Source organism: Thamnophis sirtalis, unplaced genomic scaffold (genome assembly GCF_051295495.1).
Source record: "Thamnophis sirtalis isolate CommonGarterSnake01/CBP01778 unplaced genomic scaffold, rThaSir2_p1.2 scaffold_3, whole genome shotgun sequence".
Lineage (NCBI taxonomy): Eukaryota > Metazoa > Chordata > Lepidosauria > Squamata > Natricidae > Thamnophis > Thamnophis sirtalis.
Genome location: NW_028261383.1, coordinates 28496811 through 28640989, shown reverse-complemented (window position 1 = coordinate 28640989; position 144179 = coordinate 28496811). Strand labels below are relative to the sequence as shown.

At 44.9% G+C, this 144179-nt stretch overlaps 2 protein-coding genes across 3 annotated transcripts; one reads left to right on the top strand and one right to left on the bottom strand.

Annotated features, from left to right (window-relative positions):
• Positions 1 to 41097: 41097 nt before the first annotated feature.
• LOC106548301 (regulator of G protein signaling 3) lies at positions 41098 to 89030 on the top strand. 2 transcript variants are annotated; one of them, XM_087708476.1, is made up of 7 exons: positions 41098 to 41247; positions 64741 to 65157; positions 73776 to 73861; positions 76742 to 76807; positions 80070 to 80131; positions 84954 to 85120; positions 87387 to 89030. In XM_087708476.1, exons 2-7 carry the CDS (start codon positions 64741 to 64743, stop codon positions 87576 to 87578), a joined length of 990 nt encoding a protein of 329 aa, XP_087564602.1. In that variant the 5' UTR covers positions 41098 to 41247; the 3' UTR covers positions 87579 to 89030. The 2 variants fall into 2 exon arrangements, with proteins under 2 accessions (XP_087564602.1, XP_087564603.1); XM_087708477.1 differs by lacking the exon at positions 41098 to 41247 and adding an exon at positions 45687 to 45826.
• Positions 89031 to 107217: 18187 nt separating this feature from the next.
• LST1 (leukocyte specific transcript 1) lies at positions 107218 to 113957 on the bottom strand. The gene is made up of 3 exons (XM_087708475.1): positions 113800 to 113957; positions 112289 to 112311; positions 107218 to 110048 (listed from the first exon to the last, which is right to left on the bottom strand). The coding sequence occupies exons 1-3, from the start codon at positions 113921 to 113923 to the stop codon at positions 109785 to 109787; spliced, it is 411 nt and encodes a 136-aa protein (XP_087564601.1). The 5' UTR covers positions 113924 to 113957; the 3' UTR covers positions 107218 to 109784.
• Between the last annotated feature and the right edge of the window lie 30222 nt (positions 113958 to 144179).

Sequence of the window (144179 nt, the reverse complement as noted above, 5' to 3'; positions counted from 1 at the left end):
TGTGACCGGGTGGGAGTGGCTTGGCAGTCATGTGACTGGGTGGGCGTGGCCAACTTGTAAAATGTGGTGAAACTCATTTAACAATGCTTTTGCTTAGCAACCAAAATGTTGGCTCAGGAACTCTGGCATTGAAGCATACAAGTCTTAAAGCTTAAACCCTTGCACCCCTAACCCTTTAGAAGAAAAAAACCCCAGGGGTGTTCAAACTTGACAGCTTTAAGACTTGTGGACTTCAACTCCCAGAATTCCTCCTCCAGTCTTGTTGGCTCAGGAACTCTGGCATTGAAGTGTGCAAGTCTTAAAGCTGTCAAGTTACAAGACCCCTAACCCGTTAGAAAAAAAACTCCAGGGATGTTCAAACTTGACAGCTCTAAGACTTTAAGGTTTAGATAGGATTCTTAGAGGCGGGTGGGGGCGATTGGTGAGCCAGCCAATCAGTGAGCGGCGGGCGGGGCAAGCATGGTGTGGATGGACGGGAGGAGGGAGCTGGAACCGGTTCTAAATGGCACGGTAGATTTGTGGGACCTCTTCTATAGGTGAGAACTGGCAGGAACCCAATCCTGCCCTAGTTCTTCTTTTCACTAGATTAGACAAACCAGATTCCAGCAATCATTTTTCATATGTTTTAGCCTCCAGCTCTCTAATCATCTTTGTTGCTGTTTTCTGCAGCATTTTCTTAAGGGTTGGAGAAAAAGAACAAAAAGAAAAAAAAGGAAAAGAGGGAAGGAGATGGCTCCTCAAGCTATTTCCTCATCCTGGTTTATAACTTTTCATTTTTATATTGATTGCATTCACTGTATACTTTATGTTCTTCCTAGTATAACATGGGTTTTCATTATCTGCTTACATGTTATCACTTTCATAGCCTTGAATTTACTCCTTTAACTGTACGCTATCCAGAAAATTCAGGTTACCGGGGAAACTAAGTAGCCTACTCATAAATATATTAATAAATAGAAGGGAGCGGTCTTAGCTTTGCTCACTTCAGATCCTATGGTTAAGCAAACTTTGTTTCTGTCAGAATATTCATGAACTGGCAGAGACATGGTAACAAGGTCAGCCAATGGGGCTTGTTTGGAAAACAAACTTGAGCAAAAAGTCTGAGTGTGGCTTAGTCCTGTGCTCAGCTCTGAAACAAAACTAATCTAGTAATCTGCTCTGAACTCTGAACTGAAGCAATCTCTCCTCTCTACCATGTTGGAAGAATCTGCTGTACATATTGTACATTTATTCATGTGTGGTTATGTATGTAAAGAAGTTAAAGAATCCTGCTGACTCAGTTATCTGTGTGTGCTTCCTGGATGTGATTTCTACTGCAAACTCTGAGTTTGTTCCCTGGTGCAGTCCAAAGGCTGGGAGTCAAACCATAAAACTCGGATGATAAGAAATAGATTTATAACTTAGAATAAAAGACTTCCTGACTGCATACCTTGTTCAATGAAGAACAGGACTGCCTTGGAAAAGGGCTTTTCTTGTGGACTTTGAGAAGTTCAGACTTAGTGAGGCTGGTCCTGTTCAAATAAGGCAGGCTGGAGGCTAAGTTGGAGTAAGCTCAGGGGTGGGTTCCTGCCAGTTCTAACCTTTTCTATAGAAGAGGTTCCACAAATCTACCGTGCCGTTTAGAACCGGTTCCAGCTCCCCCCCCCCTGCCCGTCCGCACATCATCAAGATGAAGAGCGAGAGGAGGAATTCTGGGAGTTGAAGTCCACAAGTCTTAAAGCTGTCAAGTTTGAACACCCCTGAGGTTTTTTTTCTAAAGGGTTAGGGGTGCAAGGGTCTTGTAACTTGACAGCTTTAAGAATTGCGTGCTTCAAAGGCCAGAATTTCTGAGCCAACATTTTGGTTGCTAAGCAAGAGCGTTGTTAAGTGAGTTTCACCACATTTTACAAGTTGGCCGCTCCCACACGGTCACATGGCCGGCAAGCCACTCCCACCCAGTCACATGGCCGGCAAGCCACTCCCACAAAGCAGGCCACACCTACAGAAGAGGTTCTAAAATGTTTTGAAACCCACCACTGAGTAAGCTATGCACCACAAGAGAAGGCCATGGTGAGCTCCTCAGTTTTGAAGCTGGAGGAAGTTAGCACACACCCTCTCCTAGAAGAATGAAATATTCCAGGAAATATTAAAAAGGCAGAATATTATATTTCCCTGGATGAGAAATTGATAAACATGTTTTTTTAGGCATGAAGCAGACTCATTCTTAATAGCCCTCACCCTCCACAAAAGCCCACAGCAGATGTCCGCACTTAAGAGATAAAGACATGGCTAGGTCTATTCATAAGCAAATGCCCTCAAGTTCCAACAAAGGTAGGATTAGTCCTCTACCCATCTCACCACATGGTACCTGGAGAGATTACATCACCCAGCAAGGCTCAAGCAAGCTTGGGACTCAAAACGCAACCTACAAACTTACCCCTGCATGGCCCCATGGGAGTCTGACAACCAATCAGAATACAAGCTCAAATTCAAAAGCCCAGAGAGGGCAAAAAACTCAGCATCTCTCCCCTTTTTTCTTCACCCAAGATCTTCAAGGCATGCAATCCTGTTCATCAATAAACCTTCTTTCCAAGCAACTTCCATGAATCCAGTGTCTTTTCCCCCACTTGGAACTGAACCCAGCTGGACATTTCTTCCAACAATGCCAATGAAACAATATGGGTGTGTAATCATTAGTGATCTGAAAGAGACCTTCAGTACGCTAGAAGGTACTTGCTATTAATAGTGGGCTAGATTAGATGAAACTCAAGTACTTTGGCCACCTAATGAGAAGGAAGGACTCACTGGAGAAGAGCCTAATTCTGGGAAAGATGGAGGGCAAAAGAAGAAGGGGATGAAAGAGAATGAGGTGGCTGGATGGAGTCACTGCAGCAGTGGGCATGAGCTTAAATGCACTCCAGAGGATGGTAAAGGACAAGAAGGCCTGGAGAAACATTTTCCATGGGGTTGTGATATATCAGACACAACTTTGCAATTAACAACAACAAACCAGATGCCCTTTGGCTTTCCCCTCCCAGTTCTAAAATTCTGATCCCTTTTGCTAGATGGATACTACAAGTAGTATGCCACTTACAACCACAATTAACCCAAAATTTCCCTGCCTAAGCCAGACAGTTGTTAAGTGAGTTTTGGCTCAGTTTACGACTTTTCTTGCCTCAGTTGTTAAGTGAATCACTACAGTTGTTGAGTTATTAATGTAGTTGTTAAGTGAATCGGGCTTCCCCATTGACTTTGCTTGTCAGAAGGTCGCAAAACGTTCTGGACACATGACACTGCAACTGTCATAAATATGAGCCAGTGGCTAAGCGTCCAAATTTTGATCACGTGACCACGGGGAATGTTGCAGCCGTCGAAAGTGTGAAAAACGATCCTAAGTCACTTTTTCCAGTGTGGTTGTGATTTCGAACAGTCACTGGTTGTAAGTCAAAGACTATCTGTTTGCACAGGAGGAAGCCCGCTGAAGGCTAACCGGTTCAAATTCCAAAGGCAAAAGTTTTGTCTTGGGACAAAAGAAAATCTAGGAAGCAGAAGAATATTTTTTTTAAATTGTCTCGAGGCTCATAAATCTTTCTTGTTTTGCCCCAACGGTGTAATTTATAGTCATACAAAGGTTTGATCTAATCTAATCAATAAACAGAGTAGGAGCAGCACAGATTTCTGGCCTCTTTCCAGACCCTATTCAGAGCTACAAGGAAGTTGTCAAGAATCAAATATATTGTAAAAACCAACCTCCAAAAGAAAGTTCAGCTAGGACAGGGGTCGGCAACCTTAAACACTCAAAGAGCCACAAAGGTCCTAACCAGAAGCCCCCCCATTCAATTCTGGAGCCAACTGGAAATCTGGTCCCACCACCACCACCACCATAGAGTCTCCTCCTAGCGCGGCGTCCTTTTTCCTCTATCTGTCCTAACCGAAAGCTCTATTAATTGTGGAGCTGAGCAGAAAACCTGCTCCTCGGTCGTAACAGGGAGGGGCAGATACGGCGGGGACTTTAGGGCAGGCCATTACCGGGGAAGGAGGGTTCGCTACATTACAGAGATCCCTCCTTCCGGCCCTAGGAGTCCCACTCCGAGACCAGATGGCGTAAGCAGTCAGGACCCTGGTCTCAGGCTGTTGTCGCTAAATGCCAGGTCTGTTGTACATAAAGCTCCTCTCGTCCGGGACTTAATTTTAGATGAGAGGGCAGACCTGGCATGTATTACTGAAACCTGGCTGGGCCCAGAGGGAGGAGTCCCCCTTGTAGAGCTGTGCCCAGAAGGATTTCAGGTGCTACACCAGCCGAGAGCCCAGAGAAGGGGTGGGGGTGTGGCCGCTGTTATCCGGGAGTCGTTAGTTCCTCGTAGGGTCCCTGCTCCGGAGATTGTCGGGTGTGAGTCTTTGCTGTTAAAGTTGGACCTCAAGGGTCAAGTGGGTCTGCTGTTAACGTACCTGCCTCCCAACAGCGTTGCAGCAGCCCTCCCCTCGCTCCTCGAGTCGGTAGCCGAGCTGGCAATTGAGTTCCCTAGGTTGATGGTCCTGGGGGACTTTAATTTGCCGTCGCTCGGTGAAAACTCTGAGGGGGCGCAGGAGTTCATGGCTTCCATGACAGCCATGGGCTTGACCCAAGTAATTCGAGGCCCAACCCATTCGGCGGGGCACATGCTTGACCTTGTATTTCTCTCGGAGCAGTGGATTTGTGATCTTGGTCTGAGGGGGAACGACATCATACCCCTGTCGTGGTCAGACCACTGCCTACTGAGGCTCGACTTCCGGAGACCAAACCCCCACTGTAGGGAGGAGGAACCGACCAGGTGGTTCCGCCCCAGGCGCCTTATGGAACCGTCAAGGTTCCAGACAGAGCTTGGGGTTATTCCTGACACTTTCGCCCACAGTCCGGTAGAGACTCTGGTTGCTGCGTGGCACTCGACAGCATCGGAGGCCCTCCACCGGATTGCGCCACTGCGGCCCCTCCGAGGCGGCGGATCCCGGAGACCTCCTTGGTTCACCGAGGAACTCCGGGAGATGAAGCGCCGGAGGAGATGCCTAGAGCACCGTTGGAGGTCCGATAAGTCCGAATCGAACCGAGCAATGGTAACCACCTGCACCAAGGAATACACCAGGGCACTTAGGGCTGCAAAAAGATCCCACATAGCCACCTTGGTTGCGTCCGCTGAGTCTCGCCCAGCCGCCCTGTTTAGGATAACCCGCTCCCTATTGAATAAAAGGGAAGCGGGGGAACCCTTGCAGGGCAGAGCTGAAGATTATGCCCAATTCTTAGCGGACAAAATTGCTCGGTTTCGGTCGGACTTGGACTCCACCCCCGCAGTTCCAGCCGAGGCACAGGAGGATCAACTAGAACAGCTCTGGGTTGAGTTTCAGGACGTTACCCCCGGGGATGTGGACAAGGCCATGAGGGCTGTAAGTACCTCCACCTGTGTACTGGATCCGTGTCCCTCATGGCTGGTTACTAACTGCAGTGAGGTGACACGAGGCTGGATCCAGGCGGTTGTGACCGCCTCGCTTCGTGAGGGGAACTTCCCCGCCGCACTGAAAGCAGCGGTGGTGAGACCCCTCCTGAAGAAGCCATCTTTGGATCCAGCTATCCTTAATAACTATCATCCAGTTTCCAACCTCCCCTTCCTGGGGAAGGTTGTTGAGAAGGTGGTGGCCTTCCAGCTCCAGCGGTCCTTGGAGGAAGCAAACTATCTAGACCCCTTCCAGTCAGGCTTCAGACCCGGTTACAGCACAGAAACCGCTTTGGTCGCATTGATCGATGATCTCTGGAGAGCCAGAGATGGAGGACACTCCTCCATCCTGGTCCTCCTTGACCTCTCAGCGGCTTTCGATACCATCGACCATGGTATCCTTCTGCGACGACTGCGGGAGGTGGGAGTGGGAGGCACCGTGTTGCGGTGGTTCTCCTCCTACCTCTCGGACAGGTCGCAGTCGGTGTTAGTGGGGGGGCAGAGATCGTCCCCTAGGCCCCTAACTTATGGGGTGCCTCAGGGCTCGGTCTTATCCCCCCTACTATTCAACATCTACATGAAACCGCTGGGAGAGATCATTCGCAGGCACGGGATTAGATACCATCAATACGCGGACGATACTCAATTGTATCTGTCCGCCCCGTGCCAACTCAATGAAGCGGCAGACGTGATGAACCGAGGCCTTGAAGCTGTTATGGACTGGATGAATTGAATTGAATTGAATTGAATTGATTTTATTTGTAGGCCGCCCTTTTCCCTGAGGGGACTCAGGGCGGCTCACAGAAAACCAGGGAGGGGGGAATACAACACTAAGACAATAACACATAATAAAATAATACGCAACATGCATACAACATTCGGGCGGGGTAGTGGTCCTTATCCCCAGGCCTGACGGGCGAGCCAGTTCTTCAAGGCTGTGCGGAAGGCCTGGACGGTGGAGAGGGTACGAATCTCTACGGGGAGCTCGTTCCAAAGGGTCGGGGCCGTTGCTGAGAAGGCCCTCCTCCTTGTAGTTGCCAGCCGACACTGGCTGGCCGATGGAATGCGGAGGAGGCCTAACCTATGAGATCTTATAGGTCGTAGGGAGGTAATTGGCAGAAGGCGGTCTCTCAAGTATCCAGATCCACTGCCATGTAGGGCTTTATAGGTGATCAATAGCACCTTGAAGCGCATCCGGAGATCGACAGGTAGCCAGCGCAGCTCGCGGAGGATAGGTGTAATGCGGGTGAATCGGGGTGCACCCGCAATCACTCGCGCGGCTGCGTTCTGCACTAGCTGAAGTCGCCGGATGCTCTTCAAGGGCAGCCCCATGTAGAGCACATTGCAGTATTCCAGCCTAGAAATCACGAGGGCCCGAGTGACTGTTGTGAGGGCCTCCCGGTTCAGGTAGGGTCGCAACTGGCGCACCAGGCGTACCTGGGCGAATGCCCCCCTGGTCACAGCCGCTATATGATGGTCGAATGACAGCTGTGGATCCAGGAGGACTCCCAAGTTGCGTACCCTCTCTGAGGGGTGTAGAATTTGACCCCCCAGCCTGAGTGTTGGATTAATGGCCGAATTTTTGGGAGGAAAACACAACAGCCACTCGGTCTTTTCTGGGTTGAGCACAAGCTTGTTAATCCTCATCCAGTCCATGGCGGCTTCAAGCCCCCGGTCCATTACGTCAACCGCTTCATTGATTTGGCACGGGGCGGACAGATACAATTGAGTATCGTCCGCGTATTGATGGTATCTAATCCCGTGCCTACGGATGATCTCTCCCAGCGGTTTCATGTAAATGTTAAATAGTAGGGGGGATAAGACCGAACCCTGCGGCACCCCATATTTCAGGGGCCTTGGGGACGATCTCTGCCCTCCCACTAACACCGACTGCGACCTGTCCGAGAGGTAGGAGGAGAACCACCGTAGCACGGTGCCCATGTTAACCCATGGATGAGGGTTAACAAGCTTGTGCTCAACCCAGAAAAGACCGAGTGGCTGTTGTGTTTCCCTCCCAAAGATTCGACCAATATTCCATCACTCAGGCTGTGGGGTCAAATTTTATACCCCTCAGAGAGGGTTCACAACTTAGGAGTCCTGGATCCACAGCTATCGTTTGACCACCATTTAATGGCTGTGACCAGGGGGGCATTCGCCCAGGTTCGCCTGGTGCGCCAGTTGCGACCCTACCTGAATCGGGAGGCTCTCACAACAGTCACCCGGGCCCTTGTGACCTCTAGGCTGGAATACTGCAATGTGCTCTACATGGGGCTGCCCTTGAAGAGCATCCGGCGACTTCAGTTAGTACAGAACGCGGCCGCGCGAGTGATTGTGGGTGCACCTCGGTTCACCCGCATAACACCTATCCTCCGCGAGCTGCGCTGGCTACCTGTTGATCTCCGGATGCGCTTCAAGGTGCTATTAGTCACCCATAAAGCCCTACATGGCAGTGGATCTGGATACTTGAGAGACCGCCTTCTGCCAATTACATCCCTGCGACCAATAAGATCACATAGATTAGGCCTCCTCCGCATTCCATCGGCCAGCCAATGTCGGCTGGCAATTACAAGGAGGAGGGCCTTCTCAGTAGTAGCCCCGACCCTTTGGAACGAGCTCCCCGTAGAGATTCGCACCCTCTCCACCGTCCAGGCCTTCCGCACAGCCCTTAAGAACTGGCTCGCCCGTCAGGCCTGGGGACAAGGATAGTTACCCCTCCCGAATGATGAATGTATGTTGTTTACTATTTTATTATATGTCTCTATCTTAACGTCTGTATTCCCCTTCCCGATTTTATGTGAGCCGCCCTGAGTCCCCTCAGGGAAAAGGGCGGCCTACAAATACTAATAAAATCACAAAAAAAATCACAAATCCTTGCCATAGAGTCTCCGGCGTCCTTTTTCCTCTAACTGTCCTAACCGAAAGCTCTATCAATTGTGGAGCTGAGCAGAAAACCCGCTCCTTGCCATAGAGTCCCCTCCTGGCATGCTGTGCTTTCCCCTACCCCACCCCCAACCGGAAGCTGTTCTCAATATTGTGGTGCCAACCCGGCGACAGGGAGCCACAGCAGAGGGATGAAAGAGCCACATGCAGCTCCAGAGCCGCTGATCCCTGAGCTCGGACGATGGACAACAGTCAAGATGCTACCACAAATTTGTAATCTCAAAGTCTTCTTCTTTGAGACTTGACTTCCTTCATCCAGACCACAAACCAGAAAGCTCCAGAGCAAAGAAAATGTATTGCAAACTGAATAAACTCCCTCGTCCTATACTTTTAACAACCACTGAGCCCTTGCCTGCCCCTTTTCCATCTTCAGAAAGCTTAAGGATTTACTCTCCAGCCAGCTCTGTTAAATGAGATGACCACACGTAGTCCTCGGCTTACGACCACAATTTAGCCCCAAATTTCTGCTGCTCAGGGAGTCATTTGATAGGTGAGTTTTGCCTCATTTTGCAACCTTTCTTGCTTCAGTTGTCAAGTGAATCACTGCAGTTGTTAAATTTGCATCACGGTTGTTAAGTGACTCTGGCTTCCCCGTTGATTTTGCTCGTCAGAAGTGGTCGCAAAAGGGGATCACATGACTCCAGGATGTTGCAACCGTCATAAATGTGAGTCAGTTGCCAAGCAGCCGAATGTAAATCACATGACCAGGGGCTTGCCTTTGCTTGTCAGAAATGTCACACGACCCCAGGATACTGCATCTGTCGTAAATATAAGTCAGTTGCCAAAACATCTGAAATTTGATCATGTGATCAAAATTTGATCAGCCACGAGGATGCAGCAATGGTCATAAGTGTGAAAAGCGGTCATAAGTCATATTTTTCACTGCTGTTGTTAACTTTGAACGGCTACTAAATGAATTGTTGTAAACCAAAGGCAACCTATAATCTTTCAGCTGCGTATGCAGCAGTGGTTGGTTACGACCAATGCGCCCTGGTACAGGCGTACCGGTGCCTGCCGGGAGCACCAGGTACCGTTCCGGTACAGCGCTCCAGGGAGCTCACCCACCCATCTGCCATCCTTACCTGTATGTGAGCTCTTCAGGGCTTCCGCGCACGCGAACGGAGCTTAAGGTGCCTGTGCGACGATCCGCCGAGCAGCTGGAGCGTCACGCAGCATCGCAGGAGGTGAGGACGTTGCGCACGTACATGTGCAGGCTGCCGGGCCTTGTTGTACTGGACTAGTTGCAAAGGGATCCGGAACATACCACTGTTATGCAGTGTATAACTGTTTATTTATTTACATAGTTATATATTTATTTGATTGTTATCCAACATTCATATGTAACTCAAGATGGCGAACATACCTAATACAGTTAGTCCCTGACTTACAACCATTCACTTAGTGACTGTCCAACGTTGCAACCAAGCTGACTTGTAATGTCTTATGGCCATTTTTCACACTTAAAATCATTGCAGCATCCTTGTGGTCGCGTGATCAAAATTCAGATGCTTGACAACAGAACAGAACAGAAAACAATACAATACAAAACAATAGCAGAGTTGGAAGGGACCTTGGAGGTCTTCTAGTCCAACCCCCTGCCTAAGCAGGAAACCCTACACCATTTCAGACAAATGGCTATCCAACATCTTCTTAAAGACTTGCAGTGTTGGGACATTCACAACTTCTGGAGGCAAGCTGTTCCACTGATTAATTGTTCTAACTGTCAGGAAATTTCTCCTCAGTTCTAAGTTGCTTCCCTCCTTGATTAGTTTCCACCCATTGCTTGTTGTTCTACCCTCAGGTGCTTTGAAATAGTTTGACTCCCTCTTCTTTGTGGCAACCCCTGAGATATTGGAAGACTGATATCATGTCTCCCCTAGTCCTTCTTTTCATTAAACTAGACATACCCAGTTCCTGCAACCGTTCTTCATATGTTTTAGCCTCCAGTCCCCTAATCATATTTGCTACTCTTCTCTGCACTCTTTCTAGAGTCTCCACATATTTTTTTTACATCATGGCGACCAAAACTGAATGCAGTATTCCAACTGGTTCACATTTTTGACGGCTGCAGCATCTGGAGGTCCTGTGATCAGCTTCTGAGATCTTCTGATAATCAAAATCAAAGTGAAAGCCAGGTTCGTTTAGCAATTGTGTTACTAAGTTAACAACTACAGTGATTAGCTGAACACCTGTGGCAAGTTGTAAAATGGGGGAAAACTCACTTAACAACTATCTCGCTTAGCAACATAAATTTTGGGCTCAAAATTGTGGTTGTAAGTTGGGGACTTCCTGAACTCCTTCCTCCTATTTTCTCCGCAATGATAATCTTATGAAATGGGCTGGGCTGAGAGAAAGTGACTGGCCCAAAGTCACCCAGCCGGTTTTTAAGGCCTAAGGCAGAACTTGAACTTGGAGTCTCTTGGTTTGTAAACCAGCACCTTCATCACTACCCCAAACCAGCCTTCTGTCTATATCTCTTACGTTTTATTTTTGACTTTGAGTGTTGTGTGCGTGCAGGGAATTAATTGCAATAATGAACAAACAACAGGCAATAAACAACCATTCAAATGGCCATTTGCTGAAAGAGGCTTTGAATGGGGTTTCCAGCTTGAGCAGGGGGTTGGACTAGAAGACCTCCAAGGTCCCTTCCAACTCTCTTATTCTAGTTACCGAAGCAAAACAATGGACATTTTGGTCCACCAGCAAGTTGCTCCACTTTTTATTGAGGTTTTTCAACTTTCAGCTTTGGGAAGTTCTACGCTGATTTCCCCCCCATTCCAAAGTGGAACCAGCTCAAAACTTTAAATGTTTGCATTGCTCTTTCTTGACTCAGCAGCTGTCTCTCCAGTGCAAGGAAGGTAGCCACGTTACTAAATTCCGGAAGATTGCTTCATGTGGGGTAGAAACTGACAAAAGTAGCATTACTGGTTCGGTTTCCTTTGCAGTCAACACTGGTATTTTCCCAGCAGAATTTGTCAGGTTTTAGTGACAGTAATTCATTGTGTGCCTGTTTTCATCTCTTGACGGTATAACGGAAGGGACTTTGGAGGTCTTCTAGTCCAGCCCCCTGCTCAGGCAGGAAACCCTGTACCATTTCTTGATTAACTAAGCCCATTTTGAAAGGCAAAAATTCCCCTCTTAGCCAGAAGCTAAAAACCAATAAGGTAAAGATTCCCCTTGTATGTGCTAGACGTTCCCGACTCTAGGGGGCAGTGTTCATCTCTGTTTCAAAGCCGAAGATCCAGCGCTGCCTGAAGACGTATCCGTGGTCATGTGGCCGGCATGACTAAACGCCGAAGGTGCACGGAACACTATTTTCCAGAAACCATTCCAGAAAAGTACTAGCTGTGTCATTTAGGATTTAAAAATTGGCTGGAAAATAATTTAAACCCCATCATTGTGGTAGTGGCTAATTCTATGGATTTCAGTTCCCAGAATAGCTCATGCTGGCTAGGGAATTGTGGGAGTTGAAATCCAAAGTTGTCGATGTTGAAAAGCATCTGCGTGGAGAATATGGGACAGGCTCCTGTGGGTTGCAATCTATAAATTTTGACTGGGGCAGAAATTGAAAACAGTTTGGAGCACCTTTTCCAACCAACAAGTTTGATTAAAGCTTTTGTGAGCTGCAGCTCACTTCATCAAAGTCATGGAGTGATGTAAGATTTAAATCCGAGGGGAGGAGGAGGGGTAAGAAAGGTTGGTTGTGCAGATGCAAACTACACATGAGTTGTATTACAAGTACCTCATCAATTGGCAATTTTGATGTACAAAAACCCTATTGTGTTTTATGAAACCCTTCTGAGGGAGCCTGAAGTCTTTTGATGTGGTTTTGTTGCTCTCAAGTAGCAGCTTTGAAATCAAGCGTTCTGGAGATTGAAATGCTCTGGTGTTAATTTATTTCCCGATGTCAGATTTGTTTCCGTTAACTCTTTTGTTCCAAGTGTTGGAAGAAATGTCCTTCTGGGTTCGGCTCCAAGTGGGGAAAAAGACACTGGAGACATGGAGGCTGCTTGGAAAGATGGTTTTAATGGTGGACAGGACGACATGGCTTGAGCCCTGAACAGAAAAGGTGATCACATCCTTCAATGTTGGTGGAGAAAAGAGACGGAAGGACTGAGATGCTGAGTCCCTGGTTTTATGCCCTCTCTGGCCTTTGATCTTGAGCTTGTATTCTGATTGGTTGTCAGACTCCCATGGGCCCATGCAAGGGCAACTCTCTAGGCTGCGTTTTGAATCCAGGTTTGGTTGAATTCTCAGATGCCATGTGGGTAAAGGGCCAATATTATCATGCCTTAATCCCATCACTCTGGAGCTGAAGGGGAAAACTCTTTATTATGTAAAGTGGACTAGCTCAGGCTTTAATGGCTCATTGAGAAAGGGGGATGGGCAGGAAGCTGCAGGCAGCTATTCTGTCTTTTAAAACATGTTTCTCCCTTTTCACACCCAAAGAAATATTGTGCCTTTTCAATATTTCCTAGGATATTTCATTTTTCTGGGAGAGGGCTGGGTGATAACTTCCTACACAAGTCTGGCCCATTTGTCTAATGTGCTGTAGTTTCTGGAGGGACAATAATGAGATATATCATATTAAAGATGGGGGGGGCGACATGTGGAGGAACTTCTGATTTCGTGTGTGAAGTTGTTAGCATCCAGAATGGCAATGTAAATGATAGTGGCTATGTAGACATCAGAGTTTGCTGCAGGAATTGGGTCCCATGTTAGCATCATTGTTCTGTTGATGTTTTCAGGTTGAGGGGGGGTGTGGTACGATGGCTCAGTGGTTAATGATTGTCAGCTGGCGATCACTTAAATATGAGCCAGTAGTATGCAGCGGCAGCCAAAAAAAAAAAAGCTAATACAATCTTTGGTTGTAAAAACAGAGCATAGAATCCAAATCATGGAAGTATTAGTACCATTTTATAAAGCTTTAGCAAGGCCATACCTGGAATACTGCATCCAGTTTTGGTCACCACATTATAAAAAAAGATGTTGATATTTTGGGGAAAAGTGCAAAGAAGAGCAACTAAGATGATTAAAGGCCTGGAGACAAAAACATTTGAAGAACTTGTTGGAAGAAATGTCCTTCTGGGTTCAGGTCCAAGTGGGGGAAAAGACATTGGAAACATGGAGGCTGCTTGGAAAGATGGTTTTATGGTGGGCAGGATCCCATGGCTTCAGCTCTTGAACAGAAAAGGGGGACCACATGCTTCCAGATGTTGGGTGAAGAAGAAGAAAAGAGAGTGAGATGCTGAAAGTCTCTGGTTTTATGCTCTCTCTGGGCTTTGAACCTGAGCTTGTATTCTGATTGTCAGACTCCCATGGAGCCATGCAGGGGCAACTCTGTAGGTTGTGAGTCCAAGTTTGGTTGAGCATTGCTTCTTCCCAGGTGCCCTGTGGTGAGATGGGTAAAGGGCTAATACTATCATGCCTTAATCCCATCACCCTGGAGCTGAAGGGTGAGATCTTTCTTATGTAGAATAGACTGGTTCAGGTCTTTTAATGGGCCATTGGCAAAGGTGGGGGCTATTACGAGTGAGTCTGCTTCCTGCCTAGAAACATGTTTCTCCATTTCTGATCCAGGGAGATATAATATTCTGCCTTTTCAATATTTCCCAGGATATTTCATTTTTCTAGGAGAGGGGTGGGTGTTAACTTCCTACAAACTGTTGTAGATTTGGATATGTATGGCCAGTCTAGAGAAAAGAAGGACTAGGAGTGACATGATAGCAGTATTCCAATATTTGAGAGGCTGCCACAAAGTTGAGGGGGTCAACTTATTTTCCAAAGCACTAGAAGGCAAGAGAAGAAACAATGGATGGAAATTAATCAAGGAGAGGAGCAACCTGGAAATTAAGGAGAAATTTCCTAACAGTGAGAACAAATAACAAATAACCAGTGGAATGGCTTGCCTTCAGACATTGTAAGTGCTCCATCACTGGAGGCTTTTAAGAAGAGGGACTGGACAGCCATCTATCTGAAATGGTTTAGAGTCTCCTACTTGAGCAAGGGGTTGGACTAGAAGACCTCCAGAGTTCCTTCCAGTTTTTTTTCTTATTGAATTGGCAGCCTGGGTTCAAGACCCAAGTGCTGCGCAATGGGGTGAGCTTCCATTAGTTGCCCCAGCTCCTGTCCACCTAGTAATTCAAAATCATGTGAATGTGAGTAGATAGATAGGTACCACTGCGGTGGGAAGGTAAGAGTGTTTCTTTGGTGTATAGCCATACTGGCCATATTACCCCAGAAATTGTCTTCGGACAACGCTGGCTCCCTCAGCCAAGAAAACGGAGATGAGCACTGTGTCCCTAGAATCACGCACGACTGACAAGGAAACTTTAACCTCTACCTTTACTTTTGGGTTAGGAGGTTGTCTGAACGCAAGTAAGGCTTGACGAAGTAAACTCCTTGTCCAGCATGGATTGTAATGTGAAAGAAACCTTGATGAAGGAATGGATGAACTGGGAAGAGGAAAATACAACTCAGTCCATAAGACATCTGGGTTGTGGGTGCGGACTAAGATCACCTTACTTTGATTCTGTTAGATATAAAAGAAGGCAGAAAGATATAGCAGGCCCTCTATTTACAATGTCTTAAGCTCATCATAAGACATGGTCATAAGTTGAGGCATCACATGATTGGACCTGATTTTTTTTTGGCACAGAAAATGACCATAATGGTGAGTTGGTTGTCAAAATGCAGTTATTTGACCGGGAGAAGCAGTGAAATAGCAATAGCAATATCACCCCATAATGCTTTATTATTCATTACCCCCAACAATCTGGGTCCTCATTTTACCAACCTCGGAAAGGATGGAAGGCTAAGTCAACCTCGAGCCGGTCAGGATCGAACTCCTGGGCAGAGTCAGCCTGCAATACTGCATTCTAGCCACCAGGGTTCAGTCATCATAATTTTAAAACTGGGTCCTAAGTAGCCTTTGGAGCACTTGCAAAAGCAACTGGTTGTATAGTCCATTGCTAGTAGCAATACAGAAGTTGAATTATATTAAAGGGCCCCAAACTAAGGTTGCACAAATGCATCCTTGAGCTGTGTCTGTTTGCACTGAGTATTGTGGTTTGCTCAGGAAAATGTTTGCAGAGCCATCCTCAGTCTTCCTGTTTTGTTCATCAGGGCAATAGGTGTAAACCTGTACATGATTCATCTACTCTTCTTAGAAATATCTTGGTTAACCAAAAAAGGTGGGAAGACTGGTTCGGTGTGCAATTCGGAAGGGAAAAAGCTTGGTGATGTACTTCTACTTCCTATTAGCAAAGAAATGCTACTTGTGTAGAACAAAACAGCTTCCCTGTGTCAAGGGTGGGGAATGTGACTTTTTTTATGACTGGTGGACTTCAATTCCCATAATTCCTGAGCCAGCCATAGTGAAGAATTCTGGGAGTTGAAGTCCACCAGTCATTCCCCACTTCTGGGTCTATGTATATGCTACATCTTGGAAGTCTTTCTCTCTTTGTGCTAAAGGCAAGTAGCTTTCAAAAATCTGGATTGTTTTCTTGGCTTCAACAAGAGTTTCTTCGTTTCTTTTTCTGCCTTCTCCTGTAAAGGTAGTCCTCGACTTACAACCATTCATTTAGTGACCGTTTGAAGTTAAACAATGGCACTGAAAAAAAAGTGACTTATGACTGTGTTTCACACTTGCAACATTCCTGTGGTTCCATGATCAAAATTTGGATACTTGGCCACTGACTCATATTTTATGATGGTTGCAGTGTACCAGGATCATGTGATCACCTATTCTGACCTTCCAGTAACAGAGAAGGCAGGTTCACTTAACAAGTGCAGTGATTCGCTTAACAACTTTGGCAAGAAAGGTTATAAAGTGGGGCAAAAACCCCTACTTAACAACGGTCTCGATTAGCAATGGAAATGTTGACCTCAATTGTGGTTGTAAGTTGATGATTACTTGTGGCTTAAATTTTCCCCAGCTTCTTCCTGGACTCTTTTTATCTTGTTGGAATTCAGTGTGCCAACTCTCAGCTAATTCTAGTTCCATTCTCTTTTTCTGAGTCGAATAACATATTTTTCTTTTCCCGTCTTCTTAATTGTAGTGTTTTTAGTCCACTTGCAGGTCATGATAATCTAAATGGCTCAGTTCAGATCAGGAATGGAAGGTATTATGGGGGAATTTGATAGAAAACATTTTCCTAAAAATAAAATAAAAAAAAATCAGCTAATGTTCTTGTTGAATCAGTTAGGATTAAAAAGTTCTCCTCAACCTGAATCCTAACAGAGGGCAGAGGAACAGCTGATTCCAGGCTTACTGGGAACGACTGGTATTCAAACCATAGACAAGTAGATGTCCCAAAGGTATTTGTTTTTTCAAGAGGTAACTGGACTGAAAAGTAAGGTTCTACATTTAGGCAAGAAAAACAAAATGCACAGGTACAGTATAGGTGGTACCTTGCTCAATAGTAGTAACTCTGAGAGGGATCTTGGAGTCCTAGTGGACAACCATTTAAATATGTTCCAGCAGTGTGCAGCAGCTGCCAAAAAAAGCCAACACAGTTAGCAGTTAGACTTATATACCTCTTCATAGGGCTTTCAGCCCTCTCTAAGCGGTTTACAGAGTCAGCATATTGCCCCCAACAACAATCCGGGTCCTCATTTAACCCACCTCGGAAGGATGGAAGGCTGAGTCAACCCTGAGCCGGTGAGATTTGAACAGCCGAACTGCAGTCAGCTGAAGTAGCCTGCAGTGCTGCATTTAACCACTGCGCCACCCCGGCTTCTAGGCTACGTAAACAGAGGGATAGAATCAAGATCATGTGAAGTGTTAATACCACTTTATAATGTCACACTTGGAATACTGCATCCAGTTTTGAGTGCAGAGAAGAGCAACAAAGATGATTAGGGGAGTGGAGGCTAAAAATTATGAAGAACAGTTACAGGAACTGGGTCTGTCTAGTTTAATGAAAAGAAGGACTAGTGGAGACATGATATCAGTCTTCCAATATCTCAGCGGCTGCCACAAAGAAGAGGGAGTCAAACTATTCTCCAAAGCACCTGATGGCAGGATAAAAAGGAACAGGTGGAAACTAATCAAGGAGAGAAGCAACTTAGAACTGAGGAGAAATTTCCTGACAGAACAATTAATCAGTGGAACAACTTGCCTCCAGAAGTTGTGAATCCTCCAACACTTGAAGTTTTTAAGAAGATGTTGGACAACTATTTGTCTGAAATGGTGTAGGGTTTCCTGCCTAGGCAGGGGGTTGGAGTAGAAGTCCTCCAAGGTCCCTTCCAACTCTGTTATTCTATTCTATTCTATTCTATTCTATTCTATTCTATTCTATTCTATTCTACTTCCTTGTTTTTCCTTGAAGACGTTTCACTTCTCATCCAAGAAGCTTCTACAGCTCTGACTGGATGGTGGGGAATGGCAGGATTTATACTCCTTGAAGACAGCTGGTCATTTGCAACCTTTTAGTGAGTGGTTAAAGAGAAGTGAAATGTCTTCAAAGAAAAACCAGAAAGTCCAGTTGCCTCTTGAAAAAGCACCTTTGGGACAACCATGACCTGGATTCAAAAGTTCTCCTCAACCTGAATCCCAACGTGGAGCAGAGAAGTGGCTTGTTCCAGGCTTACTGGGAACAACATATTCAAACCATAGACACAAATAAATGACTGTCCCATAGGTGTTTTTTTTTTCAAGAGGCAACTGGACTTTCTAGGGTTTGGGACAACCATGACCTGGATGACTGAGAATCTCCATAATCAAAATGGATGGCCATCACAGAATCTGTGTTAGATGGTCAACGGTGCAAATAATGACTGTAGGCAAGGAACGTGTTTTGGAGACTCCCATGCTTAGTATGATCAACCATAAAATCCTATTGCAATGTAGGGGAGTTTAGAACTCATCTAAGGGCTCCAGGGTGGATGTGCCTGACCCAAGCGGCTTCGATCAGAAGGAGACCCAAGGCCCAATCTCTTGTCGCTAGCTTTGGGTGTTGTGCAAATCCAGCCAACACTGGTTTATTGAATAAATCACTATTAAACAAACCATGGTTTAGTCTAGTGTTTTGTGGGAAGTTATCATCCAGCCCTCTCCCAGAAAAATGAAATATCCTAGGAAATATTGAAAAGGCAGAATATTTCTCTGGATGTGAAAAGAAAGAAACATGTTTTAAAAGACAGAATAGTTGCCTGTAGCTTCTTGCCCATCCCCACTGTTAATGAGCATTAAGACGGCCAGGCTAGTCCACTTTACATAATAAAGACTTCACCAGCAGCTACAGGAAGGCATGATAATATTGGAACTTTACTCAACTGACCACATGGCATCTGAGAACTCATCCATACCTGGATTCAAAACAGCCCAGAAAGTTGCCCCTGCATGGCCCTATGGGAGTCTGACAACCAATCAGAATACATTTCTTACACAGGAACAGGAAACAGAGAGGTGGGACTAAACAGGTTATAAAAAGCCTAGCAAGCCCCTCCTTCAGCCCTTCTCTTCTTCTCCACCAACATTGAAGCATGTTATCACCTTTTCTGTTCAGGGGTCAAGCCATGTGGCCCTGTCCACCAATAAACCATCTTTCCAAGCAGCCTCCATGTCTCCAGTGTCTTCTTCCCCACTTGGAGCTGAGCCCAGAAGGACATTTCTTTCAACAGTTTGTGGTTTAGCACAGTATATAAATTGCCATAATCAAAACTAGGTGTGTGTCAGCTGGTGGGGAAGCAGGGGTTGTCTGCAGTGCAAGGTCAATCTAGCGGTTGTGAGAATGAAAGCTGTGCTTGCTTTTTTATGCATGGTGCAGAGCTTTGATTGCAGAGTTAAAACAGCAAATTTGATTTTTTTTTAACAGTCCCTGCAGGCTTCCCTGAAGGGAAGGAAGAAAGCAATCCCGCCTTGAACAAGAAATTAGATACCAGCAAATTGGTTCAAGTATTGGATAAAGGGCAACTCTGTATGGGGCCCCATTAAGCAAAGTAGTTTCCTTAAGTCCTTAAGGAGAAAGTGAAGGCTATCTCCAAGTCTATCAGGAAAATATAGAATTAGAAGAGACACCTTAATTATCCTTCCCCTTTCAGTCCCTGTATGAAATAAGACATTAGAAAACTCTCAACTAAAAAAAACAAGGTTACTGCCTCAACACTCATAAGTGTGAAAGCCTTTTGAAAAGCATCCATAACTTTTCTCCCCGGAGTATTTTACAACAGGTTAAGAAACAATAGTGGGTGAATAAGGATCAGAGCAGGAACTCTGCCTTTACTCACTCCAGAAAATAGGCTCAAGATACAGAAGGATCTCAACCAGGACTGTCTTAACGCATGGGCCTGATGGGCACTTGCCCGTGGGCCCCACAAGTATAGGGGCCCCATACTAATCGGGGTATGTTAACTCTTCAATGCACCTTGTGTCTTATAAATACAGCAACTGTATGGTGTTCTGACCTAGGCTTCCCCAGCAGCACGAAGCCAAGTCCTCGTCCCAATAAACCTCTTTTATTTAATTTGCAGTGAATTCCTCTCCAGCAAAGTCCTGGCCCACAGTCTTTCAAGATAGTTCACAATTACCGACCTTTATCAGGCTTGGAGAATGGCCAGGCCGATATCTTTCAGATGCTGCAATACTTGGCAAGAAGGCAGGAATGAACTAATTGTCTCCTGCAAACACCCCTCCCCTTTTGCTCCTCTTCTATTCCCTATGGGAGGGACCATTCACTATCCATCTGTGGTCTTACTCCTGTCGATCTTGGTTCTTTAGCTGTTCCCTTCGTCTGACGACTGTGCATGCACACACCAAGAACAGGCTCCAGCTGTTCGTCTGCCTTATTGATGTCTGACTCCGAAGGCAGCCGGTAACTGTCAGACGGCCATGGCCCTCTCTCTGCCTCTGACACAGAGCCCTCATCAGAATGTTCCCCAGACTCCAGGACTGGCCCATGTTCCTCCCCAACATCCTCACTGTCCGAATCTGCTGCTAGCTCCGCCAGCCACATCATATGGCTTTCTGAATTTTATTGTGTTTTTCAAGCCTTGTGTATTGTTCAAATGTTTATCATGTTGATTAGTTGGTCCTATACAGCATGTTTTTAATGTTTCAATACTGATTTTGTTGGAAGCGCCAATAAAATAAATATATGTTTAATTTTATCGGCCATTTACATTTTTATTCCTGTGAGTAGTTGCTGTAGGGGCCCCAGTACACTGCTTTGCCCTGGGGCCTATAATGCTGTTAAGACAGCCCTGATCTTGACAGACTTTGAACACTGGGCCCTAGCTAACAAAATGAAATTCAGTGATGAGGAGGGTAAAGTTTTACACTTAGGCAAGAAAAACCAAATGCACAGGTATAGAATAGGTGGTACCTGGCTCAATACCGGTAACTGCGAGAAGGATGTAGTGTACAATCACTTAAACAAGAGCCAGCAGTGTGCTCCAGCTGCCAAAAAAGCCAGCCCAGTCCTAGGTTGCATTAACAGAGAGATAGAATCAAGATCATGTGAAGCATTAATACCACTTTATAAAGGCTTAGTAAGACAACACTTAGAGTACTGCATCCAGTTTTGGTTGCGATAATATGAAACAAATATTGAGACTAGGAAGAGTGCAGAGAAGAGCAACAAAGATGGTTAGGGGACTGAAGGATAAAACATATGAAGAACAGTTGCAGGGATTGGGTAGGTCTACTTTAAGAAGGACTAGAGGTAACGTGATAGCAATGTTCCAGTATTTGAAGGGTTACCATAAAGAAGAGGGGGGCTAGTCTCCAAAGCACCTGACGACAGGAGAAGAAGCAATGAATGGAAACTAATCAAAGGAGGGAAGCAACCTAGAAATAAGGAGAAATTTCCTGACAGAAGAATTAATCAGTGGAATGGCTTGCCTTCAGAAGTTGTGGGTGCTCCGCAGTGGCGGGATTCAAATAATTTAACAACCGGTTCTCTGCCCTAGTGATTTCTTCCAGCATCCAGTTCACCAAACTGCTCAGAAAGTTAACAACCGGTTCTCCCGAACTGGCGCGAACTGGCTGAATCCCATCACTGGTGCTCCCTCACTGGAGGTTTTTAAGAAGAAACTGGACAACTATACAGCAGTTCGACTTATATACCGCTTCATAGGGCTTTCAACCCTCTCTAAGCGGTTTACAGAATCAGCATATTGCCCCCAACAACAACAACAATCTGGGTCCTCATTTTACCCACCTCGGAAGGATGGAAGGCTGAGTCAACCTTGAGCCGGTGAGATTTGAACCGCCGAACTGCAGATAGCAGTCAGCTGAAGTGGCCTGCAGTGCTGCACCCTAACCACTGCGCCACCTCGGCTATATGTCCAGAATGGTGCAGAGTCTCCTGCTTTAGTGGAGGGTTGGACAAGAAGACATCCAAGGTCCCGTCCAACTCTGTTATTCTGCTCTTCTTCTGTCTCTGAAATTTCATCAGAGTCTTCAGATCTATGGGGCTGGGAATGATGGGCTTGTAGTCCAATACAGCAGAACAGTGTTTCTCAGCCTTGGCAACTTGCAGATGGGTGGACGTCAACTTGCAGAATTGTAGATGGCTAGGGAATTCTGGGAATTGAAGTCCACACACTTCTTCAATCTGCCAAGGTTGAGAAACGCCCCCATAGAAGAAGAGAGGAGCACTTTAGAGGGCCCCCTCAACATTCATCTCCTGTTTCAGCAAACGGAAATTTTGGTTATCATTGTTTCTCAATGCCATCTCATGTTAACTGGGGGGAATTGCCAGTGAAAACCACATTTGTGGTCTGGAGATCTGGTCTGTCTAAGCAGGACACCTACGCAAGGCTATTATTCCCCATAAGATGTGAAACTCTGTTTTTGTGCGGCTCATTCATTTACTCATTCAGAAACACCACAAGACTTGTAATTATTATGCTCCCATCACTAATAAAAAGAAGGTCTAGAGATGGCATGATAGCAGGGCTGCCACAAAGAAGGGAGGGACAACCTATTCTCCAAAGCACCTGAGGGCAGGATGAGAAGCAATGGATGGAAGCTTACCAAAGAGAGATCCAACCTAGAATTAAGGAGAAATTTCCTGAGAGCGAGAACAATTCATCAGTGGAGTGGCTTGCCTCCAGAAGTTGTAGGTGCTTGTGCAGGAAGTTAGCTAGAAGACTAGAAGGTTCCTTTCAACTCTAATTCTGTATTAAACCACCAAAGAGAAAGAAACTGTTTTTAAACAAGTATTGGCACTAATTCCCTACGACAAATTATAAAATGATTTTCAGATAGATAGATAGGTGCATGGATGGATGGATGGATGGATGGATGGATGGATGGATGGATGGATGGATGGATGGATGGATGGATGGACGGACGGACAGACAGACAGACGGATGGGCAGACGGATGGACAGACGGACAGACAGACAGACATAGAGATGAATGGATAGATGGATGGATGGGTGGGTGGATGAATAGACGGACAGACAGACATAGAGATGGATGGATGGATGGATGGATGGATGGATGGATGGATAGATGGATGGATGGACGGACAGACAGATATAGAGATGAATGAATAGATGGATGGATGGACGGACAGACATATAGAGATGAATGGATAAATGGATGGATGGATGATGGATGGATGATGGATGGACGGATGGATGGATGGACGGATGGACGGATGGACGGATGGACGGATGGACGGATGGACGGATGGACGGATGGACGGACAGACATAGAGATGAATGGATAGATGGATGGACAGACAGACAGACAGACATATAGAGCTAGATGGATGGATGGACGGACAGACAGACATATAGAGATGAATGGATAGATGGATGGATAGATGGATGGATGGATGGACGGACAGACAGAGATGAATGGATAGATGGACGGACAGACAGACAGACATATAGAGATGGATGGATGGATGGATGGATGGATGGATGGACGGACAGACAGACAGACAGACATATAGAGATGGATGGATGGATGGATGGATGGATGGATGGATGGATGGATGGGCGGGCAGAAGGACAGACAGACAGATAGACAGAGACACAGACATACTGTACATAAATACACACACACATATGTGGGTGTCCAGCTTGGTATTTGGATGCTTTCCAAATCTTACTATTATTCTGTGTTCCGTCTGATTTGGGGAGGATAGATTATTTTAATTAAAAGGGGACCTAGTGAGTTGCAAAATGAGTTCCCAGCCTTTCCAATAATTAATTTAAATTTTATTTCCTTATTAAGTTTATAGGACCATCTGACTGCTATGACTTTGGAGTTTTACAAGGTTAAAAACAAACCCAGTACAAAAATAACCCCAAACTCCTCAGAAGTCATTAAAACATTCAAAATTAAAAGTTTTTAAAACCAAGAATGCCTTTGGAGCTCAAACAGTTCCCAGATGTTGTAGAGAACCCAATATGCCTTTTAATAAAATGTATTCTTCTCAAAAGCTTCCAGATATTCTTTCTTATTCTGGGCTACCATACGTGGCTCTTCTCCTACAACACACATAGATCCCATCAGAACATCTAATGGTGGATAGGTATGAACCCTAGTTGTTCTTTTCATTAATCTAACAAGGTGTGTCAAACTCAATTTCATTGAGGGATGTGTTTGACCTCGGGAGGCCAGGTGGGCGTGGCCAGCTTGACATCACTTGTGTCCGGGAAGCCTGTGGTGGCCAAGCGCTCTGCCAGTGAAAACGGGCTCCTGAGCTCCATTTTTGCTGGCAGAGGCACCATGGGCCACTCCTTCGCTGTTTCTAGGGCAGCCCAGGGGCCAGATCTAAGTACCCTGTGGGCCTAATCCGGCCCCTGGGCTTTAAATTTGACACCCCTAATCTAGACATACCCTATTTCAGCAACCGTTCTTTATAGGCTTTATCCTCCAGTCCCCTAATCACATTTGTTGCTCTTCTCTGCACAATCACGCAGGTGTTCTGACCTAGGCTTCTCCAAAAGCACTTTTCATCAATGGTGAAATGAGTAAGGTTCTACATTTAGGCAGGAAAAACAAAATGTACAGGTACAGTTTAGGTGGTACCTTGCTCAACAGTAGTAACTGTAAAAGGGATCTTGGAGTCCTAGTGGACAGTCACTTAAATATGAGCCAGCCGTGTGCAGCAGCTGCCAAAAAAGCCAACGCAGTTCTAGGCTGCATAAACAGAGGGATAGAATCAAGATCACGTGAAGTGTTAATACCACTTTATAATGCCTTGGTAAGGCCATACTTGGAATACTGCATTCAGTTTTGGTCACCACGATGTAGAAAAAATGTGGAGACTCTAGAAAGAGTGCAGAGAAGAGCATCCAAGATGATTATGGGACTGGAGGCTAAAACATATGAGGAACAGTTGCAGGAACTGGGTATGTCTAGTTTAATGAAAAAAAGGACTAGGGGAGACATGATAGCAGTCTTCCAATATCTCAGGGGTTGCCACAAAGAAGAGGGAGTCAAATTATTCTCCAAAGCACCTGAGGACAGAACAAGAAGCAATGGGTGGAAACTAATCAAGGAGAGAAGCAACTTAGAACTGAAGAGAAATTTCCTGACAGAACAATTAATCAGTGGAACAGCTTGCCTCCAGAAGTTGTGAATGCCCCAACACTGGAAGTCTTTAAGAAGATAGCCATTTGTTTGAAATGGTATAGGGTTTCCTGCCTAGAAGGCCTCCAAGGTCCCTTCCAACTCTGCTATTGTATTGTATTGTATTGTAAAAAGCATGAAGCGGATTCCTGGTCAGGACAAAACCTCCTTTATTAAACAAATGTGAATCCCTCTCATTCACCTTCAGCAAAGGCCTGGTAAACAGTCTTTCAAAGGTGAATTTATGACCACAGATCTTATCTAGCTTGGAAAGCTGCCATATAAATATTTCCAAACACAGTGTTGTGCAAGGAAAGACTTGGCACAGCGTCTCTGAGATTCATGGACAGATCTTCACACTCCTAAAATGAATGAATGAATGCCCACTCCCCTTTCACTCCTCTTTTATTTCCTATGGGAGGGGCCATTCACCATCCACCTGTGGCTTTACTCCCAAGTCGACCCTGATTTCTGAGCTGCTCTTTTCTTCTGGCAGTTCTGCACATGCGCACACTGGGAACAGGCTCCAGCTGTTCTTCTCTTCACTGCTGTCTAGCTCCGAAGGCAGCTGAGAATTTCCAGATGGCCTTGGCTCCATCTCTGCCTCCGACAAAGAGCCCTCGTCCGAGCCTTCCCCAACCTCCAGGACTGGCCCATGTTCCTCCCCAACCTCCTCATTCTCCAACTCCGCTGACAGCTCCGCTGACCGCTGGTGGGCCACAACAGCAAGACTCACTTAATGATGGCAACCAGAACTGTTACAACTGTTATCATAAGCCAAAATGGCCATGTAATGTTGGACTTTACATGTTTAATGTTTGTGTTGGTTAGTGACAGAGCCACCAGTCACAATGACAATTGTTACGGTAAGTGAGGGCCACCTGTATAGAGATCCCGGAGGGACACTTAAGGGTGGATCACTGTGAAATGGTATTTTATTTGAAATGCACCCACCAACCCAAAAAAAGACAAATATAAGCTGAAGTGTGGGACCCTCCTGGAGACCAAAGCTGAAATGAGGAGCCAGCTCACCATTTCCCTTTCTTGACATTTAGCCACACACTTATGGCGGACATTTCATGAATGTGTCTGAGCCAAGCTTGTAAAATTGCAGTAGATTACTGTCAATTATTAAGCCCTTAAGAATTAAATGGCATAATACACACACAAGTGTTCTTTTTTTTAAATGTCAAATCTGTTTGAGGGTTGTTGTTGTTGTTTTTTTCAAGTTGGGCAACGCAAGAAAACTACCTCTGTAATTTCCAGCAGTTTCCTGTATAGCCTATTTGCTGGACAAAGCAGAGAGTTGGGTTTTGTCCATAAGCCGGAGAGATGGGAAATTTAAGCAACATTTCCTGTTCTTGATTGCTTTTCCTGCGGTGATTAAATGACTAGCCATTTTTCCGGTCACTTCCAAGCAATCATTGTGCAAGCAGAGACTCATCCAAGCTGGCAGAAAGACTCGTGAACCCATTACAAAATGAGAAGAATCACACTGTTTCCAAATCAAGAGGACACCCTTGGTTTGTTTTTAATATTCAGGAAGAGGCGTTCTTTGTTTCTTCATACATGTGGGAGAAAAATGAGAAATCCTTATTCTCTTTCAGCTGTTTTGAACGAGGCTTCCTGAGAGCATGAAGCAAACTCCTGGTCCCGACAAAAACACCTTTTATTAATTTTCTGTGAATTCTGCTCATTCACATCCAGCAAAGTCTTTCAAGGGAGGATTTACAGTCACAGACCTTATCTGGTTTGGAGAGCTGTCAGGCCAATATCTGCAAAACTTGGCAAGGAGTCTCGGAGAGTCACGAACCAATTAAGTGAACAAATTGTCTCCTGCAAACTCCACTCCTCTTTCGCTCCTCTTTTATTTCCTTTGTAAGGGGCCATTCATCGTCCACTTGTGGCTTTATTCCCAAGTTGACCCTTGTTCCTTAGCTGTTCCCTTTGTCTGGCAACTCTGCGCATGTGCACACTGGGAACAGGTTCCAGCTGTTCGTCTGCCTCACTGATGTCTGATTCTGAAGGCAGCTGATAACTGGCATACAGCTCTGGCCCCCACTCTGCCTCTGACACAGAGCTCTCATCAGAGCCTTCCCCAGACTCTAGGACGGGCCCATGTTCCTCCCCAACCCCCTCACTGTCCGAATCTGCTGCCAGTTCCACTGGTGGGCCACAACATCAGCAGTGGCCTTCTAAATCTTCATAAATGACTTAGATGAGGGAATAGAAGGGGAACCCATCAAATTTGCAGAGGACACTAAGCTGGCAGGAACAGCCACACCCGAGAAGACAAGCTCAGGATCCCAAAAGACCTTGACAGACTTGAACAATGAGCCCTATACAACAAAATGAATTTCGATGTGGAGAAAAGCAAAGTTTTATATTTAGGCAGGAAAAAACAAAGGTATAAATACAGATTAGGAGAGACCTGGCTCAAAAACAGCAGCTGTGACAGGGACCTTAGAGTCCTAGTGGATGATCACTTAATGATGAGCCAGCAGCCAAAAAAGCTAATACAATCCTTGGTTGTATAAACAGAGGGATAGAATCAAAATCACTTGAAGTATTAGTACCGCTGTCAGCGTTCCAAGTATCATGTAGAATTAAATCAGAGTCAAAGGCAAAACGATCCTTAAAGTTCCAATTTAATAAATCAGACATCTTGGCATTGTGCTATGAAATCCCAATACTGGAAATGACACCAGAATTCCACCCAGTTAAAAGTTCATGATCTTGTCCCCACACCCACAATCCATCATACGGTCCAATCTTCTTCTTCCACGCTGCTGTCTCCACCCAGCTGTTTCCGATCAGGTGTGAAGGTGCGGAGACAAAAGATGACCTTGGCTTCTAGCAAAGAATGAAAACAATACATTCCACAATTTTACTCCTGTCTATTCCCCCCTCCCATCAACTATACTAATGAAACAGCATATTGAAATAAGAGAAAGTGTGGCAGGCCAAAATTCTAAAAGGAATGTAATTGCAGGCTTGACAACCGCTTTATAAAGCTTTAATAAGACCACACCTGGAATACTGCATTCAGTTTTGGTCACTACAAAAAATATGTCAAAACTTTGGAAAAAGTGCAAAGAAGAACAACTAAGATTATTAAAGGCCTGGAGAGTAAAACATATGAAGAACAGTTTGCAGGATTTGGGTTTGGCTAGTCTAGAGAAAAGAAGGATTAAGGGGGACATGGTAGCAGTATTCCAGTATTTGAGGAACTACCACAAAGAAGAGAGGGTCAATTTATTTTCCAAAGCACCAGAGGCCAGGACAAGAAACAATAGATGGAAACTAATCAGGGAGAGAAGCAGCCTGGAATTGAGGAGAAACTGCCTCGCAGTGAGTTCAATTGACCAGTGGAACAGCTTGCCTTCAGACATTATGAGTGCTTCATCACTGGAGGTTTTTAAAAAGAAACTGGACAGTCACTTGTCTGAAATGGTATTGGGTCTCCTGCTTGAGCAGGGGGTTGGACTAGAAGGCCTCTAAGGTTCCTTCCAGCTCTATTCTATTCTATATACCAGGGATTGGCAACCTTAAAAAAGAGCCACAAAGGTCCTAATCGGAAGCCCCCCATTCAATTCTGGAGCCGACCGGAAGTCTTGTTTCCCCACCATAGAGCATGGCATCCTTTTTCCTCTATCTGTCCTAACCGAAAGCCTTATCAATTGTGGAGCTCACCGGGAAACCCACTCTTTGCCATAGAGTCTCCTCCTGGCCCTCCCTCCTCTCCCCCTCAAACTGGAAGCTCCTCTCAAAATTGTGGTGCTGACTGGCAACAGGGAGCTGCAGCAGAGGGACGAAAGAGCCACGTGTGGCTCCAGAGCTGCAGGTTGCTGGCCTCTGCTATATACGTATTGAACCAAAGTGCAGTTAACTCAGGATTGGCAACTTTAAGATGTTGTGGAGATCAACTCCCAGAATTCATTGGGGGAATTCTGAGAGTTGAAGTCCACACATCGTGAAGTTGCCAAATCTGAGAAACACTAGATGGTTAGGCTCACAAGGGTTGAGATAGACAACCTCAAGCCCCTTAAACTGCAGAATGGATTCAGGATGGAAGCAAGTTCCACACACGCTTTATATAAGGATTAGAGGTTCCTGCTTTTTTCAGGTTATTTCTTGTAAAGATTTTATACTGATGGAGGAGAGGAGATGGAACAAATTTTTACACAATGTCGTTATACGCACTACTCGAAAGAGTTAGTTGGCCCTTAAAGACGTTGCATGAACTGAATAATCAGCAGTTAAGTTGATTATAGCAATTATGAAGAAATTGGGGGAAGCAGCTAATGTTTCCGGAAGCTGCACAATTGTCTGTAGTCATTTTTGGTTAATTTGGAAGGAATTTTGACTTCCATTAAGCTCAGCAACAACAATGCAGTCTTCTTCTACCAAAATATGCTGCTGAAATAAAGAAAACTCGTAGATCTTAGTAGCTAACAAAAGTAAGCACACATAGCATAGTTTCTGGAATTTTTTACAAAGTGTATTTTCTTCTGTATACAGGTAGTCCTCAACATATGATGTCATTGAGCTTCCATGGCTAAACAAAACAGTTCTTAAGTGAGTTGTGCCCCATTTCACAGCCTTTTTTGGCACCGTTGTTAAGTGAATCATGCGGTTGTTAAGCAAATCTGGCTTTCTCCCATTGACCTTGCTTGTCAGAAGTCAGAATGATCAAATGAGGAATCATGTGACCCCCGGGAGAGCGCACCTGTCATAAATACATGCCAAGCGTCTCAATTTTGATCACATGACCATGGGGAAGTTACAACAGTCGTAAGTGTGAAAAATGGTCGCGAATCACCTTTTTCAGTGCTGTTGTAACTTTGAAGGGTCACTAAATGAATGGCTGTAAGTCGAGGACGACCTGTGATGAAGTAATGTATGCCAGCTGTGTAACTGTGTTTCTGCCTCCCTTTGTGTTGTGTTTGTATGCAATTGTTTGTATGTATACGTTGAGAAACAATTGGTGAGTTGCATGCTCTATTCTGAGTCACATAACCAGGAAGGAGGTGGGCTTAGAATGATCAGTCAGCAAAATTCCAAGCCTCTGCCGAGCTGTTTCCCCCTGTAGGATCTGGGGTTGGGGGGCAGGGGAGAATTTTCTCTTTTTTTTTTTCCAACAACTCCAAGCAAGATCCACCCCATTTTTGAACATTACCATTCTTTTATAACATTCTCCCACCATATCACATTCATTCCCATTCTTTCTCCTTCTGTCCTGGCCACTTTTTAAAGAGGCACAATTGAGAGTGTTTTAACAGACTGCATTCCTGTTTGATTTGGTGGCAGCAGCGCCTCAGATAGAAAGTCCATACAGAGAGTGGTGAGGACAGCCGAGAAGATTATAGGAAGCTCACTTCCCGTTATTCAGGATACTGTGTGATTAGAGCTCGAAGCATGGTTAGAAACCCCACACACCCACTTTATGGTCTGTTTCTATTGCTCCCATCTGGGAGAAGGTTTCAAAATATTTCTAGCAGGACTATATGATTTTGTAACGGCTTTGCTCCCTACGCCATCCACCTGGTATCACAAGATTCACTTTTTATGTGTACATTTATACATCTGGACTAGACTGTGTATCAACCCTGAAGCTGACCTGACCGAGGCCATTTTGAGGCTTTAGTGTTGCCACACTGCCTTGGAGTTCTGCTCATTAAGGGTGTATTATCCCGACATTGTGTTGTTTCTCTGTGCCATATAATATATGTGGGTATATTTATATTTATTTGTCATGTTTATGTAGTGCATATTGGAGGTGGTGACACTTTGAGAATTGTATGCAACAAAATTTCATTTTAATGTATGCCAATCAATGTACATTTAAAGTGACAATAAAGTTATTCTAAGTCTAGGATTCTTGCTGATGGACAAATAGAGGCACAGAACCACAGCATTTATATAGGTAGGTAGGTAGGTAGGTAGGTAGGTAGGTAGGTAGGTAGGTAGGTCGATGATAGATAGATAGATAGATAGATAGATAGATAGATAGATAGATAGATAGATAGATAAACTTATTTCCAGCATTCAGTTGGCTTGGAAAAGATAAAAAGGCAGGTTATTCAGGCTAGAAGCTTTTGCTTCTATCTATATGTTTATGTATGGTAAAAAGAGGGCTGTGAAAATACCAGACCCCACACATCCTAGACATTAAATTTTTCAACTTCTTCCCTCAAGACAACACTTCAGGGCATTGCTTGCCCAAAAAAACTAGACCCAAGGACATCCCCATAACACTGTCCTATGCCCCTGAGATGTCAAACTACCTAGTAGGACTGCATTACTATTATCCTTCTCATTTTTTCCTATTGCCTATTTCCTTCTTATGACTACAACTTTGTTATTTGTATCCCACGATTTATGTCCTATTATGATTTATGCTGATTGCTCATTTTGTATCCTATGGCTATGACTGAATGTTGTGGCTTATGATTTATTATGGTTGTATTGTATGATTATGATCATGATTCATTGCTTGTTGCTTGTATGTACAGTACACCAAGAGCTTATGCACCGAAGACAAATTTCTTGTGCATTCAATCACACTTGGCCAATAAAGAATTCTTTTCCATTCCATTCCAGGAATAGGAATAGGAATGGAACGGAGCTGGAAGGGACCTTGGAGGTCTTTTAGTCCAGCCCACTGCTCAAGCAGGAGAACCTGCTTATATCTGTAAGAGAGACAAATCGTTGGACATAACTTAGTGACTAAAAACAACTAGCTTTGGTCATGTGGTATAGCAATAGCAATAGCAGTAGACTTATATACCACTTCATAGGGCTTTCAGGCCTCTCTAAGCGGTTTACAGAGAGTCAGCATATTGCCCCCAACAATCTGGGTCCTCATTTTACCCACCTCGGAAGGATGGAAGGCTGAGTCAACCCTGAGCCGGTGGGATTTGAACCGCTGAACTGCTGATCTAGCAGTAGCCTGCAGTGCTGCATTTAACCACTGCGCCACCTTGGCTCTCATGTGGTATCTCGCTTAAGGACTGTGATTCACTTAACAACTTCAACAGGGACTGCTGGAACTGCCATTGCTAGACAGTGCAATCGTGATGCTTCGCAATGACCGCTTGCCTTAGTGACAGAGTTGCTGTTTCCAATTAGGGACGTTAAGGAGTAGGAGCAAGGAGTAGTTGTAACATCTTGAGCAGCTACGGAATCAGAATTCTGCCTGTCTTTCCTTTTCCGCCCTGCTGACCAGAGCTGCAAGAGTTGTGATTCAACACATTACAATCCCAAATAAGCACACATTTATCTGGAAACTGGATTCATGCACATTCCCAAACTGTGATTTGCTTTGGTTTTGGCTTAATCATGGGCGTGAATGCAAGCAACTGTTTTTCCTTCAAAGTGAAGATTTACCATGACGTACATATGATGAACCAATCCTCCCCACTCAGCCTCCCGCCAGCTTTTTGTAGATCACGGCATGACCCACGGCATGGGCTCCATTGAAACACAGTTTACGGAGTAAAGCACAATTATCTGGGTTCACATCACACACTTAGTCAAAACCTAGTTGCATCCTTGCTTGGCAAAAATATGAGCATGGCTGGTGAAAAAGAAGCTGCTGGAAAAAAACGATCTGGAAGCTCTTTGGCTTCTAGCAAACTGTTTTTATTTTTTAAGTTTTATTTTTTGTAGGTATTTTAATATAATTTTATATATTAAGCCTGGTGTCATTTCTCTGCGTAATCTCGATGGATGGTTTGATTTTCTTTCTTTCTTTTTTTCAATCAAATGTTTATTTTGTATATTCTTTATACATATCAATGCATGAATGGTGTGCTATCTGGGTATTATGCATTCTAGTACATATAAACATAATCTTATTGCTCCTAAATCTTACATTTCATTTCCATTATTCATATTATTTATACATTCTTTTTATTATCACTCTCCATTACTAAACCTTCTTTCTATCTTTTGTATATCTTAGCGTATTGATATATAATTGATATTTCCCCCCTCTATTTTTATCCCTATTTCATTCTTCCATTCAATATCTCTGTATACAATTTTAGTACCAATCACAACCATTTATACATTTAGAATACTTCTATTCATGTTCTTTCAAGTTCTTCAATCCATATTATTCTACACGTTTAAATTAATATCTATCTATCTATCTATCTATCTATCTATCTATCTATCTGTCTGTCTGTCTGTCTGTCTGTCTATCATCTATCTATTATCTATCATCTATCTAGTTTTCTATCTATCTATCTATCTATCTATCTATCTATCTATCATCTATCTATCTATCTATCTATCTATCTATCATCCATCCATCCATCCATCCATCCATCCATCCATCCATCCATCCATCCATCTATCTATCTATCTATCTATCTATCTATCTATCTATCTATCTATCCTATGCTATCTATATATCTGTCTGTCTGTCTGCCTGCCTGCCTGCCTGCCTAACTATCTAACTACCTACCTATCTATCCAGTATATATATAGTTTGATTTTCATTTTTCAATCCAGTGTAAGCATTCTCTGAATTTTTGGCTTAGGAGCCGACATAAAGTGGAAACAAAGAAATCAGCCACATAATGTTTGCAGACTGATCCCTTGTTAAAAGCCCAGAGAGAGATTTTCTTCAGTAATAATAATAATAATAAAGCTATCAAAAAAAACAAAACACCCTTGCTTCAATTGCCACCTCTTTTATCTGTGGCTGTCCAGGGAAAGTGTCAGTGCTTTAGAACAAAGGCTTGGATCTCAGCTGTGTTTCCAATAGCAACCCTCCAAAGAGACAAAGTGTGGCTTCCTTTTTTCCGATCAATATTAAAAGCTGTCCTTGAAGGCCAAAGACAAAAGGCAAAACATCTCCCATCCTCACTCAGCAGCAGGCCACTCTGGCGTGCCTCCTCATGGTCTTGCAAAGAGCAGATAAGTGCTTCTAGTTCTCATTAATCTCTCTGTACAGACAGCAAAAGACCCGGCTGCATCTCATGTCTCAAGCTTTTAAGAGTTGGTCAGACTCTACGGAAATCAAACAATAAGGTTGAGTAACCCCACCAAAGCTCTTGAAATGGGAGACAGGTTTTTTTCCGGCTTAGGTTCATCTAACAGGCCGAGCCAGGTTAGGTTAATGGTAGATTAGGCAATTAATCTCACACAAAAGGCAACACTATAAACCAGGGGTGTCAAACCAGTGGTGAAATTCATGTTTTTAAACTACCGGGTCTGTGAGCGAGGCTTAGTGGGCGTGGCAGAGAAAGGATACTGCAAAATCTCCATTCCCACCCCACTCAGGGGCCAGCCAGAGGTGGTATTTGCCGGTTCTCCAAACTACTCAAAATTTCCACTAATGGTTTTCCAGAACCTGCTGAATTTCACCCCTATGTCAAACTCAATTTTGTTGAGGACTGCATCAGGGCTGTGGTTGACCTCAAGGGGACAGTCAGGTATGACTGGGTGGGTGTGGCCAACTGGGTGGGCGTGGCCAGTTTGACACCACTCCCCAAACTGATGGCATGTTTCCTCTTTGCATTGGGTAGAAGGCCGAAGCGACATTGGCCCGCCCCATTATATTTTTCAGGACGGCCCACGGGCCGGATCCAACCACATCGCAGGCTGGATTTGGCCCGTGGGCCTTGAGTTTGACATCCCTTTTGTAAACGAACCATAGAGGTTGGGCTTCTACAGAGCATTTGGTTTAAAATGCGTTGGAATACGTGAAGACTGGGGGAAAAAAATCAGACTCCTTGAGGATCTAAATCCACAGGAAATCATAGGCCGATCTGTGAGCGATGCACTCATTTGCTCAGACTGTAGGTGATCCTCGACTTACAACCGCAATTGAGCCCCCAGATTTCTGTTCCTAAGGGAGACGTCGGTTAAATGAGTTTTGCCCCATTTTACTACTTTTCTTGCCACAGTTGTTTAAGGGAATCACTGCAGTTGATAAGTTAGTAACAGGCTTGTTAAGTGAATCTGGATTCCCCACAGATTTTGCTTGTTTCTTCCTAGCATTGGGTAGACTGGGTTACTGCATCATCCCCATGGTCATGTGATCAAAATTCAGATGCTTGGTGTCTGTCTCATATTTATGAAGGCTGCAATGCAGTGTCCCCGGGGTCATGTGACTTCCCCCTTTGCGACCTTCTGACAAGAAAAGCCAGATCCACTTAATAATTGTCTTACTAACCTAACAATGATTCACTTAACAACTGTTGCAAGAAAGATGGTTTTGATTTATGATTTTTTGATTTTATTAATATTTATAGGCCGCCCTTTTCCCTGAGGGGACTCAGGGCAGCTTACATAAAATAAGGAAGGAAGGGTACAAGACAATAAACACAAAACAATACATAAAAGTAAAATAGTACACAACATTCATTCATCATTCGGGTGGGGATCTTTGTCCCCAGGCCTGACGGGCTAGCCAGGTCTTAAGGGCTGTGCGGAAGGTCTGGACGGTGGTGAGGGTACGAATCTCCATGGGGAGATCGTTCCAAAGGGTCGGAGCTACTACCGAGAAGGCTCTCCTCCGTGTGATTGCCAGTCGACACTGACTGGCAGATGGAACTCGGAGGAGGCCTAATCTGTGCGATCTAATTGGTCGCAAGGAGGTAATTGGCAGGAGGCGGTCTCTCAAGTGGTTAAATGGGGCAAAGCTCCCTTAATATTTGTCTCGCTTAGCAAGAGAAATTTTGGACTCCATTGTGGTCACAAGTCGAAGACAATCTGCATTCCAACTTTGGTCGAGAGAGAGAGTGCAGAGAAGAGCAAGAAAGATGATTAGGGCACTGAAAGCTACAACCAGACCGGGTATTCAGCAGGTTCTGCCCAGTTCTGGAGAACCGGTAGTGGAAATATTGAATAGTTTGGAGAACCGGTAAATACCACCTCTGGCTGGCCCCTCCCCCATCTATTCTCTGCCTCCTGAGTCCCAGCTGATCAGGAGGGAATGGAGATTTTGCAGTGTCCTTCCCCTGGAGTGGGGACGGAATGGGGATTTTACAGTATTCTTCCCCTGCCATGCCCCACCAAGCCACACCACGCCCACCAAGCCACGCCCACAGAACCGGTAGTAAAAAAAATTGAATCCCACCACTGGCTAAAACATATAAAGGTTGTTGGAATTAGGTATGTCTAGTTTGATGAAAAGAAGGACTAGGGGGTGACATGATAGCAGTCTTCCAATATCTCAGGGGTTGCCACAAAGAAGAGGGTGTCAATCTATTCTCCAAGGCATATGAGAGTAGAACAAGAAGCAATGGGTGGAAACTAATCAAGGAGAGAAGCAACCTAGAACTAAAGATAAATTTCCTGACAGTTAGAACAATTAATCAGTGAAACAACTTGCCTCCAGAAGTTATGAATGCTCCAACACTGGAAGTTTTTAAGAATAGAATGGACAACCATTTGTCTGAAATGGTAGGGTTTCCTGCCTCAGCAGGGGGTTGGACTATAAGACCTCTAAGATCCCTTCCAACTCTCTTATTCTGGGGATACCCAAGAAAAAGGAAAATATTCTCGGTGAAAGTGAAAGAGTCCCTTCCATTAGAATCCCTGCCAATCAGATTGGACAAAATGGAGTAACAGAGATCAGCAGTTTGGCTGGGGACTTGTGACTTGCAAGGAAAAAATTCCAGAGGGTGAAAAAACGCTTCCAATTACTTGTGGGCCTCTTCTCAAGGGTTTGAAGACAAGCATAATCCTGCGTCTGTCTACACTTTTGTCTCTCTTCATTCCTTCTTCAATCCAAGGGACAGCTGACACAGTCCCTGTGGTTTTCAGGCCAGATCGACCGCTAATGTCCTTCTGCACCGAACTGCTGTGGCTGTTGTGTTTCTGCTGTGTTTCAGAGCTGACCGCTCTTGAAATCCTGCCTCTCTTCATTAGGCTTGGATTACATTTATATACCACAGGCAAAAAGCTACAGTCTGTGAAATGAATCACCCACAAGCCGGGGCTCACCCACACACCAGGCTCAGAAGCGACGGTGGCTTTACAAATCTACATTGCAAAACTTTTGCTGAAGCAACAGGCTACGTTGTGGCTTAGTGCGAGGTGCCAATCCAGTTCCAGGGACTCATTAGTGGAGTGTCTGTTTTGCAGGCCCAGGTTCTCGGACCTGCACACTTACGGTAAGTGAGAAAAGGTTACTTCTGAAGGTATGGAAGGAGGCTTGCCTGCTTATGCAAGGTTGGGAAAAGGTGAGGGGAAAAAAAACCGACTTCGATGAGGAAGCTTTTAGACTGCAGTTGTTCAAAACACAAAGCTGTTTGTATGTGGGGAGGAGGGTGGAAAATGAAAGTGTGTGTGCTCTGCAAACATGCTGAAGGCCGGCTTGTTAGGCGCATTCAGAATTACCAGTAGTCCTCGACTTACGACCACAATTGAGCCCAGCATTTCTGTTGCTAAGCGAGACGTTGTCTAAGTGGGTTTTGGCCCATTTTACGACCTTTCTTGCTACCAGTTGTTCAGTGAATCACTGCAGTGGTTAAGTTAGTAACACGGTTGTTAAATGAAATCCGGCTTGCCCATTGGCTTTGCTCGTCAGAAGCGGTCGCGAAAAAGGGATCACGTGACTCCGGGATACTGTGGACCGTCCTAAATATGAGTCGTTTGCCTAGTGTCTGAATTTGGACCGCATGGCCATGGGGAGGTTGCAATGGTCTGGTTATAGAGAAAGGAACAATCCTATTATCTGTCTTCCTCAATTGGTTATTTAATCAGCAAGCCTTCACTTGCCCTATTACACAACCTCTGACTTCCTCATTCCACAGTCCTAGGGACACAACAACATTGTGGCTTATGGTAGGATACAATATTAAAAGTCATCCCACGATAGTTACTTCTACTTCTCGCAAGTCCCTCGGCTGACTTTGAGCAAACTATTGGAGCTGCAGTGCAATCTACTTTGGAAAGTTAGCAAAACTTCCTTGAATAAAAACGGTCTTATGAATTGCTTGGCTGCATTTGACAAATGTCATCTGGAATGTATGACTGTGTAGTAGGGGGACTTGCAGGAAATAGTGTGCCGTGAATAATTCTTGCGGGCTTGCAGAAGAGAAAGTAACTTAAGAATGCATGGCCGGCTAAAACCCTGAAAATGATTTTTCAAACCGCCAGCGGTTTTTTTTTTTTTTAACGCATGTTGAAAACATTTCTCCTCAGGCCCACCTAAACCAGGGGTGTGGTTCTTACCGGCACCTGCACGGGTTCGCTTCTCGCGTGCTTCGCGACCCCCCGCCCCCCTCGTGCATGTGCGCACGTCTCCCACATGAGCCCCGACCCCCTCCCATGTGTGGCAGAGACCTGAAAATCAGCTAGCCGGCCGGAGGCGCGCGCGCACATGCACAGTGGAGCTCTGCATACCACCTGTCACTATCACGGACCTAGAAGGTACAAGGTTGAGGGAAGTCTGCTTTATTCAAAGCGGTTAGCGAGAGTGCGTTACTTCTAATTGGCTGGTAATAAAAACAAGGCTTTCTTCTGGGACGTTCTAGTGATAAACAAGAGACTTTGGGGGAATCTGAAGGGAGGAAGAGTTTTTGAAACTTTTGGGTCTGGTTGTGCTGTTGTTTACATCCCTTGGCTGAGCAGCTGGTCAGAGGGGCTCCGCTCCTTCCTTTTCATCTGGTGCTTATTCTATTTTTTTTTTAAAGTATTTTTATTATACAGTTTTCTTCATTTTACATCACATTTTCCGCTTTGCAACAGTGATATACTGGTTATATCCACAGTTTTTTTTTACATTATCCGTACTATTATGTCTCCATGTTCGTAACTGTTATTTCCATATTTCTAACATAAATCTCTATATAATCACCATTCTAGATATTTTAGTTTACATTTTTATAACATCTTACCATAATATTATTTACAATAAATATTCTTCTGTCTATCGTTATACTTATTTCTAATTTCTAATTCGTTAATCCTCTTTCATTGTTAATTTTCTAATCTTTGCATCTGCTATCTAACCAATTATACCATGCATCCCAAATTAAGTAGTATTCTGTTTCTCCTTTAATTTCCATTGTCAACCTGTCAATCTTTAATTTCCATTGTCAACCTGCCCATCTTAGAGCATAACTGGTGCTTACTCTTGTTAACCTTGGGTTTTTAACCTCTGGTTTTTAGCCACAAACTAGTCAATCCTTTGAGTCTGAATTCTGCTGCCCTTGACCGGGAGCATTCCGAAACCCAGCGAAACCAGTTAAACGGGGGGATCGATTCCACTAGAGAAAAGGGGAACAAGCAACGGGCTGGTTCTTATTTTACCACCTGCCAATCTTGGGGAAGGGTGGGTAGGTTTGAAAGCATTTTTGCAGCTTCGGAGGCCCCAAATTTTTTTTTACAGCGTTCCCAACTTCTACTTATACAGGCAGTCCTCAACTTACAACTGCTCATTTAACACGGCTGTTAAGTGAATCACCGTTCAAAGTTACAACATCACTGGGGGGGGGGGAAGAGTTAGAATTGTTTTCCACGCTTACGACCTTTGCAGTGTCCCCGTGATCATGTGATCAAAATTCAGACGCTTGGCACCTAATTCATATTTATGACGTTTGCAGTGTCCCGGGGGGTCATGTGATTGCCTTTTGTCACCTTCTGACAAGCAAAGTCAAATGGGGGAAGCCAGATTCACTTAACGACCAGGTTACTAACTTGCCAACTGCAGTGGTTCACTGAACAACTGTGGTAGGTCATAAAGTGGGGCAAAATTTCCTTAACAAATGTCTCATTTAACAACAGAAATGTTGGGTTCAATTGTGGTCGTAAGTCGAGGACTCCCTGTAATAAGCTATTTTCTGAATTCTTTGCCTCACAGAAAAGCGGTAGAATGATTAGAACTAAAAGCTTCGTCTTCCTCATTGGGAACTTTTTGGCCCTAACCGTTACTATAAGTTAGTCCTCGATTTATGGCCATAATTGAGCCCAACATTTCTGTTGCCAAGTGAGACAGTCATTAAGGGAGTTTTGCCCCATTTTATGACCTCCCTTTCCATGGCTGTTAAGTGAATCACTGTAGTGGTTAAGCTACTAACATAGTCATTAAGTGAATCTGTCTTCCCCATTGACTTTCCTTGTCAGAAAGTCACATGACCCTGGGACACTACAGCCATCATAAATATGAGTTAGTTGTCAAGCATTTAAATTTTGATCATGTGACTGTGGGGATTGCTGCAATGGTCGTAAGTGTGAAACACGTTCATAGCTCATTGTTTTCAATGTTGCTGTAGCTTTGAATGGTTATTTAAATGAAATGTCGTAGGTCGAGGACCACCTGTATAGATTCGTCGCCAAGTCTCTGAATTTTGATCACGTGACCGGGGGGAATTGCTGCAATGGTCGTAAGTGTGAAACCCGGTCATCCCTCATTGTTTCAGTGCCACTATAGCTTTAAACAGTCACTGAATGAAATGTCCTAAGTCGAGGACCACCTTTACAAATCAGTCACCGAGCCTCTAAATTTGGAGCGTGGGGAATGCTGTGATGGTCGTAAGTGTGAAAACCGACCACGTCATTTCCCCCCACCTCTACCGTTATAAGTTCGAAGAGGCACTAAACAATGGTTGCCAAGACTGGGAGTACCTGTAATTTATGTGCCGTGCTCCTCCAGCCAAGGGTGGCGTATAAACTTTTAATCTCTAAACAATCGTAAACTAAACTAAGACCATCCTTAAGCCAAGGCTCTCGCCAGCATAACACAGCCACTCTGTCGTGATTCACAGGCGCTGCTGAGGAACTGTTTCGTGTTCAGCCTTCCTCACACAAACAGTTGGAAGCGTTGGGGAGCCTGGACGTTGCACATATCAAGCCCGCCCATAACAAACCGGTTTCCACACTGAATTTTTCTTGCGTTCCTCTTTTTTTTTTCCCCCCTGCCACCCGAGAGACTGCAAAAAGCTGAGCGTTCAAACTCTCCGTCGGACAGAGCCACTCTGTGCATCTTTGGCTTGAAGGCAAAATGCGTGTGACCTTTCCTTCCCGCCCTCCCCGTTTCTGTTTATCCCACACCATTTAGACAAGCGCGATGCGACCTGGGGCTGGGGCTACTCCTGTCTCCCACACATCTGAAACTCCCTTGTCACACGTCACATCCTGAGTCAGGTGTTGCTCACTTCAGTTGGGGAGTTCGCTCTCTCTCTCTCTCTCTCTCTCTCTCTCTCTCTCTCTCTCTCTCCCTCTCGCTAACCATTTGCATGAAACAGTGCCGGCGTTCTGACATTTTTATTTTGCTGCTGCTCTTCCTGGAGGGAACCGGAGAGGCTTCTGCATCTCATAACTGGAGACTACCAGCTCCGTATGCCAAGCTTCCTAAAAGGTAAGTGGCTTCACTGGATCTCTCGCTTTTATGATAAGTTTTTTGCAAGTTGCCCTGAGAAGGGATTTCACTCTCAGAAGAGGGTTGTTCAGGAATTGTTAAGAATAACCGATACGGTGTTTTTCCTCTGCCTTTGTTGGTACAATTATTTTCAGTCTGCCTTCCGCAATGCATACTTGTTCATTTCTTTTAAATAAACAAGTGAAAAAGAAGGACTAGGGGTGACAGGATAGCAGTGTTCCATTATTTGAGGGGCTGCCACAAAAAACCTTATTTTCCAAAGCACCAGAAGGCAGGACAAGAAACAATGGACAGAAACTGAACCAAGGAGAGAAGCAACCTAGAACTAAGGAGAAATTTCCTAACAGTGAGAACAATCAACCAGTGGAACAACTTGCCTTCAGAAGTGGGTGTTCAAACACTGGAAGCTTTTAAGAAGGGACTGGATAATCGTGTGTCAAAAATGATATATACAGATTCCTGCCTGAGCAGGAGATTGGACTAGAAGAACTCCAGGGTCCCTGCCGACTCTGTTATTCTGTTATTTATAAATTATTATATATGTCTAGTATTACATTAATATGATTTATGTTATAATAGAGACCCACAACATATCACCTTTGGTGTATTTTATGCTTTAAATATTAATCTTAATCTTAAATTCTTACTGATTTTTAATCTAAAGCACACTCCCATAGATACAGTATTACATTTTGTGTATTCTGTATAATCTGTGTCAGCTCTTAGCAACCTCACCGATTTCTTGTTTACTTTTCCATCCCTGATAAATAGAAATAGATATTGGAATGTTTGCACACGTCCCCAGTGGGTCATCTCATGCACCCCTGGAAAGTGCGTACCCCGCTTTACAGACAGAGTTTCCTGCTGGAACAGGGGGTTGGACTAGAAGACCTCCAAGGTTCCTTCCAACTCTGTTATTCTCTTATACTGCATTTTAAACCGTTCCTCTGCGGGATAAATGTTGCACACTAGCAGCTCTCACACTAATCTTTAACTCAGCTTGGTAAATTTCCAGCTTCTAGGCTACGCTGCCTTTCCCCAGCGGATGTGAGTGTGTGTTTTGGAGAAGGGCACAAGAGGCAGAATGTTAACAGATCTGTTATTTTCCTTCAGTCCCTCCCTCTTTCCAGCATTCAAAACACACGGGAGAAAAGGGACACCCCAGGTAGCACAGGTAGGACTGGAACAGCCAGGTACCCCTGAGACTTGCCTGCCAGGGACATTTCATAAGGAGGGTGCACAATTGGCTGCAACACCATGGCATTCCTCGTGCGCCCAGCCTCATTTTGTTCCATTTCTTTAGGCTGACTCTGTAAACCGCTTAGACAGGGCTGAAAGCCCTATGAAGCGGTATATAAGTCTAACTGCTATTGCTATTGCTATTTATATCTGGGGTTTGTAGGCAGAGTTTAGAGTCTGGCAAGCGCACCACTAAAGCTGCACATGTTATTACAGGTAGTCCTCGACTTACAACCATTCATTTAGTGACCGTTCAAAGTTACAACGCCACTGAAAAAAAGAGACTTATGACCAGATTGCTGGGGGCCCATATGCTGACTCTAAAAACCGCTTAGAGAGGGCTGTGAAGCACCCGTAAAGCGGTATACAAGTCAAAGGGCTATTGCTATGCCTATTTTCAATGGGCTAATGTGGTGGCGCAGTGGTTAGAAGTCAGTATTGCAGGCTGACTTTGCCCGCTGCCAGGAGTTCGATCCTGACCAGCTCAAGGTTGACTCAGCCTTCCCATCCTTCTGAGGTGGATAAAATGAGGACCCAGATTGTTGGGTGGGGGGCAATAGGCTGACTCCGTAAAACTGCTATGAAATACTGTGAAGCGGTATATAAGTCTAAGTGCTATTGCTAATTTTCACATTTACGACCACCATAGCCTCCCCATGGTTATGTGATCAAAATTCAGATGCTTGACAACTGATTCATGTTTATGACGATCACAGTGTCCTCGGGGGGGGGGAATTGTCACATGAGCCCCCATTGGCAGACCTTCCAACAAGCAAAGTCTATTAACTCAAAAAGTGCAGTGATTCACTTAACAGAGTGTGTCCAGAAAACTCGTAAATTGGGGTGCAATTCACTTAACAGACGTCTCCCTTACTTGGGGGTTCCATTGTGGTAGTAAGTCAAGGACTGCCTGTGGTTTGTCAACAAGCACGTTGCAAGTATCGGATTGAAAACATGTTGGCATTGTTTCTCTGTTTATCAGTAAAGAGAGACCGTAGGTAGATCTAGATTTTCATATCTACACCACATTGTTTTTATTGTAATTGTAAAAGTTTCATGGTAGATACTGATTGTATCTCTTTCAGGTAACTTTTAATTGCTACTGCGTCCTCGGTTTTCACAAGTAGTCCTCAACTTACAATCACAGGCGAGCCCAAAATTTCTGTTGCTAAGCGAGATCGTGAATGTTGCCCCATTTTACGACCTTTCTTGCCACCGTTGTTAAGTGAATCGCTGCAGTTATGAAGCTAGTAACACAGATGTTAACTGACATCTGCCTTCCCCATTGACTTTGCTTGTCAGAAGGTCGCAAAAGGGGATTGCGTGACCCTGGGACGCTGCCACCGTCATAAATATGAACCAATGGCCAATTCTTTGAATTTTGATTAAGCGACCATGGGGATGCTGCAATGGTTGTAAGTGTGAAAAACAATTCTGTCAATTTTGTCAGTCCTGTTGTAACTTCGAGCGGTCACTAAACGAACTGTTGTAAGTTGAGGATTACCTGTATTATTATTATTTTTTGTGTAGTTGGGCCATATGCATAGGAGCGTTAGAAATAACGTATTTTTCGGCGTATAAGACGTAGCTTTTTCCCGCAAAAAAGAGGGTGAAATCCTGGGTGCGTCTTACACACTGAATACAGCATTTTTGGCCTCCTGAAACCCCGCCCCCTTTGCCAAAATGGCCATGCATAGCCTTTAGGAGCCTTCCAGAGTGCTCCTGGGGACTGGGGAGGGCAAAAATGAACGAAAAACGGGCCGGTTTTTGCCCCCACCCCCAGGAGCATTCTACAAACCTCCTAATGTTCTACATGCCTTATTTTTGACAAAAAAACAGGCTGTTTTTGGGAGGTCTGCAGAGTGCAAAAACTTTTTTCAAAAATTTGCCTCTTCAAAATCTTGGTGCGCCTTATACTCCTGTGTGTCTTATACTCCGAAAAATACGGTAGCTTCATGGCTTAGTTTAATCTCAAAAGACAGGTTAAATAAAATAAATAAAATATTAGTTAGCGTGCATACGCAGATAGCATGCATGTCAGTGGCTTTAAAATAACGGGAAGGGTTTTTTTTAACAGTACTTAAAGATAGGGGAGCAGTAGAATCCTTTAAAACTCCCACCCACCATGTTTTTTCTTACTGCACAGTGAAGGTCATGGTTAATGCATGTGTGTTGACCCTGCAAATTCAGAAATGACCCCATTAGCTGTTTTGATTGACTGCTCTGAAAGATCTGTTAGGGGCATCCAATTATTGGGTCATTTTAGAGATTTTTTTAAGGTACCGGAGCTCCTTGACTTACGACCACAACTGACCTCCAAATTTCTGTGGCTAACCACAAGGCAGTTGTTAAGTGAATTTAGCCCCGTTTTGCAATCTCTCTTGCCACAGTGGTTCAGTCAGTAAGATGGCTGTTAAGTGAATCTGGCTTCCCCTTTTGACACCACAGTTCCAGCTTGGCAACATCGTTTTACTGTGAGGCAAAATGAAGAAAACTGTATAAAATAAAAATACTTTGAAAAAAGAAAGTGAATCTGGCTCCCCATTGACTTTGCTCGCCAGAAGGTAGCAAAAGGTGTCCCTGGGACGCTGCAAACTTCATAAATGTGAGACAGTGACCCCGGGACACTGCAGCTGTGCTAATTATTAGTCAATTGCCAACCTTCTGAATTTGGATTATGTGGCCCTGGGAATGCTACAAAGTCGAAAATGTGAAAAAATGGTTGTGTCGCTTTTATTCAGTGCTGTCCTCATGTGGAACGGTCTGTACCGTTCCACATGTACTTTTTACCTGTACTTTTGTTTTTTTAAAAAGCCCTTATTGGGTTATCTAATCCTTGGAGGGGGGGGCACAGGTAAGAGGAAAGGGTGAGGTGCTCCTCGGCTGAACTCCCCTCCCTGGGTCTCCCCTTCTTCTCCCCACCCACCACCCCCATTTTCCTGTGCAAAGTCCAAGTTTAATCGAGGGATCGCTGTGCTCTCCTCCGAAGCCTCTCGGATCTCTCTCTCTCTCTCTCTTTCTTTCTCTCGTTTCTCTGTTTCTCTCACTTTCTTTCTCTCTTTCTCTCTCCTCTTGCCCGCTCTCTCACTCTCCAAGGACCGGGCCACCCGCAACCGCCCACGCTTTGCGTGCAGCCCGCGGGGCTTTCTGCCGCTCCCTTCGAGGGAGGAGGGACCGTTTGCCTCGGGAGCTGCGGCGGCTGCTGCTAGTGGCGGACGGGTTGCGCCGGAGGAGCCGCCCGCCTGGCACTCGGGCGCTCCCGCTGGGAGGCAGCGGGGCGCGGGTGTCGCTGGCAGCCCGCGAGAACCGGCCAGGGAAGGTGAGCTAGGGCCGAAGGGCAGCGCTGCCCTGTGTTGTCCTTTCCTTTTCTTTCCTTCCTTCTCTCTCTCTCTTTCTCTCCTTCCCTCCTTTTATCTCCCTCCCTCTTTCTCCCTACCTCTCTCCCTTTTTCCCTCCCTTTCTCTCTCCCTCCCTCTTTCTCTCTCTCCCCCTCCACTCTCTCCCTCTCTTCTTCCTTCTGTCTTTCTCTCCCTTCCTCCTTTTCTCCCCCCTTTCTCTCTCTCCCCCTCCTTCTCTCTCTCCCCCTCCTTCCTTCCCCCTCTCTTTCTCTCCCTCCTTCCCTTTCTCTCTTCCTCCCTCTTTCTCTCTCCCCCCTCCTCTCTCCCTATTACTCTTCTACTTTCTCTCTCTTTCTCTCCCTCCCTCCTTTTCTTCTCCCTCCTTCTCTGTCTCTCCCTCCTTCCTTCCTCCCTCTCTTCCTCCCCCCTCCCCCCTCTCTCTTCCTCCCTCCCTCCCTCCCTCTCTTTCTCTCCCCCCCTCCTCCGTTTTGGGTGCTCTGGAGCTACTTTCTTCGGTCTTTTTAATCGGCTGATTTCCCACCCGTCCCCTTTCCTGCCGCTTTCCGATCGGGTCAGCAAAGCGCTTGAGTGAAACCTGAAGCAACCACTAGGCGGACTTAGGCGCTCCAATTAGCCCCCTTGAAGGCGTCCCGAAACAACACCCCTTCCCCAATTTGTCTTTTAGGACAGCGGGTCCGCAAATGACCACTCCCCCCCCCCGCTACACAACATTGGTGCGTGCACACGCATGTTCTCACTTTGCGGGGGGTGGGGTGCGCTTGCTGGTGTTTAGATACGTTGGACTACAGCCCCTATGCTCCCCAATCTCATATTGACACACACACCCCTTCCCGCGGGAGCAGGCTCCCCTCATTTCTTTACTGTCTCGGTCGTTCCCATTTTTCTGGCTTTCCTTGCCTTGGTTTTATTTTAATTCCTCTCCGCGCGTCACTATACGGTATTTGCCCCCCCCCTCCTCTCAAAGGCAGAGAGAGACAGAGAGAGAGAGAGAGAGCAGGTGAATTATAGCCTCCCCAGAGCCAAAGAGACCTTTTCCTTTCCCCTTGAGGCTTGAGGTCTTTTCTCCACACAAGGGAGGGGAAAAAAATAAAAATAAAAACTTAGAGGTCCCCCTTGGGAATTTTCCCAGTTTAGGAGGCTGGCTAGCTCATATTCTCCATGCCTGCAGTTTTACTGGAGATTCCCAGCAGCAGATCTCCTGGCCCCTGTCCCTGCCGCTGTTTACACGCTGGGCATTCCTCTTTATTTTGGGAGATAGATGGAGGGCTGGAGGATGGAGGGGCGGCTGGGGGAAGCTCTCCACATGGACGGCTTAGCATCTGCTGGCGGTGCTAGGGATGACGAGGAAAAGCGATGGGTTTTTTTGGCATGAAGTGTATTTTGAGAAAGAGAGAAAAGGCTTGGAAGGGCTTAAGAGCCAAGTCTTTTTTCCCTTCCCTATTTTCTGCAAGAGCGCTCGATTTACATCTCCAGAGAGACATAAGCCAGAAACAAATCCTTGACCTTTGGCTCTCCCTTGGGGTACAAACAGAGTTTGGTCAATTTAACTCTTCTTTCCCTGCCAGCTAGGATAAGCTCAGACAGGGGTTCCTAACTTCTGTGCCTCCCGGTGAAATTTTAATAGTACAATTTTGTTCCTCCCTGCTTTGATATTTTAAAAAAACCAAACAAAACAGGAGGCCTAGAAGGCATTTTCCAGCTTCCAGGAGTTTCTCGCTTGTTTGATTTCTGAAGGGAAAGGTGGCATAACATCTGAAACGTTTGGTAGTTTCTGTTTAGATGCGCCGGTTAAAGCTGGGGCGAGCTTTTGTTTCGTTTTGTGGACCCAAGGCTGTGGCATGTCAAGAGCCGCCCTCCAAACTGTAGTGGGTGGCCCAGAACAATAACTAAATACATTCCATTTAAATTCCCTTCCAGCCTGTTCCATTTCCTCCTCATGGTGTGCATAATTAAAAAAAAAAAAAACAGCAGAGAACAAGTGCACCACAAAGAAAGAGTTTGTTAAGTGACTCAAACAAGCTAGCCAAGCTGTATTTCACAGGGACCCAGTCAGTGGTGGGTTGCAAACCCCGTTCCAACTGTTGGAACGGGGCCGGCGGCGTCCTCATGGACGCGCGCAGTGCACGCATGGGTCTTAGAACCTCTGCGATGCTCCAGCTGCTCTGCGGACCGTCATACAGGCGCTGTACTTGCCAAGAGCCAAGGTGGCACAGTGGTTAAATGCAGCACTGCAGGCTACTGCTAGATCAGCAGGTCAGCGGTTCAAATCTCACCGGCTCAGGGTTGACTCAGCCTTCCATCCTTCCGAGGTGGGTAAAATGAGGACCCAGATTGTTGGGGGCAATATGCTGACTCTCTGTAAACCGCTTAGAGAGGCCTGAAAGGCCTATGAAGCGGTATATAAGTCTACTGCTATTGCTATTGCTATTGCTATTGGAAGCGCAGAAGCCTTTAAACACCGGTAAGGAGCTCGGGCGGGCCCTCTGGAGCACTGTACCGGAACGGTATCCAGTGCTCCAGGCTGGCTCCGGTACACCTGTACCGGGGCATACCACCTGCAACCCATCACTGGGCCAGGTCAACTTGCAGATACTCAACATGGGGCATTCATAATCCTGTAGATTTTTGGAGAGTCATGCCTGATGTTTTAACCAGCGATACTAAACTCGTATCCGCAAAATGTGTCTCATTGACAACTGACATGATGTGGTTGTGGATGGGGCTTAGGGATTAGAATCCAGATCTCCATTCAAACATGGGACTCATGAATCTGAGGCCAGTCGCTTTTCTCGTTCTGTCCCTAGCCCATTGTCTCCCTGGCTTGGCAACTTCCAGATACGTGGAATTGAAGTTCCCAGAATTCCCATCAGTAGCCATGCTGGCTGGGGAGTACTGGGATTTGAATTCCACACACCTGTGAATGGCCACGATTGAGAGTCTATGAAGATTCCCAGTCCTCCAAGTCATGGTTGTCCCAAAGGTGCTTTTTTCAAGAGGCACCTGGACTTTCTGTTTTTTCTTTGAAGATGTTTCGCTTCTCATCCAAGAAGCTTCTTCAGCTCTGACTGGATGGTGGGAAAAGGAAGGATTTATACTCCTTGCAGACAGCTGGTCATTTGCATCCTTTTAGAGAGTCATTAAGGCTATTTAAAGGTTTAAATTAAAAATAAAAATGACCAGCTGTCTGCAAGGAGTATAAATCCTTCCATTCCCTTCCATTAGGTACAGTCCGTACTGCAGGCTATTTCAGCTGACTGCTAGCTGCAGCAGTTCAAATCTCACCAGCTCAAGGTTGACTCAGCCTTCCATCCTTCCAAGGTGGATAAAATGAGAGCCCAGATTGTTGGGGGACAAATATGCTGACTCTGTAAACTGCTTAGGGAGGGCTATAGAAGCACTATGATGCCGTATATAAGTCTAATTGCTATTGCTATTCCCTCATTCTCACAGAAGGAGACAAATGACCTGGTTCAGACATTGCACTAAGCACAAATTAGCTTAACTACGATTCCTTGAATAAACCACAGTGTGGGGGTCCTTGGTGCTCGCTGCGCTTGGTTGTTTTATTGCAGACTTTTCGTTACCCATATTAGGTAAGGACACTACTAGCACTGATAATGTTGCCTAATCTTGGGTAATGAAACCCCTGCAAGAAAGCAACCAAGCTCAGAGAACACTGAGAGAGGACATCTCGTTTCAACCCTGAGCTTCAAATATTCTCCTTTATTGATAAACCGGCAAGGAAAAGCAATGGATTTGCACGGATCGCCGAAAAACAAAAATAGGTCTCTGTACAATATTGAGCACAGTCATACAAGTATTAGTTTTGACCGTTGACAAGGGTCAATCCTAACTCTCCTCGACCAAGTGTCCCCTGGAGAGGCATGAGTTCAACTTCTAGAAGCTCTTGTGACATAGCTACTTGTGGGCCTTGACATATCACACACTTGGAGTATAGGTATAAGGCTGATAAAGGTTATTATAGATAAGAAGAATTCCATAATAATTGACAAGACAAGCTGGCAGGTCCAAGAATGTTCTTCTCCTCTCAGCCAGCTTACTGCATTCCCAGACTAGATTTGGATAAATATATTCTCTTCCTTGTGAGGCAGAATAGAATAGGAATAGGAATAGGAGTAGAGTAGAGTAGAGTAGGGTAGAGTAGAGTAGAATAGAATAGAATAGAATAGAACAGAACAGAACAGAACAGAACAGAACAGAACAGAACAGAATAGAATAGAATAACAAAGTTGGAAGGCACCTTGGAGGTCTTCTAGTCCAACCCCCTGCTTAGGCAGGAAACCCTACACCACTTCAGACAAATGGTTATCCAACCTCTTCTTAAAAATTTCCAGTGTTGGAGCATTCACAACTTCTGGAGGCAAGTTGTTCCACTGATTAATTGTTCTAACCGTCAGGAAATTTCTCCTTAGTTCTAGGTTGCTTCTCTCCTTGATTGGTTTCCACCCATTGCTTCTTGTCGTACCCTCGGGTGCTTTGGAGAATAGCCTGACCCTCTCTTCTTTGTGGAAGCCCCTGAGATATTGGAAGACTACTAATCATGTTACCCCTTTTTGATTTTTGAGTCACACAGTTATTTATTACTTTCCCCATCATTCCCAGCACCTCCGCACATCTATTAGATTGTGTATCAGAGTGCAATAGAAAAAGAAGAAAAAATACTGATAATGAGTGGAATATAATTCCGCTCGAAATGTTTTTCCACTTCAGATGCCAAGACTCTGCCAAATAATTTTTGAATCAGCTTCTGGAAGGAGTTGCTGCTTTGGACTTATTCCCATCATAAGAGCAAATGGATGATTCCGTGCAGACCAGAAGAGACACACAGAGGGAGGGTGGAGACTGCAGCTCGAACAAGTCCAGTTGTCCCAGCTTTCTAACGATCCATCCTCAGGCTTTGCACAAAGTCAGCAGCCAGCCGATGAAATAAGGGTTAGGGCTAGAGTTTCTACAGAGTGCCACTCAGCTCCCTTTTTTTCTGCACGTAAAGGTAGTCCTTGACTTACAACTGTTCATTTAGTGACTGTTGAAAGTTGCAATAGCACTCAAAAAGGGACTTATTACCAGTTTTCACACGGCCGTTGCAACACTCCCGTGGTCACGTGATCAAAATTCAGATCCTTGGCAAGCGGTTCATACTTATGACGGTTGCAGTGTCCTGATGTTACGTGGTCAGCTTTTGCGACCTTCTGACAAGCCAAGTCAAATGGGGAAGCCAGATTCATTTCACAACTGTGTTACTAACTTAACAAATTAACTTAGCTAAAGATGCTGAGACTCTAGAAAGAGTGCAGAGAAGAGCAACAAAGATGATTAGGGGATTGAAGACTAAAACATGAAGAACGGTTGCAGGAACTGGGTATGTCTAGTTTAAGAGAAAGAAGGACCAGGGGAGACATGATAGCAGTCTTTCAATATCTCAGGGGTTGCCACAAAGAAGAGGGAGTCAAACTATTTTCCAAGGCACCTGTGTAGAACAAGAAGCAATGGGTAGAAACTAATCAAGGAGAGAAGCAACTTAGAACTGAGGAGAAATTTCCTGACAGTTAGAGCAATTAATCAGTGGAACAACTTGCCTCCAGAAGTTGTGAATGCTCCAACACTGGAAGTTTTTAAGAAGATGTTGGATAACCATTTATCTGAAGTGGTGTAGAGTTTCCTGCCTAGCCAGGGGGTTGGACTAGAAGACCTCGAAGGTCCCTTCCAATTCTGTTATTCTATTCTAATCTATTCAAATGCAGAGATGCGCTTAAGAACTTATGGCAAGAAAAGTTGTAAAAATGGGGCAAATTAACTTAACATGTCTCACATAGTGACATAAACTTTGGGCTCGATTGGGGTCGTAACTTGAGGATGACCAGTATTTGGGTTTAGGAATCCCAACAACATACAGAACCAGAGTAACATCGTGCAGCGTGAAGTGCCTCTCCTCAGGCTTGAAGCCAGCACTGCCCTTTCCCAGGAACTCTGCTTCCTTGGAGAGGGTGTGTTTTTGTGTTATTTTGTAAAAGAATCCACAAGCTGAACCTATCCCCACTAACTCCGTTCATGCCTCTCTTGTGTGTGGATGACACTGTTTAGTTACATCGCCAGCGTGACCACACTTAAGAAGATCGCAAAAAAGCAAGGATTTCTTTCTTCTTTTGAACGCAAAGCGCTTACAATGCCCCTTTTCCTAATCTCTTCCTGTATAGGTAGTCCTCGACATATGACCATGACCGAGCCCCAGATTTCTGTTGCTAAGCGAGACCGTTGTCAACTGAGCTTTGAGCCAAGGTGGCGCAGTGGTTAAATGCAGCACTGCAGGCTACTGCTAGATCAGCAGGTCAGCGGTTCAAATCTCACCGGCTCAGGGTTGACTCAGCCTTCCATCCTTCCGAGGTGGGTAAAATGAGGACCCAGATTGTTGGGGGCAATATGCTGACTCTCTGTAAACCGCTTAGAGAGGCCTGAAAGGCCTATGAAGCGGTATATAAGTCTACTGCTATTGCCCCGTTTTACACTCTTTTTACCACCGTTGCTAAGTGAATCACTGCAGCTGTTTAGTTAGTAGCACGGTTGTTAAGTGAATCTGGCTTCCCCAGATGGCTTGCCAGAATGCATGACCCCTGGGACACCATCTCCGTCGTAAATATGAACCAGTTGCCAAGCGTTTGAATTTTGATCCTATGAACGTGCGGATATGAGTCATTATACGGTCATAAGTGAAAAACAGTCCTTAGTCGCTTTTTTTCCCTGTGACTGTGTGGATACTGCTGTGGTCGTAAGTGTGAAAAATGGTCATTAGCAATTTTGAACAGTCACTAAATGAACTGTTGTGAGCCGAGGGCTACTTGTATTTTGTGGGGACAAATGTCTCGGAGGAAACTTTCACAGGTTTATATTTAAATGTGTGCTCTTTCCTTGTGGATCCTTGTCCCTTCTTTTTCCTCTTGTCTTATTTTTGTTTTTGGATTTTTAACTAAGCTCTCTCACTCAAGGCCCGCTTCTTTTTTTGCTATCAAGTTGTGTTCTTGGCATATTACTAGGAATAATTTGATGGCCCATCTTCATAGAACCACATTCCCATTCAATTGAGGGGGTTCCTTTTTTAAAAGAAAACCCCCACAATGTAAGGAATCTGCCAAACCAAACCAAAGAACCATCTAGCTCATTGTCCTGTTCCCATAATGGTCATCCATAGGATGAATTTCTATAGGATTTCTACATTCTATATAATTTCTATATTTCTGCATTAATCATTCATCTATCTAGCGACACTGATAGGGCCAACCAAATGAGAAATGTAGTTTCAACATCAAATGTTCAGTTTTTCGGTCAACCTATATAGTATAGAATAACAGAGTTGTAAGGGAGGGACCTTGGAGGTCTTCTAGTCCAACCCCCTGCTTAGGCAGGAAACCCTACACCACTTCAGACAAATGGTAATCCAACATCTTCTTAAAAACGTCCAGTGTTGGAGTATCTACAACTTCTGGAGGAAAGCTGTTCCACTGATAATTGTTCTAACTGTCAGGAAATTCCTCCTTAGTTTTAGGTTGCGTCTCTCCTTGATTAGTTTCCACCCATTGCTTCTTGTTCTACCCTCAGATGCTTTGGGGAATAGTTTGACTGCCTCTTCCTTGTGGCAACCCCTGAGCTATTGGAAGACTGCTATCATGTCTCCCCTAGTCCTTCTTTCATTAAACTAGACATACCCAGTTCCTGCAACCGTTCATATATTTTAGTCTCCAGTCCCCTAATCATCTTGGTTGCTCTTCTCTGCACTCTTTCTAGAGTCTCCACATCTTTTCTACATCGTGTAACCGTCACCCATGTTCCCCAGTATATGGCCTGAAGTCAAGACCAATTCGATTAGTAGTGATTAATAGCCAATGAGGATGTCTTGCCATTTTATTTCTGGTCAGTCAATAAGACCGCCTGTATTGAGTGAGACTGCTTTTGAACTGACCGTATAGGATTCTCATTATGCAAGAGAGGTACTGAGGAAACAAAATTCGTTTTTGATTTATGTGTCAGTCCGGAGCAAAAATATTGATGGAAGAGCTGATTAAACTCCCCTCCCCGAAAGAGTCGTCATCAAGCATAATATTGCTTCTCTGCCCTAATGACCAGCTGGGTGGATGTGACCATTGTGGACATGGCCAGGTGGTGTTATAGGCAGCACTCGGCCTCCTGCACTCCCCTGGGATCAAAAATAGGCCACAAGGGGGGAGCTGCGCCACAACACCGCCCCCTCCGCGTGCCCATTTTTGGGCCTAGTAGGCCTCCCTGCAGCCTTCTGGGAGCAAAAATGGGGTGGGGGGGCAATGGACTCCCCCGAGTCCCATTTGGGCTTATATAGGCCTCCCTGCAGCCTTCTGGGAGCAAAAATGGGGCGTGTGAGGACTTCTGGAAGGGGCAGGAAGCGGTGGGGACAGCCAGCAATTTTATAACCCGTTCGCCCAAACTTGCCCAAACCAGCTGAATCCCACCATTGGTTATGACCATTTTTCTCAGTTATGACCTTTGTAGCATCCCCATGATCACGCCATCAAAATTCAGATGCTTGGCCGCCGGTTCATATTTATGACCGTTGCTGTGTCCCAAGGTCAGGTGATCACGTTTTGCAATCTTTTGACCAACATAGTCAAAAGGGAAGACAGGTTCACTTAACAACTGGGTTACTGACTTATCAATTGCAGTGATTCACTTAACAACTGTGGCAAGAACTCACTTAACAAATGCCTCACTTAAGAACAGAAATTTGGGGCTCAATTGTGGTTGTGAAGTTGAGGACCACCTGTACTTCCCAGAAAGACTAACGGATGCTCGGAGCCAACTTCCAGCACAGGTAGAGTAGATCAATCATCAGTAACTGAGTTTAAACATGCTTGGGATAATTTTTTGTCACCCAACAAAAATTTAAGAATAAAATAAAATAAAAATAATAATTAATGAGAAGCCCATGGTACTCTCTGAGCTTGGTTGTTTTCTTGCAGGCGTGTCATTACCCAAATAAAACTGATGACGTTACCGAGTTGGGTAATGAACCGTCTGCAAGAAAACAACCAAACTCAGAAATATCTAGAAATCCTTCATTTCAACGCTGAGCTACAAATATTCTCATTTATTAATAATAATTAAAAATAATAAATAAATGAATGAATTAAAACGAAAAGAAAAACCTCAATGGACCACTAGGTCTTTTTCTGCCATCAGTCTTCAATGTTTCTATGAAATAGAATAGAATAGAATAGAATAGAATAGAATATACTTTTATTATTTATATGCCGCCCTTCTCCGGGAGGACTCAGGGCGGCGAACAATTCAGGGGGGGAAAGGGGAACATAAAAAAAAACAAAATACAAATAATAAAAGTAGACAACAGTCGCACAACCATACATGTCGAGAGGGGAGGGAACTCATCACCCCCAGGCCTGCCGGCAAAGCCAGGTTTTGACGGCTTTTCGGAAGGCCTGGAGAGAGGTGAGGGTCCGAATCCCTGCGGGGAGTTCATTCCAGAGGGCCGGAGCTGCCACAGAGAAGGCCCTCCCCCGGGTAATAGCCAGATGGCATTGGCTGGTAGATGGCACCCGGAGGAGGCCAACCCTGTGAGATCTAATGGGTCTGTGGGAGGTAATTGGCAGCAGGCGGTCTCTCAAGTACCCAGGTCCAATACCATGAAGGGCTTTATAAGTTACGACTAGCACCTTGAAGAGTATCCGGAGACTGATCGGTAACCAGTGCAGCTCGCGGAGGATAGGTGTAATGTGGGTGTACCGAGGTGCACCCACAATCGCTCGCGCAGCTGCGTTCTGGACGAGTTGAAGTCTCTGAATACTCTTCAAGGGCTGCCCCATGTAGAGCGCATTGCAGTAGGAAGGGGGAAAGCAATATTTTCAAAAGAAAGCATACTGGCTCTTGGAGTAGAGGAAAGGTAGCACCTTCAAGTTGAACTTGACTTATAGTTGGCATAGGTTTTTTTTTTGGTGACTGCATGGAAGTGCCTTGCTGCTGCATTTGGTGGATTGTTTTTCGGTTTTCCTGTGTGTAGCCTCCAGCTCTAGAAATGACTGGTAGTATCCCATCGAAGTACCAACCAGATCTGACCTTGTTTAGCTTTTTCAAGGTCAGGCAAGACTAACTACGCCAAGGGTATCAAACTCAATTTCATTGAGGGCTACATCAGGGTTGTGTTTGATCCCGGGGGGAGGGAAAGGGGGTGTGGCCAAGGTGGGCATGGCCAGTTCGACATCACATTGTGTCGGGGGTGCCTGTGGTGGCCCAAGTGCTCTGCCAGCGAAAACGGGCTCCCGAGCTCCATTTTCGGCTGCGACGGCCTCCTGCAACCCTCTGCCAGTGAAAATGGAGCTCGGGAGAGCCGCACATAACCCACGCAAGCTCTGTTTTCGCTGCCAGAGGCACCGCGGGCCGGTTCTTCGCTGTTTCCAGAGTGAGATCTAAGCACCCTGCGGGCCGGATCAAGCCCCCAGGCTTTGAGTTTGATACCCCTGGACTACACGCTCTGTTAGCTGCTGGCCTAAGGGATCTAGAGGTTCAGAAGACCAGTGGCCTGTTATTTGTTATCAAACCTTGCAGAATAGAAGCGCTGCTTGTTCGAGGTTGTGGTTTTCCTCCGTCGGTTTAAGCAAAATGGCATCGATATATTTAAAGGAGAATATTTGTAGCTCAGGGTTGAAATGAGGGGTCCTTGGTGCTCTCTGCGCTTGGGTGTTTTCTTGCAGAAGTTCCATGACCCAACTAGGTAACGTCATTGGGGCTGGTCCAGATGAAACCTCTGTGAGAAAAGAACCAAGCTCAAAGAGCAACAAGGACCTCTTGCTGATATATTTGTTCCGAAAAATATTTTCCTGAATTTTTCATCCTTTTAACAATTCTGAATACCTTTAATTAAGATTTAAAAACAGGGAGAATGGATAGAATAGAATAGAAAAATGGAATGGAATGGAATAGAATGGAATAGAATAGAATAGAATAGAATAATAGAACAGAACAGAACATAATTCTTTATTGGCCAAGTATGATTGGACACACAAGGAATTTGCCTTTGGTGCATATGCTCTCTGTACACAAAGAAAAATAAAATAGAATACATTCATCAAGAATAAAAAGATACAACACTTAGTGATAGTCAAGGTTATTAATAAGCTATCAAATCATACTAGGAAAGAAATTAAAAACAATATAAATTGAGAGATACAAGCAACATGGTTATAGTCATAAGTGTGGAGAGATAGATACTAGTAAGGAAGAGAAGAATAATACCAATACCGTCTTAGTAAATAATTTGACAGTGTTGTGGGAATTAGTTGTTTAGCAGAGTGATGGCATTCGGAGGGGAAATTGTCCTCGTGTCTAGTTGTTTTGGTGTGCAGTGTCCTATAGCGCCGTTTTGAGGAAGTTGAAACTTGGAGGGTAAAAGTTGAAACTTGGAGGGTAAAAGTTGAAACTTGGAGGGTAAAAGTTGAAACTTGGAGGGTAGAAGTTGAAACTTGGAGGGTAAAAGTTGAAACTTGGAGGGTAAAAGTTGAAACTTGGAGGGCAGAAGTTGAAAATGAATCATTCAATTCAAAAAACACCCTCACTTGGAACAATTGTGCAGAAAGGGCAACAGTACCATGAATAATGTCTCCCTCTGTCCAGCCTTGAGTTTAGAGTTTAGAGAGTTTAGAGTAATTTATTTATATGCCGCCCTTTTCCCTGGGGGGACTCAGGGCGGCTTACAACTCGAAAAGGGAGGGAAACAAACAATTGACACATAAGACAATACATCATTAAAAGCACGACATTCATACTATTCGGGTGGGTTACAGTCTTTAATCCCAGGCCTGATGGGATAGCCAGTTTTTAAGGGCTGTGCGGAAGGTCTGGAGGGTGGTGAGGGTACGAATCTCCACGGGGAGATCGTTCCATAGGGTCGGAGCTGCCACCGAGAAGGCTCTCCTCCGCGTAGTTGCCAGTCGACATTGACCGGCAGATGGGACTCGGAGGAGGCCTAATCTATGGGATCTAATTGGTCGGGTGGAGGTAATTGGCAGTAGGCGGTCTCTCAAGTACCCAGATCCACTACCATGAAGGGCTTTGAAGGTGATAAGTAGCACCTTGAAGCGTACCCGGAGATCGACCGAAAGCCAGTGCAGCTCGCGGAGGATAGGTGTTATGTGGGTGAAGCGAGGTGCACCCACAATCGCTCGCGCGGCCGCATTCTGGACTAGCTGAAGTCGCCGGATACTCTTCAAGGGCAGCCCCATGTAGAGCACATTGCAGTACTCCAGCCTAGAGGTCACAAGGGCACGAGTGACTGTTGTGAGAGCCTCCCAGTTCAGGTAGGGGCGCAACTGGTGCACCAGGCGAACCTGGGCAAATGCCCCCCTGGTCACAGCTGACAAATGGTGTTCAAAAGTCAGCTGTGGGTCCAGGAGGACTCCCAAGTTGCGGACCCTGTCTGAGGGGCGTAATATTTGACCCCCCAGCCTGAGAGATGGAATACTTGCCGAATTAGTGGGAGGGAAACACAACAGCCACTCGGTCTTATCTGGGTTGAGCACAAGCTTGTTAGCCCGCATCCAGTCCCTAACAGCTTTAAGGCCCTGGTTCATCACGTCCACCGCTTCATTGAGTTGGCACGGGGCGGACAGATACAACTGAGTATCATCCGCATACTGGTGGTATTTTATCCCGTGCCGCCGAATGATCTCGCCCAGCGGTTTCATGTAGATGTTAAAAAGTAGGGGGGACAAGACCGAACCCTGCGGCACCCCATATGTTAGGGGCCTAGGGGTCGATCTCTGCCCTCCAACTAACACCGACTGCGACCTGTCCGAGAGGTAAGAGGAGAACCACCGCAAAACAGTGCCTCCCACCCCCACCTCCCGCAGTCGTCGCAGAAGGATACCATGGTCGATGGTATCGAAAGCCGCTGAGAGGTCAAGGAGAACCAGGATGGAGGCGTGGCCTCCGTCCCTGGCTCTGCAGAGGTCATCGGTCAATGCGACCAAAGCGGTTTCTGTGCTGTAGCCAGGCCTGAAGCCAGACTGGAATGGGTCCAGGTAACTAGCTTCCTCCAAGGACCGCTGGAGCTGAAAGGCCACCACCTTCTCAACAACCTTCCCCACAAAGGGGAGGTTGGAGACTGGACGGTAGTTGTTAAGAACGGCTGGATCCAAGGATGGTTTCTTCAGGAGGGGTCTCACCACCGCCGCCTTAAGAGCGGGGGGAAAGACCCCCTCCCGAAGGGAGGTGGTAAGAACCACCTGGATTCAGTCCCGTGTCACCTCCCTGCTGTTAGCAACCAGCCAGGAGGGGCACGGGTCCAGTACACATGTGGAGGCACTCACAGCTCTCATGGCCTTGTCCACGTCCTCAGGGGCAACTGCTTGAAACTCAACCCAGCGATGGCCTACCAGATTATCCTCCTGTGCCTCGGCTGGATCTGCGAAATTGGAGTCCAAGTCCGACCGAAACCGAGCAACTTTGTCCGCTAGGAACTGGACGTAGTCCTCAGCCCTACCCTGCAAAGGCTCCCCCGTATCCCTCCTATTTAGGAGGGAATGGGTTATCCTGAACAGGGCGGCTGGGCGTGACTCAGTGGAGGCAATCAAGGTGGCAATATAGGTTCTTTTCGACGTCCTGATTGCCCTGATGTATTCCTTGATGCAAGATGTTAAAAGTGCTCGGTTCGATTCGGATTTATTGGATCTCCATAAGTGCTCTAGGCGTCTCTTCCGGCGCTTCCTCTCCCGGAGTTCCTCAGTAAACCAAGGGGGCCTCCTGGATCCACTGCCTCGGAGCGGCCGTAGTGGCGCAATCCGGTTAAGAGACTCCGTCGCTGCCGAGTTCCAGGCAGCAACCAGAGTCTCCGCCAGACTGTGGGCAAGGGTATCAGGAATAACCCCAAGCTCCGTCTGGAACCTCAAAGGGTCCATAAGTCGCCTGGGGCGGAACCACCTGGTCGGTTCCTCCTCCCTGCAGTGGGGGTTTGGTCTCCGAAAGTCAAGCCTCAGTAGGCAGTGGTCTGACCACGACAGGGGTATGATCTCACTACCCCTCAGACCAAGATCACAAGTCCACTGCTCCGAGAGGAATACGAGGTCGAGCATGTGACCCGCTGAGTGGGTTGGGCCCCGAATTACTTGGGTCAAGCCCATGGCTGTCATGGAAGCCATGAACTCCTGCGCTCCATCAGAGTGTTCACCGAGCGAAGGCAGATTGAAATCCCCCAGGACCATAAGCCTGGGGAACTCAATTGCCAGCTCGGCTACCGACTCGAGGAGCGAGGGGAGGGCTGCTGCAACGCTGTTGGGAGGCAGGTACGTTAACAGCAAACCCACTTGACCCTTGAGGTCCAACTTCACCAGCAGGGACTCACACCCGACAAGCTCCGGAGCAGGGATCCTACGAGGTACTAAAGACTCTCAGATAACAATAGCCACACCCCCACCCCTTTCCTGAGCTCTCGGCTGATGGAGCACCTGAAATCCTTCTGGGCACATCTCTACGAGGGGGACTCCTCCCTCCGGGCCCAGCCAGGTTTCAGTAATACATGCCAGGTCTGCCCTCTCGTCTAAAATTAAGTCCCGGACGAGGGGAGCCTTATGAACTACAGACCTGGCATTTAGCGACAACAGCCTGAGACCAGGGTCCTGATTACTCGCGCCATCTGGCCTTGGAGTGGGACTCATAGGACCAGAAGGAGGGATCTCTGCAACGTAGCGAGCCCTCCTTCCCCGGTAATGGCCAGCCCTAAAGTCCCCGCCATACCTGCCCCTCCCTGTTACGACCGTGATGCTCCGGCCCACTCCCATGTCCATAGTCCCCCCGACCACCCCAATGACCCCTGCATTCCTCGGCAGGTCCTCCGAATCAAACATACTCATTCACTCACCCAGGCAGTCCCCACATAATAATTAAAAACACAGAAGTACAACAATAATGGCAATAAAAAGTGGGATCATTCACTCAATTACATACATATCGCATGCATATCCCATACAAAGAGAGAAAAGGAGGGAGAGAAGAAAGAAAGAAAGGATAGATTGCGCAGCTGTTAGAGTGCGAATTCAGGCAGAGCCAAATGGCTCTCAGCAAATGGCTCTGTAGAAGGCAATGATAATGTTAATACGAAAGCTGAGCCACAGGGGGAGGAGGGAGGAGGAGGGCGTCTGGAAGGGCTATGGTGGTGGCAGTTGCAATCAGCCACACAAAGTAGCCAGTCTCTACGGGCGCCCAGATCGTCTCCCCCTCCTCTAGAATGAGAACTAGCCAACACAAAACTGGCTCTCCCTGTTGTCAGTCCTTTTCTATTCTCAGTCATTAGCAGTCACTTGACTTCCCTTCAAAATAATGATAGACGGGAGAAAGAGGATCCACTATTATTATTGATAATAAAAAATTAGTTGATTTTGGTGATTAATAAGTAGGAATTTTGTAACTCTTAGATTGTTTTAGGTTGTTATCAAATGTTTATTTGATAAGAGCCGAGGTGGCGCAGTGGTTAAATACAGCACTGCAGGCTACTGCTAGATCAGCAGTTCAGCGGTTCAAATCTCACCGGCTCAGGGTTGACTCAGCCTTCCATCCTTCCGAGGTGGGTAAAATGAGGACCCAGATTGTTGGGGGCAATATGCTGACTCTCTGTAAACCGCTTAGAGAGGGCTGAAAGCCCTATGAAGCGGTATATAAGTCTACTGCTATTGCTATTGCTATTTATTTGCTAACAATTTATTATTATTATTATTATTATTATTATTAATAATAATAATAATAATAATAACAACAATAATGAAATGATAATGGATATATGCATACATTGGCAATCTAATAAACGATATAAATTGTAAATTGTGACTTGGGAAAAAGACCTATAAATTTTATTAACAAATTTTTATTTAGATCTTGTTATAAAGGTGTTAGGTTTTTTTTGGGGGGTGGGGGTCTGATGAGAGGAGATGGGGCATAAATAGCAAATGATTTTTAGCCATTTATAATAACAACAAGGAAATGTTAACGGTCATTGTTTAACAATATATACATGCTATGGTATTGGCAAAAGTAACTTGGATATAAATTCTAAACAGTGAGTTGGAAAAAAAGGGGGGGAGGTTTAGAAACTTTATTAATTGAGTTTTACTTAAAAGATGCTATAAAGGTGTAATGTTATTGGAGGTTTTTTTTGAAATAGCTAATGAATGCCATTGTGTGGTTGTGTCTTTAAGTATGAATGATTTGAGGTGAAAGCATGTTCAAATAATTGTACTCAAATGAGAATTGTGGTACATTAATAGTAAGATATGCAAAGATTTTTGATTTAAACTGTATAATCTAATATGAACTATAGGTAATGACTGTGGAAGAAATGCACGAACGTTATCTGTAACCAATCAACATGCTTTCTACAAGCTGTAATGAAGGATGATTCTTTTTTTTGTGTTTTTCTTCAATTAAAACAATTTTTTCCCCTAAAAAATAAATAAATAATGGTAGACGAAGTTTGGGCCCATTCGATACCCTTTGAGGCTGCCTGTGCATAGTGTTGGAATAAGGAGAGAAATGCCACTTCAGCACCTGCGCAGCTAAGAGGAGTCTTTCTCCTTCATGAGTCAATCAAAAGGTGAAGGCACAACCGCCAAAGGCAGAACAGGGATATTACAAACAGGGAGGTGTTTGCGCCATGGTTAAGTGCAAGCAGGGACACGGCTAGATAAAAACAAGCCACAATGCCAATACCAAGGATCTGGGTAAACAGATATGTCATTAGCAAGTACTGGAAGCTTCTGAGGCTCAGGCACAAATAAGCAAACAGGGAATTCCATAACCCTTGCACTTATATGAGGACTGGCTGCTCTGGATTCTTATTTAGTGAATCATGAGCCAAGTTGACAGTCTCAAGAGGAACATTTCCACCAGGACTGGAGTGACATGAGGGCAGTGTTCCAACATCTAAGGGGCTGCCACAGAGAAGAATAGCAATAGCAGTTAGCAGTTAGACTTATATACCGCTTCATAGGGCTTTCAGCCCTCTCTAAGCGGTTTACAGAGTCAGCATATTGCCCCCAACAACAATCCGGGTCCTCATTTTACCCACCTCAGAAGGATGGAAGGCTGAGTCAACCCTGAGCCGGTGAGATTTGAACAGACGAACTGCAGAACTGCAGTCAGCTGAAGTAGCCTGCAGTGCTGCATTTAACCACTGCGCCACCTCGGCTCTACCTATACCCCAAACACACCTGAGGGCAGTGACTGGAAACTAATCAAAGAGAGAAGCAATCTAGAACTGAGGAGAAATTTCCAGACAGTAAGAATAATTAACCCGTGGAACAACTTGCGGGTGCCTCCAACACTGGAGGCTTTTAAGAAGGGACTAGACAATCATTTGTTCAAAATGGAATAGGGGAGCGATGGTTAACCTTTTTCTCCTTGTGTGCCGAAATCGCGCTCGTGTGAGTGCCCACACTCATAATGCAATGCGGCCCTGCGCATGCACACATGACACCCTCCCCAGCGCTCACCCTGATCCCAGTGCTCTCCTCACGCATATGCACGAAACCCCCTCGTGCCCCGTTTTGGGCCTAGCAGGCCTCACTGAAGCCTCCTGGGACCAAAAATGGGGTGAGGGGAAGCCCCCGTGCATGCACACGCACCCCTCTCCCCCATGCATGCACGCACGCCTCCTGCATATGCGGCAGAGACTCAAAAATCAGCTGCCTGGTGGGAGGTGCGCACGCATGGACGGTGGAGCTGAGCTGGGCGACGGCTCATGTGCCCACAGAGAGAGCTCTGCATGCTACCTGTGACACGTGTGCCATAGGTTCCCCACTACGGGTATAGGGCTTCCTGCTTGAGCTGGGGATTGGACTAGAGTAGCTCCGGGGTTCCTGCCAACTCTGTTATTCTGCTTATAAATTATTGTATATGTCTAGTACTACATTAATGTATTTACATTATAAAAGAGACACCCCCCCGAACATATCGCTTTTTGTATATTTTGCGCTTTAAATAATAATCTAGTTTAAATTCTTACTTATTTTTAATCTACAGAAAACGCCCATACAGCATGACATTTTCTGCGTTCTGTATAATCTGTGCCAGCTGTTAGCAACCTCACAGATTTCTTGTTTATTTTTTCATCCCCGATAAATAGAAGTAGACATTCTAATGTTTTCCCCACGTCCCCAGTGGGTCATCTTGAACACCCAGGGGAAGTGTGTACCTCTTTTTTGCAGACAGAGTTTTCTGCTGGAATGGTGTGTGTGTGTGTGTGTGTGTGTGTGTGTGTGTGTGTGTGTGTGTGTGTGTACGAGAAGCAGGGGTGGGCTTCAAAAATTTGAGCAACAGGTTCTCTGCCCAGTTGCTGGGTGGGTGTGACCATGGTGGTATGGCCTAGTTAGCCCCTTGTACCATGGTGGGGTGGGGTGGCGGGCTATTCATCTTCCACAGGCTCTAGTGGCTTTCCTGGAGCCTCTGGGAGGGTGAAAACTGCCTCCCCTGGGCTCCGGAGGCCTCCAGAACCTTCTGGAACTTCCAGGAGGCCATTTTTTTCCCCCTCTCCAAGCCTCTGCATAGGCCCTGCACTTACCTCGCATCCAAAACGGGCCGCATGGGGACTCCTGGGAGGGGAGGGAAGGGGTGGGGTGGGGTGGGCGTGGCCAAGTAGGGTTTGGGATTTGGAGGTTCTCCGAACTGGCCAAAATGTTAGATACAGGTTCGCCCGAACCCAGGTGAACCTGTAGCAACTCACCCCTATCTAGAAGTCCTCCAATATCCCTTCCAACTCTGTTATTCTATCTTTGTGGACATTCAATTACCTCCAAGGAATATGTACTGTACTAACATGTTGTTCTCCTCCACCTAGATGTTGAGTCCCCTCCAGAAGTGCGGCTCGGAGGGTTGTCTCCTAGATTGTGACTTCCTGCCATGGCAACGGAGCACCCTTCGGAAGCAACATCAGAGCTGTGAGGATCCGGAGCCAAGGAACAACTGTGAAAAGCAGGAGAAACCTTGCACCCCAAGCATTCGTTTAGATGACACCGAAGTGGTCGACTGTCCTCAGCTCCCACTCCAAGACCCGGGAGGGTTCTGGCGCTCCCGAAGCGAGGGACGCTTAGATCAACAAGGGGTACCATGCCCAAAGGGAACTGAGGAAGGGGACAAAACAGGAAGTGGGTGGAGCTTGCCGTCCCCCAAATCTTTGAGGAAAGAGCGACAACTCTGCGAGAAAGTGGCAGCAGCAAAGCAACACCTGAGGAATTTCTTTGGAGGGTCAAACAAAGTCAGTGGAATGTTTTAATGCTTTCTTACTAACCGTCTTACTAATCGTGTGTAGAGATTCTCAGTCATCCAGGTCATGGTTGTCCCCAAGGTGCTTTTTTTTTCAGGAGGCAACTGGACTTTCTTGTTTTTTTCTTTGAAGATGTTTCGCTTCTCATCCAAGAAGCTTCTTCAGCTCTGACAGGATGGTGGAGAATGTTAGGATTTATATTCCTTGCCGACAGCTGGTCATTTGCATGTGAGGGGCCCAAATAGCATCCAAAAGTAAATCAGAGTCCAAGGCAAAGTATTGCTCAAAGTTCCAATTTATTAAGAGAGCCATATTGGCACATCTGGGAAAACCCGAATCTCAAAGCTTTCCGGTTTTCCCCACCTAATTGAAAGTTCAAGATTTTGCCCCCACACACCCACAAGTCCATCACATGCTCCAATCTTCTACTGCCACCCTGACAGCTTTCACCCATCCAGTTCCAGTCAGGTGCAGAGGTGCAAAGTTAAAGGATGACCTTGGCTTTCTAGAAAGAATTTTGCTATGGCTACATGGCATCTAACGCTGTACAATCCCCCCCCTCCCATTTTCTCACAATAGAAAATGCATAGTGGAATAATAGAAAGTGTGGCAGCCAAAGAGGCAAAAGAAAAGATGGCTGCAGGCCTGACATTGCATCTTTTTAGAGCAAGGGTCAGCAACCCGTGGCTCTGAAGCTGCATGTGGCTCTTCCGTCCCTCTGCTGTCGCACCACAATTGATAGGGCTTTCAGTTAGGACAGGGAGAGGAAAAAGGATGCCGCACTAGAAGGGGACTCTATGATGGGGAACCAGACTTCCGGTCAGGACAGGAAAAAGGATGCCATGCTAGGAGGAGAGACTATGATGGGGGAACCAGACTTCTGGTCAGCACAGGAAAAAGGATGCCATGCTAGGAGGAGACTCTATGATGGGGAACCAGACTTCTGGTCAGGACAGGAAAAAGGATGCCATGCTAGGAGGAGAGACTATGATGGGGAACCAGACTTCCGGTCAGGACAGGAAAAAGGATGCCATGCTAGGAGGAGACTCTATGATGGGGGAACCAGACTTCCGGTCGGCTCCAGAATTGAATGGAGGGGCTTCGGTTTAGGACTTTTGTGGCCCTTTGAGTGTTTAAGGTTGCCGACACCTGTTTTAGAGGGTCATTTAAGCACTTGGAGGTTGATCTGTGTCCTCAGGGTCACCCGAGTGATGCAAACGGTTCCTGTAGTCTGCAATTATGTCCTCTGGAAATCCTCTCCTACTCCCACACCATTCAAAGGGGTGTCCATCCCACATTGTGTAGCTCAAAGTCTGTAGAGATTCTCAGTCATCCAGGCCATGGTTGTCCCAAAGGCGCCTTTTCAGGAGTGCAATGTCTGAACCAGGTCATTTGTCTCATTCTATGAAAAGGAGGGAAGGTCCTTTGGATCTGCCTAGAACAATGTTTCATAATCCTGGCCTTCCCAAATCTGCTTTTTCAAGAGGCAACTGGACATTCTTGTTTTTTCTCTTTGAAGCCGTTTCGCTTCTCATCCAAGAAGCTTCTTCAGCTCTGACAGGATGACTAGCTGTCTGCAAGGAACACAAATCCTTTCATTTCCCACTATCCTGTCAGGGTTGAAGAAGCTTCTTGGATGAGAAGAGAAATGTCTCAAAGAAAAAAAACAAGAAAGTCCAATCGCCTCCTGAAAAAAAAAGCACCTTTGGGACATCTTACTAATTCTTTCTTTCTCTTCTTCCACCCCCCCAAAATACAAGCCCGAATCTTTTTTTATTTGCCTATCCATTTATTTTTTTTAGTTTGCTTGTCTAAACATCCGAGTGTCTTTATTCCCACTGGTTTTAATTTCTGGAATTTGCTGCTGTGAAAAATGTATCTTGTTAAGATTAAACAGCTCATAATGAATGATCAAGGAAAGGTTATGGTCGAGGGCCTGGGATTCAGAGCTCTGAGGTTTTCCCCACAGAGGCGAGTGAATTACTCAGAGAAACTGGGGGGACGCCTTCTCTTTCCATTCTCCAGCCTCCCTCCCCCCACCTGGTTTTCTTTCAAAGCAACGTTTTAGTTCAAAATAAATAAATAAACAAGAAGCTGAAATGCTGTAGGGCAATGTGGTTCCCCTCCAGCAGCATCTTCATCAGCCAAAATAGCCGTGTCCCTCAAACATTCATAGCAAATAAAATTTGCTGCATAGATGTCAGTCAAAGGGAATATTTGTAGCTCAGATCTATGGAGATTCTCAGTCATCCAGGTCATGGTTTCCCCAAAGGTGCTTTTTTTCCCCAAGAGGCAACTGGACTTTCTGGCTCTGATCTGAAGAAGCTTCTTGGATGAGAAGCGAAACGTCTTCAAAGAAAAAGCTAAAACATGGAGGCTAAAACATATAAAGAATAGTTGCAGGAACTGGGTATGTCTAGTTGAATGAAAAGAAGGACTAGGGGTGAACATGATAGCAGCGTTCTGATATCTCAGGGGTTGAAGAGGGAGTCAAAACTATTCTCCAAGGCACCTGAGGGTAGAACAAGAAGCAATGGGTGGAAACTAATCAAGGAGAGAAGCAACCTAGAACTAAGAAGAAATTTCCTGACAGTTAAAACAATTAATCAGTGAGACAACTTGCCTCCAGAAGTTGTGAATGCCCCAACACATTTTAAAGAAGAGGTTGGATAACGATTTGTCTGAAGTGTTGTAGGGTTTCCTGCCTAAGCAGGGAGTTGGACTAGAAGACCTCCAACTCTGTTATTCTATTAAAAAAACCAACCCAGAAAGTCCGGTTGCCTCTTGGGTGAAAAAACCACCTTTGGAATTGGTTAATTCAGAGTTGAAATGTCCTTGGTGCTCCCTCAATTTGCTTATTTTCTTGCTGACATTTCATTACCCACATTAGGTAGCATTATCAGTGTTCGCTTTCCCATTTGTGTGCCTTCGTTTGATGCCTGTATGTGGTACCAATAAAGGAGAATTAGGGTCGAGATGTGGTGTCCCAGGCTAGCACAGATGCTGTTACCTAGTTGAGTAATAAAAAGTCAGCAAGAAAACAACCAAGCTCAGAGAGTACCAAGGACCTGGAAAAGAGACAAAGGTAATTTGAGGTTGCAGAGAGCGTTCCTGAAGTTGTTGAAGGTGGCAATAAGCAACTTCACAGGGTACTTTCAGGCAAATGTGTCTTTTTTTGTGCAAGCCACATGCACCACATCACTATTCTGACCTAGGCTTCCCCAAAAAGCAGGAGGCAGAGTCCTGGTCCCGACAAAACCCCTTTTATTAAACAAAGGTGAATTCCTCTCATTTACATTCAACAAGGCCTGGCAAACAGCCTTTCAAATAAATATTTATGACTACAGACCTTATCTAGCTTGGAAAGCTGCCATGTAAATATTTTCCCAATGTGGAGCTGTGCAAGGAAAGACTTGGCACAGAGTCTCTGAGATTCACGGACAGATCTTCACACTCCTGAAATGAATCTTAACAACCGACCGAAGGAATTGTTTCCTGCAAAAGCCCACTTCCCTTTCACTCCTCTTTTATTTCCTATGGGAGGGGCCAATCACCTTCCACCTGCGACTTTACTCCCAAGTCTACCCTGATTTCTGTGTTATTCTTTTCTTCTGGGGATCCAAAAAGGCAAGAAGATGGTAGCCATGGCAGTATGTTTTTAGCCCTGCCTTTGTACATGCATGCAATATTAATGCACTACAAAAGGAATGAGACTTAGGTTTTGCCTTCCTGAAAACACTTACCCCAGGAGATGCCGATGGGGAAAAAAAACATCCTCTAAAGGAAAAACAGGTGTGGTCCCAGAGCAGAGAGAAAAAAATGGATTGCATAATTTCCTACCATGCAGAGCTTTGAGCTTTCAGGTCCCAAATGAAAACCCTCTAATTGAAAGCCATCATTTTCAAGCTGGGGGGGGGGATCATGTAAGTGGAGGAGCAATTCTGCCCCTGGGACTCTATGGTTCTCGGCCCCATTTTGTAGTGGCATTTGCTGTATGGCTACCATGGCCAGTCCTTTGTGAAGCAACACAGTCCCTTTCTATCACTGTTGCTAACTGAAGCCTGTGTGTGTGTGTGTGTGTGTGTGTGTGTGTGTGTGTGTGTGAGGGAGAGAGAGAGAGAGGGAGGGATGGAGGGAGGGAGAGAGAGAGAGAGAGAGAGAGAGACCGTGCAGTGGTGGGATTCAAAAATTTTACTACTGGTTCTGTGGGCATGGCTTTGTGGGCGTGACAGGGGAAGGATACTGCAAATTCTCCATTCCCTCCCCACTTCTGAGGGAAGGTTACTGCAAAATCCCCATTTCCCCCCACCCCACCCCACTAATCTGCTTTCCAGCTCCGTTCTCCTGTTCAGGGCAGCAAAAGAAGATCAGCTGGGAGGCAGCGGGGGCGCGGCCAGCCTATTTGCCGGTTCTCCGAACTACTCAAAGTTTCCACTACCGGTTCTCTAGAACCTGTCAGAACTGGCTGAATACCACCTCTGGTACCGTGTTGCCAGAGGTACAAAGTTCGAATGCTATTTTCCCATAACTGCAAGAATAAAAGTCGGGATGCTTCGGTCTTACTCAGAGTAGACCTAAGTCACTTATAACACAGCTCATATCTCAGAATGAACCCAGTCTAAATTGGTTCCTTAACTATCTGACCACTGACCAGTCTAAGGAAAAGGTTGAGCCATTTTTTTTCCTATAAAGTAAGTTCCCAGCTGGATATTAACAGAATAAAAGAGTTGGAAGGGACCTTGGAGGTCTTCTAGTCCCACCCGCTGCTCAATACCTTATACCCTATACCATTTCAGACATATGACTATCCAGTCTCTTTTTAAAAGCCCCCAGTGATGCAGCACCTACACTTTGTGAAGGCAAGTCATTCTGTTGGTTAATTGTTCTCACTATCAGGAAATTACTTCTTAGTTCTAGGTTGCTTCCCTCTTTGGTTAGTTTCCATACATTGCTTCTTGCCTTGCTTCAGATGCTTTGGAAAATAGGTTGACCCCTCTCCTCTTTATGGCAGCACCTCAAATGTTGGAACGCTGCTATCTTTTTCCTTAAGTTGGCCTGTGGGTCGTGATTTCTTGTCAAAAGAAAAGTGTTGCAATATTGCTTTTCATCTTGATGTGCAAAATCTCGATCCAAGGTGGGATTCTCTGCAAGATTTAAAAAGCTGAGTTTCTCTAAAAGAGTGTGGGAGAGGAGAAGAAGTGGTGTGGGGTGTCCTGCCTAAGCAGGGGGTTGGACTAGAAAACCTCCAGCTCTGTTATTCTAAGATTGCAGTGATTAACATTTCTAACATGAATGGATTGGCACAAATTTCTATGCTCCCCCCCCACCAAAGCAGGACTGAGATTCCTTAATTGGTGTGGCTTTCTGAAAATTAATGTATTGTATGGCTAAATCTAGATATAAGACGTGATGGCTCAGTGGCTAAGATGCAGAGCTTGTCGGTCAGAAAGGTTGGCAGTTCGGCGGTTCAAATCCCTAGTGTTGCGTAATGGAGTGAGCTCCTGTTACTTGTCCCAGCTTCTGCCAGCCTAGTAGTTCAAAAGCATGTAAAAAATGCAAGTAGAAAATAGGGACCCCCTTTGGTGGGAAGGTAACAGCGTTCCATGTGCCTTTGTCGTTTAGTCATGCCGGCCACATGATCATGGAGACCATTTTCGGACAGCGCTGGCTCTTCGGCTTTGAAACAGAGATGAGCACCGCCCCTAGAGTCGGGAATGAGTAGCACATATGTGCGAGGGGAACTTTTATCTTTATGGTTATAGAGATTCTTAGTCAACCAGGTCATAGTTGTTCCAAAGGCAACTGGACTTTCTTGCTTTTCTTTGAAGATGTTTCACTTCTCATCCAAGAAGCTTCTTCAGCTATGACTGGATGGTGGGGAATGGAAGGATTGATACTCCTTGCAGACAGTTGGTCATTTGCATCCTTTTAGAGAGACGATGAGACCACCTGGAGGTTTATCTGTGTCCTCAGGGGTCATCTGGATAGTGCAAATGGGTGTGGTGCCTTCTTGGAACTGTTGAAAGGACTGTGTTGTTGACTGGAGATGGATGATGTCGTATCCCTCACCGCTCTATAAATCCTCCCCATTCCCCAACATCCAGTCAGAGATGAAGCTTTTTGGATGAGAAATGCAAAGTCTTCAGAGAAAAACAAGGAAGTCCAGTTGCCTCTTGAAAAAGCACCTTTGGGACAATGCATTGTATGCATGGAAAAAGTGGGTAGGGACCAGCTTTTTCTCAGAGGAGATTTTGGGGCAAGGGGAAAAGATTTGTTCTGTGCTTTTCATTCCCTGAGCTAATAGGATGTTTACAAGTTAAGGTTCATGTTTCTCACCTGACAGTGGCAGGAAATGATGCGGTTTTCAGCAAATTTGATCAAAAATATGTTCACAGACCGTCTGTAGTTGCCCACCTCTGATCTGGAATGAAACATAAGGAGGTCTCAAGAAAAAAGCTTGTGAAAAGCTTATAACCAGGGTAGGCTTCAAAAATTTTAGCGATGAGTTCTCTGCCAGGTTGCTGGGTAGGGGTGGCCATGGTGGGTGTGGCCTAGTCAACTTCCTGCACCACAGCGGTTGGGGGGGGACATTTTCACCCTCCCTGGGCTCTGGAGGCTTTCCTCGTGCTTCCGGGAGGGCAAAAACAGCCACCCACAGGCTCTGGAGCTCCCTTGAGGCCAGAAACGGGGCCATTTCCAGCCTTCCGGAGCCTCCAGAGAGGCGGCACTTTTCATCCTCCCTGAGCCTCTGCGCGGGCCCTGCAGTTGCCTGACATCCAAAATAGGCCGCATGGAGACTCCTGGGAGGGGAGGGAGAAGAGGGCCCATCCAGGAATGGGATTTGGGGGTTCACCGAACTGCGCAGAATCGTCGCTAGTGGATTGCCCGAATCTGGGCAAACCTGGAGCAGCCCCCCCCCCCCCACACACACTGCTTATAACCCACGTGATTCTCAGTAAATTTCAGGGGAAACCGGCTATGTGTGAATTATCACAAATGAACACTAAATGCAAATTCTGAACATATACATTTGGGTCATCTGCTGAAAGAGCTCTTATGCAGAACGTTTGAAAAAGAATCTCATCCAAAAGGATTTTTCATATGGAGATCAGCAAGATATGAATGCCTACTTCTCTGTATGTTTTTAATACCTTGTTTCTTCGAAAATAAGACAGGGTCTTATTTCCCCTCCCCCGAAATAAGCACTTGGCCTTATTTTCAGGGAGGTCTTATTATTTTTGAGCTGCAGGAGGCAGTGAGCGTGGTCACCTCATGGCTGCTGCTGCGTTGCAATATTTTCACGGAGGGCTTATTTTTGGAGGGAGGCATGTTTTAGCGCATGAACTCAAAAGCATGATTGGGCTTATTATGCAGGGAGGTCTTCTTTTCAGGGAAACAGGGTAGATGAGCAAATACGTTTGATTTCCCAGTATAGGTAGGTAATCCTCAACTTACAGTTGTCATTGAGCCAGTAATCACGGTTCTCAGTTCTCATGGTCATTAAGCGAGTCACCATGTGAGCGGATTTTATGACCTTTTTTTTTGCGACGGTCATACATGCTGCGGTTGTTACATGACTCCATTTTACCCAATATGCGTTTTTTTGTTGGAAATCAGAAGTAAATGCTGGAAACCAGCCAACCCCCCACCCCCCCCAATTGAAAATCATAGTCATGCGACTTTGGAGTGCCTCAAATGGCTGTAAAGGTGAACTAGTTGCCAAGAGTCCAAAATGTGATCATGTGACCTGCGGTTTGTGTGCCACCCCACCCCCCCGGTAGCTCTGAAATCAGGTTGCAAATAGCTTTTGAGGAGATCGTGGCTGGCTGAGGAATTCTGGGCGTTGAAGTCCACCCCATCCTCAAGGGGCCAAGGTTGAGAAATCCTGCTGATTGGAGAGAATTTTCAATTGGTATTATTGAAAGCATTTCATTTCAAGGTGACTCTGTAGGGTTGGAGGGAGGCATGGGAGTTTCTCTGTCCTTCAGCCAGCTCTGCACTTGGGCAGCCATTGTTCTGAACCCACTTTTGTGTGTTTCCAAGATCTGGAAAATCTGAACAAAGCCTGAAGTTTGCTTGTGACAGCGGTTTATTATTAATTGAGTAGTACTGTGGCTATCTCTCTTAAGGGTTTATTTATTTAAAGCAAGCATGTCCTGCATTTCTGCTAGATAAGTAAAGATAAATAGAGACAGATCCTGCCATTAGACTAACTATTTAAAACGACACACATAAAAGGAAGACAAGGAAGGGGGGGGGGGTGAAAGTATTTGCTTTCCCTGATTTATTGCAAAGAGCCATCTTCCTCTAAAGACTTGGAAAAGCCTAAAGATGGTGTCAACTTACAAATGACCTTGGCTTGGGTCTTGATAAATCAGACACCGACTTCAGCAGGTGCCTTGGAGCTCTGCGGTCGGCATTTTAGACTAACCGCTCTGGACTGTAGGTATCTGAATAGCCACTAGAGGGCAGCAGCAAGACATGGAAACACAATCTCTGTTCCCACCTATTGGTCATCCGGATATCTGCAGCCTTGATCCCATAGTTTGAGAGTTGGCTGTGAGATACTCTTTAGGCTCAAATCTTGGTTTTTTTTGTGTGTGTTTCAGTCACTAGCCTCCAGTGTGGAATCGGACATCGGGTCAGACTGCGATGGCAGCCATCACAACACACAGCAGAAGCAAAAACATCCCCGGTGAGTGTCACTGGAGCATTAATTGCTGGATTTCAAGCTATACATCTCAAAATAGCCTTTAAAACTATGTCTTTTTCCTGGGCATGTTCCCTCCCTCCCTCCCTCCCTCCCTCCCTTCCTCCCTTCCTTCCTTCCTTCCTTCCTCTCTTTCTCTCTTTCTCTCTCTCTTTCTCTCTTTCTCTCTTTCTCTCTTTCTCTCTTTCTCTCTTTCTCTCTTTCTCTCTTTCTCTCTTTCTCTCTTTCTCTCTTTCTCTCTTTCTCTCTTTCTCTCTTTCCCTCCCAGGGTGGTATTCATTTACTTTCCTTACCGGTTCATGAATGGGAGCACATGTGCACTCAGCCTTTCATGCCTGCGCTTGAATGCATGCCCACAGCTTGAATGCATGCGCATGACTTGGAAACATGCCTAAATAGGACGGCATAGAGCCTCTACTACTGGTTCGGGCGAACTGGTCTGAACTATCTGAATACCACCTCTGCCTCTCTCCCTCCCGCTCCATATGCACTCCACATGCAAGTTTTTTTCACTTTTCACTACTCTCTTGAAAAATCCCTGCAATTTTCTTGGCAAAATTTCAACATTAGTTTTCCCTAGGGCTAAGAGAGAGGGAATGGCCCAAGGTCACCCAATTGGCTTTGGGCCTAAGGTAGATCTAGAACTTCCAGTGTCCCAGTTCCTAGCCTGGTGAATATCTGTAGATACTCTGAGCCTCCAAGTTGCAAATTCTGTATCTGTAAAACAAAAATCATCAGTTCTGGCCAAGCTATAGCCTGATTGTAAGCCTGGGTGAAAAGCAAAACCACCTTCTCTACTCCAACCAAATTATGCCAGAAATGCCCATTAATGTGGTTGAAGGAAATTATTGTTCAAACAACCTGGAATTCAGCAGTTGAGGAAAGGTTGATCTAGATAAAGTAGTTGGAATATTTTTTTTTCTGGGAGGGAAGGGCGGAAAGATAATGTAAATATATCTCATTTCTTACTGCCGTGAATGGCCCCAGTGCAGATTTTCCTTCAGCTTGATAAATGAGTGTTTATCTCTCCATCTCCTAACAGCCCTGGGATATCTAATGTTAATCCTCCTGATATAGAAGATATCTCAGAGGAGTCATTTCACCACACAGTACTTTATTTGAGATTGCGACAGAAGGATGGCTTACTCCACCGTAGGATCACCATTCCCCATTGCTAAGAAAAGCCTCATTCCTCCCATTCTGCTTTTTTAAAAATAGGAAATTATGCATGCATATACTTGTGTATAGGGACATGGTGGCTCAGTGGCTAAGACACTGAGCTTGTCGATCAGAAAGATCGGCAGTTCGGTGGTTCGAATCCCTAGTTCCACATAATGGAGTGAGCTCCCGTTACATGTCCCAGCTTCTGCCAACCTAGCAGTTCGAAAGCACGTAAAAATGCAAGTAGAAAAATAGGAACCACCTTTGGTGGGAAGGTAACAGCATTCCATGCGCGTTAGGCATTTAGTCATGCCGGCCACATGACCATGGAGACATCTTTGGACAGTGCTAGCTCTTCGGCTTTGAAACAGAGATCAGCAATGCCCCCTATAGTCAGAAATGACTAGCACATATGTGCAAGAGGAACCTACCTGTACCTGTATAAACCTGCAGACAATGCATCTACAGCTCTGTGTGTGGATTTTTTTCCCCATTAACCTTTCACTGCTGCCAATGCGTTAAAAGAACAATCACAACAATGTGGAGCCATATTAGATGTGTGTGTTTGGGCTTTTCCAATCTGACCTGTGATTCCTGGATATTGACGTGTAAACTCTACATATCTTAAGTTGCTTTACGAAAACAAAACCAAAGCACTTTTGATACATAGAAGCCCTGTACTTGCCCTTAGATAAATGTTACATAAATCAAACACTCAGACAAATAAATGTCATTCAGGTTATCATCTTTGTGGCTTCTAAGAAAGAGGAAGTAGTTAAATTACTAAGCCAATATCTGCTAGCATAATAAAACCTTACAGATAGGAAATGCCATTCTCATCATCTAATCTTCTGTGGCTAATCCTTGTTATATGTCACAGGCCCCTGAGGAACAACTGAGGATTGATACGCAAACGTGTAACTCTTTTTTAATGGCTATGGAGGGTCGGTTATGACTGAATGGCTGATGATCTGACTGAACAGCTGACAGCCACAAGGATGGAAATTCTGAATCCTCTAGGCCAGAGGTTGGAAACTATGGTCCCTTTATGACCTGTGGACTTCAACCATTGTGGACTTCAACTCCCAGAGCATGACTGGCTCAAGAATTCTGGGAGTTGAAGTTCACAAGTCATAAAGGGGCCAAGATTTCCCATCCCTGATGTCAGGGTAATGACGATTTAATAGCTGACCAGCTGCTGTAAGGCTCTTAACAACACGAAGATGAATCAGTAGGGTTACTGCCACTTTAAGAAGCTGTATATATAAGGGAGGCCATGCGAGGGCGTCTCTCCCTCCTCATGTATCTCTCTCTTTGTGTCTCTCTCTCTCCTCGTGTTCTATCTCCATTGTGATTCCCTGTGTAGAGTGAAAGATTGCTTGCTTGCCTGGTATTTGCCTAATACATGTATGTATATATATAAGTCTTGTATATAAACCACTGTTTGAAATACAAAACCTCTGTGTACTGCAAGGAAGTCCAGTTGCCTTTTGAAAAGCTCCTTTGGGTCTCTTTCAATGGGGTTTGGGGCTGGGGATAGATGGGGACATCGGCTAAAGCCAACCTTGAAGGCCCTTTTTCCAAGCTGGTCATGCATTCATACCCATCTCCCTTGACTTCCCCCTATCATTTAGCTTTGGTGCCTGAATTAATTAATGCATTGACTATATCCCTGATTTCCCATATTTCATTTTTGTTTCTTAGAAAGAAGAACAAAAAGAATTTCCTAAGGTTGTGGAGCTCAGGAAATCAGGACCTCCAGTCTCTAAGGTAACCTCACTTTAAACCAGATTTCCCAACTGGGAATGGGAACCAAGGGATCGTGGTTGGGAACAAGCTGCAATAAACATACCATTTCCCTGAAAATAAGACCTCCCCAGATAACAAGCCCAATTGGGCTTTTGAGCGCATGCACTAAAATAAGCCCTCCCCCGAAAATAATCCCTACCCCAAAATATTGCAACATAGCAGCAGCCATGAGGTGACCACACTCGCTGCCTCCTGAACCTCAAAAATAATAAGACCTCCCCGAAAGTAAGGTCAGACGCTTATTTTGGGGGGTGAAAAGAAAATAAGACCCTGTCTTATTTTTTGGGAAACACTGTATAAAGATAACTATGTTGGAAACTTTTCACGTTTCTGAAAGTGAACCTCCGGGAGGGTTGGAGAGGCCGTTTTCACCCTCCCCATGCTCCTAGAAAGCCTCTTGAGCCTGGGGAGGGTGAAAACGGACCCATTTCTGACCTTAGGGGGCGTGGGGGAGGCCATTTTCGCCCTCCCCGGGCTCCAAGAAAGCAGTGCGCAGATGCGTGGTGGAGTGGAGGTCACACGCGCATGCGCAGGGGGCATGGCATGGGAGGGCATTAAATTATGGCGGTAAGCACACATAGCCATGCCATACATAGACCATTATTGATCTAGAACTTAGGAGAAATTTCCTGACAGTTAGAACCATTAATCAGTGGAACAATTACAACAATGCTCCAACACTGGAAGTTTTCAAGAAAAGGTTGGATAACCATTTTGTCTGAAGTGATGTAGGGTTTCCTGCCTAAACAGGGGGTTGGACTGGAAGACCTCCAAGGTCCCTTCCAACTCTGTTATTCTATTCTATTCTAACTAGCTTAGTTAAATGTATTTTGGAAATATACTGCTGTCTATTGATAGGAGACCAAACCAAATGTTCATGTGTTTTTTTTTTAATCTGAGGAATCTGATTTTTAGAGGAGACATCTCACGAAAGAGGCTGTGCCTCCATCTATTTCCCTTTATTTATTTATATCCAGGACCCGGAGAGGCTGGGAGAAAATTGCTTTTTGTCCAGAGCTAGATTCCTTGCGGAGTGCTGTTGTTGAAAGGTCGCCAAGAGCTCATAGAGCCTCAGGGCAGCAAGTTGAAGGCCCTTGCGATGATAAACAGATAGATGGAGAGAGAAAGCTAGATAGCTTATGAGCTGGCAACATTATGATTCTAATGGGCCTACATTTACTGTAATTCTATTACCTGGTTTGAATGTCCAGCATGTTGAAAGAAGCTTTTAGAGGCTGCAGATGGTCTCCTGGATGCATCTCATTTTAGAGGAGAGTCTGAGATATGTCAGCCTTCTCCACTTCACAAGCATCCAGATTGTGGGACTAAAACTCCCCATCATTCACGGCCACAGGTGAGCCAGATGGAAGCCTCGCAGCACCAGATCCACAGTGAGTCCGAGGGCTGCAAAGAAGAAAACAGATTCTCATTCAGCCAGCACTTATAGCAAAGGCAAAAGGAACCAGCAACCTGATAATCTAAATATATAAAAGTGTGTGTGTGTGTGTGTGTGTGTGTTCCAGTATAACTCTGGAACACCCTGAGCAATTTCAACCAAACTTGGTACACAGATGATGTACTCTCTGGAAAAAAATACTGTGGGGCGGTAAGACACCCCAACACCCTCAGGTTGTGTGTTCTGTTAAGATACAGACTATTGTGCCTTAAAATGGCTTTTACTGTACTGCTGTAAAATGGTTTCTACTGTACAGCACAGTGGACTTTCCATGGTAACGGCTTTACAGTACTCCACAAGGGGGCTCCCTCTGCTAAGAGGGAAAATCCAACATTAGAAATTATATTTGCTCCGGACATTTCTCCCCTATAAATAAATAACTGGGCAACGCCGGGTTATCAACTAATAATAATAATAATGATAGCAGAGTTGGAAGGGACCTTGGAGGTCTTCTAGTCCAACCCTCTGCTTAGGCAGGATGCCCTATACCACTTCAGACGACATCTTCTTAAAAACCTCCAGTGTTGGAGAATTCACAACTTCTGGAGGCAAGTTGTTCCACTGATTGATTTTGTTCTACTTGTCAGGAAATTTTCCTTAGTTCTAAATTGCTTCTCTCCTTGATTGGTTTCCACCCATTGTTTTCTTGTTCTACCCTCAGGTGCTTTGAAGAATAGCTTGACCCCCTCTTCTTTGTGGCAACCCCTGAGATATTTGAATACTATTGTATCCAGAGGCCCGCAAAAAAATTCTCTTTATTGCTAAGGGCCGTATAGGGCTAGAGACAGGGCAGAAAATTCATGGCATTATTAGAGGGGACAGTAATGGCATTCTACCTGATTTTCCTGTTTGGGGAGAATGACCAAAAATTGTTCAACTGCTTCTCAAAGTTTGCAATAGGTTTTCTGGGTCATGATTTGGAGATCACAAAATCTACCAGAAAAGAGAACGTACGGGTTGCACCTGATCCATGGATCGCCCCTCTTGATGTCCAAAATAACCTGAATGTTTGGCTGCAGAAGAACCCGATAGGGCCCTAAGAAGACCTATGGAGTGGATGCTTAAGTTACTGTGACCGAAGCATAAAGTCTTTCAGCCACAGAAAGTTAAATCAAAAACTCTGCTTATCTTCCAGCTGACCAACGATAGGAAAAAGGAGGAGTAAAAGAATAGAATGGAAGGGAAGTAGGGTAGGGTGGGGTAGGGTAGAACAGAACAGAACAGAACAATAGAACAGAACAGAATAGTTGGAAGGGACCTTGGAGGTCTCCTAGTCCAACCCCTACTCAAGCAGGAGACCCTATATCAGTGATGGCAAACCTTTTTGGCACTGAGAGACCAAACTGGAATGTCTGCATGTGTGCACACCGGAGGACCGGAAACCCAAAGACCAGCTGGGCGGTGCGCATGTGTGTCCCAGGAACCAGAAAAACAGCTGGCGATGGCACACAGAGAGGGCTCTGCATGCCACCTCTGGCACCCGTGCCATAGGTTTCCCATCATGGCCCTAGATCATTTCCAGAAAGTTGCTGAAAGAACTTGCTAGCATGAAGCATGAATTTTGATCATGTGACCACTGGGGCGCTATCACGGCCATAAGTGTGAAAAATGGTCAGAAGTGACTTTTCCCAGCGACGATTTTGAACAGTCACTAAATGAACTCGAGGTCTGCCTGCAGTAGGATAACTCTTGCTAGCATTCTTTGCGCAGAGATCTCTCATCTGGTCACATCTGTTTTCCAGTCACTCATGTTTATTCTCTTTTCAGGCCAACTCCCGAGGAAGCCCATCAATGGGCAGAATCGTTGGAAAAACTGCTACTACACCCATGTAAGTTTACACAAGAGGACCTTTGAAAGGGATTGTTTGACCCGCAGGCTTTTTATAGATTTCCCGCTGTCTTTTTCACAGGCTGGTGTTTGAAAATGAGAGGGTTAGGCGTCCCGAGAAGCTTTGTTTATTTCAGATGGATTCTTGACACCAGCACAGCCCGCTTCCTAATAATAATAATCATTAAGGCTGATTCCCAGAATTCCAACTGGTAGAGAGCGTAGGCAAAAATGTAAATAGCAGGCATGTTCGTAGCAATTGTCCGGGCCTTGCCAAATGAGTTTAATCCTGTTTTCCTCAGAATCCAGCTTTCTCAGAAATCCTGTGGGACACAGAGAGAAGTCCAAATTAGTAGAAGGAACAGTCCAGCATACAGCAGAGCAGAGCGGTGATTGGAGTGGCTGAATTCTGATAAACTGGCTTATTTGGCAGGATATTATCCACCTGGCATCCTCTTTAGATCAAGGTTCAGAGACTTCCGTATTCCTAGGAACAGGACTGATGGCCAATTGATATGTCGCTTTATGAATTACCATGTTTTTCGGAGTATAAGACGCACTTTTTCCCCTCAAACAAAAGAGGGTGAAAATCTGGGTGCATCTTATACATTGAATACAGCATTTTTGGCCTCCAGAAACCCCGTCCCCTTTGCAAAAATGGCCATGCATAGCCTTTAGGAGGCTTCCAGAGTGCTCGTGGGGGCTGGGGAGGGCAAAAATGAGAGAAGAATGGACTGTTTTTTGCTTGTTTTTGCCCCCCCCCCAGCTCCCGGGTGCACTCTACAAGCCTCCTAAAGGCTATGCATGCCCCCTTTTTTGACAAAAAAGTGCCCGTTTTTGGGAGATTTGCAGAGTGCAAAAATATTTTTTTAATTTACCTTTAATTTACCAAAGTCTTGGTGCATCTTATACTATGGTGTGTCTTATACTCCGAAAAATACAGTATTTGTTTTCAGGTCCGGATGTGATGTGAGCTTTAATCCTCAGGGATCTGCATGATGGGCCTGGAAGTCGGGAATAGAATCATTTAATTGTTTCCTGACAGTGAGAACAATTAACCAGCAGAACAACTTGCCTCCAGCAGTTGTGAATACTCCAACTCTGGAAGTTTTTAAGAAGAGATTGCATAGCCATTTGTCTGAAATGGTATAGGGCCATGATGGCAGCGTGCCACAGGTGGCACATGGAGTCCTCTCTGCCGTCACGCAAGCAGTTGCCCAGCTCAGCTCCACAGCACAGGCGTGCATGCCTCCTGCCGGCCAGCTGATTTTGGAGTCTCTGCTGTGCATTCTGGAGATGTGTGTGCATGCGTGGGGGGGCGGTCGCATGTACATGTGCGGGGGGTGGGAAGGAGCGCAGGTCGTGTGGTACACCCCCTACGCCCTGTTTTTCATCCCAAGAGGCTTCAGGGAGGCCTGCTAGGCCCAAAACAGGACACATGGGGGGGTTGTTGCACGCATGCGTGGGGGAGCGCAGGGGGTGTCACGCGCATACACAGCGGTGGGGGAACACCACTGTGCACACATGCACAGTGGGGCAGGAAGCATGGAGTTATGGGTGTGGGCGAAAAAGGAGAAAAAGATCACTTATACATGGTTTCCTGCCTAAGTAGGAGGTTGGATTAGAAGACCTCCAAGGTCCCTTCCAACTCTGTTACTCTATTCTATTCATTTAGGGCTCCGGATCCTATAATACACTGTTATGACTTCCTTGAAGGGGACATGTTTTGGCTACGATCTAGGAATCGCTGAGAATGCTCCCTCGTTGGCATTCATGCATAGCAGAGCTAGAAGAAAATCTTCCTTCTCTGGATTGAACTATACCTCCCATCATTCCCATCCCACAGTGATTTGGGCTATAGTTGGAGATCATTGTAGCCAAACATAACTAAACATTGTCCTTGACTTACAACAGTTCATTCAGTGACTGTTCAAAGTTACAACAACACTAAAAAAAAGCATCTCATGACCTTTTTCCCCTGCCTTTTTACAACCATCGGACACTTAGCAATAGCAATAGCAGTAGACTTATATACCGCTTCATAGGCCTTTCAGGCCTCTCTAAGCGGTTTACAGAGAGTCAGCATATTGCCCCCAACAATCTGGGTCCTCATTTTACCCACCTCGGAAGGATGGAAGGCTGAGTCAACCCTGAGCCGGTGAGATTTGAACCGCTGACCTGCTGATCTAGCAGTAGCCTGCAGTGCTGCATTTAACCACTGCGCCACCTTGGCTCTTCCTTGGCAACTGACTCATATTTATGACAGTTGCAGTGTCCCCCCCCCCCGGTCACGTGATCTCCTTTTGCGACCTTCTGCAACGTCAACAAGTGAAGCCAGATTCACTTAACAACCATGTTATTAACTTAATAGTTCCATCCATTCACTTAACAACCGTGGCAAGGAAAGCCATACAATGGGGCAAAACTCACTTAACAACTGTCCCGATAAGCAACAGAAACGTCGGGCTCAATTATGGTCATAAGTCAAGGACTACCGGGAGTGAGGTTAACAAAAGCTGTTATAGCTAATAGCTATCCTCATACACATGTTCTTATTTTCCTTTTCTTTTCTTTTAGTGTTATAATACAGTATAAAGCCCCCAACTGCACAAGTATTCTCAAACCAAAGAATAATAACCGTTACTGGGAAAAATAGAGCATAAAAATCTATATAAAGATGCTCATTATTAAATATCATTCTGTGTTAAATAGCTATTCAAGGGCAGCATCTGCAGATCAGATTTTTAAGCACTCATTAACCAGAGACTAATGCATAATTTTCAACAGCTATAGGGAATCAGGTATTTAGATAGCAATCTTGCTATTCCTATCCCTAGGAATGTGGTGGCTCAGTGGCTAAGATGATGAGCTTGTCAATCAGAAAGATTGACAGTTCAGCAGTTTGAATCCCTAGCACCGCATAATGGAGTGAGCTCCCGTTACTTGTCCCAGCTTCTGCCAACCGAGCAGTTCGAAAGCACGTAAAAATGCAATTAAAAAAATAGAAATTACCTTTGGTGGGAAGGTAACAGCGTTTGGTGCGCTTTCGGTGTTTAGTCATGCGGGCCACATGACCATGGAGATGTCTTCGGACAGTGCTAGCTCCTCGGCTTTGAAACGGAAATGAGCACTGCCCCCTAGAGTCAGGAATGACTAGCACATATGTGCCAGGGGAAACTTTACCTTTACCTTATGCCTATCACTAGACTGCACTGTAGTAAGCTTCCCAAAATTCAGAGGGGGATTTTGTGTGAATTTGATGCTTCCGGAATGTCTCCACTCACTTCATAAAAGTTTTGTATCTTCATGGCAAGAGGGATTTTTTTTAAAAAAAAAAAGTCTTCAGGTAGTCCACGACTTACAACCACAATTGCGGCCAAATTTTTTATTGGCAAGTGAGAGAGTTATTAAGTGAGTTTTGTCCCATTTTACGACCTTTCTTGCCACAGTTGTTAAGTGAATCACTGTAGTTGTTAAGCCAGAAAGGCGGTTGTTAAGTGAATTTGGCTTCCCCATTGACTTTAGTTGTCAGAAGTTCGCAGAAGGGGATGACATGATCCCAGGACACTGCAACCGTCATAAATATGAGTCGGTTGCCATGATCTGAATCACATGACCATGGGAATGTTGCAATAGTTGTAAGTATGAAAAACGGTCATAAGTCATTTTTTTTCAGTTCCATTGTAACTTTGAGCCATCACTAAACAAACTGGTAAGTTAAGGACTACCTAGAATAGAATAGAATAGAATAGAATAGAATAGAATAGAATAGAATAGAATAGAATAGAATAGAATAGTTGGAAGGGACCTTGGAGGTCTTCTAGTCCAACCCCCTGCTTAGGCAGGAAACCCTATACCGGGATGGTGAACCTATTGCACGTGTGTCACATGTGTCATGTGGAGCCATTTGTCAGGGCACGTAAGGTGCTGCCCTGTCAGCTGGCCAACGCGCATGCGCGCGCTGGCCAGATGTGTTCACCCTTTTTTAAAACCATTTTTCGCCCTCCCCAGGCTCCAGAGAATTTATAGGAGCCTGGGGAGGGCAAAAACAGCCTCCCCCGTCCCCCCAGAGGCCCCCCGGAGGCTTCAGGGTCCTTCAGAAGGCTTCCTTGAAGCCTCCGGAGCGCAAAAAATCAGCCCTATGGGCAAACCGAAAGTTTGGGAACGGACTTCCGGTTTGCTTGGAGGGTCGTTTTGAGCGCTCCGGAGGGAAGCCTCCTGAAGGACCCTGAAGCCTCTGGGGGGGGGGGGAGGCTGTTTTCACTCTCCCCAGGCTCCTATAAAGCCTCTGGAGCCTGGAGAGGGCGAAAAAAGCATGCAAAAAATGGGGGGTTACGCCTGTAGTGCACGCATGCACACTGGGGGGGGGTGTCACACATTGCATTATGGGTCCGGCACATCCACACACGACTCCCCCTGTGCTCCCCCCACTTATGGCACATGAGCCAAAAAAGGTTTGCCATTGCTGCCCTATACCATTTCAGACAAATGGTTATCCAATCTCTTCTTAAAAACTTCCAGTGTTGGAGCATTCATGATTTCTGGAGGCAAGCTGTTCCACTGATTCTAACTGTCAGGAAATTTCTCCTCAGTTCTAAGTTGCTTCTCTCCTTGATTAGTTTCCACCCATTACTAACATCTTCTCTTATCATAAAACATCCACTATCACTTGCTAACCTGAAGTAGGAGGGGGAAATCCATGCGATGAAATGCAGAATTTATTCCAAGTGGAATTAATAGAATTTCTAAATATTTTATGGAGGGGGAGAAAGGAGGGGAAGATTTTAATGGATTGTCTTGGTCTGTTCGTCTCCGCATTATAGATGGTCGAGCTGCCTTCCATGCTTTCTTGAAATCAGAATTCAGTGAAGAGAACCTGGACTTCTGGATGGCCTGTGAAGATTATCGTAAACTCCGAGGGTGTGACAAGCTCCAGGAGAGAGCAAAAAAGATTTTTGACCAATATATCACCATCCAAGCTCCAAAAGAAGTAGGGGAATCTTAAAGTTTCCTTTGAATTTGTAGACTCGTTTGCGAAATGGGATGAATTAGTATTTGTTAGAGAAAACTATTATTCCATATTTTGCATTTATGTTGCAACAGAGTTTGTAACAGAACAACAGAGTTGGAAGGGACCTTGGAGGTCTTCTAGTCCAACCCTCTGCTCAAGCAGGAGTCCCTATCCCATTCCAGAGAAGGGGCCGTCCAGTCTCTTCTTAAAAGCCTTCAGTGATGGAGCACACATAACTTCTGAAGGCAAACCTAGAACCTGAGTTCTAGATTGCTTCTCTCCTTAGTTAGTTTCCATACATTGCTTCTTGTCTTGTTTCTGGTGCCTTGGAAAATAGGTTGTCGGTCTTCTCTGAGGCAGCCCTTTAGATATTGGAAGACTGCTATCATGTCACCCCTACTCCTTCTTATCACTAGACTAGACACACCCAGTTTCTACAACTGTTCTTCATATATTTTAGCCTCCACTAATAACCTTTGTTGCTCTTTTCTGCATGCCTGCATAAGTATTGCCGCATATATAGGCATCTCAAATCTTTGTATTTCATTGTTTGAACAGATCTTTTTTCTTATTCCTTTCTTACCAAGGTTTTTTTTTTTTGGTACTAAGCCAGACAAACAGGTGTGTCTGTACAAAGCCACACAGAACAAATCTCATATATGCATGCTGGTGGCCGATCTTATTGACCTTGCTTTTTTGTAGTGCTTTATCAAGATCTGTGTGTGTCCTTTGGAAATCTAGATAGGAAGGGAAATGAAAGATTCAGAACTATTATGTGCTTCACGGTGGTATTGTCAACCCTGATGTGAACCTGGCTGAAGCCAGCTTGGAGGCTTCAGGGTTGCCAGACAACAGTGGGAGAGGGGAAATAGTTAGCTGGGGTTTTGTAGCCTGAACAATAAAGTTTTCCTGTGGGAACCAAGGACATTCTCACAGGTGGCTGGCCAGAGGAGGAGCAAGTAACCAAGCAACCAGCCAGCACTCAGATTGGACAGCGTGACCCGTGACTTGGGGGAAAGGGGAAACTTTTACTCTTAATCAGGTGAAACCCTCAGGAAAGTTCAGAGTCAGCTTTCACCAGTTGTGCCAATGTGATGTTTCCAATAATCTGTTCTTTGCAGAACCTGCCTGCCTCAGAGTTCTATTTTCTATGGGCGCATTATTTGAAAGGCTGACAGGGATGATGGAGGAGGTGAATGCATTTCCCCAGTTGTTTTTCTGAATCATACTAAGAGTCCCCGGCCTCTACTGTTGTTTTCAAGAGATTAGCAAAGAGGAAGTCAGAGAATGATGTTAATACTCAGACAGGGTTGTCGAGGCCAGGATAAGGCCCTGTCATTGCCCCTGCTCCTCCTACAGCTCAGCTAAACTTAGGCCTGTACGTCGCTGAAAGTTGCAGGACATCTAACTGCTTTTCTCGGGCTTATGACTTCCATTTTGGTCCTAAGTCAAGACAGTTGATATGTGAGGTCACACCACACGATCGCCCCTCATTTTACAACCTTTTTTACCGTGGTCATTAAGGGAACTTGGCAATCCTGAAGCAAACACCACAGTCGTTAAGCGAATGTTGTGGTCATTAAGCGAACCCATTTTTCACACTGGGGCGCTTTTTTTTTTTTTTGGCAGAAACTGGAAGTAAACAGTGGTTTCCAACAAAAATGTTGTACATTTTTAAGGTTTAGAATTGTGGGAAATAATAAAATAATAAAAATAAAATAATAAAATAAATCTTTAATATAAGTCTTTAAGAAGATGTTGGATATCCATTTATCTGAAGCGGTGAGGGGGTTGGACTAGAAGACCTCCAAGGTCCCTTCCGACTCTGCTATTCCATTCTATTCTATTCGAAATAAAATAATAAAAAATAAAATAAATAGTAGAGTAGAATAGAATTAATAATAAAATAAAATAAAATGAGTAGAGTAGAATAGAATAGAATTAATAATAAAATAAAATAAAATAAAATGAGTAGAGTAGAATAGAATAGAATTAATCAAATTGAATTTCTTCAGCCAGATGCAATTAAAGGGAGGGAGTCAACCCTTGTTCTAGATCAGCATTGATTGATTAAAAATCTCTATCTGTACGTTTCTAAGTTTTGAACTCAGAACATCTTAAGTTTCCAGCCCCTGAGGGGATTGTTTTCCCCCCTGCTCCTGCAAATACCTTTTATTCGTGTTTAAACAAATCACAGTTGCCGCCACTTTGTATTGTGTGGATAATGGTGTGCATTTAATTGCAGGTGAATCTTGATTCCCAGACCAGAGATGTCACCAATCGGAACATTTTGCTCCCCACCCGGTCTTGCTTTGACCAAGCCCAGAAGAGGATCTTCGGGCTGATGGAGAAAGATTCTTACCCCCGATTCCTTCGTTCTCTCTTCTATCAAGATCTGGTACAGCCTGATAAAGAGCAGCCGAATGGCCCCTTGTAAACCGGCCCACCTAGCGAAGGAGACACCTGGAGACAGCCGTGCTGTTCAGGATACGGACAAGCCGAGGACGTTTGGGACCGATGGAGTGTCCTTTGTCCTACTCCACTAAGATGGTGAACGTGCCCCATCCATAAACATTGTGGTGGATAAAAGAGACGATGGACTCTTGCTCATGTGGCATGGAGAAGTGGCTTTGAGGGGTCCTTGGTCCTCTCTTGAGCTTGCTTGTTTTCTTTCAGGCCTTTCATTACCCAAACTAGGTAACATCATCAGTGCTAGTACAAGTGGCTATTTGGGGGGGACTTCAGTAAAAACATTAGAATTCTAGAAGGACAGGCGGAATTGTGCCTGTTTTGTTCAAAACAAACAAAAGGAACTCTTTGTCAGGGCCTATAAAGCTGGGCAAGGCCTGTCTTGCTGCTGGCATAGTATCGCGCAGGTTGCAAAATGAAATGGTTGTTTGCCTGGTGTATTTATAAGTCTGTTTCAGCTCGGTCTCCTCTAACGGGCAGAATTTCTCCAAGATCTTAAAGAAGAGTGTTTTCCACACTTTTATAGAAATAATTTGGGATTGGAGTTGGGACCTCCGTGTGTTTGTTACCCTCAATGTGTGAAATTAGGCATTTTATAGACGGCCGAGGGCAGGGTCCTCAACCTGTAGGCCGCAGCCCACTAATGATCTGTGAGCAGGGGTGGGCTGCTACAGGTTCACCCGGGTTCGGGAGAACCCGTACCTAACATTATGACCAGTTCAGAGAACCTCCAAATCCCACCCCCACCTCTCCCTTCCCCTCCCAGGAGCTCCACGCGACCCATTTTGGATGCGAGGTAAGTGCAGGGCCCACGTGGAAATTCAGGGAGGGGGAAAAATGGACCTCCCAGAAGGCCTCTGGAGCCTGAGGGAGGTGAAAATGCCTCCCCCCCCGCCCCTGCCATGGTGCAGGAGGTCAACTAGGCCACGCCCACTATAGCCACGCCCACCCAGCAATCGGGCAGAGAAGCCGTTGCTGAAATTTTTGAAGCCCAGCCCTGGCTTTGAGGGGTTTGTACCTGGGCTGTCAAAACAGGCAACACGTATGCACTCCATTTAAGTGAGCAGCAAGTGTGTGTGCACGCGGCTCGCACAAATGGAGCTGGGCACAAGCATGCTACAGATTTCCTGGGCATTCTATGCAATGCCAACTTTTCGCACATTGCCGGTAACGTCTTCCCAAGAAAACGGTGCCTCCGTTCCCTCCCCAAGTTCATATTGTTCCCATGTGGAATTTGGTGGGGTGTCTTTCATAGACAACCGATTGTTCTTCAAGAAGGAATGGAAGGAATGTCCTAGGAATGCAATTCATGATTCTTTTCAAATTTCCAGATGAATAGAAGCTGGAAGCACGACTCTGTAGCTGTCAAGTCTCCCATAGCTGGGCAAGACCAAAAAATTAAAAATGGTTCAGAAAAGTCTCTTTATTGTTTGGCGTAAATACAGAACTTTAGGAATTTTCCGCCCTCGTTTGTTATCAGTCTCTCTGAAGATGCTTCCCACCCACCCCCACACACACATACACTTTTCCTCACCTGGGCTGAGTTCCCAATGATGAGATAAAGTTTCAACTGACTCATCCATTAAAATCTTCCACTGCTTCCCCAGCCTTTACACAACCTCTCGCAGTGGTCTAAGGCCTTGATGGCGAACCTATGGCATGCGTGCCACAGGTGCAGTGGTGGGTTTCAAATTTTTTTAGAACCTCTTCTGTAGGTGTGGCCTGCTTTGTAGGAGTGGCTGGCTGGCCATGTGACTGGGTGGGAGTAGCTTACTGGCCATGTGACTGGACAGGAGTGGCTTGGCAGCCATGTGGCTGGGTGGGCGTGGCCAACTTGTAAAATTTGGTGAAATTCACTTAACAACGCTCTTGCTTAGCAACCAAAATGTTGGCTCAGAAACTCTGGCATTTGAAGCACGCAATTCTTAAAGCTGTCAAGTTACAAGACCCTTGCACACCTAACCCTTTAGAAAAAATACTCCCAGGGGTGTTCAAACTTGACAGCTTTAAGACTTTAAGGTTTAGATAGGACTCTTAGAGGCGGGCGGGGCGATTGGTGAGCCAGCCAATCAGTGAGCGGCAGGTGGGGTAAGCATGGTGTGGACGGGCAGAGGAGGGGTGGGAGCTGGAACCGGTTCTAAACGGCATGGTAGATTTGTGGAACCTCTTCTATAGAAGAGGTTAGAACTGGCAGGAACCCACCCCTGCAGAGGTGGCACATAGAGCCCCTTCTCTCTGGGCATGCATGCTGTCACCAGCTACTCTCCTGGTTTCCGGCACACATATGCGTGCCGTCCAGCTAGTCTTCACATGTGCCGAAAACCGGAAGGCCAGCTGGCCAGCACGCACAGCCAACTGGTCTTCGGGTTTCCGGCACTCCTACGTGTCAAAGACCAGCTGGCCGACATGCATGTGCGCGCTGGAAACCAGTAGGCTGGCCAGTTGGCATGTGCATGCACACCAGCCAGCTGGTCTTCTGGTTTCCAGTGCTCTGGCGCACATAAACACATTCTGGTTTGGGCACTCGGTGCTGAAAAGGTTCACCATCACTGGTGTAGGGACTCCGTGGTCAGTCCTTTTGTATGCATTTGAACCTCAGAAGCTTCCTGAAAGCACCAAACAGAAGAAAAAGGATGGAAGCCTTCCAGCATGTGAGCCTAACCTATCTTGAAGAAGATCGAAGAGTGTGTCAGAGTTTGTTGCAGAGAAATCAAACCCAGAAAGCACACACAGATAACTGATTCAGCTGGATTCATTCACTTCTTTATATACATAATAACAGATGAATAAATGTACAATACCAACAGTAGATTCTTTCAACGTGGGAGAAGTTACAAGCAGAACACAAGCAGGAGAGAACAGTTAGTATCATTTCAGAGTTCAGAGCAGACAGAGTAGTTTCGGTTTCGATTCTCAGCACAGACTCAGTTCTGTTTTAAGCTCCCATTGGCTGACTTAGCTGCTATGCCTATTCATTGGCTGATCTTGTTACCATGTCTCTCCCAGTCATGAATATTCCAACAGATTGTTATTTCCCTTTGTTGAGGTTCCTCAAGTCAGGCCATCTTCTTCTCTTTCCAAGAGGAGCTACACTTGCTGGCTCACAATTCATGCCTCGTTTTTGCCTGTGCGATAAAAATGAATAGTGTTCCGGCATTTTAGCTAAGCAGAAGAAAACATTTGCGTCTCTGTTCATACTGCAGCAACCACTGAATCTTCTCCAAAAGTCCTGCCTTCCAGTAGCATCTAATGTGCCAGAACTGCTGAGGACTAGATCTAGTTTTTTAACTGGATTCCGTTCCCACCCGGATGAATAAGCTCAGGCACAGTATAATTGGCAAGAAGGTTAAAGTCTGGGGTGGGCCAAATTTAGTAGCTCGTCTAAATTTAGTAATCTTCTGAGCCAGCTAGAGCAGGATAAGCAAACACTGTAATGATGAACCTCTTCCATTGGTAGAGAATTGGATTAAATGACCTCGTCAGCCTCCCCAGAAAGGCCATACCAGAAGCAACAGGATGAGCTATTTATTACAAAGCTACGTTAACAAAATCTTGCAAATCTGAAAATACACATTTCCCACCCTCTCCTTAGGAGGGTCCCTTCTAAGCCTCTTTCTCTGTCCATCATGCAGCTGCTGGTTATGCCCTCTCTTATCTGACCATTCCTTAGGCAGCATCTCTTCCTCCCAACCAGTGGTGGGCTTCAAATAATTTAACAACCTGTTCTCTGTCCTAATGACCAGGTGGGTAGGTGGGGCTCAGTGGTCATGTGACCGGGTGGGCGTGGCCAACTCACCATCACTCAGGTTGATGGATGCTTCGTTTTAACTGTTACAATGCAATAAGGGTTAGCCGGAGAGGCAGTTTCTGTAAGCAGGGCAATAGCAATAGCAATAGAAATAGCAGTTAGACTTATATACCGCTTCATAGGGCTTTCAGCCCTCTCTAAGCGGTTTACAGAGTCAGCATATTGCCCCCAACAACAATCCGGGTCCTCATTTTATCCACCTCGGAAGGATGGAAGGCTGAGTCAACCCTGAGCCGGTGAGATTTGAACAGCCGAACTGCAGAACTGCAGTCAGCTGAAGTAGCCTGCAGTGCTGCATTTAACCACTGCGTAACCTCGGATCCTCAAGATTAAGATAGAAACAACACCAGAATGTTTCCTTCCTGCCTTCCTTCCTTACAGGATTAGCCCTGTAAAGCGGAAAAAAACCAAAAGGAGATTTCTTCCAACAACCAGTTCTCTGAACCTCTTAGAAAGTTAAGAACCGGTTCTCCTGAATAGGTGCGAACTGGCTGAATCCCACCATTGCTCCCAACCCATCTCCCAAGGTCTTCCTCATGCACCATTAAAGGTAAAGATTCCCCTCGCACATATGTGCTAGTCGTTCCCGATACTAGGGGGCGGTGCTCATCTCCGTTTCAAAGCCAAAGAGCCAACGCTGTCCAAAGACGCCTCCATGGTCATGTGGCTGGCATGACTAAACGCTGAAGGCTCACAGAACGCTATTACTTTCCCACCAAATGTGATTCCTATTTTTCTACTTGCATTTTTTATATGCTTCCGAACTGCTAGGTTGGCAGAAGCTGGGACAAATAATGGGAGCTCACTCTGTTACGTGGTGCCAGGGATTCGAACCGCCGAACTGCTGACCTTTTTGATCGACAAGCTCAGCGTCTTAGCCACTGAGACACTGTGTGTCTCATGCACCATTACAGACCTTTAAAAATACCCTCCAACTCAATGGTAATATTCACTTTGGCTTTAAGTCCAAGTTGCTAGTTTAATCAAACGAGCTCAGAGATGGCTGGAGGAAAAACGCCATGTGGGTTACATCAGTCAGGAAGCTAGATGAAGCTGCAGCCTCTTAAATAATCATTGGAAACCACAAGAAAGGCCTGGTTTTCTCTAGATAGAACCGATTCCAGTGCCACCTCATGATCCAGTGGAATAAGGATTGTTCCAGCCCAATCTATGTTTGAGTAACGGTCCTGCATGGTCTCCATCCAGGTTTGCAATGAACTCAGTTACAAAAGTAAGGATTAAACTAAGGTTTTTTTTTTGCCAGAGTGGTAGGCTTTGAAAAATGTCACTTGCTGCGGTATTTATTAAAGTAGCGGTACTTTAATGGGGGCGTCATCACTCATAAAACCAGTAGGGGATGATGAGTGTCCTCTTATTTTGCTTGCAATCACAGATGACACCTAGTGGCCTATCCCCAGCCTGCCTGACAGACACATTAAGCAGTCATTCCCAGGGGCTGTTGACTTTTGTTGTGGCACAGATTGAAAACTATGTCGATGTGTTGAAAAAAAATTTTTTAACACTGCTTCCATCTTAAAAATCTCCAGAAGCCACAACAGCAACAAGCCAAGCAGAGATATGATGATCGGAGAATTATGTTACAATCGGCTATTGCAGATTTGGCATCAGTAACTCCCCCACCAATCAGGGGATGGTTGGCCAATAGTTTCTTCCTGTAGAGTAAATTATGTTTGTGCTTGGACCAGAGGTGGTATTCAGCAGGTTCTGACCAGTTCTGGAGAACCGGTAGCGGAAATTTTGAGTAGTTTGGAGAACTGGTAAATACCACGTTTGACTGGCCCTACCCCCATCTATTCTCTGCCTCCCAAGTCCCAGCTGATCGGGAGGGAATGGGGATTTTGCAGTAACCTTCCCCTGCCATGCCCACAAAGCCATGCCACCCCCACCAAGCCACGCCCACAGAACCAGTAGTAAAAAGAAAATTGAATCCCACCCTGTAGGGTGAATTATGTTTGTGCTTAGACATGCAGCTTGGTGTGTCCATTCACTGTGGTGGCGCAGTAGTTAGAATGCAGTACTGCAGCTAATTCTGCCCACTGCCAGCAGTTCGATTCTGACCAGTTCAAGGTCGACTCAGCCTTCCATTCTTCCAAGGTCGGCAAAATGAAGATCCAGATTCTTGGGGGCATATGCTGACTCTATAAACCACCTAGGGCTGTAAAGTACTATGAAGTGGTATATAAGTCCTAAGTGCTATGGCTAAGTGCTGTCACTATCTTTACATGTTTAGCTGGGGTAATTTCTCAGCATTTCTGCTCGCAGGTTACTTCACTGAGTGTTTCATTTCATTTCAGAAACACAGTGGTTACCTGTACAATTAAAAGTGGGGGGGGGATTTATTTTTAAATGGGCATACAGATGATCCTCGACTTATGGCCAATCATTTAGTGACTGTTTGAGGTTATGATGGATATCCCCAAAAAGGACAACTTGGATTTGAAGCTTCAATCACATCTCCCCACCCCACCCTGTAGTCATGTTACAACATTTTGGGCCCTTGGCAATTGGCCCAGAGGAAGCTGCAAATAGCTGCTGGTTGTCGAGCGCCCGAAATTTGGTCACATGACTCTGATTTATGATGTTTTTGCTGTTCGCTTAGCAACCTCAATATTTGTTTCACAACTGCCCCATTCACTTAATGACTGCTGCACAAAATTGCTGTGGCCCGTCAGCAGAGCTGGCAGCAGATTCAGACAGTGAGGAGATTGGGGAGGAACATGGGCCAGTCCTGGAGTCTGGGGAAGGCTCTGGGGAAGGCTCTGCATCAGAGGCAGAGATGGGGCCAGGGCCAGTTGCCAACTCCCTTCGGAGTCGGAGATCAGTGAGGCAGACGAACAGCTGGAGCCTGTTCCCAGTGTGCGCATGCACAGAGTTGCCAGATGAAGGGAACAGATAAAGAACAGGGGTCGACTTGGGAGTAAGGCCACAGGTGAACGATGAATGGCCCCTCCCACAGGGAATAAAAGAGGAGCAAAAGGGGAGGGGTGTTTGCAGGAGAGGAATTCACTGTAAATTAAATAAAAGGGGTTTATCATTGGGACGAGAACTCGACTTTGTGCAGCCAAGGGTAGGAGCCGAAAAGTCCTAGACCCCAAGGAATAGGCACTTTGGAGCTTTAGCAAGATTTCAACTTACCTCTTTTCTACTGTTTTCAGAGGTATCTATGGTGGACTGTTTTAAAACAATTTTACCTGGAAATAATATTCCAAGCACATTTTATTGCTTAACCTTTGGTAGATGATAGAAGACATCCCTTTAACCTTATCAATGTTTAGGAGGAAATTGGAAGTAAAACTGGTCCAAACTGTTTTGCTGCTGGAGAAGCCTAAGTCAGAACAAAAAGATGCTAAAATCGAGTCTGGTTACATGGTGATCTGCTTTATGACTGTCATGACTTACGGCCAAATTGCCGACTCAATTTTAGTCATAATTCGAGGCCTACTTGCATATTGGGACATGATGCCAGGGCCTGCAGCAAAACACTAAACAAGTAACTGGCGGGAAGTCACTCAAGGAACAATTTAGCCTGCACGCTTGGGAGACTTTCTTTAAAAAAATGATATGCTGGGTTATATAGGAACTTTCTCCCCCAATTTTTGATTGCAGATCAGATGTTTCCACTGACCAACTAGGAAATTATAGATCCCAATCTTGACATTCCTCTAACTGGCACTTCACTTGAAGCCAAAATTAGAGGTAATCCTCGCTCAGCTATTGCCCTGTTTAGTGACTGTTTGAAGTTATAAAAGTACTTCTGTGACCTGTCCTTCCATTTAATAACCACGGCAGTCTCCCTACAGTCGTGTGCTCCAGATTCAGGCCCGTCGCAACCATCGCAAGCATCCTGTGGTCCCGTGGCTGCCATTTGTGAGATTTCACAGCTGTCTTTCAACAAGCAGAGACAATGGAAAAGCCAGCAGCAGATCACAAGTTGCTCCCTTGTGAAATCTCGCTTAATCGACTGCAGCAGAAGTGAGGTTGGAAGTCCACTGCCATCAGAAGATGTTCCAGGGATCAGGTTGCCAGTCCTAATTGCCATTAAGTGAGGACCACTTGCAACTCCGTTTAGGATAAATGTGACCCATGCAAAATGAGTCCTTGACTCACAACAGTTCACTTAGTGACCATTCGAACTTACAACAGCGACACGACCATTTTTCATACTTTTGACCAGGGGTGGGTTGCTACCGGTTTTACTACCAGTGCACAACCTGTGTGCAATGCATGCGTGCGCTTTTCAATTTATATTGTTCTACATGCCTGCGCAGAACAATTTACAATGAACTGTGCATCCGCAGTCACTAAAAACCAAAATGGTGGCAGCCCAGTGGTGGCGAGGAAACCAGTTCGGGAGTGTGGCAAGCCTGGGTCACTGCCGGTTCTGCGAATTCCACTACCAGTTAAGCCGAATCGAGCTGAATTTGACTGCTGCAGCATTCCCATGGTCACGGGATTTACATTCAGATGCTAAACAACTGACTCACATTTATAATGGTTGCAGTGTCTCGGGGTCATGTGATCTCCTTTGTTGTGACCTTCTAACAAGCCGAGTCAATGGGGAAATCTGATTCACTTAACAACCGTGTTACTCATTTAACAACTGCAGTGATTCGCTTAGCAAATGAGGCAAGAAAAATAACAAAATGGAGCAAAATTCACTTAACAAATTTCTCACTTAGGGACATAAATCTTGGCTCAATTGTGGTCATAAGTTGAGGACTACCTGTATAAGGAGATATCTGAACTTGGTTCTTTCAGTTTCAGCATTTATATTGTACCATGCTGGCTGCATTCACACAACATCTCAATCTGGGTTAGCTTTAACTTGCATCACCCATAAATCATAAACAACTCAGAGTTGCTCTGTGTGGGGAGCTGGGCAGTTTCTACTATGAAACGGGGGGGAAAAACTTTGATTCACACATGTTGTTCCAAACTGTGGCTTAAGTTCATCTCAGTGCAGTATTATTTTTTGCTAGGATTTTTCTGCAGATGAAAGTCAATAAATAAAGTTTGATATGATTTAGAGCCATGGTGGCGCAGTGGTTAAAATGCAGTATTGCAGGCTAAGTCTGCCCACTGCCAGCAGTTTGATTATCACCAGCTCAAAGTTGACTCAGTCTTCCATCCTTTCGAAGTCAGTAAAATGAAGACCTGGATTGTGGGGGGATAAAAGGCTTACTTTTGTAAACTGCTTAGAGAGGGCTGTAAAGCACTGTGAAGTGGTGTATAAGACTAAGTGCTATTGCTATTGTTAAATATGGTTGGAAACTAATCAGGGAGAGAAGCAACCTGGAATTGAGGAGAAACTTAGTGAGGACAATTAACCAGTGGAACAGCTTGCCTTCAGAAATTGTGGGAGGTTTTAAAGAAGAGACTGGACCGCCACTTGTCTGAAATGGTATAGGTTTTCCTGCTAGAGTACGGGACTGGACTAGAAGATCTCCAAGGTCCCTTCCAGCTGTATTCTATTCTAAATATCAATATTGCTATATATTGCTAGTGCTATTGTTGGGTATCAGGGAAACCAGATAGATAGATAGATAGATAGATAGATAGATAGATAGATAGATAGATAGATAGATAGATAGATAGATAGATGGTAGGTAGGTAGGTAGGTAGGTAGGTAGGTAGGTAGGTAGGTAGGTAGATCAATTCCCTTCTCTTTGGGCAATATCTCAGCAACATTTGCAGTGCTTCCGGCTGGTTGGCTAGTTGGCTTCCTTCCTTCCTTCCTTCCTTCCTTCCTTCCTTCCTTCCTTCCTTCCTTCCTTCCTTCCTTTCTTCCTTCCTTCTACACAAAAACAGAAGCTCATGATGTTCAGTGAGAAGGGTAAATATCTTTTGTGTATTTCATATACTCCTTGGGACAAAGAACAAAGTATGGGCAAGGGAGATGGTGGTGGAGGAGGAGCAGCTCCCCATTACAGCTATTCTTGTGTCCCATGTCACTTTCCTGGAAGCTTAAGAATTATAAAGTAACCTTTAGTTTAGATTTGAATGGCACTGTGGACTGTGATTAAGGTGAGCTAATCAAACTCAAAACTGTAATCACACGTCGTAATTGTAGCCCTCGGCTTGACCGTGGTCCTTTTCCAGGTGTCGTACCAAGCCATGCCACAATAGAGCTTAGGATAGCAATTGAGCTGTCTGTGAGACTCAGTATAACTTGCCCAACAAACTAAGCAAAACAATGATTTAGCAGTAACTATGAAAATAGCTACTGGCTAAAGGATGGAGATTTCTATCAATTCAAGAGTGTCCTTCATAGATCTTGAAATGATGGGCATAAAAGCATTGGAGATTCCCTGGGGTCTAATGCAGTCAACTTCATCCAGAGATAGAACCCTTTCCCCATTCCTATAAATTAATACAAACCTAGTTATTTCATAGCTAATAGAAATGTCTACAAACTTCTCGCTGAGTCCAAATGGTTTTGATTAGTCAGCTTTAAATATGTATATAATTTGAACAATTACAGTTATTTTATTTTTTGAGTAGAGAAGTTTCTTCCTCTACTTTTGGCGTCAAAAATGTATAATTTGCATAATGATAGTCATTTTTGGATGTAAATGCTTTAGTGTTTTCCTTTCTTTAAGTAAGTTGTAACTTCCTTGCTTGGCTTATTATATCTCTCAAAGTCTGCTGAGCTCATAGTCATCATTGCAAAAGGTCTTTTACCCCAAGCTGATTAAAACTTACACAGGGCAATAATAGTCTTACAAAGAAAATAATAGAGTGGGAATCTGGGGTGGGCAGAATCTCTATGGAGTTCTGGAGTCTACAATTTTGGAGAACTCTTTGGCATCAGAGTAAGGTTAAAAGAGAAAGAAAAGAACACTTTCTCCTTTTTAAAAATAATCATTTTATCGCAAATCTTCATTCTCTAATTGGAAACCCTCAATTAAAAATGTGTAGGATGAAATATGTCTATTAGAAGGGGACAGCAGAGAATGAGGGGGCTGGATGGAGTCACCGAAGCAGGAGGCGTGAGTTTAAATGGACTCCGGAGGATGGTAGAGGATAGGAAGGCCTGGAGGAATGTTGTCCATGGGGTCACCATGGGTTGGACTTTGCAACTAACAACAACAACATATCTATTAATCCATCCTACTCACTCCTGTTGTCATGATGTTCCTAATAACGTATTTGGACAGCAACTTTACTACTGTATTTCTTTTTGTATTTCACTCTATATTATTTGACAGTTTTCCTATATATAGTTCTAGGGTTCATTAAGGTTTATCTAATTAAATGCATTTTCTGGAATCATACAATGCATGGAAACCTATACTAATCACTCTGGCTTGATTCAAGTTGAGACTCCTATTGCGGGAACATGGTCTTTGTGTGGAAATTAAGCCAGTTTGTTTATTTCCTGAGTGTTAGTATTATACATGCAGGTCCATATAAAGACCTCAGGAAGTGTCACATCAAAGTTACAGTTGTTAGAATTGAGCGTACCTACATTTTAAAAAAACCTTTCAAACACTCTTTGAAGAAGTTAATTCTGCTCTTCTGGAAAAGCTGGTTCCTTCTGTCATAGATACACAAACGATTCATATTGGAATAAGAAATTGAGATATTGGGAAATGCTCCAGGACCATGGACAGCAACAAAACTATTCAGACATTGCTCCAACGGCTGTGGTTTTCAGTTCCTGTATATAGTACAGGTAGTCCTTAACTTACAATAGTTCATTTAGTAACCATTCAAAGTTACAATGGCATTAAAAAAAGGACATGACCATTTTTCACACTTACGGCCGTTGCAGCATCCCCATGGTCACGTGATTTATAGATGCTTGGCAACTGACTCACATTTATGACCTGTCCTGGGGTCATGTGATCCCCTTTTGCAACCACCTGACAAGCAAAATATGTGGGGAGGCCAGAGTCACTGAACAACCGTGTTACTAATTTAACCACATCAGTGATTCACTTAACAACTGTAGCAAGACAAGTTGTAAAATGGGGCAAACAAATTCCTTACTTAACAACCTAAATCGTGGGCTCAGTTGTGGCTGTACGTTGAGATCTTCCTGTAATGCGTTGTTTGCTCTTAAGCACCTGTTGAAATCCATTGTCAGGGTTCCAAATAGCATCCAAAAGTAAATCAGAGTCCAAGGCAAAGTATTGCTCAAAGTTCCAATTTATTAAGAGAGCCATGTTGGCACATCTGCGGAAACTCAAATCTGAAAGCTTCCAGGTTTTCCTCACGTAGTTGAAAGTTCAATATCTTGCCCCACAATCACAAGTCCATCACATGGTCCAATGTCCCATTGCCATTCTGGCAGTTCTCCGCATCCAGTTCCGGTCAGGTGCAGAGACAAAGGATGACCTTGGCTTTCTAGGAGGAATTTTGTTTTGGCTACATAGCATCTAACTCCATACAATTCCCCCTCCCATTTTCCCACAATAGAAAAAGGCATAGTAGAATAATAGAAAGTGTGGCAGGCCAAAGATCCAAAAGGAACATGGCTGCAGGCCTGACACCCATGTTCTTTCAGTGCAACTGAACTTTCTAAGAGAGAATAATTGTAGAGCAGGGTGTCAAGTGTGAATTTGATTGGGGTGTGGGATTGTTTGTATCCTTGGGCATTCTGACATGAATTCACTGTTTGACACAGTTTGGAGCTGAAGTGGGATGGAGCCTTCAGTCAAAACATCATTCCTGACTGATGAGTCAACCACATTCCAATATCTGGCTGACAGAGAGGGGAGGAGGAGAGATGTTGCCAAGCAACCAGCTCCCATCCTGATAGAACAGTGGTTCTCAACCTGTGGGTCGGGACCCCTTTGGGGGTCGAACAACCCTTTTACAGAGGTCGCCTAAGACCATCGGAAAACACCTATTTTCGATGGTTTTAGGAACTAAGACACGAGAGACCAATTTTATGGTTGGGGGTCACCACAACATGAGGAACTGTATTAAAGGGTCACAGCATTGGAAAGGTTGAGAAGCACTGTGACAGTTTGTTTTGGAAACTTGGGAAAACTGAAACTTACGTGGGGATGAAAAGACCGGGGAATCTTAGAACTGGCTTTTTACCAGTTAGTGCCAATATGGTGTATCTAAATAAATTTGTCCTTTGAGAAAACGGAATGCCTCAGAGTTCAATTTGTGATGGATGCATTACTTGGAACCTGACACAGGGGTTTTTTTTTCCCCTTCCCCTACTTTAAGAGCTGGGCAAACAATTTTCTATCCTAGGCGATCTGATCTGAGCACTATTCTGTGCCAAAAGGAGGGCCTTCTCATGTCCGCCGCTCAATGAAAAGCTTGCATAGACTGAATAGCAATCGATGGTGTATTTTGTTTTAACCTCGCAATAAAACCAGACATGATGGAGGTCTATCCCCTTTGCTGTCTCTTATGGTGCAGCTTTTGGTAATGAAAGGATTGCAGTGCTGCCTGATTGATCCATGACCATTGATGACTCAAATTTTAGTCAATATATGTTAAGATATTTGAATTCAGCAGCTGGAGCAGTGGGGTTTGGCAGTGAGCCAGAACACCGAGTTGTGGTTGATTGGTTCGAAAGCGCTGGCTCGTGCGGGAGGCAATCTTGCGCTGGGATTGGTTGCTATGGGTGTGGAGGGGAATTTCCCTTTTTTTTTTCTGTGTCCCCTATATGCCCTGTGAATTACCTCTTGATGCTCCTGTTTGCCTATAGTTTGCTGTATAAGTATAATCTTTATTGTCATTGTACTTAAATACAACAAAATTGGTTGTATATATTGATGTAAAATATATTCATTTATATAAAACTATAAGTTCCTGTCAACATCTCTGCCTTCATTTGGACACCTGCTATGCAATTCCTGACAATACATACATACTATCAGTGTTCCAAATAGCATCCAAAAGTAAATCAGAGTCCGAGGCAAAGTAATGCTCAAAGTTCCAATTTATTAAGAGAGCCATATTGGCACATCTGGGAAAACCCGAATCTGAAAGCTTCCCGGTTTTCCCACCCAGTTGAAAGTTCATGATCTTGCCCTCACATGCACAAGTCCATCACATGGTCCAATCTTCTACTGCCATGCTGGCAGTTTCACACATCCAGTTCCTGTCAGGTGCAGAGGTACAGAGAGAAAGGATGACCTTGGCTTTCTAGAAAGAATTTTGTTATGGCTACATCGCATCTCACTTTTACAATCCCCTCTCACATTTTCCCACCATAGAAAATGCATAGCAGAATAATAGTGTGGCAGACCAAAGATCCAAAAGAAAGGATGGCTGCAGGCCTGACACATACATACATACCAGGGGTGGGTTCCTCCCGGTTCGCACCGGTTCTTGCGAACCTGTTCGTCAGTGAACCTGGAAGTAATTAACTTCCGGGTTCCTAGCTCCTAGCCCCTGTCGCTGGGTGCCTGCGGGGTTTTTCTTTTTAAAAAACGCCTCTCTGGATGATCTTGAAATCCTGCAAGGTTGCTTTGGAAGGGGACAGATAGGCAGATTCCCCCTGCCCCCCTCCCTGGGTGCCTGCAGCCTTAAAGCAAGCGTTTGCATAATAAAGAAAATCTCACGCGCGAGAGAAGTTCTTAATTGCTTTTACTGTTAAGTTTCGGAAGCTTCCAAGGCTACAGGCAATCAGGAATGGGGGGGGGGAATCCCTCGCAGGTTTTCAAGATCGTCTGCAGAGGAGTTTTTAAAAAGAAAAGGGTCTTCTTGGGAGGGGGAATGGGCTACACTCAGAGGAGCCGGCGCTTGGGGCACCCTGAAACAACGCATCCCCGCCGCCTCGTTCTACTCAGCAAGCGGGGACATCCCATCTGTGCTCACTTCTGCTGCCACCACCTCCGCTCCCAAACGCAACTGTCAGATGCGAGCAGATGACTGAAGCTGCTGCTTGCAGTCATTTATTGCTGCAGATAGATTGTGCCTGTAGCGGGAAGCTCTTTGCCCTGTGAGAGCTCCTCTTTGGTAACATCATCAGTGCTAGAAGGGAGTGGGGTTGGGGGGGGAGGAGGAGAAAGTTAGGACAAAAAAGAAAAAGATAAGGAGGGAGAGGACTGTGGGGTCCTTTGGTGTTCTCTGAACGTGGTGGTTTTTAATTAGTTTAGGGAATTTTTATTTATTTATTGTTTATAGAATGTTTATTACAAGAAATGTTATTCCTTTTTGCAAATGTTTTATTTGTGATGCAATATGTTGCTTTTAAGTGTTTAGACCAGGTTTATGTGTCTCAAAGTGGCTGCTTTTCTATGGGCAGGCCAGGTTTGTTGCAAGGCAGTGTGTTTCACCCTCGTTTAGGTAATTCTGAGGTGGTTGATGGTTCTGTGAGTGCCTGTCCTTTATAATTTTCCACATTACCTTGATGGTTTTTATTCCAGTGACTTTGTCTTTCCTGTTCTTAGGCTTAGGGAAAAAAACCTGGTTTCATTGGCAGTCTTTTGGGGGAGGGGGATTTTTATTTTTTGGGTGTTTTCCTAGCACTGTCATAGTTTGTGGGTGTGGGTGGGTGTGTAATGTCCCACAGTTATCTATGCATTAATAATGATCTAGTAATATTAATAATATCTAGTAATTAGTAATATCTAGTAATAACATCGTCTTGGCCACTCCCACCAGGTCACATGGGTGGCAGGCCACTCCCACCCGGTCACATGGGTGGCAAGCCACTCCCATCCGGTCACATGGGCAGCAAGCCACTCCCACAAAGGAGGCCACGCCCACAGAGTAGGTTCGAACAATTTTTGAAACCCACCCCTGATACATACATACATACATACATACATACATACATACATACATAAACTGTTCCTCCAGACAATTATGCAATTTGATGCTCAATTGATATTTTCAAAGCTCCATCACACCTGGGCTCCGTGTCTGTTACAGTTCAACTACCTACCAGTAGGTAGCATCAGATGGCATGCTCTGCATTCTTATTGAGATGATCAATACAGACAAAGGAGTATGATTTCCCTTGATCTTGGCTTAGCCTGTTGTGTGAACCTGGCTCTCCTATGTTTGTGAATCATGATTTAGATTTTAATATGCAAATTTCACCCACTGATTTTTATTATGACGATTGTAAGCTGCCCGAGGTTACCTTGAGGTAAGATTGGTGGCCTATAAATTTTATGAACAAAAATTAAACAAAGGTAGGATTTTAAAAAGTCAGGACTTAGTACAATGTGTGGCCACGATCCCTAGACGCAAAGAGGAGGTCAGCTCAAAGAATTACCGGTATATGAACTGCATCTTCCAAGTATCCATAGCTGTTCTGACCCCCCCTCGTCCCACACCAACACACACTCCGAGCCAAAGATAAGTTATGGCATTTAATTAACAGACAGAAAGGTCCTTGGCAGCAAACCGGCACAGACAAGCTTGGGCAGCAATCCAGCACAGATAAGGCTTGGCAGCAATCCAGCCTGCCAAGCTCACAATAATGTTCTCCAACATTAGTTCCTGCGTTGACTTCTGCAAGAGGGGCATGTGCACAAGTAGTCCTTTTATAGTCTGGAGAGGAGCCTAATGACCACCAGTTGAGTGCAATTACCTCCTGTAATTGTGCAACTGTTCCTGATGCCTATTAGCTCTTCGGTGCCGTGCATCCAGGAACAACTCACTGCTGACCTCAGGCTCACACTCCCTTGTCTCCTCCCCACTGGTCCAAGGCTCAGGCGCCTCCTGGTGGCCAACCAGCCTCTCTGCGCCCTGCTTGGAGTCGGAACCCTGTCCAGGGTCCTCCACATCCTCCAGAGCCGACTCATAGGGCCCCTCGCTGTCGGAGTCTGGTGGCAGCTCCAACGGCTCCTGCTGGGCCACAACACATAGCTAATATGTGGACATTGTGGATTAAGCCACTAAATATCTACGGAGATTCTCAGTCATCCAAGTCATGGTTGTCCCAAAGGTCCTTTTTTCAAGAGGCATCTGGACTTCTTTTATATTTCCTTGAAGACGTTTCGCTTCTCATCCAAGTAGCTTCTTCAGTTCTTTCCATTAAGAGTTCAGTTCAACTGAAGAAGCATCTTGGATGAGAAGTGAAACATCTTCAAGGAAAAACAAAGGAAGCCCAGCTGCCTCTTGAAAAAGCACCTTTGGGAAAACTGTTTCAGCCTCCTATTGCTGCAGGCGTGTGTGCAGTAGCTGGTGAGGAAGACCTGGCTTTATCTTCAGAACACATGCGTGTGTAACCATGCCTGTCTGTGTAAGAGAGGAGGTAGGTAGGAAGGACACAATGAGGGGGAAGTGCCGATTTTCTTCCTCTTCTGCATTTTAAAACCTTACAGAGAAACACAGAGGAACTGTGACCATTTCCTATTTTTTCATTGTCTTCTCTGTTTGAGGAAGAAATGGGAGAATAACTTTCTAAAACCAATGAAAGTTTTCACTTCCTTTGTTGTTGCTGGTAAGTTGCTTTGAATAGTGTTGCAATCATTTTTGATATTTTTTAAAGGTTTCAAAGAGGAGATCAGCCCTGACTGCTCTTTAGAAGACCAGATCCTGAAGAGGAAACTCAAATACTTTAGCCACCTAATGAGAAGGAAGGACTCACTGGAGAAGAACCTAATGCTGGGAAAGATGGAGGGCAAAAGAAGAAGGGGACAACAGAGAATGAGGTAGCTGGATGAAGTCACCGAAGCAGTAGGCCTGAGCTTAAATGGACTCCAGAGGATGGTAGAGGACAGGAAGGCCTGGAGTAACATTGTCCATGGGGTTGCAATGAGTCAGAACAACTTCACGACTAACAACCACAATCTCTTTTTTAACGCTTCGCTACAGAGATGCGCAAACAATGAGTTTTGCACTTCTTTCTTTTCACCAAAACTTACCTTTTACTTTTTTCTAAGGATCATTTGATACCATTAAGGGCAGCTTGCCTGCTGAATTGCAGTATAACCTCTTCCAGTGTAAACCTGGGTGTAGGTTACAGTGGTTCCCATCAGACCTGTTTAACCGTCACCCCAATTTTTTTATAAATGCATACCTTCTTAGGAAAACCTTCAAGAAATCGGAATGGGACTTTTCGACTCTTACCTTTGGCTGCACCTACTTCTCCACCAGGGTTCCTCCTCGGGGGGGGGGGGTGATTCACCTCTAGCTTTCCTCCTTAGCTGACACCCACCCCCACCTAAAGCCATTTGGCTGAAGTCCCTCCCACAAATCCTACCACCACTGCGATTGATGGCAGTCTGGCTTCTGGCTGCCGGCATTCGCAGCTAGCTGATTGATTGGCAGCTAACTATCCTGGGAGGTGCAAAACCCAGGACGAACCCTGCTTCGGTGAATGGGCCACACTGAAGCATGTGGGACATAGGGGCTGTGGCCCATTGCCCAGGGTGAATGGGTGGGGGCATGTTAGCCAAGGAGAAAAGCTAGAGCTGAATCCCCCAAGAAGGAACCCTGGCGGAGAAGGAGGCACAGCCAAGGGTAGGAGCCGAAAAGTCCTAGACCCCAAGGAATAGGCACTTTGGAGCTTTAGCAAGTTTTCAGATTACCTCTTGTTTTTTTTTACTGTTTTTCAGAGGTATCTATCGGGGTGGAGGGTGGACAGTTTTAGAACATTTTTACCTGGAAATGGTATTCCAAGCACATTTTATTGGCACTTTAATAAACTTAACCTTTGGTAGATGATGGAAGACATCTCTTTAACTTTATCAATATTTAAGGGGAAATTGGAAGTAAAACTGGTCCCAAACTATTCTACTACTTGAGTGAAAAATCCTTTCCCCCTGATTCCATAAATTAAGACCCACAATACCCATAAGCAGTCAAGTTTACTTTTCAGTCTTCGTTCGAAAATTTCCACAATCATCTCATCAGTGATGTTTCCTGTGATACGGGCCTTTACCAGGTCAACATTTTGATATCAAAAGTCAGAAGGCTGGAACAGCAGTTTTCCATTTCAATGGTTTTTAGAAAGGTGCTTGGGCAAATTTAGAAAGCTATCCATACCTATGAACTGCAATGGATTATCTAATATTTTATGATTAGAGACTGACTGCATATTTCTCAATACTGCTTCCATGTCTTGTTTGTGAAGCCTTCGAAAGCATTAAGTTGGTCACTGTAAGAACCAGGAAACCAGAAACCATGGAAAGAAGTCTAAACTAGATGAGCTTTGGTCCGATTGAGTCCAGCTCTTTTGCTTTTAGGTGGTTGCAGTACAGTGGTGGGATTCAGCCAGTTTGCACCTAGTGGGGAGAACCGATTGTTAACTTTCTAAGCAATTCAGAGAACCGGTTGTTGGAAGAAATCTTATTCTGTTTTTTTTCCACTTTACAGGGCTAATCCTGTAAGGAAGGCAGGAAGGAAACATTCTGGCATTGTTTCTAGCCTGATCTTTATTGCCCTGCTTACAGAAACTGCCTCTCTGGTTAACCCTTATTACACTGTAACAGCTAAGGTGAAGTGCCCATCGACCTGAGTGACCTTGAGTTGGCCCCACCCACATGTTCACATGACCATCGAGCCATGCCTACTGAGCTGGTCATTAGGGCAGAGAACCAGTTGTTAAATTATTTGAATCCCACCACTGTTGAAGTATCTTCTCAGATTCTCCTACCACTTAAATTCCAAATGTCCTTTCAGACACTAATAAAATAAAAAATAAATACAGCCAGCTGTTGTCCAAGGAATGACAAAAGTGTGTTGGGTACCGTGTTTCCCCGAAAATAAGACAGGGTCTTATTCTCTTTTGACCACAGAAATAAGCGCTTGGCCTTATTTTTGGGGAGGTCTTATTATTTTTGAGGTGCAGGAGGCAGCGATCATGGTCACCTCATGGCTGCTGAAGAGCCAAGGTGGCGCAGTGGTTAAATGCAGCACTGCAGGCTACTGCTAGATCAGCAGTTCAGCGGTTCAAATCTCACCGGCTCAGGGTTGACTCAGCCTTCCATCCTTCCGAGGTGGGTAAAATGAGGACCCAGATTGTTGGGGGCAATATGCTGACTCTCTGTAAACCGCTTAGAGAGGGCTGAAAGCCCTATGAAGCGGTATATAAGTCTACTGCTATTGCTATTGCTATTGCTGCTGTGCTGCAATATTTTCAGGGCGGGCTTATTTTGGGGGGTGGGCTTATTTATTTATTTGTTTGTTTGTTTGTTAAATTTCTAGGCCGCCCAATCCCGGAGGACTCCGGGCGGCTTATTATTTTAGTACATGCATTCAAAAGCACGATTGGGCTTATTATCCAGGGAGGTCTTATTTTCAGGGAAACGGGATGTTATTATTATTGGGCAGTTCTGAATTCTGGAGATTGTCCCTTTCTTAATCAGTGGTCTATTAGAAAAAGCCACACCGAATTACAGCACTAGTACAAAATGTATTCCAGCAGCATCTTTGCATAAAGTGCTTTTCTACTCCTTTTCTGCCATATTTGCCCAAAATTTTGATTGATTGATTGATTTTATTACATTTATATGCCGCCCTTTTCCCCAAGGGGACTCAGGGCGGCTCACAATTCAAATCAGGGGAGGGGGGTACAGACAAGAAATAAAAAACGGAACATAACAATACATAATTTAAAAACACACAGCAGTCATACCATTCGAGGGGGTGGGGGCAACAGTTCTTTAGCCCCAGGCCTGTCGGAACAGCCAGGTTTTAAGGGCTTTGCGGAAGGCCTGGAAGGTGGTGAGGGTTCGAATCTCCACGGGGAGCTCGTTCCAGAGGGTCGGAGCAGCCACAGAGAAGGTTATCCTCCGGGTAGTCGCCAGTCGGCATTGGCCGGTGGATGGAATTCGGAGGAGACCTAATCTGTGGGATCTAATCGGTCTATTGGAGGTAATTGGCAGCAGGCGGTCTCTCAAGTACCCAGGTCCAATACCATGAAGGGCTTTATAAGTGACGACTAGCGCCTTGAAGCGTATCCGAAGACCAATAGGCAGCCAGTGCAGCTCGCGGAGGATAGGTGTTACGAATGCTCCGAAGACTACACAAAAGTGATCATGCTGGTTCAGGAACTCTGGGAGTTCTGATAAAAAGGACCATAGCTCCCCACCCCTGAAGTAAATCATAAGAATAACTAAAGGAACTGGGTACGTTTAGGCTAAAGAAAAGGAAAAGGAGAGGTAATTCCAATATTGTGTTTGAGAAATAGGATAAAATAGGATAAAAACGACGTGTGGAAGTTTTAGAGAGGAAAATCCAAACTTGAAATAAGAAGGAATTTCCTGACCCTGAGAGACATTAGCCAGTAGAACACCCTGTCTTCTGGGGGCTCCATCAAACAAGGCTTTAAAATAAAGATTGGATGATCATTTGTCTGAGTTGGCATTCGGTTTCTTGCCCTGGGAAAATAATTGGGCTAGAAGCCTTCCATAGTCCTCTCGAGCACCATGATTCTGTGACTCTATGATTCTATGTATTGTGAGAACAGTATCTCAATTCCTCCCTCTCTTGTTTTCCCTACAAACATCCAGACTGATGCAATCTATAAATCATGGCTGGAGACCAGAAGGGAGGGACACCTCCAGAAGATGTAGGAATATATACTAAAACTGCATAAATGATACAGGTAGTCCTCAACTTACGACCACAGCTGAGACCAACATTTCTGTCGCTAAGCAAGAGAGTTGTTAAGTGGGTTATGCCCCATTTTACCACTTGTCTTGCCACCATTGTTAAGTGAATCCCTGCAGCTGATAAATCGGTAACACGACTGTTCAATGAATCCGGCTTCCCCCATGCCCTTCGCTTGTCAGAATGTTCACCAAAGGTGATCACATGACCCTGGGTTCCTGCCACCGTCATAAATATGAGTCAAGCATTTGAATTTTGATCATCACGTGACCATGGAGATGCTGCAACGGTCATAAGTATGGGAGAAAAGGTGGTACCGTATTTTTCAGAGTATAAGACGCACCTTTTTCTCTCAAAAAAGAGGGTGAAAATCTGGGTGCATCTTATACACTGATATTTGGCCTCCAGAAACCCCGCCCCCTTTGGAAAAACGGCCGTACATAGCCTTTAGGAGGCTTCCAGAGTGCTCCTGGGGGCTGGAGAGGGCAGAAATGAACAGAAAATGGGCTGGTTTTTGCTTATTTTTGCCCCCCCCCCCAGCCCGCGGGAGCACTCTGGAAGCCTCCTAAAAGCTATGCATACCCTTTTTTTTGACAAAAACAGGCCGTTTTGGGGAGGTCTGCAGAGTGCAAAAACTTTTTTTTTAATTTGCCTCTTCAAAATCTTGGTGAGTCTTGTACTCCAAAAAATACTTTTTCCAGTGCCGTTGTAACTTTGAATGGTCACTAAATGAACAGTTTTAAGTCGAGGGCTACCTGTATAACTGTAGAACTGGGCTTTTCAAGAAAGAAGGTGTTAGCACAAGAGACGTACCCGCCATTTGGAGCACCCAACGCTTCTGCCCCTCAATTGACTCCCTTATTCCACATCACATGAAGCTGACTCTGCTTCTTCAGATGCCTGCTCCTCCCTCACCCCATCCTCTACCCCGCTGTCCTCTGTTTGCTGGGGGCTGCCAAAGTCTTCCTTGCTGGCATCTTCCTTCAACACGGCCACCGTGGCGTAGTCGCTGTTGAGAACGTCTGCGTTGATTCCGCCATCACATTGGCCCCTGCTGGAGGCCGGAAGGTTCTGTAATTCGGCATAATGCACATCGGCTTCGTAGGGGTTTTCGGCAGCACTCTGGGGAATTTGTAAAGGATGGAGCGATAGGTTGGCTATGGAGGTTCTCAATCATCCAAGTCATGGTTGTCCCAAAGGTGCTTTTTTTCAAGAGGCAACTGGACTTTCTGGCCTCTTGAAGAAAGGACCTTTAGAAGATTATTGCCGCTGAGTTCATCGATTCCCCCTCTGCACCCTTGCAGGAACTTCCAAAGAGATGGCCGGAAAAATCAAAATGGCAACCCAGGATGTACAATTGAAGCTCTGTTTGTTTTTTGTTATCTGCCTCTGCGCACCATTCGTGGGAGGCTTCGTCTGCCTCATTCGGGCAGCAGAGAACGAAAGGAGATAGGCAAGGGCAAAGGAGCCTTCAGCCTCCTTCATTCACATGTTCGGGCAATAGGGGAGAGGGCTTTCTTGCACGCCTTTGGAGAAAGAAAGGAAGGAAGGAAGGAAGGAAGGAAGGAAGGAAGGAAGGAAGGAAGGAAGGAAGGAAGAAGGTGTGCGAGGAAGCCCCGAACGTTTGAATGAAGGAGGCTGCAGGCTCCTTTTCCCTCGGCTATGCGATCTCCTTCGGTTCTCTGCTACCCGAACGAGTGAATGAGGCAGACGGAGATTGAAAGGAGATCGCGTCGGGCAGGGGGAGCAAGCGAGGAGGGGTAGGCAGGACGGAGCATTCCAGCTAGGTGCCACCAGATGAACCGGTTCTAAAACGTACGCTCAACTTCACGAACCTATTAGAACCGGCTGAAACCCACCCCTGCTGCCTACACGTCAAAGGCGTGGCACGACAAAACCGCGGTCCACTAAAGCGCGCCCGATTAAAGCGCGTACCTGACGTCATCAGCAGCGCGACAAATACGAACACGGAGATTTTAAAAAGCGGTTTTAAAGCAAGCCGATTCACGTAAAGGTAAGGGTTAGGGTTAGGGTTAGGGTTAGGGTTAGGGTTAGGTTAAGGGTTAGGGTTAGGTTTAGGGTTAGCGTTAGGTTTAGCATTAGGTTAAGGGTTAGGTTTAGCGTTAGGTTTAGGGTTAGGTTTAGGGTTAGGTTTGGGGGGGTTAGGGTAAGGTTTTCGCGTTAATTTTAAGTTTACCGCTCACAGCGTGATGTTTTCGTTGCGCTGTGATGACGTCAGGTCCGCGCTTTTGTCGAACGCGCTTTAGTCTACCGCGGTTTTGTGGTGGAACCCGTCAAAGGAGGTGGGGCTTTGAGCACAGAAGGGATGAAGGGACGGTTTGCCTTCAGAAACTGTGAGTGCTCCATCGCTGGAGGCTTTTGAGATAGGACAACCATTTGTCCGAAATGGTATAGGGTCGTCTGCTTGAGCAGGGGGTTGGACTAGAAGACCTCCAAGGTCCCCTTCCAACTCTGTTATTCTGCTAATTGTGGTTGCCAATCTGACTTTTCTGTGCCACCCACCCCTTGGTTGATTCTCCTGCTGTTACGCTCCCGTTTTTACCTCTGTTTGAACTTTTTGAACAAGGGGGACAACTCAGTGGTGAAATTCTATTTTTTTTTACTGCTAGTTCTGTGGGTGTGGCTTGGTGGGCGTGGCAGGGGAAAAGTACTGCAAAATCACCATTCCCTCCCCACTCGGGGGGAAGGATACTGCAAAATCCCCATTCCAGAAACCCTTAGGTGACATCAAAGCTGGGACAAAATCCAACCTTAAGTTTCCTCAAAGCTCCCCTGTGTCAGGCCTGGAAGTCATCTTTTGCATGGGGCCTTCCGACGTGCCACATTTAGTGCTGTGGGAAAATGGGAGGGGGGATTATATGGAGTATGGGAGATATCTAGTCTAAATAACATTCCTTTCTCAGATAGTCAAGGACATCTTGCCCTGCACCTGGGAAGGGCGTGACTGGGAGGCATCTCCACTTTTGGACAATGCCTGATTAGGACATGTGGGTGCTAGGCAGGGGCTTGGACTTTCATTTGGGTGGGGAAAACCTGGAAGCTTTCAGATTCGGGTTTTCCCAGATGTGCCAATATGACATCTTTAATAAAATGGAACTTTGAGGAACCTCAAGCCTTGGAGTCTTCTTTCGTTGTGGGTGTTACTTGGAACCCTGACATACTGTTTTCATCATCACCAACTTCATCAACTTTTATTTAATTCATATGCCACCCAACTCCACACATCAGCCCTCATTGACAGGGATAACGTTAGAGAAGTGGGATGTTAGGAAGTTTTCCAAATCTTTCCGATTCCACCTCCCTATTCTGCCCATCCAACTCTTAAATCCCACTATACGTACCCGTAACAGTTTTAGCTTCTTCACTGCAAAGACAAAAAAAGTGGTGGAAAAACAATATTATTCTGATTAGAATTCTGACATCTATCAGCTGTTGTGTTATCAAAATTTATCAGATGACACAGATATTTACTTGCATATGTGAGAAACTTTAGATAAGTAAAAGAGTGCAATCTGCCATGTCTACTTTTTTTAAAAAAAAATTGAAGTGACTTCCATCTAGTATGAAAAGCAGTTGCCTTCAAATCTAAAGGAATATCAACTTTTCTTCTTTTATACAATTTTAAATATTTAAATATAAATAATTGAAAATAGTGATATAAAAACATAAACGGTTGGTAAATTCTTTTACATTGTAAAAATATTCAGAATGAGATAAGTGATTACATAAAGGTATATTGTTATTAAATAGACAATCAAGAATGCAAGGGAATTAGGTTTGTTGAAAAGAAAGAAATATTAATCGTAATTGAATATATGTTGTACAATGAAAGTGAGGCATCTAGTTATATTAGACGAAAAATTTATGATTGTATATGTAATTGAAAATATGGATGCAAAAACACTGGAAGGTTGTAAGCCGAGATGATGAAATAAGAATGAGTCATCAGGGTTACTGCCACTTTAAGAAGCTGTCTATATAAGGGAGTCCATTTGAGGGTGTCTCTCTGTGTGTGTGCTTCCATGTTATAGTTGAAGACTGATTCATTGCCTGGCTTTGCTTAATAGGTGTATGTAGATGATAGATATAGATAGATAGATAGATAGATAGATAGATAGATAGATAGATAGATAGGTAGGTAGGTAGGTAGGTAGGTAGGTAGGTAGGTAGGTAGGTAGGTAGGTAGGTAGGTAGGTAGGTAGATGCCTTATAGATAAACCACTGTCTGAAAGACAAAACCTCTGTGTGTACTGTATTTTGCTCCTGTCTCAAAATAGAAGTCATACTGTGCATACTCTGACATCATTGAAATTTCAAATGGTCACTGAATGAACTGTTGTAAGTTGAGGACTGCCAGTACATATGCTTTTGGGATCCATCTATCATACATAAAAGAGGCAGGATGTGCATATTTTTAAGTGGAGAAACAAATACAAGCAGATTCTATTCACTCTGAGGATCTGAGCTATGACAGGATTTTATGAATCATGCATTTTGTGAGATAAAATATTCACAGATTTCCTTTACACTGTCTAAACCAATGTTTCTCAGCTTTGGCAACTAATTCTCCACACATCTTAAAGTTGCCCAGATTGATAGCATAGAATCTTAGAAATTAGAGAATCTTAGAGAGCATAGAATCTTTATGATTCTAGCATAGAATCTTAAAGTTTGACGGAACCTTCTAGAACAAAGGTGGGGAATGATGGCCCTTTTAGGACTTGTGGACTTCAGCTCCCCCAGTGGCTCAGGAATTCTGGGAGTTGAAGTCCACAGCTCATAAAGGGGCCATCGTTCCCCACGCCTGATCTAGATCACGGGTGTCCAACTCCCCAATAAAAGAGATACTCACCTCTTTTACAGACCCGGCAAAGACATATAGAGAGGACCACAATTGCCAGCACCATCAAGAAGGCAACAGCAGCTACTATGATCACTGCCCAGACTGGAATATTAGGTTCTACAAAAAGATTCATCAAAAAAGAGTTCAATGAGCAATCTGGCCCCTTTGTCGCCATCACTATGTCTATTGTAACCAATTCAGTCAGTCAGTCAGTCAGTCAGTCAGACATTCGGTCAGTGAGTTAGTCAGTCGTTCAGTTGGTCAATCGGTCAGTCATTCCATCAGTCAGTCAGTCAGTCAGCTGGTCAGTCAGTCAGCTGGTCAGTCAGTCAGTCTGTCAGTCAGTCATTCCGTCAGTCATTCCATCAGTCAGTCTGTCAGTCAGTCATTCCGTCAGTCAGTCAGTCAGTCAATCAGTCAGTCATTAAGTCAGCTGGTCAGTCAGTCAGCTGGTCATTCATTCATTCAGTCAGTCAGTCAGTCAGTCAGTCAGTCTGTCTGTCTGTCTGTCTGTCGGTCTGTCGGTCTGTCGGTCTGTCTGTCAGTCATGTTACATGGCTGCCCAAATTGGAAGAGAAACTCTGGGCAATTTATAATTTAAAAAGTGAAACTAAATCAAATGTTACAATATCTTTTACTATCCCATATCTTTCTGACATAAACAACAGCAAGAGAATGTTGGAGTCATAGTAGTGACTTAGGCCAAGCCAATAAATTGCAACTGGTTCATATTTATGACGGTTGCAGTGTCCTGGGATCATATCATCCCCTTCTGCGAACTTCTGACAACTAAAGTCAATGTGGAAGCCAAATTCACTTAACAACCGTGTTACTAACTTAACAACTGCAGGGGTTCACTTAACAACTGTGGCAAGGAAGGTTGCAAAATGGGGCAAAACTCACAGATGTCTTGCTTAACAACAGACATTTTGGGCTCAATTGTGGTTGTAAATCGAAGATTACCTGTACTTGGACTATGGTGGCTATTCTAAATATAACACAGATCCACGTCATTTTATGTTTCACACCAGAGATGGACGATCTGCTTTTGATGTGTCCAAAATGTGGCCTGCAGAGCATTTCCTAAAACTCACTATTGAATTATAAAATGTTAATGTGACCGAAGGGGAATATTTTCAAATACTATACAGGCCTCTGCTACACATTGATCTCAAAGGCAAAATGATATTTGGCAATGCATAGCTTGTATCTAGCTGCAATTCTTCTGCCAAACAATAATTAAATGTTCTTTTAATGAGTTAAAGCGGTTTTTCTCAACCTTGGCAACTTTAAGTCCTGTGGACTTCAACTCCCAGAACCTCCCAGCCAGCACAGCTGGCTGGGGAATTCTGGGGATTGAAGTCCACAGGACTTAAAATCGCCAAGGTTGAGAAACACTGCGTTAAAGGCTCAGAAGTTGTCTAAATATTGAGAGGAAAAGTGCAGCTCGTCTGTCTCTGTTTGTACAGCAAGAGACAGGTAGTTCACACAAGGCTTTTGACCTCCTTGTAACCAAGACTAAGTGTTCACACTGGAGTAGGAATCCACTCAGAGGTGGGCTGCTACCGGTTCGGACTGGTTTGGTGAACTGTCAGTTACAACCAGCGGCTGGGTCCCCCCACCCATCCCGGGTGCCATCCCGTCAAATATAATTGCCGTGTGTTTGAGGCTGTGTGTAAGTGCAGCAGGCACACGCTCACATTTTCGGTTCTGGGCGAATCGGTTGTTACATTATGAGACACCCACCTCTGAGTTGGGTAGCCAATCTGTCTGTCTGTCTGTTTCTTTCTCCCCGTCTCCTCTCTTTCCCTCTCTCTTTCTCTTTTTCTCTCTCTTTCCCTTTCTTTCTTTTTCTCTCTTTCACTCTCTCTTTCTCTCTCTCACACACACACACATACACCTTCCCTCTCTTTCCCTCACTCACTCTTTCTCTCTCTCTCCCTTTCTCTCTCTCTCTTTCTCTCTCTCACACACACCCTTTCACTCACTCTCTCTTTCTCTTTTTCTCTCTCTTTCCCTTTCTTTCTTTCCCTCTCTCTCTTTCTCTTTCTCTCTCTCTTTCTTTTTCTCTTTCTCTTTCACACTTTCTCTCTCTTTCTCTCACTCACTCACTCTTTCTCTCTCTCTCCCTTTCTCTCTCTTTCTCTCTCTCACACACACTTTCTCTCACTGTCTCTTTCTTTCTCCTTTTCTCTCTCTTTTCTTCTCTCTCTCTTTCCCACCCCTCTCTCTTTCTCTCTAGCTATCAACACACACATACACACACACACACACACACACACACACACACACACACAGAGCGCAACAAAGTTTGTCTGCCTGCTTCCAGACATAGACATGTTCTGCTATTTGTGATTACACACAACTGAGGTTTTGTTTTTGTTGTGGTCAGCCTTTGGCAATCTTTCCTCTAGCCCATTCTGGGTGGTACCATGAGTCACTGTGTGAAGACTGAAAAGACTGCCCGGCTTAAAATAATATTTCATGGAGAATAACCTGAACACCACACCACACACCACACAAATCATATATATATATCTCATATACAACATATATATATGTTGTATTTGTGCTGATAAATAAATAAAGGTAAAATATTGGGTTTCTGTCTGCATGGTCTCTTGTGATGAGCCGATAGACAGAGAAAGGAAGCAATAAGCCTCCTCCCATATTTGGGCATACCAGGGGTTGTGACACTAAATACATACATATATATGCATGCATACACACACACACACACACACATATATATATATATATATTCAAATTGCTTTGGATATTAAAAAATTGCAATGTTTTAATCATTGCATTAATTTAATTTAAACTTACTCATTAATCATGGCATTATTATTGCTTTCATATTAATATTATTGCTTTCATATCTATCCGAAATTAGAATCTAGATGCCAATTAAATTAAATGTGTAGATTTTAATGTTCCGATTCCTTTGTATAAACTGTAGCAGATATCAGTTCTTTTTTTTCCCAAGCAAACCTTGACACATTAATCTCTAAATATATCAAAAAACCACAAAAGCATTCTTGACTTAGTCTGTGCCCACTGTTGAACTGTTTGCCAAATTTATCTCACATTTGACTTCCCTTTACCATATATCAGCCTTACCCACAACCAGCAAGCAAACTCCAACTCTGCATTTCCATAATTCTACATTTGTGAAATTTCCCATAAATCAAGGCCTCTTCGTGTTATCACTCCTTCTCTCTCAAGAAATGTACAGGGAACTTCCTTTTTCACAGGGCGTCCATTTCTCAGGGCACTTCTCAAAATTTGCTCATGGTGACCTTTGGTACTCTTTCAATCAGAATTCTGCCAAACAGTTTCCCAAGCAAGGCATGGTGGGAAATAATAATCCCCTTTTTTGTGGTACTCATTCTTGCTTCCATTTCTTAAGGTAGGGGAATATGGTAGTATCAGCATTCTTCCAACAGTTTTAGACACAAGGACAGTCTTCAGACTTGCATTCAATGTAGCACAGCCTCTGCATAAGCAAACCACTTCCGTAGTTTAACGTATCTCCAGTTACATCAGCCACACTTGCTACAACAACATTACAATTTTACAGCATTCTCCCAGCCATCGTACTTTCAGATATAGTTGCTGTCCTTTTCGAGGTGTACACATCAATAGATTTAAGCCACATATTTGAAAGCCGAGGTGGGGAACTACGGCCCTTTTATCACCTGTAGACTTCAACTCCCAGAATTCCTGAGCCAACATGGCTCAGGAATTCTGGGAGTTGAAGTCCAGCAAGTCTTAAAGGGACTGTCAGGGTTCCAAGTAAATACCCCCCCCCCCAATGAAAGAAAACTCAGAGGCTTGAGTTTCCTCAAAGTTCCATTTTATTAGAGATGTCATATTGACACATCTGGGAAAACCCAAATCTGAAAGATTCCAGGTTTTTCCCACCCAAATGAAAGTCCAAACCCCTGCCCAGCACCCACATGTCCATCACATGGTCTAATCAATGCACCATCCAAAACTGGAGATGCTTCCTAGTCACACCATCACAGCTGCAGGGAAGGTGTCCTTGACTCTCTGAGAAAGGAATGTTATTTTGACTATATATCTCCCATATTCCATATAATCCCCCCTCCCATTTCCCCACAGTTGAAAATGTGGGAGGCCTGAAGGCCCAAATGTAAAAGATGGCTTCCAGGACTGACAGGGGTCATCGTTCTCCATCATTTACTTGAAAACATTAGATCATTTTTCTCAGGAGATGCTCCCCAAACAAATAACCATTTTCATCATATTAATCTGTTCACTTTTATGTGGTCTCTCATTACATCCTTCTCTAGCTATTTATGTCCCACACATAAACATTCCTTTAGAACGTTGCACAATGTCTGCCCCAAACTCATCTCTATTTCTTTCATCCTCATTGTTCATCAAATTGTAATATCCAACTATCATCAACCTACTAATCCTAGTTTCCACATGCACCTACCACAATCTAGATTACACCAATTCATATTTCCTGGCACACATTTTAGCCCTTTTGTTCATCCTTAAATCTACACCAGGGGTCTCCAAACTCAGCAACTTTAAGACTTCCAACTTTTTTATTCTGTTATTAAGTTGCTAGTCTTAATCATTTCCATGATTCATGAAACATTTCCTAATAATGGTAAGGTGAAAGCGGATCAATTTTGGCCAATATACTGTAAGCAGCAACCACAATCATGCTATTTTATGCAAGATCAATCTCTAATCTAGAAGCTACCTTGCAACCCAATATACTGTTACCTGTAGCTAATGTTATGGCCGGTTCGGAGAACCTCCAAATCCCACCCCCGGCTGGCCCCGCCCATGCCGCCCCTCCCCTCTCCCTTTGCCCTGCCCCTCCCAAGAGTGTCTTTCAAATTTTGGAGGTGATGTAAGTGCAGGGTCCACACATGGACTCGATGAGTGGGAAAAACAGGCCTCCCAGAAGACCTCCAGAGCCCGGGGGAGGCAGTTTTTGCCTCCCATAGGCTTGGGGAAAGCCTCTGGAGCCTGGGGAAGGCAAAAACACCCCCCCTCCACCATGGTGCAGAAGGCCAACTAGGCCATGCCCACCATGGCCACGCCCACCCAGCAACCGGACAGAGAACCTGTTGCTGAAATTTTTGAAGCCCACCCCTGATTATATCCAGTGAGTTGTCATATTCAAGATATGTCTCCAAAGTTCTGATGGCCAAGATGGCATGCCAAGGGATTGTGGTTAAGTGGGCGGCTTTGGCTTAATAGTGGCTTCAACCTGCAATGAAATCACCTTTAAACAGCACTTACCAACTATACAAATGTTACTCATAAGAGAACCCATTGCCAGTGTTATAGGAGAAGTCCTCTGAAAAAGAAAAAATAGAGAACCAATGTCAGAAGGAGACTGATGGGAGTGATGGAGGAATAGAAGGAACCATAGTGTGCAAATAATAACATGCGGATCGCAACATCACCTTGCCTACTTTATAACTATTATTATGGCTAGTTGCACAGTTAGATACGTAGACAGGATTTGGCATTTTTATCCACCTATTGAGTCCTCCCCAAGGACCTGGGATAAGTAGATATTGTCCTATGGTGTTTAAGTATGTTGCGGGATTTAAGCTGTTCCAAGGAAAGCTGCCTTTTGCAGTTGACTAGTGGAGATTGTCAGTGCCGATGGTGTTCAAGTGATGCGCCTGTTGTTTTGGGATTGCACCCTAAACACATATTAAATGTTTCAAACCACACAAAATAACAGAATAACAGAGTTGGAAGTGACCTTGGAGGTCTTCTACAACCTTTACCATTTCAGAGTACTTAGGTGACATGGGTGGTGTGGACGATAGATGATGATAGATGATAGATAGATAGATAGCACTGTTCCCTCTAAGGTGCGCGGCTGCGCGGCCGCGCACATGGCAAGAAAATCCCGCGCAGCAGTTTCTAACTGCCGCGCAGAGATTTCTTTCAAAGCAAACGTGGGGATGTCCTTTGCAGGTGGCTAGAACTGGCCGCCCTCAAAGGACCTCCCCAGACTTGTTTTGATGAGCACGGAGTGACTGATGGTAGTTTGCACCGGCCGCAGCTGCTCAAACTAGCATCAGTCGCCCCGTGTTTAGCAAAGCAAGCCCGGGGAGGTCCTTTGTGGGCGGCCAATCCTAGCCTGGCGCTGAAATGAATCCCCAAAGCCCTTCCCCCACGCCACCAGAATATCTGCTGCCGTCCAGCTGAGGTGCTCCAAGCAGAGGGGGAGGGCGGGGGCACCAGCAGGAGCTTTGCCGGCTTCAGTTCAGCCGCAGTGCTGGGCAGCAAATGTGTTGGTTCACCCTCTGACTTCTGCTGAAATATCCCCTGCCTGCCAAGATCCCTTTTTCCCTCCTCGAAGGATCGAGGAGGATCCGGCCTCAGCGGGGGGGCGGGGGGTGGAGAGATCTTCCTCCAGGGCCCTGGAAGGCACGCAAAGGAACGCTGTTTCCTCTCCCACAAACTTTACGGACAGAAAGCGTAGCTGTCCTGGGCGGATTTTAGTGATCTTTTCAGCCGCTGAACGCAAACTAGTTGCTCTGGTCGCAGCCTCGCAGGTGCAAAAGGCCTCTCTATTCGGGCGGGGGGCGGGCGATGCAGCTGCCCCTGGGACCCCTCCTGTCCCTCGGGGCAGTGCTGATGTCTCTCTTGCGGGGCGGGGGGGTTGCGGTGAGTTCCTGGAAGCGAGGAGGTGGGGGGGAGATAGCCAGGATCCGCGTTTGCATCTTTCTCACTGCCTCCAGCTCTTTTCCCAGAAGGAAACGTCTTCCTTCCTCCGCGTTACGCTGAGCCTCGTTTAAAGGCTGCGGTTTTGAGCTCAGGCAAGATGGGAACAAAGGAGGGGTTTTGCACAGAACTTCTTCAGCTCTGGCAGGATTGTGGGGAATGGAACCAAGGGGAATCTCATGTCCTGCAGCCCAAACTTTCTCCTCCCAGCAACTTGGCCTGTTGGATACAGTGGTGGTGGGGGAAGAATGGGGTGGGTGGGCTGGCTGGCTGGGGAGGAGGGAGCCCTTTAAAGCCTGCTGCCGCGTCTTCCCAGCAAGACTTCCTTTCGGCTCGCGGTTTCCCTTGCCAAGCATTTTTTTCCTCTTTAAAAGAATTTTTGGATTTCTCCTCCCCAAACCTTTAAGACTGAAAGAGTTAGAGTTGAAATATAAAGAGATTTTCAATCTCCATACTGTTAGATTGATAGGCAATTATAGACTATCTTGATTATATCCTCCTTAGAAAGAATATGCTACTGTATGTATGGTTGAGAAAAAGGTCAAACTTCATTCCATGGAAACCCAACAAAGTTCATAGGGAGCGTTTCTTTCTATGATGGGCTTTTTGGGTCAATATGAATATCAGTTATCAAAAATGTAGGTAGAAAACTACGGTAAGCAGGCAATAGGCAATTACAAAAAGGGAAGCCAATTTTCTGAATTCTGTTTCTTTGCACTTAGTGACTTATAAATAGACTAATGTTCTGAAAACCTGACCTAAATTACTATATATTTTAAATAGCTGTAAAGCTATGCTGAAAAAGTTGTTCTCATGGTATTGTGATAAATTCAATAAAAAGAAGGGAATTCTTGATGAATTTAAGGAGAAATGAGAGTATTGGATAGTAAATGGACAAATAAAATTACCAATCAGAGAGAATATTTGCACCTCAGGGTTGAAATGAGATGTTCTCTCTTACTCTTTCCTCTTCCTCTCTTCTCTCTCTGTCTCTCTCATCCTCTTTCTCTTTGTCTCTCTTCTCTTTCTCTCTCCCTCTTTTCCATTCTTCTGTCACTTTCTCCTTCTCTCTCCTCTTTGTCTCTTTCTGTCTCTTTCACCCTCTTTCTCTTTGTCTCTCTTTCTCTCTCCTTCTTTCCCACTCTTCTGTCACTTTCTCTGTCCTTCTCTGTCTCTTTCTGTCTCTCTTCCCTCTTTTTTTCTTCCTCTCTCCCACTCTTTTATCACTTTCTCTCTACTGCCCAACCTGTCCCCATACTTATCTTCGATTGATCATGTTTGCAATAATTTACCTTCTTTCCTAAATAGGCGCAGTTCCCTTACTCGATCCCTTGCCACTCAAACACACACACACACAAACACACACACACACACTCACGCACAAAACCATTTTTCTCCATTCCAATTTGGATCCTATAAATCAATTGCTCTGTGAAACATCTGTGAAAAAAATTCAGGTGCTCAGGCATGAAAATGTGCCGCTCAAACACTATACGTTTCTGCTCACACTGAAAAAAAATTAGAGGGAACATTGATAGATAGATAGATAGATAGATAGATAGATAGATAGATAGATAGATAGATAGATAGATAGATAGATAGATATGATAGAGATAGAGATAGAGATAGAGATAGAGATAGAGATAGAGATAGAGATAGAGATAGAGATAGAGATAGAGAGATAGAGAGATAGAGAGATAGAGAGATAGAGAGATAGAGAGATAGAGAGATAGAGAGATAGATAGATAGATAGATAGATAGAGAGAGAGAGAGAGAGAGAGAGAGAGAGAGAGATAGATAGATAGATAGATAGATAGATAGATAGATAGATAGATAGATAGATAGATAGATAGATAGATAGATAGATATTTGTCTGGAATGGTATAAGGTATAGGGTTTCCTGCCTAGGCAGGGGGTTAGACTAGAAGACCTCCAAGGTCTCTTCCAACTCTGCTATTGTATTGCATAGAGATAGATAGATAGATAGATAGATAGATAGATAGATAGATAGATAGATAGATAGGTAGGTAGGTAGGTAGGTAGGTAGGTAGGTAGGTAGGTAGGTAGGTAGGTAGGTAGGCAGGCAGGCAGGCAGGCAGGCAGGCAGGCAGGCAGGCAGACAGACAGACAGACAGAATGAATGAATGAATATAGAGAGATAGAGAGATAGAGAGATAGAGAGAGATTATCTTTGTTTTCTTTTGTCACAAGTCATTCTATTTCTATATACATATTTCTATAATCTATACATTTTTTAATTTGTGGTTTTTCTCTAGTTCTTTTTCTTCTATTATGCTGGGTTTTTAAAAAAATGATTATTATTATTTCACCAAGTACAAAAAGCTAGGGCTGATGTCAACTACACTTTTTTTATCATGTTTTTTTTCCTTCGCTGAAATTTGTACCAGATGTCAACGGATGGACAAATCAGTCTAGGGAAATCTCTCTCCTGTTACTGCCTCAGTGAAGAATCCAAGAGGTTTCACTTACAAAACGCACAGTTCTCTTTTTTATGGCGGTAAAACACAGAGATGGTGTTTTAAAAGCATAAAAATGATGAGTAAGATGATCATTAAGTTTTGCACCTTATGATTCTTGCCAAATGTATCTTGTCTTTTTATGTACATTGAGAGCATACGTACCAAAGACAAATTCCTTGTGTCTCCAATCACACTTGGCCAATAAAGAATTCTACTCTACTCTACTCTATCTACTCTACTCTACTCTACTCTACTCTACTCTACTCTACTCTACTCTACTCTACTCTACTCTACTCTATTCTGTTCTAAAAGATTTAAGCAACAGTGGGGTCCGCTATAGTAGCACTATCTCCAGAGTAGCAATATGCAGGATCCACTCCGCAAGCTCTACTTACCACAAGTTAAAGAAGCAACCACATTGCAACTAGTGCTCTGTTCCCCATAAGATGAGTTCAGCAAGTACTACACCACTGGCTTCACATACACTCCATAAATACAATTGTATGATAAGCCAGGTACCTCCTCATTCGAGAAACCATTTTGGTGGAGTAGTGAAGGCACCACTCCATGTTAGTTCTCCATGTTAGGCATAAAGCCAGCTGGGTGACCTTGGCCAGTCCCTTTCTTACAACCCTAGGAAGGAGGCAATGGCAAACCACTTCTGAAATCTTACCAAAGAAAACTTCGGGGACTTGCCTAGGCAATTATCAAGAGCCAACACGGACTTGAAGGCACACACAACCACACCTCCTCATTCACCAAATCCTTCCCACCATTTGCCATCCTCTGATCTTACTTCTGACTCCTTCCCGCTGGTTGAACTTCGTCAACTTCTAGAACTTCTTTAGATCCGTCTTACCTTCTTCCCCTTATCCCGCCAAATATCCTCTGTAAGTTTGGGGTTCTTTCACCATCCCAGACACGCGAGCGTCTTTTCTACCAGTCCGCCTTCTTTGGGATCTGAGGCATTTCTGCTTCTGAAAGATGTCAAACAACAACAAAAAAACCCCTCTCGCTGAAACTTCTGCTTCCACCAGGAAATACAGACCTACCACACAAACTAGAATTGGACAAGCAGATGTTTCCACTCAGCCACAAGGCTGAGCTAAATAGGCCTGAATACAGTAGGTGTCGGCCCTGTAGGAGGGGGAGTTGCTGTGTTCATTTTCACCAGAAAACCTGGTTTTGTTTCACTGCATGTTTAACCAGGACAGTAGAAGCAATGTCAGGGTATTACGAAACGTCAAGAAGGGGGAATCTAATGTTCACGTCAATCAACTTCCAGTAGGTTAAATTTAGCCTCATCACAGGCTAAACCTAATTCTACTCGCCCAGCTATGTCACTTTAGTTCTCCCAAAAAGCAGAACTGGAAAGAAAGAACAAGGGGAAAACAAGCTTCTCCATTATTTGTTGTTAGTTACGAAGTCATGTCCGGCCCATCGCAACCCCATGGATAATGTTCCTCCAGGCCTTCCTGTGCTCTACCATCCTCTGGAGTCCATCTAAGCTCACGCCGACTGCTTCGGTGACTCCATCCAGCCACCTCATTCTCTGTGGTCCCCTTCTTCTTTTGCCCTCCATCTTTCCCAGCATTAGGCTCTTCTCCAGTGAGTCCTTCCTTCTCATTAGGTGGCCAAAGTATCCATTATAGAATGGCCATTAAAAAAAAAAAAATTAACGTTTTACCATACTAAAAAAAAATGAATAAAGATAGTCCTATGCTTGCAACACTTCATTTACTGACCGTTCAAATACAACGGCATTGAACAAAGTGACTTACGACCATTTTTTTACACTTAGGACCCTTGTAGCATCCCCATGGTCACATGATTTACATGCTTGACAGCTGACTCACATTTATGACGGTTGCAGTGTCCCGGAGTCACGTGATCCCCTTTTGCGACCTTCTGGCAAGCAAAGTCAATGGAAGCCAGAGTCACTTAACAGCTGTGTTACTAATTTAACAATTGCAGTGAATCGCTTAATGCAAGCATGTCAAACTCAAGGCCCGGGGGCCAAATCTGGCCTGCAGGGTGCTTAGATCTGGCCCGGAGGGCCACCCTGGAAACAGTGAAGGACCAGCCTGTGGCACTTCTATCAGCCAAAATGGAGCTCGGGAGGGCCACATGCCCCCCCCCCCCAAATCTCTGTTTTTGCTGGCAGAGGATTGCAGGATTGCGGCCATCGCAGCCGAAAACAGAGCTCTGGAGCTTGTGTTTTGCTAGCAGAGCGCTCAGCCCACCACAAGGGCCCCCGATATGAGTGATGTCGAGCTGGCTACACCCACCTTGGCCATGCCCACCTCAGTCCCCTGAGATCAAACACATCCCTGATGCGGCCTTCAATGAAATCGAGTTTGACACCCCTGGCTTAATGAATAGGGCAAGAAAAGACATAAAATGGGGCATAAAACTCACTTAACAAATTTCTCTGTGGCCCTAGGTTGAGAAAAAATATAAAGGAAAAGAGAAAAGGAAAAAGTGCAGAAAAGGATACAGTTAAAAGACAAGGGGGGGGGGAGATAAAGAAGCAATTTCTACCCTTCTTCAAGAGCAGTTGCAAAGTAATTATCCTGCTTTCCTCATTAATGTTGCAATAATTCCTTTAACCCCTTATTCCTTCCCTTTTCAAGGGAAATCACCAGATTCCACAAATTACTATTTTAGTTTTTCCAGTGTTCAGGAGTCTTATGAAAGGTTTGCAAGTCTTTTATAAAAGTACTTATTTTTAGTGCCTGACAAACAGTTCAGTTTTTCCATCTCAGCTAGTTCTGTCAACTTCACAATCCATTCCTCCATTATGAGTATTTCAGTGTTTCTCCATCCTTGTGCATAATAATAATAATCTTGCTGCAATGACTGTATATAAAATCAATCTCCCACAATTCTTTTCTAAATTGGCTACCCGTAACTCCCAGTAAGAAAAGTTCTGGTTTCATCTCAACAATATTAGTAATTATATTTACTAATTATTATAAATTACTAACTATAAATAACTTATCAATTACTAATTACTAGAATTAGTAATGGACACTATGTTATGTAGTAATTTTCAGCACTATTTGTGGAATTGCCATAGAAGAGAATATCTATAGCTCAGGGTTGAACGGTGAATTCTCTCTGAGCTTGGTTGTTCGCCTGCAGACGTTTCATAACCTGACTAGCTAATTTCATCAGTGCTAATGAGTGTGAGGTTTGCTCTCTGTTTATATACAGCAGTGGTGGGATTCAAATAATTTAACAACCGGTTCTCTGCCCTAATGACCAGCTGGGTAGGCATGGCTCGGTGGTCATGTGACTGAATGGGCGTGGCAACTTGACGTCACTCACGTCGATGGGCGCTTCGCCTCAGCTGTTGCAATGTAATAAGGGTTAACCGGAGAGGCAGTTTCTGTGAGCAAGTCAATAAAGATTAGGCTAGAAACAACACCAGAATGTTTCCTTCCTGCCTTCCTTACAGGATTAGCCCTGGAAAGTGGAAAAAACCAAAATGAGATTTCTTCCAACAACCGGTTCTCTGAACTGCTTGGAAAGTTACTAACCAGTTCTCCCGAATAGGTGCGAACTGGCTGAATCCCACCACTGATATACAGTAATTTGTAGCTTCTTTTTCACCAAGTGTAATAACTATTTTAATGCCACTGTTGTTATTATTTTTTATTTTGATGGCAACTACACAGATTTTACTGTTGTGTTTTATCATTCGTATTGTTTAATTGCTTACAGCAGCTTACATGAGTGCTCAGATAAGCAGAAAGGGTACACTTTGGACAATAGAAATACATACACCAATTGCAAAACATCCCATCCGAAGCAGAATTAACTATGTGGAGTGATCAAATAGACCAGTGTTTCTGAAACTTCGCACCTTGAAGATGTGTGAATTCCCCAGCCAGCATGGAAGGTCCATTCTGTACCTCTAGTTTGCTTGTCTGAGGTAGGGTGAAAGACATCTAAGCCAGGGATTTTCAGACTTTGTCAGGCAACAAAACCTGTTGAGAATAAAAAAAAGTCGGTTGCCACAACCAAGAGGCAATAATCTAGGGCCACGATGGCAAACCTATGGCACACATGCCACAAGTGGCATGCAGAACCCTCTCTGTGGGCATGCCAACCATCGTCCCAGTCCAGCTCCACCGCATATATGTGCGTGCCTCCCGCCAGCCAGCTGGTCTTCGGGTCTCTACCGCACATGCATGGGGAGCATTCGGGGGATGTGTGCGCACATGCATGGAGGGCGAAGTGCATCCATGGAGGGGGGGTGCTCACATTACATTTTGGGGCCTCACACTGCACTCCCGCACCCTGTTTTGGGCCTGGAAATCCTCCTGCACCAACCTGGAAGCAAACAATAGGCGAGGAGGTGGGGGCGGAGCACATGTACGGGGGAGTGCGGGGGGAGTCGCTTGTGCATGTGTGGGGGTGGGGCATATGCAGGGGGGGGTCACCCATGCATGCAAGGGGCGCACGAGGGGTGCACTTGGATATGATTATTCTACACTATCATGCTCATATTTATAAAACTCAGTGCCTTTGTGAAAGGTAAGGATGACTACTGCGTTTGTGGTGCAATCAGAACATTGCGTGTGTTGAAGTTGTTTTAACGCAAACCAAAGATGCCTTTTAAAAAACAAATATACATCATATTCTTATGCATGCCAGTGCTGTGTGTGACGTAATTTAAGGTGGTTCTGACAAGTGTTGTTGGCATCTTCATATCCGTTCACATGGACGGCAAGCCACTCCCATCCGGTCACATGGGTGGCAAGCCACTCCCACAAAGGAGGCCACACCCACAGAGTAGGTTCGAACAATTTTTGAAACCCACCACTGGTGCACATGCATTGCATTATGGGTGAGGATGTGTGCTGTCGTGCACCCATGTTTGTGCTTTTTGCACACAATGACAAAAAGTTTAGCCATCTCTGACCTAGGGACAGCAAATTGGCTATGTTTGAATGAATTTCTGCCTTCATCTGTCCTTTCAGTTCTCCCTGAAAGTTAGGGTACAGGTCAGTGGTGGGGTTCAAATAATTTAACAACTCTTCCTTAATGACCAGCTGGGTAGGCGTGGCTCGGTGATCATGTGACTGTGTGGGTGTGGCCAGCTCAACCTCACTCAGGTTGATGGGCGCTTCGCCTTAGCTGTTGCAATGTCATAAGGGTTAACCAGAGAGGCAGTTTCTGTAAGCAGGGCAACAAAGATTAGGCTAGAAACAACACTAGAATGTTTCCTTTCTGACTTCCTTACAGGACTAGCCCTGTAAAGTGGAAAAAAAACAAAATAAGATTTCTTCCAACAACCTGCTCTTTGAATTGCTTAGAAAGTTAACAACCGGTTCTCCTGAATTGGTGCGAGCCGGCTGAATCCCACCACTGGTACAGGTAGTCCTCAATGTATGACCACAATTGAACCTAAAGTTTCTGTTGCTAAGTGAGAGATCTGTGAAGTGAATTTTGGGCCATTTTATGACCTTTCACAGTCATTAAGTGAACCACTGCAGTTGTTAAGTTAGTGACATGGTTGTTAAATGAATTCGGCTTCCCCATTCATTTCGCCGCAACCTTTGTCAGCATGAAAACCGGTCATAAGTCCCTTGTTTTTCCAGTGAGGTTGTAACTCCGAACAATCACTAAATGAACTGTTGTAAGTCGAGGACTCCCTGTTCTATGGGAGACAGCTTGAAAACCCCTGATCAAGTCCTTTGAATAAGATCTGCTTTCTGCCAGTGGTTTCGGTTACCGTTTGTAGGAAGATAGGCAGAAAAAGTTTGATTTTAGTAACAGAGTTATGCATTCGTGGGCTAGTGATATAACTGGTTTGACAGCTTCCGAAGAATTGTTTTATAACCGCAGTCACAGCTATATAAACCTTTGATTTCACATCGTGCACCGAAACCTGGACCGGAAATTTTTCTGTGCTCAAAATTTACCTCAGAAAAATTTTTCCCTTCAAGCTACCTTGACAGTTTCAAACTCCTGTGAATATGTCTAGCAGGGCTACCCGATTCTGTAACAGCTGTGTTCCCTATGCCTGCCGTCTGGTAACCTTGCAAGATTCGTTTTACACACCATGTACATGTATACATGAACTAGACTGCGTTGTTTCTTTGTGTCATATAATATATATCGGTATACGCATAATTTAGGGACGCGGTGGCTCAGTGGCTAAGACGCTGAGCTTGTCGATCAGAAAGTCGGCAGCTTAACGGTTCGAATCCCTAGTGCTGCGTAATGGAGTGAGCTCACTTGTCCCAGCTTCTGCCAACCTAGCATTTCGAAAGCACGTTAAAAATGCAAGTAGAAAAATAGGCACCACCTTTGGTGGGAAGGTAACAGCGTTCCATGCGCCTTCAGCGTTTAGTCATGCCGGCCACATGACCACGGAGACGTCTTCGGACAGCGCTGGCTCTTCGGCTTAGAAAGGGAGATGAGCATCGCCCCCTAGAGTTGAGAATGACTAGCACATATGTGCGGGAGAATCTTTACCTTATACGCCTAATTTATGTATTTATTTATTTTGTCATGGTTATGGAGTGTATATTGGAGGTGGTGACCCTTTGACAGCTGTAAAGAAATTTCATTTTTAATGTACATACACTGATAAGTGTACATATAAAGTAACAATAAACTTATTCTAACTGTAATTTGCCTTTTCAGGTGTTTGTTCTGTTGAGACAAGGGGATTTTAACGATCTGATTGGGAGAGAGGAGAAGGACAGAGAAGGTAGACAACCACAGCACAAGAAGGATATATATATATATATATATATATATATATATATATATATATATATATATATATATATATATATATATATATATATATATATATATATATATATATTAAAATATATATTAAAATATATATTAATACAATACAATAGCAGAGTTGGAAGGGACCTTGGAGGTCTTCTAGTCCAACCCCCAGCCTAGGCAGGAAAACCTATACTATTTCAGACAAATGGCTATCCAACATCTTCTTAAAGACTTCCAGTGTTGGGGCATTCACAACCTATTAGAGGCAAGCCGTTCCACTGATTAATTGTTCTAACTGTTAGGAAATTTCTCCTCAGTTCTAAGTTGCTTCTCCCCTTGATTACTTTCCACCCATTGCTTCTTGTTCTGCCCTCAGGTGCTTTGGAGAATAGTTTAACTCCCTCTTCTTTGTGGCAACCCCTGATATATTGGAAGACTGCTATCATGTCTCCCCTAGTCCTTCTTTTCATTAAACTAGACATACCCAGTTCCTGGAATCGTTCTTCCTGTGTTTTAGTCTCCAGTCCCCTAATAATCTTTGTTGCTCTTCTCTGCACTCTTTCTAGAGTCTCCACACCTTTTCTACATCGTGGTGACCAAAACTGAATGCAGTATTCCAAGTGTGGCCTTACCAAGGCATTATAAAGTGGTGTTAACATTTCACATGATCTTGATTCTATCCCTCTGTTTATGCAATCTAGAACTGTATAGGCTTTTTAAATTAAAATTTCTATAATATAAAATACAAACAAAAATAAAGTTGATAGAGATAGTGGAAAGGGGAAGAAAGGGGAAAGAAAAAAGTGGGGACTTCCAACTTTTTTCAGCAAAGTTCAGAATAGAATTACAGCCTTTCCACTTTTTATTTTATCCACTTAACAAATACTACCCATTTGTATAACAGCAAAAACAAGGATATTCATATTAGATGCTGTAGTTTGAGACTATATTAAGCAGCAGGCTGGAGAAAAGGCTCTACAGATAATCCTCGACTTACAACCATTTAATGATGGTTCAAAGTTTACAAGGGCACTGAAAAAAGTGACTTATGACCATTTTTTACCCTTGTGACCATTGCAGCATCCTCATGGTCACATGATCAAAATTCAACTGCTTTGGGCAACTGACTTATATTGATGATGGTCGCAGTGTCCCGGGGTCACGTGATCCCCTTTTGTGACCTTTGAACCAGCAAAATCAATGGGGAAGCGAGATTCACTTAGTAACTGTGTTACTAACCTAACAACTGCAGTGATTCACTTAACAGCTATGGCAAGAAAAGTCGTAAAATGGGGCCAAACTCACTTAACAATTGTCTTCTTTAGAAACAGAGGTTTTTGGGCTCAAGGCAAAAGAAATAAGTATCCATTCATTAACATTGTTGTTGTTGTTGTTGTTGTTAGTTGTGAAGTTGTGTCCAACCCATTGCAACCCCATGCACAACGTTCTTCCATAGCTTCCTGTCCCCTACCATTCTCCTGAGTCCATTTAAGCTCACGCCTACTGCTTTGGTGACTCCATACAGCCACCTCATTCTCTATCGTCCCCTTCTTCTTTTGCCCTCCATCTTTCCCAGCTTTAGGCTCTTCTCCAGGGAGTCTTTCCTTTTCATTAGGTGGCCAAAGTATTTGAGTTTCCTCTTCAGACTCTGGCCTTCTAAAGAGCAGTCAAAGTTGATCTCCTCTAGGACTCACCGGTTTGATGGCCTTGCAGTCCAAGGGACTCGCGGGAGTCTTCTCCAGCACCAGAGTTCAAAGGTCTCAATTCTTTGGCGCTCGGCCTTTCTTATGGTCCAACTTTCACAGCCATACATTGCAACTGGGAAACCACAGCCTTGACTATACGCACTTTTGTTGGCAGGGTGATGTCTCTGCTTTTTAGTGTGCTGTCTATATTTGCCATAGCTTTCCTCCCCAGGAGCAAGCATCTTTTAATTTCTTCTGAACATTAGCTTTGAAGAAGCAGAATAGGAAGAACATTCACACTTTTTAACTTTCGTCTTGGAGAAGGTTCTTGAGAAAAGCATGGACAGCTAAGAAAACAAGCCAATGGCTCATCAATGAACCCAGAGTTCTTACTTGAGTCACATATGACCAGGCTCAAATTAGTCTACTTCGGACACATGATGCAAAGACTCAGCTCTGTGGGAAAGAGTCTAATGGGTGGAAGGAAAGTGAAGAAAAGGAAGACCAGGATAGATGGAAGGAAAATGAAGAAGCGGACAAAGTGAACAAAGTGAATGGACTCAGTTATAATGGTGATGGGAGCACCATTGGGAGACCAAAAACTGAGGTTAGCAACAGATCATAATGGAGAAAATCTAGGAATTGGAAAAAAAAACTTTATCACACATTATCAACGAATCAGATGGCCATAGCCTTTTCAGAACATCCATAATCTACTTCAGAATTACTTTGGAAGGTCAGTCCTCCTAAGGCAACATTTCTGCCTCGTGACCATCTGGAGGAGAGAGGAAAATGATCTGTAGGACATAGCAGGGTGAAGGGGAAGTGGGAGGAACACAAAGACACTTGTGCTCTCTGAATAGAAGGGAAAATTTTTGCAGAGCGGAAATTGAGTTGGGTGGTGCCCACCACAACAGAAGATTTGTGGGCTCACACCTGGTGTGAGGTTTTGCTCCAGTGGACCTGAGATGAACCCTTCCTCAGGGAATAGCTCAGACAAGAATAGGCTATAGATGTCTCTTTCACCCAGCTTGAAAGCTCAGGAGGAAGTCAATTGTAGAATGAGATGGGCAGCAATAGAAGATTGGAAGTCATGGCCAAACAAGAATTCCAGTCTCCGACCATACACTTACAATGTCAACAGCATACAAAGAAAACCTCTCTAAAATGTTTTGCAGATGGCATTACTCACCTGCAAGATTAGCGAACATGTATAAAACAAATCCGTTAAATGTTGGAAATGCAATCAGGCACCAGGCTCATACTACCATATGTGGTGGACATGCCCCAAAGCCAAAAAAATACTGGCGAGGGGAATACACACATGGCTGGAAAATATGATAAGACAACTAATAGATCTGAAACCTGAGATATTTTTGTTGGGCATGCTTCCAGGAAATTATAACAAGGGTAACACATCTTTGATTCTACACATCCTAACAGCAGCAAGGATTGCATATGAACAATGTTGGAAAAATCCAGAAACTCCTGCTGACGATACTATAAAAAAAAAATCTGGAATGTGCAGAGATGGATAGATTAACCCTAAAAATTAAAGGAAAAAAGATTCGGACTATTTCATAACATGGGAACTATTCTATAAATGGTTAAATGATAGCTACGGAGGTTAGAGGAATGGAATGAGGTGAAATATGGTTTATAGGAGAAAGAAAAACAGAAGAACAAATATATTTTACAGGAAAACAGATTCACTGAACAACCGTGTTACTAATTTAACAGCTGCAGTGATTCACTTAACAAATAGGGCAAGAAAAGTCGAAAAATGGAGCAAAACTCACTTAACAAATTTCTCACTTAACTGCCTGAATTTGGGGCTTAGTTGTGGTTGTAGGTTAAGGATTACCTGTATTCCCATGTTTGTGAATCTATATGGTGGCACAGAAGTTAGAATGCAGTATTGCAGGCAAAATCTTCCCACAATCAGGATTTCGATTCTGACCGACACAAAGTTGACTTAGCATTCCATCCTTCCGAGATTGGTAAAATGAGGATCCACATTGTTGGGGGGCAAATATGCTGACTCTGTAAACTGCTTAGAGAGGGCTGTAAAGGACTGTGAAGCGGTATATAAGTCTAAGTGCCATTCAGAGGTGGGTTCCTACCAATTCGCACCTATTCGGTAGAACTGGTTCGTCAAATCTACCGAACCGGTTAGAAGAGGTTCCACCAGTGGACCCGGAAAGCAGGCCACACCTACAGAAGAGGTTCCAAAATTTTTTGAAACCCACCACTAGTGCCATTGCTATTCAGCAGAGAACGACCAGTTCAGCCAATCATTGCTTGTTCTTTTTGGCCAACAATTGGGTGTTGTGGCCCGCCAGTGGCCGGCGGAGCTGGCAGCAGATTCGGACAGTGAGGAGGTTGGGGAGGAACATGGGCCAGTCCTGGAGTCTGGGGAAGGCTCTGATGAGGGCTCTGTGTCAGAGGCAGAGAGGGGGCCAGAGCCGTATGCCAGTTATCAGCTGCCTTCCGAGTCAGACATCAATGAGGCAGACGAACAGCTGGAGCCTTTTCCCAGTGTGTGCATGTGCAGAGTTGCCAGACAAAGTAAGGCCACAGGTGGACGATGAATGCCCCCTCCCAGAGGAAATAAAAGAGGAGCGAAAGGGGAGTGGAGTTTGCAGGAGACAATTAGTTCGCTTAATTGGTTTGTGACTCTCTGAGACTCCTTGCCAAGTTTTGCAGATATCGGCCTGTCAGCTCTCCAAGCCAGATAAGGTCTGTGACTATTAATCCTCCCTTGAGAGACTTTGTTGGATGTGAATGAGAAGAATTTATAGTAAATTAATAAAAGGGGGTTTTGTCGGGACAAGGAGTTTGCTTCATGCTCTTGGGAAGCCTCGGTCAGAACACTGGGCTAAGAGAACTGTCAGCCTCACAGTGTGTGTTTTTTGTGTTTGTTATGATGGCAAACCTCCATTGTCTTCCAAACTCCTAATGTTGAATGCCATCAGTTCTATATTTGAGTTTCTAATCTTGCCTGCACACAGCTACAAATATATATTAGGAACTGCAAGGCCGGGTCAGGCTAGGTTCCCTTCCAAGTAAAACAAGGTATAAAACCACCTAATTTCACTACCTCAAAACAACATATTTCCTATCCAGAGATACAAGCCATTGGCACAGGGATATATCAAAATTGCCTATAAGTGAAAATCCAGGACTCAGTGAGGAAGACTCAGCTCACTTCACTACATAGTCCTGTGATGGCGAATCTGTGGTATGTGTGCCCATTTTTAGTCCCAGGAGGCTCCAGGGAGGCCTACTAGGCCCAAAATGGGGTGTGGGGTGTGTTTGTGTGTGTCATGAGTGCATGTGCGAGGGGGCGGGGGAGCGCAGGGGGAGTGTGTGTGCATGCACAGGGGCAGGGGAGCTTGGGGTGGTCACGCACGCATGTGCAGTGGAGCACAGCAAGGGGAAGCATTCGCATGCGCATTGCATTATAATTGCGGGCATGCACGCTTTCGGCATGCAAGAACAAAAAGGTTAGCCATCACTGACATTGTCTGTCTGGGAGATCAGAGGAGGAGAGGGCAGGATGAAACACGAAGGAGCTTGCTCCAAGCATCAAGAGAGGCCTCTCCGGCTTCATTGCAGAGGTGGCATTCAGCAGGTTCTGACCAGTTCTGGAGAACTGGTAGCAGACATTTTGAGGAGTTCAGAGAACCGGTATATACCACCTCTGACTGGCCCCGCCCCCATCTATTCTCTGCCTCCCGAGTCCCAGCTGATCGGGAGGAAATGGGGATTTTGCAGTATCCTTCCCCTGCCATGCCCACCAAGCCATGCCCACAGAAACGGTTGTAAAAATTTTGAATCCCACCACTGCTTCGTTCCATATTCATCCCGCATCTTACTAATCTATCATCCAAGTTCTTGTCTATGAAGATTCTCAGTCCTCCAGATCATGGTTGTCCCAAAGGTGTTTTTCCAAAAAAGCAACTTTACTTCCCTGGGTTTTTTTTTCTCAATTTGAAAACATTTTGCTTCTCCTCCAAGAAGCTTCTTCTGTTCATTGCACTGAACGGAACATCACCTGAAGAAGCTGCTTGGATGAGAAGCGAAATGTTTTCAGGTTAAAAAAAAAAAAAAAACCTCCAAGAAAGTCCAGTTGCCTTTTGGAAATGCAACTTTGGGACATTCAGGTTCCTTTGGGCCATATCTTCCTTTCAGATGGCCTCAAAGTTCTGAGATGAACTACAAGGGGAAACCTAAGTGAGCATACCTATAGCAGGTGGGAGTTGGGCAGATCTCAGCTTCCATCACCATCTCTTCCATCATAATCAGCACCATGTTGTTAGTGAGGCATCCTCCAATGTTTGCAAGACAAGACAGTGATGTAAATTTGAACCGCCAAGGATGAATATAATTTAACTCCATAGAGGACTTAGAAGTCTGCTATGGACATGCCCAGAGAGCAGCCCCTTCCACCATTGCCAAGACTGCCTACCAGCTGGAAGTCAATGGTTGGCGACCTCACAGGTGCCCAAAACAGACATGGCAAGGCATCATCAGCAAAGATATGCAAGCCACGGCCTGCACTCTTCTGACTGTGCAAAGTGGCGTTCAATGATCCAAAAAATAGATCCTGCACTTGTGGGAGTACACTAGGAAGGAGGAGGAGGAGGAAGAGAAGGAGGAGGAGCAGGAGGAGGAGGAGGAGAAGAAGAAGAAGAGGAGGAGGAGGAGGAGGGGGGGAGGAGGAGGAGGAGGAGGAGGAGGAGGAGGAGGAGGAGGAGGAGGAGGAGGAGGAGGAGGAGGAGGACCCAGATTGTTGTTGGGGGCAATATGCTGACTCTGTAAACCGCTTAGAGAGGGCTGAAAGCCCTATGAAGCGGTATATAAGTCTAACTGCTATTGCTATTGCTATTGCTAGAAGAAGAAGGAGGAGGAGGAGGAGGAGGAGGAGGAGGAGGAGGAGGAGGAGGAGGAGGAGGAGGAGGAGGAGGAGGCATCTATATAAACAGTGAGCAGAGCATCTCTGTACTTTTATGAATGGGATATGGAGATGAGCCTCTAGTGTTGTTGTTATTTATCATCTTGGATTCCTGTTTGTGCAAATCGTAATGTTTCCATTCAGTTGAATGTCATTAGATGAGGGATGAGGCTGAATTGAGCATCATCTTCTCCTCTTTGTGCTCTGAATATTCAAAAACCTGAACAGAGCTTTTAAGGAAGATATTTCTCACCAATTAATGTTTATACGAGCCATGATGACCCAGTGGTTAGAATGCAGAATTGCAGGTTAATTCTGCCGACTGACAGCAGTTCGATTCTCACCAGGCTCAAGGTTGACTCAGCCTTCCATCCTTCCGAGATGGGTAAAATGTGGACTCAGATTATTGGGGAAAATAGGCTGTAAAACCGCTTAGAGAGGGCTGTAAAGCACTGTGAAGCCGCATATAGGTCTAAGTGCTATTTCTAAGTGCTATAATGGCAGCAGCTGCAAGCATGATGCTCCTTGGCTCTCCTTCCCTCTTTCTCAAGTGGAAGTTCATTAGAGTCTTTTTTGGCCATTTCCCCCCGGAAAGCAGAACTGAAGCAACCATTTGCAATGTAAGATTTGAGAAGTCACATACTGTACGAATAAAGCATGATGCCATTCCAGAGAGAACGGTATATATAGAATTGAAAAACTCCGCATATCTTGTGGTTAATTAGCTGTACATCCTTCATAGTTTAAGGAACTTTACTTCCAAGCAAATGGAGACAAGGTGCTTTTAGTTGGCTGGCCCAGCAGGTGCAGCTTTTTAGTCAAACGAAAAGTTGCAGCAGAAGAAAGTCTCACTTCTGCTTCCTGCCGGGGGAAAAAAACAAAACCCTGGGAAATCATAGTCTTTACCACATCCATCTTCGTCAGTCTTCTTATACAGAACCGAAAACCAACTTGGATAAGCAATCTGAGACGAATGAATCAATTAGATCCATCTTGCCTCAACAGAATAATAGTTGGAAGGGACCTTGGAGGTCTTCTAATCCAACCCCCTGATCAAGCAGGAGACCCTACACCATTTCAGACAAATGGCTGTCCAGTCTCTTCTTGAAATCCTCCAGTGATGGAGCATCCACAACTTCTGAAGACAAAGCTGTTCCACTGGTTAATTCTCCTCATGGTTAGGAATTTTATCCTTATTTTCAGTTTGCTTCACTCCTTGATTAGTTTCCATTCCTTGTTTCTTGTTCTGCCCTCTGGTGCTTTGGAAAATGCTAAGGATTGAACCTCTACCCACACTGACAGCAAACAGCACCAGTTCGAATGGAGCAACACAAAAATCACACCCCTTCCCGCCACTCTTGATAGTCCATCGAAGCCTGGCACTCCACCAGCAGCTCCATCAATAGACACGTTGGCCAACAAACCAGCCTATGAACTGCTCAGAATCCAAATCAACCACACATCCAACCAGAAATGGTACTGACCTTCAACCAACTGATACAATCCCCCCCACACACACACACACTCACACACCATCAGTTCACCTCCAAACGACCTTGACCTGAGGTAATTCTCCTTATCACAAGACTCACAGATGACTTATCACAATGTCAGGCTTCCAAGTAACACCCCCAACGAAAGAAGACTCCGAGGCTTAAGGTTCCTCAGAGTTCCATTTTATTAGAGATGTCATATTGGCACATCTGGGGAAACCCGAATCTGAAAGTTTCCAGGTTTTCCCCACCCAAAGGAAAGTCCAAGCCCCTGCCCAGCACCCACATGTCCAATCAGGCACTGTCCAAAACTGGAGATGCCTCCCAGTCACACCATCACAGCTGAAGGGCCAAGTGTCCTTGACTCTCTGAGAAAGAGTTTAGAGAGTTTAGAGTTTAGAGTAATTTATTTATATGCCGCCCTTTTCCCTGGGGGGACTCAGGGCGGCTTACAACTCGAAAAGGGGGGGGGGAACAAACAATTAACACATAAGACAGTACATCATTAAAAGCACAACATTCATACTATTCGGGTGGGATACAGTCTTTAACCCCAGGCCTGACGGGATAGCCAGATTTTAAGGGCTGTGTGGAAGGTCTGGAGGGTGGTGAGGGTACGAATCTCCATGGGGAGATCGTTCCATAGGGTCGGAGCTGCCACCGAGAAGGCTCTCCTCCGCGTAGTTGCCAGTCGACATTGACTGGCAGATGGAACTCGGAGGAGGCCTAATCTATGGGATCTAATTGGTCGGGTGGAGGTAATTGGCAGTAGGCGGTCTCTCAAATACCCAGATCCACTACCATGAAGGGCTTTGTAGGTGACAAGTAGCACCTTGAAGCGTACCCGGAGATCAACCGGTAGCCAGTGCAGCTCGCGGAGGATAGGTGTTATGTGGGTGAAGCGAGGTGCACCCACAATCGCTCGCGCGGCCGCATTCTGGACTAGCTGAAGTCGCCGAATACTCTTCAAGGGCAGCCCCATGTAGAGCACATTGCAGTACTCGAGCCTAGAGGTCACAAAAGGAATGTTATTTAGATTATATATTTCCCATAATCCATATAATTTCCCCCTCCCATTTTCCCACAGTAGAAAATGTGGCAGGCCTGAAGGCCCAAATGTAAAAGATGGCTTCCGGGTTTGACACACAATACCAGTCACAAGACTCTCATTTGACACACTCACGCCTGAATAAACAGAACACTGATGCTGATATCTCCTAAACTCCACTGAAGACGTTATCTAGCTTGGTAATAAAACGTTCAGAAATCAACCCACGAATCTTTACTCTCAAACAGTTGTAAATCAAGGACTACCTGCATATGGATTTATTGACGGCATTTATACTTGGTCTTTTCTCCTAAATATGAGGAGAAAAAAATTATTTCACAGCAAGCAGTGAAAGTGCAGTAAACATCCATGGCCTAGAAAAACAAGGTTATTTATTTGGCAAACATCATTATGACTGCCCACCAACAGAGTAAACACGGAAGAGAAGTTCCAGAGTCTGATACACAAAGTGATTAAGTGGGATAAATTAAACCCAGTTGTTTCTACAAAAGCCGCTGCAAATGGCTTTTAATTTGTGCATAAAATATCAGCACGCAACCACTATTGAACTTTCAGGTCTGCCCCTAAGTGTTGGGCAGAGAGAAGAAACTTCCTTAGGTGGCGATACTGATGTAAAAACCACAACAACAAATCATTGGCTATTTAAGTTGACATTTTCCCATTTACGCTGCTGGGACGGAGACAAATGCATCTGGGATTTTTTGCTCTATGAGTTTTCCACTGTGATACAGTCCAGCACACTGGGAAAGTTGGATAATCACTTCCATTAGAGGCAGGGAAATTGTGTTGTGTATTCGATGATTCAGAGGCATTCACAGATGGCTTTGGTGTGATCTTTTTCATATAATAATGTGTATCCTGCATTACCAAACACCGTCCTTTCTTTCAGGGACCTCAGGAATTTATTTTAGAGGCTAAGTACTATTATACCTCATGACCTTTTTCAGTAAGGTGGGTATCTCAGAATTAAATAATAATGTTTAAAGTGACAAAACCCCCACAAAATTTCAATTCTTGCATTAAGTGTCAGCCACAAAAGCAACTGGAAGACTCTTGAATAATGCCAAGCATTAGCCAGTTCGGACCGGTTTGGGTGAACCGGCAACTAATTTTACATCTGGTTTGCCGAACTGGTAGTTGCAAGCATTGGCTGGCCCTGCCCATACCTCCCAGGAGTCTCCATGTGGCCTGTTTTGGATGCCAGGTAAGTGCAAGGCCTGCGTGGAGGCTCTGAGAGCATGAAAAATGGGTCTCCTGGAAGTTCCAGAAGTCCAAAAATGGGCCCACTTCCAGCCTCCGGAACCTGCAGGAGGCCGTTTTCGCCCTCCCGGAGGCTCAAGGAAAGTCTATGGAGATTCTCAGTCATCCAGGTCATGATTGTTGTTAGGAATATAATCTAACGGTTGGGTGGGCAATATATAAACCATGTAACAATGTTGTACCTGTTTCTTTAAATCATACTGTAAAATATGATTGGTTGCTGTTTTCCTCAATCGGCCATAAGAGGGAGCCAGAATGACTGTTAGCTCTCTTTTTCGTTAGATGCTGGGCTGATCTGATCTGAGTGTTTTTTTGGAAGCTGGCTGTTAGAAAGTGCCGTGAGCTATTGTAAGTTTTGCAACTGCTAGCAAACTTTGAGTACTGAAATGATTATATGATACTGGATTATGTTATTTGGATTATCCCTTAACTGAAAGACATTGATGACTGACTGTCTTATCCGTGTGTGACTTGGACTGTTTGATGGACTCCGATACCTCTATTTCCATGAAAGTAAAAGCCTATTTAAACTGCAGTGTCTCTGTATGCTGGCTTGTGTGTTCTCCAACACAACTCTCACAATGCTTCTCTGAACGTAATCGCTCTCCCAATGGGGAGCTTACCTAACAGTTGTCCCAAAGGCACTTTTTCAAGAGGCAACTGGACTTTCTGATTTTTCTTTGAAGATGAAACTTCTTTGAAATTATAAGGGCTTCATCCCTTAAGACTTTCAAGAAGATATTGTAAGAAATAGTGTAGGGTCTCCTGATTGGGTGGAGAGTTTAACTAGAACTGTAACGCATTACTGTAACGCGCTCTACATGGGGCTGCCCTTGAAGAGTATTCGAAGACTTCAGTTAGTCCAGAACGCAGCCGTGCGAGCGATTGTGGGTGCACCTAGGTACACCCACGTCACACCTATCCTCCGCGAGCTGCACTGGCTACCCATTAGTCTCCGGACCCGCTTCAAGGTGCTGGTTGTTACCTATAAAGCCCTACATGGCATCGGACCTGGGTACCTGAGAGACCGCCTCCTGCCAATTACCTCCCATAGACCGATTAGATCTCACAGGTTAGGTCTCCTCCGGATTCCATCCGCCCGCCAATGTCGGCTGGCAACTCCCCAGGGGAGAGCCTTCTCTGTTGCAGCTCCAGCCCTCTGGAATGACCTCCCCGTGGAGATCCGGACCCTTACTACCCTCCCGGCCTTCCACAAAGCCACCAAGTCCTGGCTGCTCCAGCAGGCCGGGGGGCTTGTGAAACATCCAGCCCCACGGAAACTGTGAATGTTGCATTTTTTAAAGTGTTGTCTTTGTCTATTTATTCCCCCTTCCCTTGTCTATTGTGAGCCGCCCGGAGTCCTTCGGGAGCGGGTGGCATACAAGACAAACATACAAGACAAACAAATAGACGACCTATAAGGTCCCTTCCAATTCTGTTAATCTGTTATATTTCGCTTCTCATCCAAGAAGCTTATTCAACTCTGACTGGAAGGATTTATGCTCCTTAGTGTTAAGTTGCTTCTGTCCTTGGTTAGTTTCTATCTGCTGTGTCTCATCTTACCTTTTGGTGCTTTGGAAAATGGTTTGACCTACTCATCTTTGTAGGAGCCCCTAAAATATTGAAACACTGCTATCATGTCTCCCCTAGTCCTTCTTTTCATTAAACTAGACATACCCAGTTCCTGTAACTGTTCTTTATATGTTTTAGTTTCCAGTCCCCTAATCATCTTTGTTGCTCTTCTCTGCACTTTTTCCGAAGCCTCAACATCTTTTTTATGTTGTGGTGACCAGACAGAATGCACTATTCCACATGTGGTCTTAATAAGGCAATCTTTGCAATCTGACCTGATTAAGACTGCTACTTAGTTCTTTTTTAAGCATGGTCAATCTTACTATTGCGGTTTTGTTCAGTCTGTTTATAGCTCAGGGTACTTTAGCGTGGGTTGTTTGCACTGTTCCAGAATTAACTCATGCTAGCGTATTCAGCAGGTGACCTGATTTATTTCTGGTGCAAATATTGCAAAAAACATCCCCCAGTGTTTCCACTTGCCACCAGTTCTGTATGACAGAACTTAGAAGTTGTATGTTTGCTAGAATTCTGCCCTCAACCAACTTCTGCTGATAAGAGTAATCTGTTGGTAGGTCCTTAAAAGGAAAAGATATATTGAAAGCTTCACAGGTCCTCCTTCACTGCAACTGTTTAGTGTGTGTGTGTGTGAGAGAGAGAGACAGAGACAGAGACAGACAGACAGACAGACACACAGACAGACACGTAGAGGGAGAGACAGAGAGAGAGAGAGAGAAAGCATTCGAACAATGCCGTGACCCGTCAAAACCGCGCTCGACTAAGCCGCGCCCGATTAAACCGCGTCGCTGACATCATCAACAGGGCGACAACAGCCAGCACGGAGAAAGAAGGGCACTTTAAATAGCGCTTTGAAAGCAAGCCGATTCAACTTAAGGTAAGGATTAGGTTTAGGGTTAGCTTTAGGGTTAGGTTTAGGGTTAGGGTTAGGGTTAGGGTTAGGGTTAGGTTAAGGTTTAGGGTTAGGTTTAGGGTTAGGTTAAGGGTTAGGGTTAGGGTTACGTTAAGGGTTAGGATTACGTTTAGGGTTAGGTTTAGGGTTAGGTTTAGGGTTAGGTTTAGGGTTAGGTTAAGGGTTAGGTTTAAGGTTAGGTTTAGGATTAGGTTTAGGGGGGTTAGGTTTAGGTTTAGGGGTTAATTTTAGGTTTAGGGTTTACAGCGTGCTTCTGTCTCCGCACTGTTGTCGCCCTGTTGATGACGTCAGCGACGCAGTTTAGTCGAGCGTGGTTTTGTGGTGGAACCGAACAATGCACCCATTGAAAGCAGAACTCTGAGGCAGGTAGATTCCTCAAAGAACATTGGATTATTGGATACTTCATATCGGCACAGCCAGTGAAAAACCAACTCTAAAAGTTCCCACGGCTTTCACCTAATTAAAAGAGCAAGCAAGTCCCACCTCCAAGATGTCACTGGTCACATTGTCCAATGAAAGTAGCTGGAAGGCTGGTTGGTCATTTCTCTCCTCCTTCCACAGCCACCTGTTAAGATGACCTTGGTTCCCACAGGAAAACTTTTTGTTTTGATGGTTAGCCGGTCTACCCCTCCGTCCCTTCCCCCTCTCAGGGTCGTAGAAACTATGAGGCAGCAAATGATTGCATCAGCCAGCTTCGCTTCAGAGTTCACAGAATGTGCAAGTAACATGACAAAATCCATTCCACTGTACAATCCAGCCAGAGTTACTCTTTGAAGGGAATAAACTGGCTTAGGAATTCTTTGGGATCCAAACCAATCTAAACTGCCTTAATAGAGGGATAGAATCAAGATCACGTGAAGTGTTAATGCCACTTTAAAATGCCTTGGTAGGGCTGCACTTGGAATACTACATCCAGTTTTGGTCTCCATGATATAAAAAAGATGTTGAGACTCCAGAAAGAGTGCAGAGAAAAACAACAAAGATGATTAGGGGGCTGAAGGGTAAAATATATAAAGAACGGTTGCAGGAACTGGGTCTGTCTAGTTTAATGAAAAGAAGGACATGGGGAGACATGATAGCAGTGTTCCAATATCTCAGGGGCTGCCACAAAGAAGAGGGAGTCAAGCTATTCTCCAAAGCACCTGAGGGTAGAACAAGAAGCAATGGGTGGAAACTCATCAAGGAGAGAAGCAACTTAGAACTAAGGAGAAATTTCCTGAAAGAACAATTAATCAGCCGAACAACTTGCCTCCAGAAGTTGTAAATGCTCCAACACTGGAACTTTTAAAGAAGAGATTGGACAATTACCTGTTTGAAGTAGTATAGGGTTTATCACTTGAGCAGGGGATTGGACTAAAAGACCTCCAAGGTCCCTTCCAATTCTGTTATCTCTTCTTCAGGGGCCAGGATTGGAGTATTTCTTTAATTTCAACTGCCTCATGGACCAA

What these genes read in the sequence shown, in the direction of transcription:
- LOC106548301 (XM_087708476.1), top strand. Translation starts at nt 64,741, where the DNA reads ATGTTGAGTCCCCTCCAGAAGTGCGGCTCGGAGGGTTGTCTCCTAGAT. An exon ending in CAGAAGCAAAAACATCCCCG is followed by an intron (nt 73,862 to 76,741) that starts GTGAGTGTCACT and finishes TTTGTTTCTTAG; the next exon opens with AAAGAAGAACAAAAAGAATT. An exon ending in CAGGACCTCCAGTCTCTAAG is followed by an intron (nt 76,808 to 80,069) that starts GTAACCTCACTT and finishes TTCTCTTTTCAG; the next exon opens with GCCAACTCCCGAGGAAGCCC.
- LST1 (XM_087708475.1), bottom strand. Translation starts at nt 113,923, where the DNA reads ATGAATCTTTTTGTAGAACCTAATATTCCAGTCTGGGCAGTGATCATA. An exon ending in TTGCCGGGTCTGTAAAAGAG is followed by an intron (nt 112,312 to 113,799) that starts GTGAGTATCTCT and finishes TTGTCTTTGCAG; the next exon opens with TGAAGAAGCTAAAACTGTTA. An exon ending in AGAAGCTAAAACTGTTACGG is followed by an intron (nt 110,049 to 112,288) that starts GTACGTATAGTG and finishes CAAATTCCCCAG; the next exon opens with AGTGCTGCCGAAAACCCCTA.